We start from the raw sequence: 144,179 nt of genomic DNA, 5'->3' as shown, positions 1-144,179 counted from the left end.
CAAATCACGAGGTGACTTCACTTTCCTCAGGGTCAGTATGTTGTATGATAATTCATGTATATCATATGTATGTATGCATAATTGTTCTTCATTCCCCAATCAAGGAAGGTCACCTAGAAGAAGGGAACACATGTGTCTTTTGAGTCAACATGAGAGAGACCAAAAGAGATCTCAATGCTTTGCATCATCCTCAAGTAGACAACACTAAGGACAACAAATAGAAGAATGAGAATAACACATAGAAGAAGTAACAAAAGAGAGGAGGAGAGAGTCTGCTATGCTAATGAAACTAGTCTAGCACGTCATCTACCCCCCGATCTTGTTGATCAATGTTTCGGGAAGGCAGGGAACACGCTAGAGGAAGAACATTCAACACAGCAAATGGAGCTATCACAAGATCCAAACAAGGGCTATGTTCATGTTCCAAGCCACGTTGTTCTTGTCTAGGAGCTAGGATAAGTGCTTTAGAAAATTCGTTAGATAGATGGTTATCAACATCAACATATTCATATTCACTATCAGAAGCAAGAGAAGTAACATTTTCATCATGAATAACATTTTCATCTATATCATCATCAAGATTTATAAAAATAGGGTCTTTAACTCGCACAGGATCAAGACCATCATGCATCTTATGTTTAGGAGATTTTGGAGAAAATGGAATAATGCTTGTTGAAGGCGTTTTTGGGGATTGCAAAGTTTGAGAAGTAGCTGCCTGAGCTCTAAGACGACGCTTTCGTCAGCGTTCACGTGCAGAATGATTTCGTCTAGTCTTAGTAGGAAGTTGAGAAGATTGAGGAGGAGGAATGTTCTCATCCTTATTACTTGGGTGTTTAGGTTGTGGTCTCTTAGGCTGGATAATAGGAGAAGAGGAAGGTCTCTTCTCTCTATAAAAAGGAGGAGGAACTGCTCCATATAAAGGAATAATATTTGGTTTAGGAAGGAGACCAAGTCCATCATGACGAGGAGGTATAGGTCTACCTTTAGAAGGTTTATTAGGGATAGACATAGTCACATCCATAGGGATGGGTTGGGAATCTTCTTGAGGAAAGACATTAGTTTTATCTTTCAAAGGAAGAACTTCCTTCTCAAGAACGATAGGAATATCAAGTTTGGGTGTTCTAGGTTCACTTAGAGATAGGATCATATCTGTTTTCCACTTTTGATAAGATTTGAAAAGATGATCACTTCGCGGTGGAAGAGATTGGAATTGTTTAGGCCAGAAATAATCAATAGGAACGCTAGAAGTTCTTTCAGCTGGTTTAAAGAGACTATGATTGACAGTAACAACTTCACCATTATGGGGAAATTTCAAACACTTATGAATAGGAGAAGCAATAGCTTTCATGGAAGATAGCCAAGGATAGCCTAGCTTCACACGAAATTGTTCGGATGAAGGAATAATAGCAAAGTTCACATCAAGGGATTTGTTATGGACCGCAATAGGTAATGTAATAGAACCAATTGCAGGAGAAGAAAATGCATCAAATAATTTCACAATCACATCTGTTTTGTCATAGATCACTTGATTCAATTGCAAAGTAAAAAGAAATTCTTCAGTAATAACATTAACCATGCATGAAGGATCAATAAGCACTCCACGGCAAGGTGTATTCTTGACTTTTGCAACTATGTATAAAGGACCATCAGGTGCCCTGATCGTTTCATTAGAATCAAATGTGATTGAAGGTTCTTTAGGGTTTTCTTGCTGCTCTACAAAGTTAATCACATTCGGAGTCATAGACACAAGACCATCAGATGAGAAAGAGGAATCATTAGCCTCAATCGCATTAGAGGTATGAGAAGGTAATGGATCAGTAAAAATCTTAAGATTTTGGTTAGGAGGAGCTACAGATGTATTGCCTTTATCATTCACTCCTGAAACAGAGATAGTATTATTATCAATCAAATCTTGAATTTTACCCTTTAAAGCAAAACATTTTTCAGTATCATGCCCAGGTTGACGATGAAATTGACAAAAAGATTTGTTATCAAAATAGGGTGAATTAATCTTTGTAGGATCTATTTGCTTTATAGGAGGGAGAGTAGGCACATTTTGTTCCAATAACTTATTCATAATACTATGCAATGATTCATTCAAAGGAGTAAACTTTCTTTCTTTCTTGAAAAAATTAGAAATAGGAGGCACACCTGATGTTGCATTCACATTGTTGTTGATGATGTTTTCATTGAATTTAATGGACTCTCTGTTCGGTTTAAACTTCCCAAATGGTTGTTGACTACTATCACCCTTATCACTCGGAGCCATAGGATTTGCTTGTTCCATTTGACTCACAGTCAGTTGATAATTGTGAAGAGTTGCACACAACTGTTGGAAAGAAGTAAACTCAGAAAACAGAAGTTTGTCTCGAATATCTTTTTGTAAATTAGAAATAAAGATTCTTTGGATATCATTGCCAGGCACTGGAAAAGAAATTTGAGCACACAAATGCTTATATCTACCAATGAAATCAGTCACTTTTTCTTTAACACCTTGTTTACAATTCATTAAATCAATCAAAGTAACTTTAGGACTTATATTGTTTTGAAATTGTTGAATAAAAGCATTTGCAAGTTGTTCAAAAGAAGTAATAGAATAAGAAGGCAATGAGCAATACCATTGTAGGGCTTTATCTCTTAATGTTCTAGTAAACAGTTTTGCAAGCAATCTTTGGTCATGAGCAAAATCAGTACATATTGTTTGAAAGGTCTTAACATGTGTTAGAGGATCACCTTTACCATTATAAAGCTCCAAATGCGGGATTTCAACATGTTTAGGAGGGATAGCTCGAACAATGTCAAGAGAAAGTGGGCTTGCAACATCAAATGTGGGCACACTAAACTTAGATTGATTCATAGAGGCAATTTGTTGCTGTAAAGAAGAGACAGTTTGTGCAAGATTATTAATGGTCGCTTCAGTCGAAGAGTTCATATTAGATGTGTTAGATTGAGATGGAGGTATTATGTTATTGAAAGAAGGTATTGATTGAGAGTAAGGTGGCGGGACACTATGATAGTTAGTCATAGGAGATGATCGGAAAGGAGGAACACTACAACGAGGAATGGAATGATTGAATGAATTGCCCCCTTGCGTCAGGTTCATTTGTGGAGATGTAATAGGAACACTCATTGAAGGAATGAATGAAGAAGTCGGATTAAATGAAGGAAGAGGGTTAATTGAAGAGGAAGGATTGCCCCCATGACTAGTGATCATAGGGGGAATGCCTTGTATAGAAGTAGTCATTATGTTTGATGTAAAAGTAGGTATGCTAGCAATAGAAGTTGTCAAAGGAATAGAATGAGTAACTTGAGTGGGAGGTTGTGTATAACCTAAAGTTTCGGCACAACTCTTCATAGGCATCACATTCGAATCCACGATGTGTGCAATACCATGCAAAATATCAATTCCATTCTTATCACTTTGAACCATACGTTTTAGACCCTCAATTAATGAAAGAGCTTGACTATCGGGATACTCTTGAGACATCCATTGCTGAAAATCATCAAATTGGTTATCCAATTTCGAAAGTTGTTCTACAGAAACCTCATGGAGAGCTTCTTCATCATTAGGAGGATTAGAGGAATTACCCGTGTCCTCATTAAAAAGGCTTTTCAAATTAGGTTCCATCTCCTCGGTAATTAAACCTTGGAAAGACTTAATTCTAAGGCTTCATCTAACGGGAATAGTGTAAGTAGGGCTTATTGTTGTAATACTCATGCACTAGAGAGAGAGAGAAGATTTTGAATTTTAGAGGTAGCAAATTTCAGTAAAATCAGCCAATCTCCTAGATTTAAGCTGTTAAATACAATCAGGACAATCTCCCGAAATTTCAGAAAAAAATGTCCGGGACCGTGGCGAACGGAGTGCACACGGTCCTTGCAAATTTTTTCGAAATTTTCAGGGATGAAAGTTATGATGATTTTACAGCTAACCTGAAAAAATTGAGTGATTTTACGATCTGTAGATAGGCCAAATTAAAGTTGCAATCTCAAAATTGAACCCTACCCAAATTGTTGGAAAATGCAAAATTTGAATTTTGAAAAAGAGAGGGAAACTAAAATTTTGAATTTTATGACCTTAGAGGGAATACCAAAAGCAATGAAAGTTTTGAATTGTTAAAATTGACTCAATTTCACGCAAAATTCAATTTTGAAAGCGGAAATCAAAGTTGGTGTAATTAAACACTTAATTTCAAAAGTCACAAATTGCAAGAATTTGAATAAAGCACTGAAATTTTGAATGAATGCCAACACATTTTTCAGATTTAGGACAGTAAGAATACAATTTTGACACAAAATTTCAATTTCAATAATTTTTGAATGATTAGAAGCCTTAATCCAAGCAATCACTAGACCAACTTTGACTTTAATTTTGAAAGTGTTGTAATTGATAAAATCAGCCAAAATTCTGGATTTTAGCAGAAAAATACAGTAAGATCTAGCTCCCGAAATTTCGGAAAAAATGTCGGGGACGATGGCACTCGGGGTGCACATGGTCCTCGCAACTTTTTTCCAAATTTTCAGGGATGAAAGATATTATGATTTTGTTGCGGAATCCAAAGTTACAACCGATTTGGAGATGTTATGATCAGTGAAATTGTCGGTCAAAAGTTGAATCAAGAAGGTTTTAAAAATTAGGGTTTTGACACTTAACCACTTAATTTTCAGAATTAAAGCACAAATATGAATTGATAATTTGCAATAGAAGGGTAGATCTGAAACAAGCATTAACAATTAGACATTTCATAAGCTTAATTACTAAAAAGAAAATTTAGGGTTTTTATGCAATTAACCTCTAAAATTTGTAAAAGATCAAACATGGAAATGTAATCAAGGCATCCAATTTTTAGATCTAACCATGAATAATCAGAAAGGATGTTCACGTTGGGTTCACCAAAATGTAAAGCGGAAAATCATGAGCGAACCCTAAGTGTTCCCCCCCCACCACTCCAAGGAGAGGGGAAGGAGATCACTAGGGTTGACGGTTTTCACTTAGGGGAGACTTTACATTCAAAAGAGGGGTTGAAACCCACAAGATCCAATCCCACACAATGCAAGATTGGATTCTAAATGAGTTTCAAGGGTTGAGACAGCAAGGCTACCCTCTTTTGTAAAGAATGTAGATAGAAGGATTAAGCTAGGAATGCATGAAAAGTGAGAAAGATTCACTTATAAACAGAGATAGGGATATAGGATGAAGCTGCGGACCTGGAATTAGTAGTAAAATGTCAAGATAGCACTGTCCTGCAAATTTGAGCAAAAGTTGATGGGACGATGGCGCCCGGCGTGCACACGGTCCTCCGAAAAATCCGTGAAACGAAGGGGGATCTGTTCGTCTCTGCACAAGGATTCCAGATCTTGAATTACAGTTGCGTACCTGCAACCTACACACAGAAAAGTGAAGATGATTGGGGGGTTAGGGATTAGGGGTTTGCCCTTAGGTCAAACCCCGGTTTTGGAATTAACCAAGAAATGAGAAATGCTATAAATGTAAATGATTGTAATGTAAAACAAGTACTAGTACCTTGTTGTAAGAATGTTTTTATTCTTACATGCGAAGGTGTAGATGTTGTTGTATGTTGTATGTTGTATGTGATCTCCTCTTCAATGGTTGAATCCTTGTCTTGAATGCAACACTTAGCCTTGAATGGAGACTTAGAATGATCAGTTGCTTGAAGGAATGCTTGAATGCTTGAATGCTTGAATGCTTGAATGTTTGAATATCGCTTCCGCCTTTTTTTTTTCATCTTCCAAAATGGGAGAGGAAATGTAGTTTATATACTTGTCAATTAGGGTTGATAGACTGATTTTTCCGACCTTAGGCCGACCAGGAAACATTATTTCCCAATTTGCAAACATAAAGACCCGAGGCCCCAAAAGAGACCAGGCCCAAAATAGGGCCAGGGACCAGGGCGCCGGGCGCCATGGTCCTGGGGGACCAGGGCACCGGGCGCCATGGTCCTGGGGGACCAGGGCTCTGAGCACCCTAGTCCTGAAGGACCAGGGCACTGGGCGCCATGGTCCCACCTCCAGGGACAGCAAGGTGCAAGGAGGATCAGGCCAGGGTGCTGAAAAATGCAGTTTTTGGTGTCATGGACAAGTTTCGGGGTCTCCATTTAGGTTCAGTGTTGCGTTGCCATCGTGAAGACCCAAATGCGGTCGAAATTGCAAGTGTCACAATTTTAGGACGCTACAAGGACAAACAAGAATATGTGGTGTTGATGAGATTCTTGAAAATGAAATGCCACATGTACCTAATGCTCAGCAACAACAGATTGTCCCACAAACTCCTGCAAGTGTTAGACATTCTACGAGGTCAAGTAGAACCCCTGAAATATTTTCTCCTTCTTTGTATTCTATATTATTAACTGATTCTGGTGAACTAGAAGAATATGAAGAAGCAATGCAGGTGGATGCCAAACAACAGTGGGAGCTAGGCATGAAAGAGGAGATGGACTCCTTGATGAAAAATAAGACTTGGGACTTAGTCCCTTTACCTGCAGAAAAAAGAGCCTTACCTAACAAATGGGTTTATTGGCTGAAGGAGGAGGAAGGAGGTCAGAAAATATATAAGGCCAGACTTGTGGTAAAAGGTTTTGCACTGAAAAAGGGTATACATTATGATGAAATATTTTCTCCAGTTGTAAAAATGACTTCAATTAGAACTGTACTTAGTCTTGTGGCTATAGATGATTTACATCTTGAATAATTAGATGTCAAAACATCTTTTCTCCATGGAGATTTGGAGGAGGAAATTTACATGTTGCAACCACAGGGATATGAGGTCAAAGGTAAGGAGAACTTGGTGTGCAGGTTGAAGAAAAGTCTGTATGGCCTAAAGCAAGCACCCCAACAATGGTATTTAAAATTTTATAGTTTCATGGCTGAACATGGTTATCATAGATGTCATTCTAATCATTGTGTATATTTTAAGAGATTTGATAATGGTAGTTATATTATCTTGTTGCTTTATGTTGATGACATGCTTGTTGCTGGGTCTAACATGCAACATATAAATGATCTTAAAAAGAAATTAGCCAGGTCATTTGCTATGAAGGATTTGGGTGTAGCTAAGCAAATTTTCGGTATGAGGATTACACGGGACAGGAAAAATAAAACCTTGAATTTGTCCCAAAGTGAGTATATAAAGAAGGTGTTGAAAAGATTTAACATGCAGGATGCAAAAGCAGTTAGTACACCTTTGGCTAGTCATTTCAAATTGACTAAGGAGATGTGTCCAAAGGCACAGGAAGAGGTAAATAAAATGTCTAACATCCCATATTCATTAGCTGTTGGCAGTCTGATGTATGCAATGGTATGCACAAGGCCAAATATTGCACATGCAGTGGGAGTTTTGAGAAGGTTTATGAGTAATCCGGGTATGGAACATTGGAATGCTGTGAAATGGATTCTTCAGTATTTGAAAGGAACAACTATGAAGGTATTATGTTTCAAAGGATCTAATGCTGCTCTGAGTGGATTTGTTGACTCTGATCTAGCAGGTGATATTGATTCATGGAGGAGTACTACAAGGTATGTTTTTACTATAGGGGGAACTGCAGACAGTTGGATTTCTAGGCTGCAAAAGGTTGTTGCACTTTCAACCACTGAAGTTGAGTATGTTGCTGCTACAGAAGCCAGCAAGGAGATGATTTGGTTGCAATGTTTTATGGAGGAATTGGGTCAGACACAAAAGGATAGCCTATTGTATACTAATATCCAAAGTGCCATTCATCTTGCAAAGAACTCTAATTTTCATTCAAGGACAAAGCACATTCATCTCAGGTACCACTTCATCCAGACTGTTTTGGAGGAGGGTCAATTATGGCTTGAGAAGATTCACACTAGTGAGAATCCTGCCAATATGTTCACGAAGGCAGTTCCACAGGAGAAGCTGATTTCTTAATTAGTTTTTGTTGGTCTTTTTTATTGATAATTGTGGAATTTATACCAGTCGATTCCTAGTGTTTTATCTAGCAGATGTTGCAAGTACAGTGGTGTTGTCTAGTATCAGTCTCCAAGTGGGAGATTGTTTGGTGTGGAGCCTGATCAATCTCCAAGTGGGAGATTGTTGATATGTGGTGATTGATCACAAAGTACTGTACACTCAGCACATATCCTCGTCAGGGTTTGGGGCCGGGCCGGGCCTTGGGAAAGCGGGCAAAGCCCGCTACGGAGGTTCGAGGGTGGCAACCCCCGAGAAAAAAAAAATTTGCCATTTTTTTGTTGATGAAAATTGACATTGTAATAAAACCCTAAAAAGGTTAATTTTGTTTGTTGCCCTAAAAATGCATGTTATAAGTGGTTGGGATGCTTAAGGCATTGTAAGGTTGATGTACTATTTTTCCTGGATAATAAGAAAGATTGGACGGCTGTGTATGGTGGACGTAACCTATTGTGGGTGAACCACGTTAAATCTTTGTGTTATCTGTGTCCTGTTTTATTCCTTTATCTTTTGTATTTAAATCTGCATATAATTGTTAGTTCATATTTGCTTCGGATCTGCTTGAAACCCTAACAGGTGTGTCATCTTCAGTTCTAGAGTCTGATGGAATAGGCTCAATGAATATTTCAAGCTCTTTCCTCTTCCTTCATTTTGCAAGAACAACATCCATTAAGTCCTTGATGTCCTGAGATACTTGTTCAAAAAATTTGTTGGCCTTGCCTTGTTATTTCTCCCTCTTCTTCCAATTGAATTCAGTTTGAACCTCTTGCTTCTTTTATTTTGCAGTACCAAAGGAATTTTCAATCTCATCAATAGGAGAATCAATCAACATTTTAGCATAAGCATCCAGAATTTCAGCATCAATCTCATATCCCATCTCCTCTATCCATATCTTCTGGGGTTTAACTGCTTCCATTAAGGTTTCATCCTTTTTGACCATAAAGCAAATCCCGGTTGAGTATTTATCAATAATTTGTTTAGGAACCCTCTCTCTAGATCTCATTGCTTTCTGAAATGCCTTAAAATAATCCCAAACTTTATCATCTCACTGAGTACCAAAACTAGCAATAGATTGTTTCAGTTGTTTGCCTATCGGGATATCAAATGTCCACTGTCTCTACCCAAAACTAGGAATTTTATTAAGGAAAAATAGAATCAAGCAGAAAAAAAGATTCCCATACCGGAGTGTCCCCCTTTTTTCTCCTTTAATCTTCCCAAGGTTAACTAATAACTCATTAATCATCCATCCACAGAGATCTATCTTCTCATTTTCCCTCATAATCTTATGTGCAACATATATGTAGGAGCTAGAAATAGAATTGAGATGATTGGATTGAGTTACCTTATACCCAATGATCATGCTGCCAAATCTAATGTCTCTATTAGTGATGGTGTTGACCCTCATCTATCACTATTCTGAAGTTGCATCGGTGAGTTTGTTAACCTGATCATTTGAAATCTTTTTCTCCAGACACTGACCAATCTATGGCAAACTAGTGATGGATCTAATGGCCTCCTTTGTGATCTTATAAGGCCTATCCAACCAAATGAACTCTCCATGAATTTTTCTTAGTACATATCGGATGATCTCATCTTCAAATTTAGGGATATCAAGAATGACAGTAAACCCTAGATCCTCAATATGCTTATACTCAGGCTTGATCTTTCCAGAGTCTCCCATCAAATCGCTCATATGTTTTCTCTTGATGTCACTGGTACCCAAATTATCAATGTGACAGTGAATGTATGCTCTAATGTCTTCCACATAAACAACTCCTTCCGAAACATGGGAAAATGCACCAACCAAATCATCCAAGGTGGAAATATGCGGGCATTTCTTGAAAATTGGCCTGGGATGGTCCTTAACCTCGACAACAGTAGGATTTGCAATGAAAGTAAGTGTGGAGGATGATCCTGCTTCCATGATGAAAGATGATTTTGATTAGTACCTAAGAAACGGTTGCCGGTGAAACCCTAGAGAACTCTTCTGATCGCTAGTGGAATCACTAAAGAAGAGATCTGATCATACTAAATCGCCTTAGATTCTCTCTTAATCTCTCTTAATCACTTTGAATGCAAGGTGATAAAAAATGAAGTGGATTCAACCTTTTAACCTTCAAGAACCCTAATATGTCATTGATATGAATGACTTCCGATGGAACATACCGGATAAACCTTTTCCAATGTCTATAATATCTACTAGATCTTCTTCCCGGGGCTTATGCAATATTCTCATGAAATTTTCCTACCCCTAAGGCATCTGCCTTAGTTACCGGATGAGCTTCTTGCTGGTGCAAGAGCAACCTCCTCTGTCGGTTTAGTAACCAGAGTATTCCCATCTACTAATTGATCATCTGACTTCCTAACCCATTTCTTGATATGATCTTATCGAATTTCATAGATTTTTTCTTTCCCTTTATCATTTGATCCATCATTGCTAACCGGTGTATTTTTTATTCTACAGGACTTGTCTATGTGTCTAATATTGTTGCATGCATAACATGTAACATTGTTCCTTTGAATTGCTTTGCTATAACCGGTACAATTGCTTGACCTGCATTGATCAGCCATATGTCCAAATTTTCCACATGCATGACATTTAACATTCATTCTGCAATCTTTTGTCTTATGACCATACTTATTGCATTTAAAACATTGATCGGGAGTAGAATTATAGTTCTGATTTGCTCTATTTCTACATTGCCTAGCCATGTGACCAAATTTATTACAAACAAATCATCTACCATTAAATTTGTAAGCATTAATTTTCCTTACTGGTGTCTTCCGGTTTTGATCTTCATTTGTAGTACTAGAGATTTGACCTTGTTCAAATCCAAGTCCACTGGAATCTCCATTATGTCTTTGTATTTTCAATAATTCATCAAGCTATGTTGAACTTACCTTGAATTTGTCCTTCTACTCATTTGCAATAGCCAGATCATCTCTTAAAATTATCATCTGTCTTTCAAGTTCTTGTTCATTGCTTTGGGATTGCACTAATTCTGTTCTCAACCTATCATTTTCATGAGCCAACCGGGTGCATTCTTCATATCTACGTTTCAGAGATTTCTCAAGATTTTCTTCATTCATCTTCCGATTTTCAATCTCCTTTGACATCCTCATAGTTAGGACTTACATTTCATTCCTTGTGACCATATTCTCCTGACTCAGCTTCTGACATTTTTCATTAAGGGCATCTTTCTCTTCATTATCCTGATTTTACAGAAGTTCCTTCCTCCTAGCTTGAATAGAAGACAGCCTCTCCTATAGGATAAGAATGAATTCCTTGGTAGAATTCAATTCATCTTGTAACTTCAGGTTATTCATCCTTTCAACATCATAATCTTTAAGTGCTACCTCAAGTTGCTTCTCCATACTCATATCCATCAATTCCAGATTCATGATCTCCCTCAAGTTGTTAGACTTCCTCCGAGGCACAAGGACCTGATACCAATTATTGGAATCCAAGAACACTAGGAGGGGGGGTTAATCAGTGTTCTACCAGTAAATTTAATTTTAACCTTATTATAACATGCATTCACCAACTGGTAAACCGGTACATATATAATTGAAATAAGTAAAGCAATCAATGAACCAATCACACAAATTAACACCCTAACATAGAGAAATTATGCGTGGAAAACCTCAAATTGGAAAAACCACAGTGGGATTTGTGACCCACAATATCAATCCACTAGCCATATGAAAAGATATTACATAATATGGGGGCCTACACATGCAGGAAGGCTTACAGCCTAGAGCAAATTGCTAAACACAAAGGAGTCTCACTGACTACAGTCACTTTGAATAATAAAAAATAAGACTAAACTCATTTAATGCATCTACTATGCCTGATTGAGTTTCGGTTCAAGCTCTGACTGTTCCGGTTCTAAAACCCTAAACCCTTATTGGAATAACCTTTGCATTACTGATCTAATCACACAACCTCCTCAATTAGAATCATTACCATCATATAACAAAATGATTATACATGTTGTCTCATTACATATATACATAAATATCAAAATGAATTGTCGATTGCTGGATCTCCCAATGACGGCGGCCTCCAATGCCGGTACCAATAGAGTCCTTCCTACTGATGAAGATACCTGTTGGTGCCGGTGAAGTGTCTTTTGGTGAAGTACCAAACCAAAGAATGAAGCTGGAACATGTTGTCATCAATGACAACATATGAAACCAATCAAATGAGTGTCAATTTCCAACATAATGACCTCTGGTCCAAGAACATGACAACAAATACTTCAATACATACTTCAACACTATATCAAATATAGTACATGTCTAGACCAAAACATATATGGACCACACTGTTTGATATCAATGACAAAAAAGCACACATTTCTCACAATCTCCCCTTTTGTCATTGATGGGAAACAACCAAAAATGTTTTGTGTGGTTAATAACCTTAGCCAATAATAACTCATCCTAACAACACCATCATTAAAATAGATATAAGATATTTTTTCAGTTCCCTTCTCCTCCTTTGACATCAAGGACAAAGGTCAAAACACAAAACATCATAAATACCATAACCATTCAATATTATCCAACCAAATATATTTGATTTTTTTCTTCGAGGCATTCTAAGCATAAGTAGTAACATCCAGATTCCTAATTTGACATTCATAGTCAATACATTTGTTTGTTGCATCATCAAAATAATTTATATCCTTAGAAATTTTATCAACACGCTCTACTTCAATTGGTAATCTTGAATAAGAAGAAATTTTTAACTTAATGTCAACTCTTATCTCCCCAAACATCCTCATAAACTCATATATTTGACTCTTCCTCAATACTAACTGAGCATGCAAATCTCAAACCTTATCCCTTTCTTTTCCATACAAATCTATAGATACTTTATAATTTTTAGTCATTTCAACTGAGACTCAATCCAATCAACTTCTTCTTTGAAATGTTGCGTGGCAATACACCACCTCAAATAGAATCTATACAATCTCTCAGCCACTTCTATATATTTTCTAAAATTCATTAAATTAAGAATCAACACCCGATGCACTCTCTTGCATTTCTCTATCATCTTTTCTTGCAAATTTTATTTTGTAAACTCTTCCTTAGAATCACTGCCTTCTCCTTTAGTCATTCTCTCTATAATCATCTTTGTAAGCTCCTCTGCAAGAAAAATAGCAACATTAATAGCAAACAAATTATTTTGCACCAAGAATTTCACAAAAGCTTTCTCATTGACATCTTTCTCATATGAAACATGATTGTGATATGAATTACCAACGGACTGCACTTCGTCGGGCTTCCTAATTATTTCAAGCACCTTTTCCTCTATAAGCTCATCATCATCAGATGCTTCTTCAAAAACTTTCTACTCTAATTTTTCTTCCTTTTTACAATTTTTTGTTCTGCCTTCATCTCTTCATCCTTGTCATCACTGTCTATAATTATTGGCTCAATATCCTTCTTCTTCGGTACTATTTTTCCACTTTTTTGAAGTTTATAACTAGAGGCAGAGGCCTCTCTAGATAGTCTTCTAGATTTCTTTACTTTCTTCTCTGGTCTCATCATTTTGGACCTTTCAAGAATCTCTTTCTTAGTTCCAAATCTCTCTGCATTCTGATCCTTTGGCATCTTCAAAATTTTTTCTTCTAACCTCCTTCATTTATCTTTGGAAACTTCATAGGGTAAAGGAGTTACCCAAGCAACTCTCAGAACCACAACTTCCAAAAAGAAATTATCTTTATCTACTAAGAATACAATGTCATTCTTATACCAATCTAAAAATTTAAGAGGAATCCAATTCCTCAAAATCAAAACACTTCTAAGCTTCTCAAAGAAATTTCTACACATTATATAGCTATCATCCAAACAATCTAAGTAATCCTTAATTTAATATCCAACAGGCATATCGACCCTCCATGCAATATTTTCAACACCAGAAAAAGCATTCAGAAAATAAAAATCTAAACAGACAATTAGAGAACCATACTAGAATGGATACTGTAGCGTAGAAATTAGGAATCATCAAAAAAGTAGATCACAACACTAGACATGATAACTTAATCATGAGAGCACTCATTGCAAATGAACCTAATCCTAAGCACACTCAATAGAGATATGAAAACAAAGCATTCAAAATGAAAGATTATGCAAACCAAATGCAGAATTGAATGCTCCTTCCATGCGGCTCCATTGTTGTTCTTTCCTCTTCAATGGATTTGTGGATCTCACCTACAAGTGCACATACAATTGAAAGCAAGATTGATGAAAAGCTCAAGAGTACTAGAAGCGTAAGTTCGATAGTTTGATTAAGAATTCGGATTCGGGATTCCAGATTCGGGATTAGCTTTGATTGAAAATCATCCAATTTATAGAAGAATTGGATAAATGACAAGATTAGCATGATGCAATTCAAATGGAAATTGCAAATCAATATGACAAATTATGACAAATTATGCACTTTCCATGCACAATTTGATTGATTGATAATTGATGACAAATTATGACACATTCTATGTCAAAATTGATTGATTATCAATTATGACAATTTATGACAAATTGAAATGTCATTCCCATGGAATTAGGAGAGAAATAGGAGGAAATTGAATTTAAGAATTAAGAAATTAGAAAAATAGGGAAAAGAGGAATTAAGAAATTAGAAATTAGGTAAATTAATTAATAATCTTTCATTTATTAATTAATTCACAAAGAGGAATAATTAGCCAATTAAATGAACATTTAATTGTAATGAGAAGACTTAGGATAAATAAGTAATTTATTAATCCTAAAGGAAGAAAATGACAAGCAAGGTTAAATGACTAAATCATGAAACCCTAAAGAGATGGATTAGCAATGCAAAGATGACAATTAGGTCTTGACAAAGGATAGTTGATATCGATTCGATCATGATTTTGAATTGATAAATGACCAGTGTGATAAATGATTTGATTAAGATTGATTGACAAAAATCAATGACAAATTGACCAAATTGACATGATTGAAAAGGACAAGGATCGATGACGAATCGATCGCAATATGACAAGATTGACAAGGACAAAGATCGACCAAAATCATGATTGAAGATTGTTGTCGACAAGACCAGATTCGAAGGCGAGATGAATGAAGAATACAGAAGAATAACTCGATGCTCGCAAATGATAAAGATCACAAGTGCGTGACATAGGAGAAATGTTAATGTGACGCAAAAAACCTAAAATGAGGCAATGCACGAATGTTAAAGTATGACCTCGCAAGCGTTGACCATTTTTGGGTGTCTACAGATACATTTCACCCTTTGTCATCTTAAGATTATCAAACAATTGCCACTGCATAATCTCACACAGATCATATTCAACTTTTTCCCTAACTATCTTGTAAGCCACATATACTCTGCACAAGAACCTTCTCTATTCCTGTAATAGACTTTGTAAGATATTCCCATTGTTGCATACCTGACATCTACATCTCTGATAGAATCAATCCTTAATGCGCTTCCATCTGATATAACTCTAGTCAATCTATTCACATTGATATTCTTTACAGATTTCAATATCAACACTTCTCTGGTCACACAAAATCTTGTCACAACTTGTAGTACTTCCTTAAAAATCAAGTATGGTTTAACAAGCTAGATATATTTATCATGAATTCTACTAAGAACAGTTTTGATAATTTTGTAATATGTATATATACATGTAAGGCGAGAATTAAAAGTTAACATATTTTTTTGAACAAATATCCAAGTGGCATGGATAAACAAAAAAATACTTTAGAGAAACACACATAACTCATTCGGCTATCAACATTGTAGAAACATAGATATGTGTAATCAAATGGTCTTTTTTTAAAGATTGAAAATTTCAATAGAAACAAGCAAGTGAAAATATAAAATAGTAGTTTTTTTCATTGAAGAATTTTCAAGCAATGGACATGAAGACTACAACAATTGAAAGCGATGCATATATTCTATCAATGAAGAAACATAGTAGAAACATAGTGGACATGCAGACAACAATGCTTGCAGAGGAAAAGGAAAAAAAAATTAATTCCATGCCCATGGTTATTTGTACAACCACTTTTTATTTAAAAGAAATATTGAAGGACAACACATAACAACATATGAGAAATAAACATATATCAAAATAATTGTAGGGAAAAAGACATAGTAACTCCAACCATAGTCCCAAAAGGAAACAAACACAAAACTAAGCTTACAACAATGTTTGTTTATACAGATGTAAAGCTAAAACTGGGCCTTTCATAATAATTTTTCTCACAAATCAATGTGTATCACCAAATGACAAATAAAAAGCACAAGACACACGCACAATTATTTTCCAAACAACAAAATGATATATGTTTAATATATGTATAAAATTTGAATTTATATTTATTATTCTATTGTAAATAAGTCGGAGTCACATGAAACATGTGTTATAAACCTTCTATTTGATCCCCAATGCCCATTATAGTGACACCCTGCCCAAATAATATTAGATTTTCTATAATACTTGAAACAAAATAGTCACTTGAAATAACTTCCTCTCAAAACTCTTTCGATCAAGATGAATGTCAAAAAAGATTTTGGTGTATGGGTAAAAGCACAGACTGTAAGATTATACAAGAAGCAAGAACCGAGCAATTCCCCAAGCAACAGATGATCGAAGATCAAAATAGCTGAATGAAGATAATTTTGATATGAGAGAAAAAATGGAGACAAAGGAGAATTTTGGAGAAGACTCTCACCGAGAAATCACCAAACTTTAGAAGGTGAGATTATAGTGCTTATTATATAGGAAAATGATAGCATATACATCCAAGGGGTGCATTAACACCTATTCCCCATAAAAGGTGGGATGTTTTACCTTCTTGGTAAATGACAAAACATGTGGCATAACCTCCTTACATGAAGATAGGAAAGGAGTTGAGAAAGTTGGCACATAAGGCCAAAAGAGGGTGAGAAACCCAACTACCCCATAACCCACTTAGGAAATGACAAAACAATGGTTATGAGAGGTGGCACAACAAACCAAAATAAGGTGCGTAACTCAACTACCCATGTGAGATGGAGAGTTACATATGTAGCTGAAGTATTTTGCCACATGTCCTCGTATTAACCACTCCTAATAACATAAGAAAGCTTAAATAATATATGCATAGGAAAAATAAATACCCCCTAACATAAGGAACATAAAAACTTATGCTAACACCCCCCTTATGCATAGCTTAGGTGGGTGAAAAGATGGGTCCCGACAAATGAGACTATGTTAGGTACCCATGTACATAGAGGTTCTCCCAAAAGAAGAAGCCCCCCCCCCCCCCCCCCGCATAAGAGGAATACCCCCCCTAAATAAAGAGGGAAAGAACGAAGGACTAAGAAGTCCCTCTTGAAGTAGACACCTGTCGACTATAGATGCTCGAAGTTGGATGTAGAAGATGGTCCACAATCGTCGAACAATGTTCCTCCCTTTAGGAAGAAACAAAACCAAATGTGTATGCATGATATCTTCCCATTCTTGCAAGGAATATGTAGGAAGAATATGCAAAACATATGATGTCTTTGAACTCTTCTTAGTGGTCTCCATGTTGATGTTGAAAGCTGTCATCATCAAACCAGGTGTTCTAGGCCACACTGTTGAGAATGATAATCTAGAATCTTCTAGAGACTGATGTAGAACATAATCCAAAGACAAATATACCTCCTCTAAAGGTAGATATGTGTCCTCCAAAAGTTGTACAAAAGTATCCACACTAATGTCAAACTGTGATGAATGACCTTGTGAAGAGTGAACAAGAGGATCCAAAGGTTCCTCCACAACAATTGAAGAAGAATCATCCTCATCAAAGATAAGATGTATGTAATCAATAGTATCTCCCAGATATCCATTATGAGACTCTATAAACAAGTCTGAAATCCCTATCAAGAAGTCATTCCACAAAGTACTATCTAAAAGACTATTAATGTCCTACTGCAGAGAATCACTGGAAGATTTTGAAGAAGCAACAAGTGTAGATAGGCTATCAACAAACTAATCATCATAAGAGAATATGTCCATACAAGATGGGGAAATACAAGTCTCTACATCATCCACAAGAGAATGGTTATCCAAGGAAACATCACTTTTATATAAAAATCCAATGTCTTCATGCAACTGTTGAATAATGGTCCAAGCAGTGAAAGGGCACTCAGTGTTCTCTATGTGATGCAGAGTATCCTCAGAAATAGTAAGACATATTAGTCCATAGACCATGTCATTATTGTTAAACCAACCATTCTTTTGTTCATAGTCTCTTGGCTCAGGAATGAGTCCAAGAAGATAGGGTAGTAGATCTTGCTCAAGGCAGTCATTCTTTATCCCTTGTTTCTAGGACAAACAGTTCTCTGAAGTTAGCTTGACAACATAGGGATAAAAATAGTTATCAAGAGACATGACTAACCCACCCATGAATGGAACTTATCTTAGTTTATGATTACACAAAAGACATAAAGAGACACCCCCCCCTTTCCACTAGTCTCAGAAATCACCCCCCCCCCAATAGTACAAAGTTGACACTTTATAATTAGTGTGTTTACAAAGCTTTTTATCAGATTACAATGCTTTTAAGGCTCCAATATCGAAAAATAGAAATTTTCAATTCAAATAATTTTGATACAAAATACAATTTAAAAATAGCCTTATAGCTACTCAATGCATCTTAATACCTTTCCAACAACTATTTGTTTTTGAAAAATAAAGTTGTGAGGTAAAAGATATGACCTGTTCCAAGAAAAAAAATCTAGCCGATTCAACCTATAATATTTAATGAATAAAGACTAAATATTTCAATGAGACCTATAATAATAGAAAGTTCTCATTTCCAGTTTTCCGTTAACTATTTGTCTACAAAAATCTGACACCTGAGGCAAACGTTATGCAACTTTTAAGAAAAGTTGTTAAATTTGCCTACTAGAAAAACGTCTTAGGCTCTGTTCAAACTCGATTTTTGAAAAAAGAATTAATTTTCTAGGAACACCATTAAAAAACTATAATTTTTGGATTCTGGGAACAAAACCCATAATTTTTTTTCCCTGAAAATGAACAGAAGTTGGAACACTAAAGCCAAAATGAAAACAACTCCAGTAAAAATATTTTAGTCTGATTTTTTACTGTGTCCTCCAAACTCTGATTTTGGTGAAATAAAAGTCACTTTTGACTTTCTCAAGCCTTCTGGACACTCTGGAAATGCTAAAGAAGCCTCCAATATTACCAAAATGTTGCATTCACCCAGATCTCAAAGGAACACATATATATAATAAATTAGATTTAACTAGAAGTTATTTTCCTTTAAACTGCTATGATTCTCCAAGTTGCAAGAAAATGTAGGAGAAGAGCATACTTGGTTTTTAAGAAAAATATTAGCTATCTAATAGTCTCAAATCTCTCAAATAAATCAGAAAAAACAATGAGCTATACTAGACAACACATCTCCGATACCATGTTAGATTCTATGAGAAGCAAGAACCAAGCTAGGATCTGATGTCAGTCATAGATCACATGCAACTCCCCAAGCAACAGATGATTGAAAATCAAAATAGCTGAATGAAGGTAATTCTGATATGAGAGAAAAAAATAGAGACAAAAGAGAATTTTGGAGAAGACTCTCACCGACCAATCACTCAACTTTAGAAGGTGAGAGTATAGTGTTTATTATATAGGAAAATGATAGCATATACATCAAAGGGGTGCATTAACACCTATTCCCCATAAAAAGTGAGAGGTTTTACCTTCTTGGTAAATGCCAAAACATGTGGCATAACCTCCTTACATGAAGATAGGAAAGGAGTTGAGAAAGTTGGCACATAAGGTCAAAAGAGGGTGAGAAACCCAACTACCCCATAACCTACTTAGGAAATGACAAATTAGTGGTTATGATAGGTGGCACAACAAGCCAAAAGAGGGTGTGTAACTCAATTACCCATGTGAGGTGGAGAGTTATACATGTAGCTGAAGTATTTCATCATGTCCTCATATTAACCACTCCTAATAACCTAAGTAAGCTTAAATAATATATGTGTAGGAAAAATAAATACCCCTAACATAAGGAACATAAAAACCTACACTAACATAGACTTGTGTCATACTTTTATAAAGGAACCAACCTGCACAACTAAAACTATTTAACTTCAACCACATAAAATTGATATTTCTAAATTGAATTTTGAAATGATGTAAACTGGTCATGTGTAGAAATATTAATGAAATTTAGGTATGTTGTTTCATTAAAAAAATTAATTTTTTTTATAATTTCAAAGAGATTTTTCATTGTTGAAAATGTTGAAAATCAGGGGTTCTAGTCGGTGTCACCAAAAAAAATGAAAACAGACTTTATTGATTCTGATTTTTTTTTTCCAAATAGAGAACACATATATTCAATGTTGAGAAAAAAATTAATTTTGATGTATATTTTTCTCATTATAATATTTTGAAGTCCAACATAGCTAAATTTGATAGTTTTCATTCGGTGTCACCTTTTGACTACTAAATTTGTCATTAACCCAAAAAAAAAAATATTTTCGAGAAGATTCTCTCCTCTAGTGAAAAATATTTTTAAATTCTTTTTTAAATATCATTTAATATTTATTTTTTTAATTTCTAATCAGCCTCTTTTTTAACTTTAAAAAGATACTCGCAATGTTTAATTAATAAAAAATATTAAAATTAATCAAAATACTTTTAAAAATTATATGTCTAGATTTGTGACTTCGAGCTCTACAAAAGGGTATTTTTCAATTTTTGTTAAAAAATATTCTACTTGAAGAAAAATTGAGCAGAAGTGAAAATTTTCAGAAATACACATTTTTTCACCTTTTTTATACCACATCACATGACACATAGGCTATTCCGACTGGACTGAGTTTGACCGGATTGAGTCTAGCCAAACTCAGTCCGGCCAAACTAACCTTAGTTCTAACAATTAAAAAAAAATTGAATTTTTTTTTAATGGAAGCATTTGAACTAAGGGAGTCCGACTGAACTGAGTCCGGCCGAACTCGTCCCATTCGGACTTCCAGCGCCATTTCGATGCCATGTAGGTGCCATATGGTGCCACGTGGCTCGGGGGTAGTCTGGTTGGACTAAGTCCGGTCAAACTTAGTCTGGTCGGACTACCCTCAGTTGGCCCAAAGTGTGACACAACTCCATGCTTTTCTCGTATCTCTATGTATACATGCACACACATATGTATGTATATATGTAAACATACATGCATACACGCACACATATAGGAATAAGCATACATTGGGGTGAATATCAACAAGATCAACGTAACAACACAGAACTTGACAATTGCAAGGATAGTGATATCACATATGTTTAAACAATTTGTTGTATATTAGTTACCAATAGATAAACACAACAAAGCGGACCCATATCAAGCAATATTAAACAAATAGTGCAAGCTATATTAAAACAAAGTATGTGTGCATGTATGTATGTATGTATGTATGTATGTATGTATGTATATAAACATGCATGCATACATACACACATAGGGGAAAATATATATTGGGATGAATTCCAACAAAATTACCGTAATAACACAAAAACTTGACAATTGCAAGGAAAGGTATAGTATATAATTTTAAAATAATCATTATATATTAGTTAAAAATAAATAAACACAATAAAACAAACCCATATCATTGGTTTTCAAGCAAGATTAAACAAACATTGCAATCTATATCAAAACAAAATTATATACTAAAGTCAAAGAAGTATGAAGACAATTGTGTTTATGGGTTAAATGTAGTTGTCATGTGGAAATCGGTGATGAGGAGAAACTTTGTATAGGCATGGAATTATTCGGAGATATGTGTGTGTGTGTGACTCTATATTTGTTTGTCTGCATATACATCTATATATGCATACATACATACATATATCTACAACACACACCCACACACACATACACACACACACTCATATGTGTGTATAGATAGATATATATACAGACACAAAAGCAAGCATAGAGAAACATATATTGCAATGCATGTTAACAAGATCAAAGTAACAACAATGAAGTTCAACATTTGGAAAGAAACGGATAGGTAAAAATTTGAACAACAAATATTAAGAAAGTAACATATAGGGCTACGATGTGGATGCAATCACATTTTCATTTTTGCAGTGGATTTAATTTGAAGAATAATAAATGGAAAAGACATAAAAGTAAGGAAAATTGCCGGGAAGAAAACATGGAAAGTCTTGATATTGTTTTCACAACTAAGAGGGAAAAATAAAATATCACTCAACATCATCTGTCCATACATGTGTATATATTTTTAACCAAATGATTTTCTAGTAGAAAACAATAATTGAACATGGCAAGGCACATACATATCATTGTTTTTCAACTAACAACATACAAACATACCGACTTATAGTGATAGAAAAGTATATACTAAAGTCCAACATGGATAACAACAAATGTCTTTATGCAGTAATTTTAATTCTCATGTGGAAGTTGATGTTGAATAGAAACTCTCTGCAGACGTGGACAATTTGGATATTTCCAACATCATATCCTAACACTTAGTTTGGAAGTCAATAGCTTTAGCTTTAATAATTGTTGATTTTAATCCTCTTTCTGAGTTGTCAATTTCAATTCCAAGTGACAAAGTAAAGCAAAAATGCTTGAAGATAATTGCATCAATGACTTCACGGGTAGAAGTTTTGGGTTCATTGTCATATTGCAACATGTAGAGTTCTTTTGCAAGCATTTGCAATAAATCATTACCAAATTCATCAAAAGCAATTGCCCACATGGCATCTGTGTGGTCTTGGATTTTAAAATGCAATAGATATTTGAATTTACATTTGTCTTTATATGCTTGACATCTAGAGAAAATCACAAGTTGTCATCATTCTACAAACTTTTTTTTTGCATTCTTTGCCATTGATATGCAATGGGCACACAGGATAGAAAAAATCATCCAATCTAACATACTTCAAAGTTACTTTAACAATTGCTTCAAAGGGTTGTGTCATAGAAGTATCTAACAGTCTAAAATAGATACAACAATCATTGTAATGGGATGAAAAAAAAATTGTTTGATGTTTGGTGGTGTTAAAGGCACACAATACTATATTTTTCTTCTTTAGACTGAAGAGAATCAACTTTAGGTATTGTAGGGTCTATGCTGAAATTTGTGTTTGCATTGGTATTGATGACTTTTCCATTAAAATCACTGACATGGATATTCTTTATAGCGGGGACAACAACCTTTTGAGAAGACAACATGCTATGTATTTCTTCAACCTGGTTATTGAAAGTTTCTCCCCATATATTTATGGTTATACTGGAAGATAACAAGTAAAAGATAGCTATGGTCCTGCATGCAACTTTAGAGCTATCTCTTCATCGAATGGTTGACATTTCACCAATAGTGTATACAAGCCCAACAATGTTAACCAAAGTATCAGTGGAAAGGTTTGAAATTTCACTAATTGTCATGAAGGACAATAGCTTAACTGCCACAAAATGGTCATCATCACAATGTTTAATTATCAAGTCTTGGTCCAAGGTGATTTCCATATGGTTTTTTAACTTTTTGTACTTTGTATTGGCTTCTTTAATTGATACTTTTTAAATGGTATACAAGCCACCAACTTCAATTCTATCATAATGTAACTTTGCAATGTCGTTGAAAAAAGTTGTAGACACTAAAAATTGGTCATCACTCCTATGTCGCTAACCTAATTTTTAACATGTCTTCTATGTCACGTTAGATCTTCATCATATGTTGAAATTGTGTCATTCATCTGGTTTGAGTTCATTTCAAATCCAACCCTAATCAATCTTGTTCATTCACATTTGATCCTAAATCACTATGATTGGCATTTTTTTCATTTTTAAATCATTCGAATTGTTCTCATCTTGACAATTAGACTTAATTCCTTCTTTGTAGATAATTAATCAGTTATTAATAATCAACCTCATTATCAATCAATTTCAATCAATCCTCTATGACACTCTATTAGCCTTTCATGACACTTTGTCAATTGATCTTATCAATGCTTTATCAAGTCGTTGTCAATTGATCTTATCAATCTTATCAGTCTCTTATCAAAATCATTATCAATCTTGGGTCTTTTTCTATCTTTTGCCCTATTTTGTTGTCAACCTCAGTCAATTGTCATTAATTTTCATCACTATTAGGACCTATCAATCATCATTATTGGGAACCAGTTCGTCATTAGGGTTGGTATCTTAAATTATTCAAATCATTTCCCTAGGTTGATTAATTAAATAATTAATCAACACCTTTGTTAACATGTCCCTTTTTGAATTAATAAATTTATATTTATTTATTCACCCTCTTTGTCCATGTCACAATTAATATTTTTATATATTAATTGGCTAATTTGAGTTATGAGTGGAATTAATAAATTTTAATTATTAATTCCACCTCATTTCTCCCTTTCCCACTTCTCCTCCTCTTTTTTAGCTTATCTCCTCTTTTTTAGCTTCCCTCCTCTTTTCTATCTTCCCCACCTCTTTTCTAGCCTTCCACTTTCCTCATTTTCGAATGACAAATTTCCCTCCACAATTCACTCATTTTGTCATAAAATGACATAGCAATTCATCATAAATCCTTACATCGCGACTTGTCATAGTTATTTGCATAGAAATATGTCATATTTTTTACATAGAAATATGTCATATTTTGTCATAATCATTCCCTTTTCGAATGAATTTGCCTCTTTCACATTTTTCATTACAATTTCATATTCTCGTGAACTTGCCTATAAATTGAGCATATTTCTTCATCATTGACATCCTCATTTTGAGTAACTATATGCTATAAAATTAACTTAAAATCTTCAAATCTTCTCGCCCTTTCTTTCAACACATTTGCAATTTGGAGTTTGAGAGCCACATACAATTTGATTAGAGAAGCAAGAAGGACAATGGAGGGGATCATTTAAGCATATGAAGGATGGTTTGCATTGTCTTACCCTATTTCCTTGTTTATGCTTTATTTGTGTACCTTCATTGAAGTGGGATTTATGGATTTTATTAAATGCCTAACTTTTCCTCTCACATCTTTTGGTGAACCCGGCGTGAACATTCTTGGATCTAATTTTTTTTGAAAGTTTTGCGAAGTTGCAGATTTTTTCATGGAGAAATTATAAATCCTTCTTCTAAAACCATCCTATGCATTTGATCACATAAAAATTTACATGCAGAATTAAACTAAATGATTTCTAGGTTTGTTAGATCTCATTCACACCTTTCTAGATAATTTTCGGTTTCTGATTTGGATAACAATTGAATAAGTTATTGTATTTTTAATTTTGTTGTTGTAAAAAGACAAATTTTTCAAAGCATGCATGCAACTTTCACTTAGATTAATTTAAAGGATGGTAAATTAATTATGCATTCATACAACTTTCATCTAGAAATTAATTTATGTTGGTAAATTAATCTTGCATTCATGTAACTTTCATCTAGATTAATTTAGGTTGGTAAATTAATCTTGCATTCATGCAACTTTCATTTAGATTAATTTAGGTTGGTAAATTAATCTTGAATTCATACAAATTTCATCTAGATTAATTTAGGTTGGTAAATTAATCTTGCATTCATGCAACTTTCATTTAGATTAATTTAGGTTGGTAACTTAATCATGCATTCATGCAAATTTCATCTAGATTAATCTATGGTGGTAAATTGGACAAGTTTCACATAGATTAATCTAAGATGTCAAAGAATCACAATTTTCATGGTGATTTATAGTTGATGAGTCTCTAACATTGTTGGCATCTTTGTGCCAAACACAAGTCAAATTTGAAAGTGAAAATTACTAACCCATTTGGTGTAGGACATAGTCAAAGGATTACATTTGAAACACCTGTTTGCATTTTGTAGCTTTGAGCACACTTCAATTTCTTAAGGTTAATGAAAATTTTCTTTCTATGTCTTCATTTAGATTGTTTTGCATGTGTTAACATTTAGAGGGCTTTCCTCCTGAGTAGCCTATAAGGTTGGGTGAGAGGGAACGACCCAAGTGGTGACAGGATGAAGTCGAGCCCTTCCAAACCACTATAAAAAAATGTGTTTGTGATGAAAGTTGCAAGAGACAAGTGTTACATTTTTTCATACCGGCATTATGTCTCCCTCAGTGTCTGTGTGGCACATGAAAACATGTAGAGTGTATAACCTCTAGAGGCTGGGAGGCCTCCTTTAACAGAGTGGAAAACGCTATTGATTATGACTACTCGAATAGATGCCTTGACTAAAACCTTTTGTTCTTAGAGACCAAAAAACATCTATTTGTTGGCATAATAGGTTGGACCTCCAAAGTCATCCCACAATTTCACAGCTCATTGTACAGATAATTGTTCCTTGAAAAGTGATGACATAAGGAATTGAAACTTGGTATGTGTTGGTAAACACATTTGTCTTTCACAATTTATTTAAATTTTTTTTATACTCTTTAGCTCAAAAAATGAAAGACAAATTTCACCAACCAGTTGGAAAATCATCATATTGATTAACTTCTGAATTAAGGTACAGCTCCCTTTAATTGATATTCAATCAGCTCCAAATTACAACCAACCAATATTATACTTTCCACTAGAAAGCACAGAAAGGTAATTGCATTCACCAGTCAACACCAAATGAACGCAAGCATTGATTCATATATAATTCTTTGTACAAAGCCGACAGACTTCACATGTACACTAAAACAAAATGAAAAGCTTAAAGATGAATTCCACTAATATTTTTTGCATACATAGAAAGCTATGACAGATCCTTTCTTAAAATAGATTCTCACATAAATCAAATTTCAAATGCCAAACACATAGATTTGAAGTCAAAGATAACTGTCATTTGATTTTCATTTATAAATGGTCGTCAACTTCCCACATACACAAAGTTTTATCAGCTAAAATTAAAGAGATAGTTTTTCAAAAACTTAGTGAACCCAATCAAAGTCATTACAAAGCTTATAAATAGGTCACCAAACCAATAGTTTTAACCAAAGGTAAAATTAACTCAAAAGAGTTAATCAGAAACTACCCTAACTGCATAACTAAAAATAAAAGACAAATAGACTCACTGGCAAACAACTGCCAGTAGTGCTAGTCATGTCGTCGATTCGATTTCGGTTGGATTTCCCAGGTTGTTATTCTAGACAGACACCATAACCGCTTTCGTCACGCTCCACTCTCAATGAACCTTCGAGAACTCTTGAATTACTATTACATGAGGCAAGCTGATGTGAATTACCCTTTGCTTCCAGAGTTCTTTCTTCCTTTTCACCATCTGTACTTTATCCCTATGTGAATCCAAGTGATCTAGGCAAATTGTGAGCATTGACTCCACTTTGGAAATCTTCGTAAAATATTCCACAGCCAAGGATTTCTCCACTTTAATTTGTTTAATGTGGCTGCTGAATTGATTGATCATTTTTGTTGTATCTTCCAAAGTCTGGCTATCCTCCTTGAGAAATTGGACATCTACGCAGCGCAAATCCTTTTGCATGGTTGTTCTCAGGGTTGTTAGTTATCCTCATAGACTAGCAAATTTGCTATTACCTTGCTCAATGATTTGGTTACGCCACTCTATGCTTTCTTTGCATATGAACATTATATCTTCATTTAACCCTAGCACTTCTCTTTCAGCAAGAAAATTCATCAGGCCATAGCATTGAATATCGTGCATTTGCTTTGAAATCACCACCCATTTAGTCTTTTCTTTTTGCTAGGAGATTAAGTTGGCATCCAATTCCTTGGTAACTTCATTAGCATCTTTGAAATTTGAACTAAATTGGATATATAATTAGTTCCTTGATGCACAATCGATGTGAGCCACTCAGAGAAAATCTCTGCAATCATCTTGTTTCGTTGAACCTCATCAAAGAACTTTTGATTACCAGGGGATTTTGAACTAAAGGGAACAAAACTTTGGGACAATGGCAGTGGACTATTCTGTAGAGCATGGATGTATTGAGCCATCTGCATTAAACTCTACTTTAATTCTGCTTTATCTTTTCCATCCTTCCAAGCGTGGGAGATAATCCTTTTGGTTGAAGTCTCTAAATGTTTCACATCAACTGCTCTGGTTCCTACCCCCAAATCAACTCGCTCAATAGTATAATCAACCTCTGAGGTAGTGGCAGCATCCTTATCAGATGTAGGTTTAGCGATGTCTGCAGTCCAATGTTTTGTGCCCTCATCAAAACCAATCATGGTCTCTATTTTTAGCCGCTTAGGCTTCGTGGCTCTTCCCAAACATTTACTCATGGCATCTTCCATTGACATTGAAATAGGCACCACATTTCTTTTCTTGGTAATTGAATCACTTAACCATTTAGGAGCCACAGTCAAATCCTTGGATTGCGTGGGGAAAGGCCCTTCTGAAGGCGGCAGTGTAGTGTTATCTTCATTAGACAGAACATTGAGCACCTGTGAATCCTAGATAGTAACATCAGAATCACTTAAGACCTTGTTTGCATTTGAAACAGGGGTTGTCATATTGCCCTGTACTTCCTCAGCATCTAAATCAAGAATGAGATGAGCGACAAGTGGCTGAAAATTCTTCTTGTATCTTGACCTGGTAACTTGGCCACCAACGGAAAGTGCAGCTTCAGAGTCAAGCTTTTCTTCTTTGATTTTAGCTTGCTTCTTTCCTGCAACAGAAATAGGGATATTAGTTAAAACAGGGGTTTTTCTTACAACTTTTCTTTTTCCATTCTTGTTTCTTGAACTGTTTGCTCTTGCCGGATGAAACCTGCAACTCCTAAGCCAATTCTATGTTCTACGAATTACACTGAAAGTGTGTGCCTGCACGCTATCTTCCATCTTTCTACTCCAGTCAACTTCTGGAAGGGGTTCATTATGTACCCGTTTCATGAATCTGGATCTAATACATCTCCATCATCTATGGTCACACCAGAGATATCCATTTTCAATTTCATATCAAGAATTTGCTTTAGAGTTAATTTGGACCAACTCCTTTTTCTCACTTCAAACTCATCTAGGCAGTCTTCCCAATAATCCTCCAATTGGGGCACATGTTGATCAGGCATTACCTTTTTCACATACTGGGCAATAAAACCTTTGCTATCAAAATTGTCTCTCTTCACAAAAGTTTTCAAATGAAACCTCTTAAATTCCAATTCGAGATTCAATGCATCAAAAACTGACCTGCAACTGTAATGGCCTAAATCAATAGGAAAAATTCCACTCGTGTCAGAATCTTCACCATAATCTTTTACAATATAGGCTAATTGCTTGGAGACTTCAATCAGAACACAGTAGTCTAAAACATATCTAGGTAGCCTAAAAGGTTCACCTTTAAAACCTCCAACCCTTATGTAAGTGAAGTGATTGAATTGGGTAAAGTAGCTACCATAGATGTTGATTAGTTCAACTGCTTCTACAGACATTCTCCTGTGCAAATTATCTTGTAACTCAAAAGTCATCCTCCCAGCGAAAATATCACTCCAGCGAAGGTAATTATCGACATGTCCTTTTTGGGTCAAATGGGGGTGATATTCATAAATTTTAATACCCTGAACCCATTTTGCATGGAGCAGTCTAGGCCACTCCCTCACACAAGCTATCATATATAACAGATATGAAGACATATAGAAATTTGACATCTTAGGGTAATTGCTCAAACCCTCATGCAACCTCTCTGCAATAACGGTGCCCCAGTCAATGAACCAATTTTTGTCGAGGGTGACCTGAATAAAGAAATACATCCATTCTTCCCAATAGGAGTGTGAATTTCCCCTAATTTTGTTTAACATTATTACCAAATATCTAATTCCAGGAATCAAATGTTCTCGGGTTAACAGCCTAGGCAACCTTGAGCCGCCCTTTTGAAATTTCAAAAGCCAATTCCTTGCAATAATGGTTCTGTAGTACTGCTTCTTCTCAGAATAAACCCCATAAGACTTACCAATAGTCTAATCCTCATAGGGTTCTTGATGTGGGATACCCATGGAAGCCATTACTATCTCTCTGTCAATAGACAACAGGACTTCACCATTATTTTTCCTAATGCATCTGTTAAATTTATAATAGTGATTCATACACTCTAAAGCTAACTCTGGACAAGGAGAAACTGTGGGAAATGCATCCGCTTCCAACAAACCACTTTGTGCAATGTCCTTCATCATGGAATCAACATCTAGGTTCCTTACTCTTTCTAAGAAAACATCTAAATCTAATTGAACTAGAGTTGTATCAGCCAACTCTGGTAAGGAACTTACAAGGGAAGAAAAGTTCATTAATTTAGGCAAGGTAGGCCTCATGCTTGACTCGCGATCTTTCCTCAATCAACTCAGATAAAGCAAAAAATAGGTAAAACGGAAACAAGCAGCTAAACAATATACCCAGATCTTTTTTAAAAATCGTAGCAATTAGGAAAGTCATTTAACATACCTTCCTCTGTCATCTGCAAGAAACCCCTGTCGCAGTCTATTTTCCTCTCGCTCCAAAAACTCTTCTTAAAACTTATTCACAAATGATAATCTTGACAAGACAACTGCTCAATTTAAAATAGCCATGAAAATCTTACTCATGATTACCACGAATTGTCATCATTACTCTTCACTTGTGCGACATTACTCTGAAATGATCGCGATCGAGCATGCATTTAATAACAAGTCACTTCATATCTGAAAACACAGATTCCCACGCCATACTTGCTATAAATGACAACTTTCAAATTATTAAGAAAGAATATTCCCTTTTTCTACCGCCATCAACCATATCTCAAAATCCGCGATGCCACCTCATGAAAAATCACATGATTTCCAAGAAATCAAATATCAAACTTTGAACCCTGAGGAACAATCAGCAACACAAAAACACAAACATGACAAATATTGAACTTTGAACCTTGAACCAAAAGGTTCAAGTTCAAGGTTCAAGCAATGCTAGACATCGACAAAGACCAAAGAAGACTTATAAAGCCACGCGGGAAAATAAACTTTAACACAACACCCATTGAACTTTGAACCTTGAACCAAAAAGGATCAAGTTCAAGGTTCAAGTTCAACATAGTGAAACTTAAAGAAAAGAGTGAAGACTGAATTACATAGAGAATTCAAAGCACACAACGCAACCAAAGGATCAATTAGGGACATGACTCAATAAGGCGACATATAGAATGGAAATTTTTATATACCGCCAATAGTATGCCCATAGAAGTGAGTGTCATGGAGGGGAGCCAATGCTACCAAGTTCCTAGGCTATCTACTATGAGTAAGCATGGTTGAGAGAAATCTCAAGTGGGAATCCAACAAGTATTGTCCTTGCTAGCCATAGGATTTGTTTTCGAAGGTACATCATTGTCGAAGGTCAAAGTCAAACAAACATTTTGTCTTCAGTGTTTATCAAAGGTGAATCACAAACAAAGGGACATAATCAACATCCCAATCAACCTTAGTTTTTCAAAAGCAAACAAAGTCCAAACAAGGGTCAAAATTTTGTCCAAGTATTCATCCAACATTTATGAACATGACTTTTCAAAATATTGGATACCCTTGTTTCAAAATTCATGTCACTTAGGGTTAGGTTTCACATAGTTCAAACCTAGGCCCTAGGACAAATAGTCATTATCCTCAATTTTAGTCTATTTCATTTTAAGTATCATCATTTTGTGCAGGCTTAAATTCATTCCCCTAGGTCTTGCCTTAGGTTGGAATTGTCATATATTTGCATTTATATCCTTATTTCACCGTCATTAGGTCATATCATATCATTGGTTCAAATCATATCATATCATCAAACCTTAGGTCATATCGTAGCATCATAGTCAACTTTGGTCCATATCATAACATAAGGTTGCATTTATATCCTTAGGTCATTTCATAACTTTGGTCCATTTCATGTCCTTATGTCATTTCATATCTCTAGGTCAAAGCACATCTTGAGCTCATTTTCATATCATATCTCGGGTTCATACCCTAGGTCCTTGTCAATAATCATTGTCCTTTTGCATAATACTCTCCATATTAGGTTTGTCAAACTTGAAAAAATCAAAACTTTAGATTAAACCCTAAGTTGTTGTTAGGGAGTCTTGACCTTGTCCAACATTTGTCCTTTTGTCATTATCATTTTGTCAAACTTAGCTTAGTATCCAAGTGTATAGGTGAGACATTGTCAATTTGTCCTATTTTTATTTTGTCCTTTGTCCTCTTAAGGTCTTGACTTCTTTTCAATTTCCTAAGGGTCACATCTTTAGGTTTGCATTCCAAGAGTTTGTCCAAACCTCAAAAACATCAAAAAACATAGGTTGCACTTTTTCCCTAGGTTGAATTCTCATTTGCTAAGGTTGCACGTAGTCCGCATATCATTGTAATTTTAAAATTCAAAAAGTCCAAAAAAAACAAAAAAAAAACAAGTTGCATTTCCATCCTTTTAGGTTGCATTTGCAATTCCATTAATTTCATCTCATTGCATCCTTAAAATCCCAAATTCAAAAATATTGCATAGCATAGTGACATGCCTATTGAAACAAAGTTCCAAGCTCCTATGATGCAACGAATTTTGACATATCAACTAATAATTGGTCCAATGAATAACACAATGCAATAAAATTTTAATCCAAGGCAATCACAATTATACACAGCTCAACAACAAGGCAATATTAATTAAACATTTTATGATGAAACAAGTGTCCAAATACGAAAACTAGAGGAAAAATTTGCTCGAGAAAGAGAGATTGTAGAACAAAAGGTGAAAAAGAGTTACAAGATTAGATCCTAAATGATGAAAATGCTTCCAAAATTTCAATGTCCAAATCAAAACATAGAGCTAGTTGGCATACAAGATCTCATCGAATGATCAGACATATTGGCTCTCATCTCTCAAATAGAGATGATGAAACAATTTCAAGCAACAAGCACAAATTTTACACAAATCCCAAGACAAACCTCAAGTCAAATCTTCAATCAATAACCAATGATCCAACAAAAACCAGTGGTCCAACATATCCAACATATAGAGTCAATGGTCCAACAAATCCAACCAACACAACTAATGTTGCAATTTCAATAATATGCTCAACCAAACACACAATGTCAACAATTGGTTCAACCAAATGGGGAGTACCAATAACAAAGTCAGCCAACAAATCAATATCAAAAACTAAAACCAAAGTTGCAACTCACATCAAGCCAAATTTTGAACATGTCAAACCAATTTTACCAACATTCAATTCAAAACCAAAATGTAACATCGAACCAAAACCAAATCACCTTCAAACAAGTTCAAAATAAAAATCCAACTATGTCAAAACCTTGCAAGAATTCAAATATGTCTCCAAATAAAGGTGGATCTATCACACAACTCTTAAAGAGAGTCCTAAGTGATTATTCTGAGAAATATAAAAATCATGCATGTATGTCTAGCAATGGCTCATTCCCTCATAAGAAAATTGACTCCCCAGTGGCATCTATTCCTACACCTTTTGAAAATTTGCAAGAACCTTCCATATCATCCTCATAAAACGATACACCCAAGGATGAAATCCCCCAAGGGTTATCCACAATTGATTTTCAAGCTAGTCCAATTCATGATGCAAGTCCTTGCCATGCTTTAGAAATGATAGACCCAATGCCACCATGTGCTTCATTTCCCATCAAACCTATTTAGAGGATCTCATTCAAAGTCCATCTCCCTCATGTCAAAGCATTGATTCCTTGCCAAAATCTCCCGTGCATATTCAAAGTCCAACCCCATGTCATCAGGATAATTTAGAGCATGAAGAAATGAGTCCTAAAATGGATCAAGATCAAGATATCCCAATCCATCCTATCCCAAATGATCCTCTTCCATTGCATGACCACAATGTCCTTTTAAATCCCATTGACATTCCACTTCTTAAGAAAGATCAATATATCCTTTCCATTATTCCCAATGATCTAATTGTAAGCCAAGAGAAAAACACTTTTAAAGACGAATCCAATGATCTTCCTCCCTGTCAAGATCAAAGTAAACTTTCAACTTCATGTCCATCACAAGATCCTATTGTGTGTGTGAAAAGTGAATAAAGTATCTGCAAGTTGTAAGACACAACACTTCAATTAAGTCATTGTATGCATGGTTAGTAAATCAATCAACAATGAACAATAAACCATCACAAAGCGACCTATTTTCTTCTAGTAGATGTGAGTTTAGTCTTGCTCTCAGATTTTTATATGCAATACCAGTGACTAGACAACACCTAAACAAAGGATTTAATCTATATGAGTAAGAAATTAAGCTAAATGGATGCAAGATTAAGCTAGATGAATGCAAGATATGCAAGATTAATGATTATTAGGCTAACATGATTAAGCTATGAATGAATATTTAAGCAATAACTAACATGCAAATATTCTCAATATGAAATCTTAATGAACCTACAGAAAAAAAGCATGATAACAATATATTCTCCAGGATCCTTGATTAGGAGATGAGAGCCTGAATTTATTGAAAATTCAGAAGGAAACCGACAGTCGAGATCAAATGATGATGAGCGTTCAAGATTTTCCAAGAAGAAGCACAATCCAGGTGAATTGATGTGATTGGCTGCTTTTCTTAGTTTTAAAGGAAATTCAACTAAAATTAAGATAAAATCAAAAAAAAAAATTGATTTATTCTATATTTCATTCAATTTTGAGATTTAATTGTTTTAATTGCTTTTCTTGATATTTTTCAATTTTTAATTTGATTTTCAACATTATCTCCATTCGATTTCTTTTCTCAATTTTTAATTCTTTTTTTTCAATTAATTCCGTTTTTTATGATATAATGGTAAATTGATTTATTTAATTAAATATACTAGGATATTCAATAAAATAAAAAAGATAATTGTTTAAAAAAATGATTTACTTGAAATGATGAGTGATTAATTTGTCATGTGACATTTGATGATTTAAGAAATTAATTGTGTGCTCAAGATTAATTTTAATTGCCTTTGGTTAGGACCATGGTGATATTGTTGAGATTAGGGGGCCTATGGTTTTAGATGACCATTTTTAGGGTATTACATTTGCCCCTCTTTGAATTAATGTGCGAGCAGCGCATTGGTTCAAAGAATAGTTGATGTCTAGGAGATACCAGTTCTGAACTTGATTGATCACAAACTAGATGAAGAGTGAGGTATTCAGTTTGTTTTGAAGCGATGAAACTAAACAGATTGATTGAAAGCGATATCGATCTTGAACTTGATTGAACTAGGACCGATGAAGAGCAAAGATACCGAACTTGAAATTGATGGATCAAGAAGCGGATCTTACTTATCTAGAACTTGGTTGAACTAGACACAGTGAGCAAAGATAAAACCAATCTTGAACTTGATGGATCAAGACACGATGAGCAAAGATAAACTGTCCACCTTGATTTGATGCGATGAAACTGAACACCTGCTTAGATGGAGTGTGTGATCAAAGGTACTCTTTAAACCCTTGATTGAGTTTAAATGAATGATCAGCTTGATGAAAAGTGATGAAACTGATTGACATTAAGAGACTGATTTAGATGAAGACAATATCAGCTTGATTTGATGCGACGAAACTGATATGCCCCTAGGGATTGATTTGATTTAGATGATCAAGAAATCTCTACTTGAAATGAAGCGATGAAGCTGAGATGCCCCTAGTGATAAGGTCTTGTTTGATGTTCTGTAAAGATTAGTTGCTTGACTTGTAATGAAGATTTTGAAATAAATTCTTGACTTTGAGGATGCGATCACTGATGATGATGTCATGATTATGCCCTCTCAGGAGCGAAATCGAAAGAGTGATAGGTTACGCAGTGATTTTAAGCAATTTGATAAAAAGATGAAGCGATTAATTATTTGAGCGCAAAGAATGATTCAGAGGGTCGTTTAAAGATTTAGCATTGACTGATGAGAAATTGAGCACAAATTGAAGAAAAGAATGAGCATGTGATGAAAGCGCTAAGTGGTCACAGTTGTACAAAATTGACTAGGAGGATGGTCTTAGATTTTGATTTTGATCCCGAAAATGGAATCAGGACAGGCAAATTAGCTTAGGGTACAATTTTCACGTCCATCGGATCAAGTTTGAAAATTAGGGTTTAGGCTATATAAGGGGTTCATGTGTCATTTTCAATTCATTTTCACCTCCCAAAGTTTGAAATTTGAAAAGCCCTCTGCAAAGAAAAATGGCTATTTCGATCCAGGAGCAGCACTGATTCGAGCACCAGAGATGTCATAATCAACCATGGAACTACGACCCAGCGGTAAGTGATCAATCTTAGACCTTTGCTTTTCTTAAATTTTGAATTTTTGTTGAATTTTTTGCATTTTATTTTTGTTTGAAGTCGTGTTACCTCGGTTTGTCGTGCAGGTTAATATTGTTTCTCGTATGACAAACTATCCTTCTTCTATTCTGTCGTATGGTCATATAGGGTTTGTCGTCTGATGTGGTCCCATGACTCGTACAAGATTGTGCTTGAGTGCCCATTATATCGTGCGATATATTATGTTTTATCATATGGGGATAATTTATCGTGCGGAGTGTAATCCTTATTCGTATGAGTTTATGCTTGTTTGTAAAAACTCGTATGAAAAATAGCAAGCATTTTTTAGGGTCTAAACATCAATTTTTATTTTTTATTTTGTATATTTGGATTCGCGAGCATGTTTAGCATATTTTGAGCATAATTTGGATCACGTGTTGACAGTTTTTATGTTTTATTTTGCAAATTCGGTTGTCAGATATCCTGTTTCGGTGTGTATATCCGCCGACGATGGGGCTAGTCTGTGGATTATCAAATGCAAATAGAGCACATATTGATTTGTGTGGGTTTGGATACCTTCTACAGATGTCATATATTTGTGTGAATAATGGGATGTTGACAACGTTAGTAGAGCATTTTCATTTAGAGCATAACACCTTCCATCTACCAGTTGGAGAGATGAGGATTACACCGGAGGATGTATACAGGATTCTCAGGACTCCGTTTGTTGGGGACAAGGTTCATTATGATTCTACTCAGCAGCTAGGCATTTTAGCATTGAGATACATATTTCATGATGAGACCATTCTGGAGCATGCTATCACATGGGATGTTTTGATGAACAGATATAGTGAGCAGTATCCGTTGGTATGCATTTTAGCAGGTATTATCGGATGTTTTGTTATGCTTGATAGAGGACAGTAGGGTTTTCTTTGTGGTTGGGCTAGGATTATTGAGAGGTTGTTGACTCATCCGGAGAGAATGGGGTGGGGATCGTGTTTGCTTGCCCATATGTATCATGAGATGCACCAGATTGTGTATTGGGAGGGCAAGAGAATGGTAGCAGGTGTATTAGTGTTACAGATATGGGCATGGGAGCACATCCCAGTTTGTAGGCCTATAGTAGATGATTCGAGAGAGCCGCACCAGCCGATTGTGTATTGTTATTCAAGGTACGTTACTCAGCCCCATCTAGGCAAGATAGACTATTGGAAGAGGCAGTTTGATGATTTGATCGGGGTATTATGGAGACCATATAGGGGTCTGGAGTTGTGGGACGATTGGAGAGCATAGAGGAAAAACATGTTCATGACTCGACCTCTCATTGGCAGATTAGTGATGATCATTGAGTGGTTTGTAGTATCCAGGGTGATGAGGTGGTATGGGAGACCATAGGGTATATCCCAGGAGTTCACAGCCTATGCCCGGTATGGAGAGGAGGAGAGACAAGGATGGGCCCCGAGACTATCATATGCGTTGAGCATGCAGGAGTTAGTCGGTTTACACTGACAAAGATGGGATTACATAGAGGATGTTGCAGACACGGGGGTATTGCCCTAGTACAAAGATCGGTTCCAGAGACATCCTTTTCCTTAGTTTACAAATCCCAGAGAGCATGCACCTCTTATAGAGGAGGTCAAGGATGAGGCACCAGCTCAGGCACAGGTACCACGTCAGGTACAAGGATGAGAGAAAGTACAGGGATAGAGAGTGGAGGTTCTGAGGTGAGAAGGGGGGATCTCAGGGCGAGTATCATCAAGGTATCAGTTGGAGCTAGACAACGGCAGAGAGGGAAGGGTGGATATCTAGAAGCTGTTGGGGTTGAGGCTGGCGGTGCTAGGGCAGCAAAGGGTGGAGGTGAGGAGGAGAGAGAAGCTCCTAGGTAGGTGAGGAAGTAGAGGGATGAGCAGGGAGGTGGAGAGGGAGGCGGAGGGGCTTGGAGAGAGCAAGGGGTACCAGATGTAGTATGGTCTCTGAGGACTAGATTGGCAGGTTTGCAGCCACAGTTGATAGTGGTGCAAATGTAGCTTGTAGAGTGAGATCAAAAGCTTGCAGAGGTCAAAGTAGAGCATGATCGACAACTTGCTGAGGTGGGAGTAGAGCAGGATGCTCTTCAACCAGAGGTGTTACATCATATGAGTCGAGCAGCTTATTATGTTACAACTTATAGTGTAGCAGTCCCAGTGGCGCAACAGGTTGTCCTGTATTCACAGTATATGGCTTGATCTAAGGGAGCTAGGGCACCCAGACAGGATGGCAGTCAATAGGCACCACCTCCTCCACCTGACGATGAGGGAGAGGCAGAGAGCTAGCTTGTTATATCTCTTAGATTTTGTTATATACCCCATTTTTGTAGCCTATATGATTCTTGTTCCAATGGGACATTGTATTTGACAGTTGATATCATTTGTACTCTAAGACACTGAGATTATGATGATATATATGAGCTCTTGATTTTATTTCATCGTACTTGTGTTGATTGATTATGAGATATTTTTTCTTATGCTTTATTCTATATGTATGCATATCTTTTCAATATGGATGTATGGAATGCCAATGAAAATGGATGTTTATTTTTTTTGTTTCTTTTTCATATGCAAATGGATGATGAAAATGATTAACTATTAATGCAAATGTTTATTATTTTTTTAATGCAATAATATGAATGCAAACAAGTATGTAATGAAATGTATGGATTTATATAAGATGATCATGTATGTAGCTAACATCTCAATACTCAAGTACTCGATCAGAGAAATGATGATGAAAAAGATACCACTTAGCTAAGAAATGATGATTGCTTCAAACTTTCATTCAAAAGATAAAGAGATCATTGTTATTATGCCGAAATCACTTAAATGCATAAAATTTAGAATGAATGCAACCTATACGTAGTCACTGGATTTGGTATGCTTAATTTTCATCACTGAGCATTTTACAAACACAACAGGCAAAATAGAGTTCTTTCCTTTTCATATGCAATATTAATTATCTTGTCCGCAATGACCCTTTTTTCGTTCATATCCTTGGATATATTACGCATTTATCTGGATTGCACATTAAATAAATTCACTCAAAATAGACAAAGAAATGACTTCAGCCTCCCTATAGCATACAAATAAGTGGAGTCGAGGTATGTGTGGTGATTTCACCTTGATGTGAAGGCACTTATCACAGACACCCAGATGATGATGCAAGATATATTTGGCCAATGAGATCAAACACCCATTGTTGAAAAGGCCAAGGTGTAATGAAGGATATGAGATCCCTTGTTGGAGCGTGTATGAGATTCCCATGTAGTTGACACTTCTCACAAGTTTTAGCAAATTTTATAGGATATTTCTCCATATATGGCCAGTAGTAGCCAGCCCTTAGTAGTTTCTGAGCTAAAGTTAGACCGTTTGAATGAGATCCACAAATACCTTCATGGACTTAATTGAAGTGTTGTGTGTTATATATTCAAAGGTTGGTCATGAAGAGTACAGGCAATCAGTTCAAGATGTACCAAGGATAAAGAATTTAATAGGTTCAAGGGAGTTCACGGTATTATCATCATAACTTCGGACCGACAACTCGAGTTCCAGAAAACTACCTTGCGTAGGTATCTCGAGACTGGGAAGAGTTACAACATGATTATCAAAGTGCATATTAATATTTAGTGGACCTAACCCAACAGACCTACTCCTAGCATTGTCCCCTACTTCAGACTGGACTACATATCATGGTGTGACACTAACAGGGTCAGCAGGCAGAATCTCGACATTCATGACGGAGTAGTCATAATTTGATGTCGAATAGGTATTGTCATAAATAGAGCTTATGTCAGATTTATCAGACTCATAAGATGAATTTTTTGGCTCTTGTTCAAGTGATTGATTAAAAGTATGTATAGTATCAATATTTACATCTTTGATGCTACAAGTTCCTTCATGATTTGGTTCATTGATCACTTGTATTTGACATACCTGTTGACATAACCTTGATGGCTCTATTAGTCTTTGTCATCTTTTCCATTCAACTTCCTCTAGACTACTGACTGGTCCTTCTTCTGTAGCTTCTAATTATTCTTTTGTAGTTCCATGCCTGATTTGTTCTATCTCATTAGAGGGAGATATAGTAAGTGAAGAATTTGCTTGTGCTCTTCCTTCTTTCAGCTGTTGTTCATAGTCTTCTTGTCTTTTTAGTCTGATTTCCTCTATTTCCTTTTGTAACTTTAAGTGGATTTCCTCTTGTGCTTCATCTATGATATCACTAGATTCTTCAAGAGTTTATGTAGTAGATATATCTTAGAGATGATCTGGACCCCATTCATACTCATTCGAGTCATTTTCTGAATCATCTATTTGTTGTCTACCTGTATATATGACCAGAATGTTCAGTGGTGCAAACAACTCTTTAATTCCTTCGATTTCTTCTCTCATGTCTTCTGTGATTTCTACTTCTTGTAGTGTTATTGCTGTCACAATTGGAACTTGATTACCAATTGCTTCTTCTCTCTTGATTGCCAATTCTTCCTGTTCATTTGCATACTCTTCCTGAGTTTGCTGAGTATTGATTTTTTGTGATGTTGAAGGTAGTATTTTTTTCCTCCACTTAGGTTGACGGTGAGATGTTTCTGATCTGATGACTTTCTTGGATTGTATCTGAGTCCAGCATTATCATTTGTAGACTTAAATTATAGCTGAATAGGTTCAACTATACATTCTTGATGCTTACCTAGAGGACCGGTACCTGAATATCCCATGTGTTGAATCATCTTATAGCCTGGACCATATTGTGTTGGGCAAATTTCACAATGTTGTATTTCTTTGTTTGTAGTATCTTGGCGATGGAGGAAGAGACATTAGTGAAAGCACAGGTTCTATTATGTATCCATCCATGCTAGTATCTATGATTTTCAATTTCTTTTCTAAATCTTTCATCAAAGTTTATGAACTTTCAGCTATAGAGGTTGCTCTGTTATGAGGAACAAAAGCATCAGTACTCTGCGTTAACGCATTACAGGTATAACTTGTATCAGTAGGAATACTGATTTCAACTCTATTATAAGGAAATTTCAAGCACTGATGATATGTAGATGGTACTGCTTTCATTTTGTGAATCCATGGCCTGCCCAGTAAGATGTTGTATGAAAGAGGAAGGTCGAGCACCTGAATGATAACATCTCTTTCCACAAGTCCTACCCTGATTGGTAATAGTACCAAACCTTTAGGGGTTCTTTCTTTTTTATCATAAGTTTTGATTGTTATTTTCTTTGTTGGATCAATGACATTTTCAGAAAAGCCCACCTGTGTCAGTAAATTGTAGGTACAAATAGTCAACCCAGTGCCTCCATCTATAAAAACACATTTGACTTGTTGTTTATGGATCATAGATTTGATTTGTAATGGCTGGTTATGCGGGTGATTCGGTGAGTTATCATCTTCTTCAGAGAAAGTGAGGTAATGAGGCGAAGTCAAGTGACCCACCATAGATTGAAATTGATCTACATCTAAATATTTCAGGACATTAGTAGTGAGTAAATCTTTGTCCGGGATCTCTCTATGAGCAGAAGAGATCTTAAGCAGTTCAAAAATGGAGATTTGAGCATTAGTTATTTTCAATTGTTTGACAATGCTATAACCAACAGAGGATGATGAATCCAGTTTCTTAGATTTAGCCATGATTGTATCTGGTTGTCTGTTTGAAGAATTCAGTAGGTTTGATGTTGTTTGAGCAGAAGTTGAGGAACTAGCTCCTTGGAGAGTAACCTTCTTTTGAGTGCGGGTCACAAAATTTGTAGTTTGTGCTTGATTTTGTTTATCTTTGATTATGATCACATTGCAATATTCAGGTTGGTAAGATTCAATCATGTTGATCACATTGTCATTGTTAGTGTATGTGTAATTGACTTTGGCACCTCCCTTGGATTTTGAGGGATCACCTTGTTCATAAGTAGGTAAGGGGTCTTTAAAATCTTTGTGATCAGCATTAGTCGTGTGATTTCCAACAATGATTTTGCCAGCGTCGATGAGATCTTGAATTTCATGTTTGAGCTTGATGCAGTTATTTGTTGTATGACCCTTGTTTTGATGGTATTCACAGTATTCGTTTTCCCACCACCATTTGGGTTTAACTTCTGGATCATATGGTCTAGAGTTGTCTAGCAATGTTATCAGATCATTTGCTAATAAATTTTTAAAAGTTGATTCATTTGATTCATCCAGAGGAGTGAAATTGTGTTTAGGCTTTGAAAACCAAGGTTTCTCTTTAAACCATTCTTTTGATTGTTTTGGAGGATTTTCTGCTGCAGTTTCAGCTGCTTTGAGTTCTTGTGTGCGGCTAGCCAGATTAAAGATTGTGGATTTTGATTTTTCTTTAACAGTGTCTACCACTCCATCATTAATAATATTTTTGTTGTTATCTTTGTCATATTTCCAGTATTTGTTCTTTTCTTTAGAACTAGAACCTTGTTGTGTTTCTTTCCAAAGTGATATATCTCCTTTCCTTATAAGCACATCTTCCATTCTGAGGGCACTATCTACCATTTTGTTGAATGAAGGGTACACTTGCATTTGGATACTACATTTCAATTTAGGGATTAGGTTATTGATGAAGATATCCATCTTCTTAGAATCTAGAATAGGTCATGAATATCTAGAGAACATCTTTCTCCAACATTCAAGAAAAGTGAGAAAAGGCCCTCCTATTTTCTGTTTGGTATTGCAAAGCTCAATCATAGTGACTGGATGATGAATGTTATAGGAGTATTGTTGGAGAAATGATTCAACTAATTCCTCAAAACTTTTAATTCCTGTAGGTAGGCTTGAAAACCATTCCATAGCTTGTCCTCCTAAACTCCTCAGGAAAAGGCGCATGAGATATGTTTGTTCATGCATGAACTCCATAAATAAAGCATAAAATTCTCTGACATGGTCTTGAGGATTTGCATTTCCATCATATTTTTCAAACTTAGGAATCTCCACTCTTGAAGGAAATGGAGGCATCTAGAGGTTTTTGTCAAATGGAAATGGGCATATCATGTCCAGAGAATATTGCTTTGATGATTTATCCTTATTTTTTAGTTCTGTGATTTAAGTCTGTAACGCTTGCAATTGTTTGTTTACTAGCACTAAAGGTGTCTCTTCTTCTTTAGTGATGAGGGTTTCAATGTTATAATCAATAGGAAGTTTGGTGCCTTGCTTTGCTAGCTCTAGAAAATTTTCTTCCTTTTCTCTAGACATGATGATCTTCATCATCTTTCGGAAATGTTTATCGTTTAGACATTTATTTATAACCACTTCTATAGGTTCAGAGGCTTCAGCATCGCTTGATGAGGAATCACTGTCAATAGCATGGGTGTTGAGGTTGTCATAAGTATTGTGTTTAGCAGCTTGTCTTTCTTGCCTTTCTCCAGACATGGTGGGAGATAATGGTTGATCAAAAATTGGTAATTTTGATGATGAAGGTTTATTGGAGAAGGGCTCTTTTACAAAGAATGGATTGTCTTGTGATGAAAAAGATGGCCCTTTACCTGTGTCAGTTTTCTTACGAGAACTTATGGTTTGGACAGGCATTTACAACTGACAGGACCGAGAGCTAGGAGTAATGCAGATGTCAAGGTCAAATTGGAGCTAGTTATTCATTTAACGTAGTGATTGAGAGAAGTAACTAAGATTTAGTTTGGTTTCAGGAAAGATCTATCCTGTGTAAGACGTGGTCTAAGTGACTTAAGTCTGATAAGTAGTTGATTGAACTAGCTAAAAGATGATCAACAAAATTGTGCAACACAACGGTAGGGATACATTATCAAGATTGTTTATGCTCAGGATTATGATGACCAGTTTTATGCTCACTGTAGACTAATTTAGGCAAGTTTGACTATTCTAGACTGACAAAATCAGGAATTCTTATGACAAATTTTACAGACCCAGATGATAGCTTAGCAGGCCCCGGATGATAAAGACAGTTCCTCGTACGAGTTGTTGCCTAAATTCGTACGACAGTTTGGTGGCCTCCAGATGACAATCTATTGAGTATGATTTGTATTTGTACGACAAGATGTTCAGGCCAGATGATAATTTTTTAGACCTCGTACGACAGTTTATAAAGAGCCAAATGACAAACTGAGAGGATTAATGAAGTCTCGTACGACAATACTTATGTAGCAAGACGACAATTCAGCAGACTTGTACGACAAAGTTTTGGACGGAGATGAGATTCTAGTAGACAGAGTTTCAACAACTGACAAAGACCAAGTTTTGATAAGGACTGAGTTTTTTTTATGAACGACAGAGACCAGTTTTGGACACGGATGGAGTTTTGATCACTGATTTTTTTATGTTTTTGATTTGTTTTCTCCAGTTTTAGTATTTCAGTTTCAGCTTCAGGGATGAAAACATAGTAAACACGCAAGATGTAGCACGCTAACCCTATGGAAGTTGGCTTAGAGAAGAAAATCTTTGCTTACTGACTTAGGTACACACCCAATAGCTAATCAGAATACGGCCACTAAGTTTCACGCAATGGATTCTCAATGCCATATTAGCCGGCTCCAAATGCTAATGGAGGCACGATATGGCAAGTGTCTTGGGAGAGTTACTGTCTCTCTTGCACAAATATTATCCCCCTTTTGGAGGTGAATTGGGTCATCTCTATCTTATAGTTCTTACTCAGGAATTCCATTCAAATTTACCCCTTGAATTCATGCAAGCATGATTGAGGCCTATAGCCCGACAAGATATTGAAACAAGTTGTAGTCACTTAAACGTGATTGAGACCGTGAGGCCCTACAAAATACTCGATATGAGAGATCTCAAAGAGAAAACTCAAATAATCCCATCCTCTGAGACTTTAATCACCAGAGGCCTATTTATTATAGTGAGTTGGAATGCTCAGGTCCAGCTATACTCACTTGGGTCATTCTCATAGGATGATTACTTTTTCCCACTGTGACAGGCCCGCTAAAGGTACACAAATCTCAAAACTTAGAAAAAGCTTCGAGGGTCTAGATTTTTTTATTGTCTGTAAAAGACAAGAGCATACTCTCCTACTTCTTAGATTTTTCTTTAAGCACAAAAGATAGTTTTGTTCATTAACAAGATAGCAATTTAAGTGCCTAAAAAAATGAACTTTAAAGAATACACGATGTTTGGTCGATTCTTTTTAGGCAACCTATGAGAACAATGCATTAGTAGTCATTTTGCTTTTGATTCTTTGACAGGCGTATGTTCGACTGATGTATTCTTTAACAAGTGTTCTGCAGAAAACCAGTTAGGATGTGAAAAATCTCAGGCAGATAAAAGACAAACCAAGGTTAGCGTCAAGATCAGTAAAATCCAAATTTCATTCACGAAAAACCCTGAAAAGTATACTATTTTTGAAATGATAAAACAAAAATTCGTACGACAGTCTATACCTTCCCATACGTGTATTCCCACAAACCCGAACGACAAAACACATAATCAAATATGCAAAGCAGAAACTCGTACGAGTATTATTGTTGATCTGAATGATAAAACACTGAAATAGACATAATCTCGTACGATGTTTGGTAAATAGTCATACGACCTTTTGCAGAGGCTTGTATGGACGAAACCTGAGAAATAAAAAGAAGAATTTAAGGCCGAAAGATTAAATTCTGAGCCCCATGGTGGGCACCAAAAATGTGTGTGTGAAAAGTGGATAAAGTATATGCAAGTTGTAAGACACAACACTTCAATTAAGTCATTGCATGCATGGTTAATAAATCAATCAGCAATGAACAATAAACCATCACAAAGTGACCTATTGCCTTCTAGTAGATGCGAGTTTAGTCTTGCTCTCGGATTTTTATATGCAATACCGGTGACTAGACAACACCTAAATGAAGGATTTAATCTATATGAGTACGAAATTGAGCTAAATGGATGCAAGATATGCAAGATTAATGAGTATTAGGCTAACATGATTAAGATATGAATGAATACTTAAGCTAAATGATTTAACAAATATGCAATAACTAACATGCAAATATTCTCAATATGAAATCTTAATGAACCTAGAACAAAAATAGCATGATAACAATATATTCTCCAAGATCCTTGATTAGGAGATGAGAGCCTGAATTTATAGAAAATTCAGAAAGAAACCGACGGTCGAGATCAAATGATGATGAGCGGTCAAGATTTTCCAAGAAGAAGCACAATCCAGGTGAATTGATGTGATTGGTTGCTTTTCTTGGTTTTAAAGGAAATTGAACTCATTTAAAAATAAATTAAAAATTTAAAAAAAATTAAAAATTTTTTAAAAAATTTTAAAAAATGATTTATTCTCTATTTCATTCAATTTTGAGTTTTAATTGTTTTAATTGCTTTTCTTGATATTTTTCAATTTTTAATTTGATTTTCAAGATTATCTCCATTTAATTTATTTTCTCAAATTTTTATTATTTTTTTCAATCAATTCCTTTTTTTATGATTTAATGGCAAATTGATTTATTTAATTAAATATACTAGGATATTCAATAAAATAAATAAGATAATTGTTTAAAAAAATGATTTACTTGAAATGATCAATTAATTAAATATATATTTAATTAATTCAGAGTGATTAATTTGCCATGTGACATTTGATGATTTAAGAAATTAATTGTGTACTCAAGATTAATTTTAATTGCCTTTGGTTAGGACCTTGGTGATGTTGTCGAGATTAGGGGGCCTATGGTTTTAGATGACCATTTTTAGGCTATTACATCTATGATCCCTTTAGATCCTCCACAAGATTGCTTTATTCCTCCATCTTCATGTCCTAATCCTCCATATACATCCCAAGATCTCATTTCTTTTGATGATCCCATTATTCCTCCCACTCCATCTCATGAAGAGAATGTCATTAATCTTGATTCCCACACGATCCTAGTCCCCCTGTCATTGATCCTAATTTCCCCCTCATGATCTTTATCCCACTAATGATTCTAATATGTTGGCACAAAATGTTCATGAACCCCTTACATGCACAATGGGTTCCTCAACTTTGGTCCAATCTAATTCAGTTAATGATCCTGACATTTCTTCCATATCGTATCCACCTCATAATGGACATGTGTCTTCCTCCGAGAGCACAGAGTATCTTACTGGTCAAAATATGTATAAAGGAAAAGGAGTATACCTTCTCAAGCAAAAACCCCTTCATGTTAAAGAAAATATTAATGTTCATGGTCTCAATGACAATCCTCAAGACATTGGTATCCCTACCAAACCCAAATCCAAACATACACCTTCCCCTTCATCCCTTCCATCCATTTTAGGTCCTTATATCCCTTCGTCCCCTATGCAGGATCAGTAAAGGTACACATCCTCGAGAACCTTCCATCCATCCAAAAGACCTCCATTTCATTCATATCCACACACACATTTCTTTCCCCCTCTAGGAAATTTGGATGCCAAGCATAAAATTCATAAATCCAGCAATCCACATATAGTCAAGGATCAAAATGTCCCGTCTAATCGACATGTCAAAGAAAAGAAAAATATGATCCAAAAAGAAAAGAAAAATTCAAAAGGCCACAAAGGCCCATTGTTCCAAAATAAAATTCAAAATCTATATGGGTTCCTAAATCCCTTGTGCAAACAATGCATTCCAAGGAACCACAAAAGCATGAAAAATCAAAAACCATGTGGATTCCTAAGCAGCTCCTTGAAGCACAACAGTCTAAAGAAGCATCAAAATTGGCATCCAAAATTGTTATTCCTCCATCCAAACCTTGAAAACATATTCCTCCAAAATATCCTTCATCCATTTTGGGTCCTTATGCCCCAAAATCCCTATCCTTTCCTCCATCAAAATCTCAATATCCAAAATCCATTTTTCTGCCATTAGTCCATCACCCCTCAAGGTGTGTGCCAATGTTGATCTTGCCATCATTTCCATATGCTCAAGTCTAATTATTTCAATACCCTATCTATTATCCGACACCTCTTTTCTATCCTTATGTCACTCTAATCTCATCTTTTTCATAAATCCTGGCCTTAGTCCCGTATCATTTCCATTTCATGATCCTACCAACATCTTTGAGCATACTTTTAATAGTCATGATCCATTTTCAAGGCTACTATCCAAACAAAAATATGCTTGAGTTCTTCTATCCCCTGTCATGTGTCCATTTTTGGCAAAAGGAGAAAATACAAAAATACAAAAAAAAAAAAAAAAAGGTAATTCGTTCACTGGTAAAAACCTGGCAAATAGGCGCCTTGGGAAAGTACCATGATGTAAACATGACAAACAGGCATCATGTGTAATCTATGAACTTCTTGTATACCATACTTGGGGGAAAGTTTCATTTTTGCTATCCTACCATGCCCTATTACCCTTCATTATCCTATCATATCCTATTACCCTCCATCATCCTATTGTACCCTTGCCATACCCTCCATTATCCTATTTTCCCTCATGTCCATACTCCCTTTTCCACCTTTGATCTTGAAAAGGCTGAATATCCTTATGAATGCCATGCATCCTATTCACAACTTTCAATCTATCATAGCTTTTGGTCTTTATCCATTGGCTTATTACAACCTTTTGTCCATATTCCTTGGCCTATTGCAACCGTTTTTTTTTACTATCCCTTAGCCTATCACAACCTTCAATCCATATCGCTTATCCATTTTTTATCTTGCTTATCCTATCCATATCCTATCCCAGTCCATACTTTCCTTTTTGTGCCTTGATCTTGATCTGACATAAGGATGTAAAATGCAAAACATGGTTTCAAAAAATCTTGATATGTCCTTCGTGCCATGCCATTGCTTTACATTTTCATATCTAGTTCCTTATCCCATCATGTGATAGCCCTTGGGAAGTGAATTCGCTCTACCTTTTGCATAATAAATGTCCTTTGTCTTCCCTCTATCCACCAACATTACAGCAAGCCTATTTATCCATTCATCATATTTCTTTTCTTGCTAGACACTGGGGGCAAAATCATAAAAATCAAATAAAGTCCTAAAAATAAAAAATAAAAATAAAATAAAAGTCCTGAAAAAAATCAATAAAAATCAAATAAAGTCCTAAAAAATTCCAAAAAAAAATCAAATGTCCTAAAAAAATTCCAAAAAAAATCAAATAATGTCTTGAAAAAATTCCAAATAAAAATTCAAACAAACACATTCATAAAGCGTACTGAAATAATTCCAAAAACACTCATAAACATCTTGAAATAATTCAAAAAAATTGTAAAATGTCTTGAAATTTTTATTTTAAAAAAAAAAAAAAAACTAGTTCAAAAACCCTAAAAATTGGAAAACATAAAAAATCCAAAAATAATTTCTTTTGTTTCATTTCACTAATAAACTATCCCTTTTGTACATAGACAAACATTTGAGAAGATGTCAAACATAAACATAGTTAAACATTGTGATTAAACAAATCACGCATCAACAAATGAACTGTTCAATCAACCAAGCTTTAAAATTGATATAGTTGTCGTACCAATCAATCAACATCAACATTATCATTGGTCCTTCTCATCATTATCATGGATCTTATACAGGGTGTGGTATACTCGACACCAAACTGTGTCCTATCTTAGACGAGGTACTGCATTCCCTAAAACCAGACTGAATGATCATCCTATCACCACAACTTTATCAATTTTGACAAGGAAGAGCAGAATGTTTTTTTCATTTGTTTGGATTTGTGAGTCTTATATTTTATTTATTTATCTTGGATCATGTTCCTATGTTGCTCAATTATGTCACTGAGTGATTTAGAGTGGCCCAGATGGTTCATGATTGATTTTTGTTCTTGTTTTCTATTTGCGGAATGTTTCGTAGCATTTTGGGGCAAGTATGTCTTGGGTGTCTATGATAAGTACGTTAGCTTTGTGAATGTCACACATACCTCGACCTTTGACACATGTAATGTCTTAGGTTGTTTTTTACTCATTCCTTGTCTACAATGTGTTTCTTTTATGCAAAGGGATTGCATTATCACTCTGGCCTTCAATGCCATGATGTGCCACATCCGTTATCTCATATTAAATAACGACTCTCGTTTAGTAATATGCACTTGTGAAAGAAAGGTTTCTTCACCCTTTTTCTTTGTCCAATTTCCACTTACTAACATTTCTTCTATCAATCATTCACCTCTTTATCTCTAATCAACTAACTATTCTTTTGTTCCCTCATATTTTCTCTTTCTAACATTTCTTCTCTTCTTTTCAAGAGATCATTCATTCCTTCCTTACATAAACAATCTCTCGAGGGGGCATCCCACCTCCATCCCTCGATCTAATGGGGTATGATCTTTTTAATTATTCTTTGACACAATGCTCATAATCACATTGTCTCAAAGAGGGGCAAAATGTAGAAACTAAAAATTGGTCATCACTCCTACGTCACTAACCTAATTTTTAAAATGTCTTCTATGTTGTGTTTGATCTTCATCATATGTTGACATTAAATCATTCCTCTGGTTTCAGTTCATTTCAAATCCAACCCTAATCAGTCTTGTTCGTTTGCATTTGGTCCTAAATCATTATGATTGGCATTTTATCATTTTCAAATCATTCGAATTGGTCTCATCTTGACAATTAAACTTAATTCCTTCTTTGTTGATAATTAATCAGTCATTAATTATCAACCTCATTATCAATCAATTTCAATCAGTCCTCTATGACACTCTATTAGCCTTTCATGACACTTTATCAATTGATCTTATCAATCCTTTATGATCAAGTCATTGTCAATTGATCTTATCAACCTTATCAGTCTCTTATCAAAATCATTATCAATCTTGTGTCTTTTTCGATCCTTTGTCCTATTTAGTTGTCAACCTCAATCAATTGTCATTAATTTTCATCACTATTAGGACCTATCAATCATCATTATTGGGACCTAGTTCGTCATTAGGGTTGGTATCTTAAATTATTCAAATCATTTCCCTAGGTTGATTAATTAAATAGTTAATCAACTCCTTTGTTAACATGTCCCTTTTTAAATAAATAAATTTTTATTTGTTTATTCACCCTCTTTGTCCATGTCACAATTAATATTTTTATATATTAATTGGCTAATTTGAGTTATGTGTGGAATTAATAATTTTTAATTATTAATTCCACCTCATTTCTCCTTCTCCCACTTCTCCTCTTTTTTAGCTTTTCTCCTCTTTTTTAGCTTCCCTCCTCTTTTCTAGCTTCCCCTCCTCTTTTCTAGCCTTCCACTTTCCTCATTTTCGAATGACAAATTTCCCTCCGTAATTCACTCATTTTGTCATAAAATGACATAGCAATTCGTCATAAATCCTTACATAGCAACTTGTCATAGTTCTTTGCATAGAAATGTCATATTTTTTACATAGAAATTTGTCATATTTTGTCATAATCATTCCCTTTTCGAATGAATTTGCCTCTTTCACATTTTTCATTCCAATTTCATATTCTCATGAACTTGCCTATAAATTGAGCATATGTCTTCATCATTGACATCCCCGTTTTGAGTAACTATATGTTGTCATATTAACTTCAAATCCTTGAAACTTCTCGCCCTTGCTCTCAACACATTTGCAATTTGGTGTTTGAGAGCCACATATCATTTGACTAGAGAAGCAAGAAGGACAATGGAGGGGATCATTTCAAGCATATGAAGGATGGTTTGTATTTTCTTACCTTATTTCCTTGTTTATGCTTTATTTTTGTACCTTCATTGATGTGGGATTTGTGGATTTTATTAAATTCCTAACTTTTCATCTCACATTTTCTGGTGAACTCGACGTGAACATGCTTAGATCTTTTTTTTTTTTTTAAGTTTTGTGAAGTTGCACATTTTTCGTGGGGAAATTGCAAATCCTTCTTCTAAAACCGTCCTAATCATTTGATCACATAATAATTTACCTAAATAATTAAACTAAACTATTTTTGGGTTTGTTAGATCTCATTCTCACCTTTCCATATCATTTTATGGTTTGTAATTTAGATAAAATTGAAGAAGTTATGGTATTTTTTATTCTTCTATTGTAAAAAGACAAAATTTTCAAAGCATGCATGCAACTTTCACTTAGATTAATTTAAGATGGTAAAATAATTATGCATTCATGCAACTTTCATTTAGATTAATTTAGGTTGGTAAATTAAATCTTGCATTCATGCAACTTTCATCTAGATTAATTTAGGTTGGTAAATTAATCTTGCATTCATGCAAATTTCCATGCACGTGGTGTGGGGAGGCCTCTACCCACCTACATGACGAGGTTCTTCACCCACGTAGGGGGGATTCCACCCACGCCACACACCCCTTTCTGCCAACCTACAACACCTTGTTTTTTTTTAGCAGGTTGCGTGGTACTTCGGCACAACCAATCATTTGGCTCTATCAGTCTTGCATAATGTTATGTTTTATGGTTTTGCATTGGCATATATTTTAGGGATTATGTGTGCCTACATTCTTCATTTTTTATGTTTGTAAATTGATTTTTAATTTTTAGGGTTTGATGTTATATATAGATTGATATCGTAGTAATTTTTTTGGCTTTTCGGTGCTCGTTATTTGTAATGTTTTGAATCAATGGTTTATTTTTTTGATTTCCCATTATATGGTTTTATTTATGTTTATATACATATGTACACACACACACACACACACACACACACACACACACATAATTATTTATGAGTTAAAGTTTTGGTTTGCAGGAAATTGGTTTTTGTAGATATTTGTTCCTTTTTAGTTCATTATGGTATAATGTATGCTTGCAGTATTAGGTTTTGAGGTTTGACCTATGCATTTATTGTAAGCATTTTTTTAATATACCTTGGGTAAAATAGTTTCTGGGTAATTTTAATTGTGTGCTAAATGTAGGCTAAAGTTCAAGTTATATTATGAATGGGGAATTAAAATAAAATGGTATATATTTTATTTATGCATGTTTATATACTTATGTTGAGTGAAATCATAATGAATGGTAACTTTATCTGTGAGACATTTTATGTATAAGTTTTGAGTAACTTGTTCAGGGTGGGTGTTAATTAAATCATGCCAGGTTGGCATTATTAAGTAATCATAGTTAGTTAAATATAATTAGGTTAATCTTATATAATAAGAATTAATATTAATTAAATATTTTTTTGAGAACTTTATATATTTGTATTATTTAAAAAGTATTAATAATATTTGTTTTGTCTATAATGAAATTAATGTAATGAAAATGCAATTATTATTTATCAAATGTTTTGTCATGTTAATTAACCCGATTGGGAACCTAATTTGATGTTAGTGGTAGTAGATCTAAGATCTATTTACCTATTTATTCCTTAAGTCTATGATGTAACATACTGAAATTGGAATTGTTTCTTTATTATCGTAAACTAAAAACCAAACCCTTGACCGATAATGTTGAATTAGGTTGAGCCAACAGGTGCTAGGGTTTTGCATCTTTCAATTGTTTTGTTTTGGGGTCTTCTAAGGGGCTCGAGAGGTTCGGCCATGATCTTAAGTCCTGATTGTTAGTGATATCATGTTCAGATTTTTGTTTGGGTTATATTTATGGATGTCCATGGTGGCTTATCAGTCTCTTGGTGTTATGTCATTATTTTTTAATGGGAATTGAGCCCTATTGTGCTCTTTGATGGAAGATATTGTATTTGATGCTTTATGGAAGCGATAATGATTCAAATCTTTGTTATGAGACTCATTGAAATCATAATTATGAAGTTCATTTGATGATGATCCATGTTTCATCTTTTACTTGGATTGGGTTTGGGTAGACATAGTGTCATAAGGGAGAGTGGCTCTCCATGGGGGTTGGGATCCTAAGTGATTGCCATGGTAACCCATTGGGAAAGTTGATTTCATAAGTGACAACCCGAATTAATGAACATAGGGGATTGGGTAGTATTACATGCTAATCAAGATAATTAAGTTTTTTCTCGCACATGTCCTGAGTGCTCGTATAGGCCCTGGAAGGGTTTGAGAAGATGCTTGTCCGTCTACATGTGACATTTGGAGCTAGCATTGATTGTTCATCCATGGTACATTTGGAGCTGGCATAGTTAACCACTTTGTCCTCATGAAATTTTGGCAATGTCGCATGTGTACCCAAGGAGTGGCCATGTGATGACACTCTTCCCTTGTGAGCACTAGTGTGTTACCCTTGTGTTGTTGCTCATAAATCCCGTGGAGTTGTCCTTGTGATGTTGATTGTTCGTCTTTGTATTTTGTGTTTGTGGTTATTAGCTTGTGGTTGTAGTAGTGACCTTGTTTAGTTTTATCCCTTGCTTGTGTGAATTTGGTCCATATGTCTATCTCCTAGCACAGGGGGGTGGTCCTTCGGGGTCCACATGGTTGAGTGGTAGTTGGCTTCATCCATCGCGTATTTTGACCTGGTCATTGTGTGGTTTGGTGTTGCTTCATCCTTTAGTTACTTCTCATGGATATGGTTAGCTTAATAGATTAAGTGAAGATTCATTCATTTCTTTATATTGGTGTTCTATTTATATCAAATGTAATTGGATTATGGACACGCACCTTCTAGGTGGATGACGTAATTAGGATGTAATTATGATGTGATAATGATGAAATTGTGATGTAATTTATGTGATATAATTTTGTAGGGTTCATGTTAGCAATTGTGATGTTTAATTTAAGTATATGGTTATCATTTATCATTTTATGGATTGTAGGAACATTTGAAATTGGGTATAAAAAATGAACCTCATCTTAGAAGTTTATTGTTCGCAACTAGTTTCTCAATTTAGTAATGTTAAAAGCATATGAATCCTTAATTGTGTTTGTTCTCTTATTAATGTTCAAGATTAAAAAGTTATCTATGATTAGATTTAGTCTCGTTTATGTTTTATGGGTTGTTAAAGTAACATCATTGAGGAACCTTAGAAGATAGACTAGAGTTATTTCTTTCGCTTGTGTAGGTTGAGTTTTAAAGTTGTTTCTTGTTAGAACATTGCTTTAGGTTACACATTAAAGTTTTAAAAAAAATATTTAACCTCTTCTCGAGTTAGTTTAGTTTGATCCTCTGGGGTTCCTTGGTGGGGTGTTACATATACACACACATTAAAACGTATAAGACTTGTGTTTCTGCAAGGTGCAAATGTGGACATCAAAATGTATGTATGTGCAATAAAGGAAACAAAAGTTCATATTTAAAATTGCAATAAATCTATATTTTAAATGTTGCATTGCATACAAATTTTCCACATATATATCTTCTACTGTGCAATACAACAAGAATTTAAACTTTATATATATGTATGTATGAGCGCGCACACACACACACATATCTATATGTATATGTATATGTATGTATGTATACACACACACACACACACATGAAAACATATAAGATTTGTATTTGTGTGTGTGTGTGTGTGTATGTCACTACATACAAACACATTATCAAACTTGGTTGCTACTTTCATCTATATTTTAGTTGCTTGCAAATGAAAACACTAGAGAAAAACACAACCCTAGTAACATTTTTTTCTCAAGCCGCCAACAGCCTGTGCTCCCACAAGGTTTGGACATTTTCTACAACTGGAAGAGGCCAAGCAGCCATGATAGAAATGAAAATAACAAACAGATTAAACAACGTATTTCCAATCAAGCCACAATACTCTCGTGTTTCCAACAAAGGCTTAATTAACACACAAAGTGCAATGATTGTTTGAGTGAAATAGCCAAGAAGCCAGAACGCAGATAAAAATAGTAACCACCAAGATAAACAAAACCCCTAAAACATTTCCTAGTCAACCACAAGTTGGCGTAGTTTAATGGTTTGTTGAAAAAAAATCAAAGGAAGCACACAATAAATTGCGAGAAACCCTAATTCAAAAACCTGAAATTACCTATCCTTCATAGCGGTTTCACAAAATCATTCGTTTCAACCACACAAAAGAACTACCAATAACCTGTTCATCCACAAGCAGATGATAAAAACCTTAGAAGCATCACACTTGATCAAACAGAGATGAAAATAGCAACCAAATTGAAGATCGTATTTTCTATTCAACCACAAATTGATGCAATTTAATGGTTATTCGACAAAAAAATTCAAAGTAAGCACACAATAAATTGTGTGAAACCCTAAATCAAAAACCTGAAATTACCTATCCTTTGCAATGGTTAAATGAAAATAACAAACAGATTCAACAATGTATTTCCAGTCAAACCACAATACTCTCTTGTTTCCCACAAAGGTTTAATTAACACAGAGAGTGCAATGATTGTTTGAGTGAAATAACCAAGCAGACAAAACGTAAATAAAAATAGTAACCACCAAGATAGACAAAAACCCTAAAACATTTCCCAGTCAACCACAAATTGATGTAGTTTAATGGTTTGTTGACAAAAAAAAAACAAAGAAAGCACACAATAAGTTGTGAGAAACCCTAAATCAAAAACCTAAAATTACCTATCCTTGGCAGTGGATTCATAAAATACTCTATTTCAACCACACAAAAGACCTAGCAATAACCCGTTCTTCTACAAGCAGATGATAAAAACCTTAGAAACGTCCACCTCGAGCAAACAAAGGGATTCAGGTGGAGATGAAAATAGCAACCAGATTCAAGATAGTATTTCCTAGTCAACAACAAATTGACGTAGTTTAATGGTTGTTTGACAAAAAATTCAATGCAAGCACACAATAAATTGTGAGAAACCCGAAATTACCCGTCCTTCATAGTGGTTTCACAAAATTCATGACAACTACATCAATGCCCACATGCAGTTTCAACAATGTAATTTTCCCCGAATGAACCACAACTATATCAATGCGGACATGCAGTCTAAGGGTTATTTCACAGAACCTTTAAAGAAACACAACCCGTTGAAAATGAAAACAAAACAGTACCTATCAAGTGCTTGGGATCAATTATTGAATGTAGATGGAAAAACACTCACAAACTCCAACACAACTTTGGAAAACACCACACAACCGATCCCATGAAGTGTAGGTTTAGGTGGCTATAGGCAATGCTTGCATGGTACAATAACATGTCACCAATAAATCCTGCGGCACGGATGTGGCTTGCAAGCAACATTGGAGCTTAAGATTGAATTTAAAAAAAAACTCGCCAATAAATGTAGACATGATAGTGACAACTTTCCAGCCATCGGCAGAAAGGAGGCTCCCGATGGACAAAATTTTCACGTCTTACTGACAATTTTCTGGACTTAAAAGCCCACACTAAAGCTTATTGGCTAATTATTTTTATATTAGAAAAGATTTATTTTTTAATGCCCTTTTAAATTTACTTTTCCTTGAAAGAAATCAAAAGCTTTTCTTCATAAAATTTAGCTTTTAAAAAGGTAAGAGTTTTTTCTTTTTATTTATTAACGAAATAGGTGAATTTACTTAAATTCATAAATACTCTTTTTTTAAATATATGAATCAGTTAAAATTTTAGTTTGTAGATAATATTTAAATAAAAAAAATTAAAATAGTATTAATAAATATAATTATTAATATAAGATCTTATTTTATTAATTTAAAATTTAAAGGAAAAATCAATAAATATATATTAATTTAAAATACTAAAAATTATATATAATCAGTTTAATAATAATTTTAAAATAGTAATGGTCGTGATAGATATTATCATGTGTTGATGTGTGATCATGTTTATCATATGTTTAGCTGCTTTAATGTTAAAGTAAGATCTGATAATGATCGTAATGGTAAATAAGGTTTGAAGTTTATTTGGATATACTAATTTACCTCTCTCACAATATATCTGCATGTTTAACAATTTGTACCAGAGCCAAGTTCTTTGGAAGAAGTTTAATAGCATGATGTTGATTTGAGATGTCACACATGGTTGCTCAAAAAGATCTTTGTTCAAACTGTTGAACATATGTTGTCATTGATGTCAAAGGAATTCAAGTGATGTCAAAAGAACTCATTTTGGAGATTAATCAACATATAATTGTATAGCCACAACTATCATAATGTCTATGTCTGAGCTTTTGAGTTTTAGAAGTACAGTGTCGTGTTGTGAGAATTGTGAGAATAGTTGTAGTACTAAAGTGTATTTAACGAACAGGGAGAATTCTGCCACCGCAACATCCATATATACAACATATCAAATGATAATAGAAGGGAAGGATATCGATCTATGCAAAGTTCTGCAACAAGAATTGATGGAGAATCTGGAGTGCACAAAACAATCCCACTATCAATTTCGATATGGTGCACTTATTATATGCTTGGCATTTTACTTAATCAATTAGTTACCAAAATTTGTGGGGAAGATGTGAGATACCACTAGATTGGTGGCAGGTCAGATTCAGGAGCAGGTTCAACACTTCAAGGAGGCCACCTCTTACATCGGAACATATTGGGGATTCTTGATTCTTTCCAATAGAAGATGCAAGAAAGAGAGTGGATCTCATAGGTCATGGTCTAAAAATACATGGACAAAATTATATTTTTAGTTGACAAGGACTTCACCCTAATGGAGGCAATTGAATTGTGAACTTCCTAGATCCCACAATTTCCCTGTGAAGTCGCCAATGCAAAGATAGAATCATATGCAGCTACACTCCTCAGGCTCTCCAAGGATCCCAAGGCGAAATGTTCCCAACATATAGGAGGTTCATGGATATTGTTGCTATACCAAGTCCGCAGAACACTTTGAGGAGACAGACTATGCGAGCAATGGGGCCTATCTAAAGTAGATCTTGAAGAACAAAGTACCTCAACTTCACAGAAGTCCGAAAGACTCCAAGTAGGCACTCTTTTCACAAAATCAACACAAACAAAGAGTGATCGATCAAGGAAGAGGAGATTACCAACAACACCTCCATGAAAAGAATAATCAGAGGAGGAAGCATCTTAAGCTCTGCTTCAGATGAGTGCAGAGTGAAAGAAAAAGAGAAGGAAAGAGAAAGCACAGAGGGAGTTCAGAGGAGGAAGAGGATCACGAAACATCAGAGGACACTTGCCTCCTAGATAAGTCTCACCACTAGTTTATGAGGACCAACTCTACAGTGGCCTGTTTCACAAATAGGTCTTGGACATGACATTGCATAAACACACCAACATGGTAGCACCAAATAAATTGATCATTGAAAGGCACTAATTTGATACATGGTACCATCCAACACAATGTTCAAAGACCTCATGGACCGCCTCCCAAACTCCTTGGCTACCACATTAAAAGCAAGAATGAAGAAAAAATCAAGAGAAGAAGAAAAGATAAGGAATCTTGCAATTGGGAAGATAGCCCATGTTGTTACACCTCTGCAGAAGCAAATGATTATGAAGATCCGGACAAAAAGAATTATGATTGAAACATAGATTAGACAAATTGATGATGGAGAAGTTGAACATCACTAAAAATATATAGGCAAAAATAAGGGAAGCTACTATGAAAGCCTAGCAACAACTCCACGAGGTAGAAACAAAATATAAGGCCACTTCTTTACAGTCCACCCATCCACAACAAGGGACATCTCATCCTCTGCAATCACAGACACCATAGTCCTCTGCCACCTCTCGTATTCAATCCATAAAAGGATTTATTGGCCAATTAAAAGTAGATAACCAGTTGCCTCATGACAACTTTCACAAATTTCAATCGGGGGACATATTACATCAGAGGACAAGGAAGGAGATTTTGAAAAATGTGGAGAGTTCAAATCAATTAGAAGATATTGTAAGACATTCAAAACAATATTTTTCAGCTTCAAGGAGATTCTTCCCAACCACTAATGGTGTAATTGGAGATATTGACAAATACACAAAACAAACACAACTGCAGAAGAAGACTATGCGGCAACAAATCCAAGCCAAATTGCAGAAAATGAAGATGGATGAGGAGAGGAAAAAATGTGCCACCACATACTCTATTGTAGAAACTCACAGTAGTACATTGAAGAATACTGAGGGAGATATCAATGCCCTCTATCAATTTTGCTTACAATGGCCTACCATTACAGCTCCTATTATGGCAACGATGGATCAATTGGAGCTGCAAATAATTCAAAGGGCTAAAACATACAATGTGTTACTGGATACAAATGGCCAACTTAGTGTAGAAATTGAAACATTGCATGCACAGTTCTAGCAGCTTTAGGATCAATGAGATTAGACATTGCATAAATTTCATTGCTTAAGGGAGGTCGTCAATCTACAGTTAACCCATATCTCTAGAATCTTTCATGAAGTCCAGCAATTGGCCCAAAAGATTAAATTGCTAACACACTTCTAAAGGTAGAGCGATTACTCATATAGATCCATGTACAGAGTCAACAATTACAACTGGCCAAAACACAATGGGACAACAATTTTGCCAATCTGAAAGAAATCTACAAGGATATTATTCCTGCACTGTAGAGTTGACTTGAGGACAAGCCAATGGTTTGAAAGGGGATGATGTTGGCAGGAAAGTAGACCAGTGCATACATAGTTGAGGAGAACCTACCGCATTCTACCACCAATAGTTTGCGGAGCCTAAGACTCAAAAGATAGCATCTAGGATTAGTATAGAAGAGATGGGTCAGATCCCATTGACTAGATATATGTAACAATCTGAGGATATAAATGGGAATGTATAAGGTGAATATATAGATATGTATGGGAATGTATAAGGTGAATATATAGATATGTATGAATTATTATAGAAAGGATAAATGTATATGGTGTAAAAGGAGATATAAGAATAAAATAAATGTACTTGATAGATCTTGTTAATGTAAATATGATAGAATTCTGTATATGATGTGTTATGTTATATTCTTTTATGTTAATTAGTACTATGTTTGTACTAACTCCTTGTTCTTTTAGTAAAACTGAGTTCCATATAAATACAACACAAGAAAGTATTTGGGGCTCAAAAATTTGATCTATGTTCCCCATTTTTCTTTCTAACAATAATACTACCTTCATTTAAAATTATAAAGCTTTGATTTTATGTACACGAAAAGAATTTAAAATATAAAATTGCAAAATAACTTAAAACATGTTTGCTTAAAAAAACTATAGCAGTCCTCCTACAAGCTTAATTAACTATTTTCTTTTGCTCACATTTCATTTGAAAGTTAACAAAATTATACTTATGAATGACTAATTATTATTTTTATTTGTTTTAGCACTCAATTAACTCCACATTTATGTGGTAAGTAAATTGAAACTATCCATGAATGAGTACATCATCATCATCATCATCATCATCATCATTATTATGGAGGGTACTCAGTTAAATCTTCACATTTATGTGGTGAGTAAAAAAGTAACTACCAACGAATGGGTAGTTTTTTATTGTTTTTGGGAGAAGAACTTAATTAATTTTTTACATTTCTTGGTAACTAAAAATATTATAATGATGGTAGATCTTATCATTCATACATAACTACAAATTATTTTTCCAACATAACTAGAGCATGGCTTTGCTAATCTTTTCAATGCGGCTTTAATAACGTTTAGCATTATGATTTTATTGATAGCATTGAACATTGCCCTTTAAAATTATACTAATTCAAGTAAATAAAAATTTAGGACAACTCCTCCATTGATCGTGCCTCCTCTTCCTAGTAAAGCTTTTTAGTAGTGAGTTTTTTCTTAGAGATGGAAACACAATCCTTTTAGATCTGGTAGCAGCTTTAGCAATAAAAATAGAGATGTGTGGATGATTGAGGTAATTCCTAATCATGCAACTTGGGGTCTTGTTGACGTGTATTTTGTACACAATCATACACAGAATAAAATACCCATAGGCATCTTATCCTCTCTTGAATAAAGTCGCTAACTGTTGAAGATTCGCAAAAAGGATCAGTTAGGATGACTCCAATGTTCTTGTAAGTAGGGTCTCTACGTGTGGATAAGCTCCAGTGGTATGATGTGATTTGCTGGAATCACAAGGGGACTTATGATTGAACTTCTGATCTGCTTTGCTGGAACACAGGCTCTTACTAGCTTAGATTTGAAAAAAATGGAAAAAAGACGAGGGCGAGGAGAGGATCTAATACTAATACTAAGAATGTAGGAGCAATGATTGATCTTTGATGAAACTCTAACTAGGTCTTGTTTTGACATCGCAGGACCATCTCTACAAGGCTAGTGCGATCTTCGAAGGGAAGCTTTATGATGTTCAAATCATCACTGCAGGCATAGACACCATCAAGTTGATGCATATCAATGAAGAAGCGACAATTGAAGTTAAGCTTAAGCTGAACGATTCCAGTTGACTACACAAGGCAAGTCTGCAATCAACAAACTGCTAGTAGTATGGATGTACAAATTTCACCATCAATCAAGCACATTTCTTCCATTCATCTAATAACATGAAATCAAATACGAGAAGTATAAAGACCACGCAAATTGTCGAATCGACCCATAAATTTCACCATTTCTTCAATGAAGTTACAAGTCTTTTACAACAACATCTTGGCAACAATCTTTGCCTTCTCTCTCTACTCTACTCTAATTGCTATTCTATCAACTTCTAACTACTCTCTATCTACTAACTCCTTTCTATTATTTACAACTCTCTAACTCTCTTTACAAAATGAAATGCCAGGGCTTATATAGTGCCTTCAATACAATTCGATGGCTTAGATCAATTCGAGATCAATGGCCAAGATTCAACAATGAAAACCCTAATTAGGGTTTGTTACAACCATTACATAACATTTAATGTTTGACCAATGATAAAATTGTATTGTTTGGACACATTTCGTCTCTAGAAAAATCGACCAATGGATAGCCGGGGTAGGTACATCGGAGTTTGTGCCACCTTCCATGAGTTAGGTACATTGAATCTGGACATTGCTGAGGTGGACCAATCCGACTAGGATGTGATGACTGGGATGCCACCTCATTTGACACTTGGTTGATACTCAATTTGGTAACGTTGAGAAGCTAGCTTTAATTAATTCTTCTGGAACTATCTGCTTCTTCAACGAACCCTTGCTCTGACTTCTTGTGTCCTTGATGTGCAAGATGATGATGTACCTCGCCTTGGAATGCTAGATTGGAAGAGGTCATCCTTGATGACGCTAGTCCAAAGAAGGTCGTCCTTGTCGATGCTTGGCTGGAGGAGGTCGCCCTTGTCCTTGCTTGATCGTCCTTGATCTGGCTTGATTTTCCTTGATGAGAGCCTTTCGACTTGTAAATCCTTTGAGCTTGGGAGTCGCCATCTTGATACCTACACAACATTTCATAATAAGTAATAGATTTTGCAAGGCATAACAATAGATTAGAAATTAAATTTAGGAAACTTCATGATAAGTCCTTGAGTTATCATTTCCTAAAAAACAATTGAGCTATTGGGATTCAAAATTTCAAAATTCACAATTTTAAGGCTTTGACGATCAAAATTCAAAACAAAGAGAAAGGAAGATTTCGCCATACCTTGCTTGAGAGCAAACTCTAAAATGCAAAATGAAGAAAATCGTCTAGGCAAGAATTAATATTTGATACTTTCAACGTGATATTCCTCAAATGAACGCCCACTTTTAGCAATTCGCCACCTTTGGGGGAGGGGTCTTCAATGTCTTGATGATAGCAAATTCACCTCACTTCCAATCAAAGTTCGCACTCCTTTTGCCTTCTTCAAAATCGCACTTAAATGAAGGTGAAATGATGATTTGAAAATGAAATTATCACCTTCCTTTATAGACGCTTGCTTCATGCATTACCTTAGGCCGACTTGGTGAAAATAAGGCAACTTAAAACAATTTTTAAATAAAAACCAAGGCCGACTTTATAAAAAAAAAATCCAAGCGCTCCAATTTTTCATTTAAAATAATAATTAATTAATTAATGCCTTCATTTTTTAATTAATTCGATTTTTTAAATAGGCAAAATTAATTAATTAAATGCTCATGCGTAAATTTTTAAATGCCATTTAATTGAATTTTTAAATTTATCGATTTTTAGCATTCAAAAAAAATGTTTTAGTGCCAAAAATTTTGAAAAGGTGGAAAGATACAAACCTATCGCTCTGGTCCCTGGGAGAGGGACAGGAGCGAATTGTCATTTTAGCCTGGATTCTTTTGCTTTTTACGTTCAAAACCTCCATCTCCACGTTGAAACTGGTATGTTTGTCAAAAACCTCGAGCTTAATCGTCTTGATTGTGTGAATGAGTGCCCTCTAAGGTGGATATCGCCCTGGTCCCTTGGTGAGGGACAGGAGCGAACTTTATGTTTTCTCCTTGATCTTAGCTTCTTCGATCATCAATCTTCATCATGTAGCAAGCAATGACGTTACCCTTTCACTTTAGGCATATTCTACTTGTCGTTAACAAGGCATTTTGATGCTTGGAGGATTATCGCCCTGGTCCCTTGGTGAGGGACAGGAGCGAACTTTGGTATCCTGGGCTTATCCTTGTTCTCATCAACTTACGATCGCCTTCACAGTGTAGAATGAGGTCCTTTGATCCATCTTGGACGCTTGAAATGTGATTATCATTCAAAACTTAAGCCTCCATAGAAATTTCACTCTGGTCCCTTACTGAGGGACAGGAGCGATCTTGAACATTTAGTGCAAATCCTTCAACTTTGGCGGTCCTTGTAACTTTGTTCTTCGTCAAGACGCTTCAAAACGTCCTTGCCTCCTTGTACTTCGTCTTGGAGTGACTTGAACATGGGTAGAAAGCAGGATAACTAACATTTCGCCCTGGTCCCTGACTAAGGGACAGGAGCGAACTTGATGTTCTAGGCTTAATCACACTTTGCCAACTTCCAAATTTATCTTCAACGGTCTTGTTGTGCCCCATTTCATTCATCCTTGGCCTGGAGTTGGTTCTAACTTGGTGAGAAATTCGTCTAAGGCAAAAATCGCTCTGGTCCCTGACTGAGGGACAGGAGCGCCTAGGCCAATTTGAGTCTCCTGTTGATGTCTTGTAATCTTCAATTTGTCTTCAACGGGTTCGTTACACCACCTTTACTTGCCTCAAACTTGAAACTTGCTCAATCTTCACCCAAATTTTGCCCTATGAGGAATTTCGCTCTGGTCCCTGGGAGAGGGGCGGAAGCTACCACTGAGTTCGCCCTGGTCCCTGGCTGAGGGACAGGAGCGATTTAGCTTCTAGGTCCAATTTTCTTCACGAAAGCACTTCCAAATTATATTCAACTGATGAAACATATCTCCTTTGATCTCCTCAAATCGTCAAATTGTTCAAATCCTGCAAGGACAAGGCAATGTTTGTTTTTGAGCTCCGGTCCTTCACTGAGGGACAGGAGCGAATTTTACTCCTGGGACATTTCCGTGCTTGTGGAATTCTTCAAATTATATTCAACGGTAAGAACATGCCTCCCTTTCTCACTTTCAATCAAAAATTTGTCTTGATCCTGCAGAGACGGTAAAATTTTGAGAAGCAAGCTCCGGTCCTTCACTGAGGGACAGGAGCGATTTTGCTCCTACAGGCCAAAATATCAAGATTTTGGGATTTTAATCACTTCACAAGGCAAAAACAAGTCATTTCCAATTCCCCGGATCAATTATCAAAATTTTCAAAATTTGGTCAAAATCACTCAATCGGACAAAAATCAAAAATCTCATCATTAACACTTAGACAAATTTGGACTTTGCATTCAAAATTCCAATTGAAACTAGACCAACTCACTTAGCCTCTGGCGAATTCACTTTATTCAAAATTGCATCCTGCGGGAGGAAGCTCAAAAAAACTCTCAAGACTGACTGGATTCTGGCCTGAAAAGATCAAATGGAAACCCCAAGGCTTGACCCTAATCCAGACAATTGGCACACTAAACCAAAACCCTACAAACGGAGAAAAAAGGCGAGCAAAACGAGCAAAAAGAGGGGGTCCCCATTTGCAATGGGGCGATGTGTGAAAACGTCACAACAGGTCTGATGGCTCAAATTGGATCTTTGGGCTTGGTTCATTGTTCCCCAATCTTATGTAACCATAGGTAGCATAGGGGTTTTTGCCCACCCTTCTCTATGCGAAAAAATTAAGCCTCTTCCTTGTTCATAAGCCCCCTTATTATGTTTTATAGATAGGATGTGCTTGAAAATGAATTTCTTCACTAAGGTTTGGTCAACAAATTTAATAATTTGTGGGTTTTGGATTCTTGGAAGCCTCTTGTTATCAGTAAGATTCAACTTTATCAATATGCTAGGAACTTCTTCATAGTGAATTTTTCCTCTTTGAAGAATCCGGATTTGGTTCTTGACATTAGATTATGCATATGGTGAGAGCACTCCTTTTTTATCAATTCTTGGTCCATCAACCCGCTCTCAAACCTCTCAATATTAGACCAAATTAGATTAAGCTATCAAGTCTTCCTCTGTAGTTCTAAAAAAACTCCTATTATGAGGAGACTGGAAATTAATTGGGACCTTCATGATTGCCTTTACTCCTCCATACATGGATTACTCTACATATGTTCATATTTTGATGGATTACTCTACATATGTTCATATTTTGATGTACATAGATATGTCAAAGGCTCTTCATAGGAATATGAATAGAAACTTTATGTAGATCAATAGTGCATAGAATGAGTGTTTGAGGTTTGAGACTACAACCATGCAATCAATGATTTTATGGCCATATAAGATCACAAGGAAGGTGGGAGTCGTAGCTTATGAGCTAGAACTAACAAATAATGGTGGAACTCAAACATTTGCCATGTGTCGTGCCTCAAAAGGGCATTTTGGCAAAACATTGCACCTTCCAAAGACACATTGCTGGATGATGGAGGAAAACTCATTTTGGTACCATAAACTATAGGAGTATTTAATGTAGTGAAGATCAGCCAATAAAAAATGCTACATGGGAAGGAGTCAACATTTTGAAGCATCCGAAATTGAATCACTCGGGAACAATCAACTTGAAAAAGGATGGACTATCCTGTCTCCTTTATCAATATATTCTCATGATGTCACCTATGCTCATTTTCCATTTCCCATGGACAAAAGAAAATAATACTAGGAAAATGATTTTTGTATCTTCATAAAGTGACCACTTACGTGTTTTTATAAAAGTGGTTTTTGTAAGAAAGTACTTTTCTAATGTGGGCGCCTAGAGCGGAGAGTTTGTAATAAAAACAAAATCTTACTTAATCCTTTTTAATCCTCTTAAGTGACATTCAAAGAGGCAGTTTCAGAATTTGAAGAGACTTCTTTTTGGAAAGAAAAGTTGGGCACTCAAAGGTCTACATAAGCAAGGCTTTTAGCCAAGGGATGCATGTTTGCCTGTTATTTCATTCCTTCAGATTGGCGGTCATGTTCATCTATCATTAAAGATTGGTTGACGAAAACCCCCTAGTTTCCATCATTAGATTAGTGAATGGAAACTCTTGGTTCAAAATTGTGCAACCCATTTAAAGATTCTGTTTGAGCTTCTTTTTTTTCACTAAAGGGGGGTAAAAATTTAATCAAGAACGAGAAAGATACAAAGAAGAACAGGCTGGCCCACAAAGGACTTGAAGAGCCTTGTCACTGTCCACTAAACAACCTAACATAGCAGCCATCTCAGGAGGCAATTGTCCCTTATCATCAATATTCCAGGCATACATTTGATCAGACGCCCATTTGGCCAAACAATCAGCAACCCCATTCCACTCCCTAGGAATATGCCTAAAAACAACAAAATTGAAAGAGCCACAGAACCAGAGAATCTGCCTAATAATAGAATTCATTTATGGCAAAATTGTTGTTTGTGGCAGCTAACATAGTGCTGATTTCTATAGTAACTGGGCAGCTTTTATATCACCATATTTATGAGCTTGAGGCAGCTTCCATCAACTCCAACTTGCAGGATTTTGGCAACTATTGCAGTGCCATATATGCTAGTTTTCAACAGTTAACACCATTGTTGCAGACTTTGGGCAGTTATTTGAACGCCATTGTTGCAGACTTTGGGCAGCCAGGACAGTGCCATTTATTGTTGCATATTCTGAAAATTCTGATGGAGATTCACAATTCCAAATTCATTTATTTTGTGATAATTCATTAAATAAAATAACTAATTGGGTGGGCTACTACGTTTGCTTTATAAGGGTTTGTATTTAATTGCTGTAAATGCATCTGATTTATAGAAATCTAGTATTCATTTCAGTAATCCTAATTTGTGAAAAAAGGATCCAGTGAGCATTTTTAATCAAATAATATCACCAATATTATGTTTATGTTAAAAATTTATTAATATTTTGATGTTTAAATGATCATCAAATTTAAGATAACAGAAAAAAATTTAGACACTCGCAACATGGGGTTCTTTTATGCCACTACAAAACATCTCCCAGTGTAATAAAATTAATATTTTGATGTTTAAATGATCATCAAATTTAAGATACAAAAGAACTTTTAGACACAACATGAGGCTTTTTAATGCCACTTAAATATCTCCCAGTGTAATAAAAACACAATTTGAAATATATAACAAAGTGATTTATGATAGTAATAAGGGGGGTGCACTGATTGACCTTGTAATTATTGGTTGGTTGTCATAATTGTGATCATCTCTTTATTTTTATGCATTCATCCATTTCATTTCTAATTTGAATAAAGAACGACCTTGTAAACCTTTATCAATTTTCTAAAGATCGTCTCCCATCTTTTGTTGCCTCTCTCTCAATATCGATTTCTCTAAATCAGAGTGGCGGCATAGTTTGACAAATCTCCAATAAAGAAATTATTTTGACTTGGGTAACATATCTCAAATAAGTAATAACTGTGATGATGAACACTTTCAGATTACACTAAAAAATGTATGTCATATCCAAGCAAAACTATAAATATCAATGATCTCCATTCAATGGAGAATAATGTGATAAATACAATAGTTTGAATCAGAAAATGATTCATATGAAAACATTTCAACCCGAATTGAATCATTCAGGCTGATAAAATATTAAAATCTAAAATAACATGGTGGCTTATATTCAGTTTGAATCCACTCCATACAGCTACTGAAAACAATCAAGATCCCAAAAGAATCTATTAATATCAATGTTAGCATTTTTATTTGAATACAGCACATCAAATGCCTCTATTAGTGATCTCTGTATTAGTATCAACTCTATTACTTGAATAGGCATCATTCACTTTGTACTAGAGATCGAAAATTCTACTTTCAGCAGTCTAAATGAAGGCTGCGAAAAAATGAGACTTCTGCTACTCCGAGTAGTTGTTCCTTGCAAGCATCATAGAAATTGTTCAGAGATGCCTCCAGGCCATGCTGTACATGATCAAAGATTATTATTTCGCTGGCGATCACTGCAACCAATAATAGAGGGACTGACAACGGGAAGCGAATTCCTATAAACCCAATGGATCAAAACATTGAGCATGCAGATAACAGAATAGAATTTTGCCTTGACTAAAATACTACAATAATAGATCACTTTATATCAATGTAATTATTTTGAAAGGAAAATATAAGCATTGTTACCTGCATGTTGCTTCTTTGATGGCTATGCATATTATTTATGCCTAGTTTAGTCCTCATCAGAAGAGTTATCACTATCACCACCTTGCATTTCTTCTGCAATATCTGCAGCTGCATCCTGCACAAGACATTTGTGAAAAAACCCAGGTTGGGTTTTAGTATCAATATTATTTCATTTAACATCTGTACTTGTTTCTTGGTTTCCAATCAATAAACCCACAGAACAAAACAATTGAATTTGTTGTTTGGAACTGAAACAGCAAATGCATTTCAATCAAGGATGGCCAAAAACAGGAAAAGTGGCAGGAAAAGCAACAAATGAGCTCATATGGTATAATAAGATTTCATACCGGCATTTTATCCCAGTCCTTGAGTTTTGAGCTTGTGAGCATAAAATCATCGCGCAAGGGAGCCCATCTGGGTTCTTTTGTGGCATTGTTTTGTTCATTTTTTGCTTCCTGATAAAAAAATTGAAATAATAAAATTAAGGCATAACAGCCTCTAGGAATTTGTCAACATATACAAATTAACAGATAATAGTCAAAAGATAGATCAAAACAAACAGTTAGAACTAGAAAAAGCATATAAGTTAATATGAAGAAAAGATTCTATCTACATGGCAACTGTCTAGCAAAATTACAAAATGCAAACATTTACCACAACAGAATATGAGAACTTAAATATTATAAAATTGACTCGATATCAAAAAAACAGGATTTACCAATCATAGCATTGTATACACAAAATTGTTAAATTTTGTAAAGTCGGTCGTACTATTTCATGCTTCCGATATATATATATATATTAGATTTTTACACCATTCGTGGTATCGGGTGGTAAAGCGATTCTCAAACAAGTCGCACTCCTTCCGATCGGGTAAGTAAATGGTGACTAGTTTATATACTGTGGTGAGAGGTACGTAGGGAAGAGATGTGTCTTCCCACGTGGGAAGACATATCTCTTCACTACGTAACCCCTCATCCACTTATGTAGCATGCTTACATTGAGGAGGATGGACACACCGAAATTAATAAGTGTTGTGCATCTTCAAAACACGCTATAGCAGATAAAATACAACTTTCAGATCATATCTCCATCTCTTCTATTTTGATCACAGAATTTTGAAAGAACTTAACATGGTATCAGAGCCAAGTTAAGGAAGATCATATTAAAATTCTGTAACGATCTCAAAAACTTTCACCAGGCTCTTACTAAGATGACATTCACATAATCCTAATGGCAACCGGAGTTGGGTTTGAAGATAGATTAGATGGAGCATCAAATTTTGTATCTCGGAAATTCAGGATCATGCTTGTTTTGAAAGAAAATTAAATTGACTCCCATGTCAAAAGTGAAAATCTTGAACCCTCTGATGATACAGAGAAAATTCAGTGGAACAAGGACAGTGAGAAGGCCCTTAAAATAATTGTGGATTCCGTAAGAGACCACATTGTACCAGTTATTTCTAAATATGAGACGGCCTTTCAGATGTTCAAAGCACTAGCTGGCATTTATGAAATCAACAACACTAGCAAGGCTCTCACCCTAAACAATCAACTACACCATATAAAGATGAATAAAGGAGAAACAATTACATCCTATTTCTTGAGGATAACTGAGCTTAGGGATCAACTATCCACTATTGGACATCTAGTAGACAATAAAGAACTTGCTATGATGGCCCTAAATGGACTTCCTACCTCATGGGAATCGTTCATTCAAGGAATCAGTGCTCGTTCTAAATTTCCCAAGTTTGATAGATTGAAAACCAATTGCATTCAAGAGGAATCTCAACTTGTCACAAGACGAATAAAACAAAACAATGGTAATGAAGACATTCAAGTTCTAAACTCTAATTCCCACAAGAAAGGAAAGAAGAAGAACTTTAAGAGAAAGAGGGACAACAACTCAAATGGGAAGAGGTCTTCAAAGAAGAAGAGAGACATTTCTGAAGTACAATGTTTCAGATGTGACCAATATGGGCACTATGCAATGAAGTGTCCAGACAGGATCAAACAACAAGCTTCAATGGCAGAAATTAAGAAAGGGAGTAATTCCGAGAAGCCAGTCTTCTACTCAGCCCTCTCTAGTCAAGTCACCTCCAGTTTCAACGCATGGGTGATTGACAACGGAGCATCTCGACACATCACTGGATTTCGTGAGCACCTAGATACACTTGTGGAAAGTTCAAATGAAGAAGTGACAATTGGTGATGACTCAAATTATCCAGTTATGGGAATAGGAACCTGCAATATCAACCTAAAGTCAGGCATATCCCTACAGCTGACTGGAGTTCTATTTGTACCTGGTATAAAGAGAAACCTTGTCTCAGTTTCTGCACTTGAAGATAAGGGTTACAGATTAACCTTTACGGAAGGAAAGGTACTTGCTTGGCCAAAGAACTCCACCATCAAGAAAGCCCACACCATTGGAGTAAGACAAGGGAGCCTCTACAGACTTTGCACCACTCCACCTCTAGCCTTGATTCATGAGACTCCAGATTCAAATGAACTTTGGCACAAAAGATTAGGGCACCTTCATTTCCATGCCCTACCTAAGATAGAGAAGATGGTGATCGGCTTACCCAAGCTAAGTCAAAAATCTGAAGGAGCTTGCAAAGGGTGTGCCTTGGGAAAGAATACTAAAGGGTCTTTTAATTCTAGCAACAGCAAATCCAAAAATGTATTAGAATTAGTTCATTCTGATTTATGTGGACCCATGTTTGTACCCTCATTAGAGGGATTTTTATATTATGTAATATTTGTAGATGATTATTCTAGGAAGACTTGGATATATTTTCTGAGGTACAAAGAGTCTGAAGAAATCCTTTCTAAATTTAAGGAATTCAAAGCTCTTGCAGAAAATATGACAAGTAAGAAAATCGTAACCTTAAGAACAGACAATGGGGGGGAATACACTTCTGATATGTTTAAAGATTATTGTATAAATGTTGGGATTAAGAGGGAGTTAACTGTACCTTATAACCCACAACAAAATTAGGTAGCTGAAAGAAAGAATAGGACTATAGTAGAAGCTACTAGGGCTATGTTGTTTGACCAAAATATAGAAACCTCATTTTGGGATGAAGCATCTAGGACAGCTGTGTACATTCAAAATAGATGTCCTCATTCTCTTCTTGACAATAAAACCCCTCAAGAAGCCTTTACTGGCAACAAACCTGACATAAGTCATTTCCGGATCTTTGGGTGTCCAGTCTATATTCATGTCCCCAAAGAAAAGAGGTCAAAGTTAGAACCTTCTGGAAAGAAAGGAGTATTTGTTGGGTATAGTGAAACCTCTAAAGCCTACAGAATATACATACCTGGTCAAAGACAAATTGAACTAAACAAAGATGTCATCTTTGAGGAAGACATAGCATTCAAGAGGTCCAAAAGCTCTAATGAATTAGAACACCAAGATCCTCCTACAAGCTTGGATGAGGATTGCACCCCTGAGATTCAGAGGGAGACCCCTGAAGATGTTGAGCATGAAGTTCAAGGCTTACCTTTAGAAGAAAATTATCCCGAAACTAGGAAGAGACCACTTTGGGCTAAAAAGATGCTTCAAGAAGCTGAAAATTATGCTGCTCCAAAGGGGACCTTTAGAGAAAGTAAGAGACCTAACCTATTTTCTAGTTATACTGCCTTGATGAGTGAGATCATTGATGCAGAACCTTCCTGTGTTGGAGATGCGCTCAAGCGTCAAGTTTGGAAAGATGCTATGTCAGAAGAGTATTAGTCAATTCTGAAAAATGATGTCTGGGATATTGTGCCTACTAAAGGCAAATCTGTGGTATCTTCTAAATGGCTCTTCAAAATCAAACATGCAGCAGATGGCAGCATTGAGAAGCACAAAGCAAGGTTTGTTGCTAGAGGTTTCTCACAAAAAGAAGGTATTGACTATGAAGAGACATTTGCTCCTGTTGCCGGATACACTTCTGTCCGAGCAGTTTTGTCTATTGCAGCATCTAAAGGATGGAAAGTCCATCAAATGGATGTTAAGACTGCTTTTCTGAATGGTAAGATTGAAGAAGAAGTTTATTTGGAGCAACCTGAAGGTTTTGTGATTCATAAGGCTGAATCACATGTCTGCAAATTAAAGAAAGCTCTATATGGACTGAAACAGGCCCCCAAAGCATGGTATGAAATAATTGATCACTATCTCTTGGAATTAGGGTTTTCCAAGAATGAAGCAGATCCAAATCTCTACTACAAGGTAATCAATGGTGAATTATTAATTCTTATTCTTTATGTTGATGATCTACTAATCACAGGAGAGGATAATTGTATTTCTCAATGTAAGAAAGAATTAGCCTCTGAGTTTGATATGAAAGATTTAGGAATTCTTCACTACTTCCTTGGATTGGAAGTTTGGCAGCAGGCAGATGGTATAATCCTTAATCAAGGAAAATACACCATTGATATACTCAAGAGATTTCGAATGATGGATTGTAGATCCATGACCACACCTATGGAAACAAATCTGCACAAACTAAAGGAAGCAGCTACAGAATCAGAGTTTGCAGATCCTACCCTCTACAGACAAATTATTGGATCTCTGATGTATTTGGTAAACACAAGACCTGATATATGTTATGTTGTTAATGCACTAAGTCAGTTCATGTGTGAACCTAGGGAAATACATCGTGTTGCTGCAAAACATATTCTGAGATATCTTCGAGGAACTATTGGTTTTGGTCTGAAGTATAAAAATGTAGACCTTGACCTACATGGATTCACTGATTCTGATTGAGCTGGAAGCGTAGTTGACAGGAAAAGCACATCAGGATGTTGCTTCAGTTTAGGATCAGGAATGATCTCATGGATATGTAGAAAACAGTCTTCAGTTGCTCAGAGTTCTACAGAAGCTGAATACATTGCAGCCTCCATGGGAGCAAGAGAAGCAGTATGGCTTCGGAAACTGCTTGTAGGACTGTTTGGTCAGCCCTCAAATCCTACTGTCAGCTACTGTGACAATCAGAGTTGCATCAAGCTTTCAATGAATCCAATATTTCATGACAGGTCTAAACATATTGAGATTCCTTATCACTATGTTTGAGATATGGTGGAAAGGAATATGATCCGACTATGTTATGGCCAGGGAAGGGTTCAAATTGTACAGGTGATCAGATTGCAGACATTCTTACCAAGCCTCTCTCCAAGATCAAGATTGAACACTTTAGAGATAAACTTGGTATGGTTGAAAATGTTATTTAATTTTGAGATAGAGTCTCATTTATTATGATATACTAATATATTTAAAGATGTTTAGTGTAAACTCTTTTATTTATCATGTGTGTGACTCCATGACTGCATGGGCCTTCTGTGAACATTATTGAAGGGTGACGACTTTTCAATAATGAACACTTGTTTCAAATTGATATTGTAAGGTGACGATTTTACAATTGTCAATTTAACTATCTTGATGGATATCATGTGACTTGATATCTGTGGACATGTCATGATAGTATATATATATCTCTAAGACATTATGGTAGATATCCGTTGGTTGATATCATTAAATTAAACCATAATTATGGTAGAGATCTTCATGGTGAATATTATGAACATAATATTCGTGGACATGCCATGAAATCATTATCAGTATGGTAGGCATCATGTGACTTGATGCCAGTGCACATACCTTACTTGATAACTATGAGTTATGGTGAGTATCATGAGACTTGATATTCATTGTTGAACCATATCTCTGAATATCACTATGGTGTGATATCTCCTCTCTTCACAATCAATGGATGAATTGTGATGTTTTCTCTAACATGAAATGTGTCCTCCCTAGTTAAGAGGGAGTGTTAAATTTTGTAACGTCGGTCGTACTATTTCATGCTTCCGATATATATATATTAGATTTTTACACCGTTCATGGTATCGGGTGGTAAAGCGATTCTCAAACAAGTCGCACTCCTTCCGATCGGGTAAGTAAATGGTGACTAGTTTATATACTATGGTGAGAGTTACGTAGGGAAGAGATGTGTCTTCCCACGTGGGAAGACATCTCTTCACTATGTAACCCCTCATCCACTTATATGTAATGTCCCCTACTAGATTTGGGCCTATCCTAACCATAATCAATCCATCTCAACCTACTTATGACATAAACTAAGTTGATTAGGAGACAAAACTATGAATCAAGTCAATAATATTCCATAGTTCCAATTAATCAATTATTAATGAGTAAATAGTTCATCTATTATACTAGATAATCAATCTATCATCCATAATTCTAGGTCTCATTCCCCAACCTCTTAAATACTGGCAGTCTTAACAGAAAAACATACTTTTCTTTCTATTATTAACTTATGAATTCTTCCTGATTTATATTCCAATATTAGTTTGTCGGATCAAACAATATTCTTTTATATTTATATATGTACTTGTATATATTGTATATTATATTTTTACATTATATATCTATATATATACATATATACTCAGATATTAACATCATACGTATTACTGTAGAGCAGTTCTCACAAGTACTATAATCATAATTATTATTTTGTTATTAATATTTGTATTATTATTAAATTCTTATTATTAGTGTTATTACTAAATCCTGTATGTGAGCCAGGGGCTTCAAACACAACCACATATTAAGTACGTCCCATGCATATCAGCAAGAACAAAGATGTTACTGCCTGTAACATAATAACAGTTATGATCTGATCTGATCCATCGTCTGACCTCCTTTTATGAGTACAGACTATACGATAATGCCCCATCTATAAGATGGTTGCCGATAACACCCCCCTAAAGTGGTCGATGTCTCCTTCCTTTTATATATCATGAGGAGATGCGAGAGTAAACGGGTGCACCCCTTTATTATAGTTAACACTGAAGTACTTCTAAACAAGTCATACTTATTTCTTTTGGCAACAATTTTGACTTACAATACTTAAATCTCTAATTAATCAGTAGTTTATATTAACCCTTTGGCAGAACGATATTGTTTTTGGATGTATATCGTATATTAATCATTTAAGAAATCGGTGTTCTGAGTATCATCATTCCCTCTATTTATGGCTGACGATATATCTTAATCGCTGACTTGAATTGATTACTGGCCAAACCGCTGCTATTATCCTCACTAATTTATTATCAGGCAATTTGATATCGATGTGGCTACCTCTTGAAGAAACTTGATCATACTTTTTTGCTAGGCAACTAATGCGTCATCAATCATTGTTAATTTAGATCGCTGCTTAGTTTTCATTAATCACTGTGTAAACCTTCAATAGCTGCTTAGGATATGCTTGTTTCAATATTCTTCATTTGATTTTGGATATATATATATATATTTATATTTTAATTTATTATTAAATTATGTTTCGAAGTGGGGCATCACAGTCTCCCCCTCTTGGAAAATGCTTGCCCTCAAGCATTCATAAAAATCACTGATTCAAATAATTATTTCATCATCGTGTCTTTAAATATAAATCCATTTATTATCAAGCATGACATTATATGGCATGCTTACATTGAGGAGGATGGACACACCGAAATTAATAAGTGTTGTGCATCTTCAAAACACGCTATAGCAGATAAAATACAACTTTCAGATCATATCTCCATCTCTTCTATTTTGATTACAGAATTTTGAAAGAACTTAAAAAAAATTTGGCACAACATACAAGAAAGTGATAAACAAAGGAATTTGCACCTACAAGCAATGACCATTACTACCTAAAATTTGAAAACAAAAAGGTGAACTTAAAATTGCTGCAGTCAAAAAACATTCCATTTCCCTTCATCCCTTATTTCCTAACATTTTTAGCTTATATTTGGATTCTATTTTTTTAAAATGAGTGCTTATCACTGTTCTTGTTGCTGAATTTTTGCAAAACCCTACTGATTTTATTTCATATTAAAACAGCAATATCAAGTTCAAAGTCAACACAAACAAGTGGTAGAAAAGATCCTACATGGAAGTACGAGATACCGGGAGTTGTTATGGGCAACGTCACTTTTATTGAATGCAAGCAATGGATGACAAGTAGAATTAATAGATTAAAATACCACCTTGCTAAAATACTTGGACAAAATATGAAGATATGCCCTGCATCGACCAAAGAGATTGTTTGAGAGATGAATGCCCCACATGCTGAGTATGAGATGAACACCTAGTTTCTTTGTTTCACACAATGTTCACTGTCACTTGAAGATACTACTTGGAATAAAGAAAAACACCATGATAATTTTTTGGTACTAGAATAATTTACCCTTCAATGTGGTGAACAACCCATATTGTGAAGGTTTGGTGAATGAATTGGTAGTTGTGGTAAGGGGCTTAAGACTCCAACTAGAGAATTGAGTGGGCCATTGCTATGGAAAGTTGCAAAAAATACACGGCTAGTGGTTGATGATTAAAAGAAAGTATGGTGGAGAAAAGGTTGCAGCATTTATCAGATGGATGGAATAGGACTATCCTTAATTTTTTTATGGTTTCTAATGGTGCATTGGTGTTCTTGAAGTCTATAGATGCCTCACATGAAGTCAAAAATGTTGAGACTTTGTGGAATCTATTAGACAAAGTGATCCAGGAGATTGGGGTTGAGAATGTTGTCGAAATAATCATGGACATCGCCACTGCATATCAAGCTGCAGGCAGGCTACTTATGGAGAGGCATCCTACTATTTCATGAACTCCTTGTGTTGCACATTGTTTGGATTTGTTGTTAAAGGACATTGGGAAGATTGGATGGGTCAAAAGTATGGTTGAAGATACTAGACCGATTACCAAATTTATCTAGAACGATACTTGGATCCTTTCTTTGATGAGAAAACACACAAATGGCAAGGGCCTTGTGCAACCAGGAGTGACAATTTGCTAGCCACTTTCCCACTTTGAAAGCATTCTTACTGCAATTCCTTATCTCAAGAAGATGTTTGTGTCTGATGCTTGGTTGGAGTCTCCATTTTCCAAAAGAGTTGAAAGGGAGAATACTGCAAGAAGAATTTTTGATGACACATTCATCAAAAATGGAGAGGAGTTAATCAAGGTAAGTAACAAATACAAAAATAAAATTTATACAAAATAATCTATTTGTTGTTTTTCTTTTAAGGCATTAATTTTGTAATAATTTAAAATTTGTTTTCAATGTTTTAGGTGACAAAACCTTTGGTCAAGGTTTTTCATATGGTGCATGGAGAGGGCATGATAATAGGTTTCCATTATGATGCCATGGATAGAGTCAAAGAGGCCATATTGCATTACTATGGCGGAAACAAAAAAAAAAAACATGAAATCATTAGGCGCATCATTAAACATAGATAGGCAAACCAACTCCAATAGTAGATACATGCCTTGGCCTACAACTTTAATCCAAAATTCTACTCTGATACATTTAAGGTTGATGAAGAGGTCATGGCAAGTGTTATTCCATGCATGGATAAGATGGTGCTAGATCATGATTTGAGAGACAAAGTTCTTGATGAATTGGAGGTGAGATTTGCTATATCTTATTTATGAATTTTGCAATGTTGACAATCTAGAAACATCCATTTTTCATACATCATAATTCATTCTCTATATTTGATCTATTCAATGTCTACAAGGGTGTGGAGGGGAGACTCTTTTCTTCAGCTCAAGCAATTGAGAGAAATACAACAAACAGGTAAAAAAATTAGTTCAATACTATGAGAAAAAAATAGAAACTTGGTCCTTATATTTTCTTAATTCTTATATTTTTAAATGTTTTTTTGTGGATTTATGGTAGGAGAATTATGGTGCCAGCACACCAAATCTTCAAAAGCTAGCGATTTGTATTTTATCCCAGCCATGTAGAGCTTCTGGTGTCAACGCAATTGGAGCTTATTTGAGAACATTCACACAAAGAAGAGAAACAAGAAGACCAGTAGCACATCAATTATCGTGTCTTTGTTTGATACAACCTTCGCCTTCGAACTAGAAAGGTGGAGGGCATTTCGCTTGAATCCATCAACTTGGATAATATTGATCCTTATGGTGAATGGAGTATCGATGAACAAAATGATGATGATGTCCTTACAAAGAAGATCGTGCAGAAATGGATAGAGGAGCAGCAGAATTGGATACAATGGAGGAGAACGAAGACACTTTTGAAGAAACAATCCATCATCATTTTGATATTGTATAGCCTTCTAGTTCGAGGCCTGAAAATTTTACATTACTGGAGAAAGGGGAAGATGCAGATTGTATTTGGTCATTTTCCTCATTTTAACATATCATCATATGTAAACATTTATAAACTTATGATGCTCTTATAGATTTGAAAATTTGAAATTATAAATTATGAAATTTCAAATATTGAGAGCTTGAAGATCATATGACGTGTAATATTTAAATTATGACAAATTGATAGTCAAACTAGGCTTTTACATTCTCTAAATGCATTAATTTCTTTTTTTTCTGAGTAATTATATAGTTTTTTTTCTTGAGGAGGCCTTGCCGAATTTTTTGCGGAGCAAGTCTGAGTCAAAATTTTGGGCTGCCAAGTCAATTCTGAGTCCAAGTCCTCAAACATTGATTTACACCAGTCAAAACTGAAGTTGCTCCCAGCTGCTTACTACTACTGCTAGAATAATGGTACTAAGTGATTCCTTATGCCAAACTTGTTATGCAATGAGAACAGTACAGAGTGAAATCTATTTATGAAAAGGTATCCACTGCATAAAGCTGAAGTGGACAAGTACGGAGTCCCACTTTTCACTCAGTGCTTCAAGCAAAATAACAAAACAATGGGAGATTGCCTGCAGTCCCACCACTATATGCTGTGATCCAAAATAATCTTCAATATATGGTTCAGACCAAAGATCAGCAAAAAATCGGCAAAAAATCAACAAATTTATCGAACATTTGAAATATATAATTCTAAAATATTCTTGAGAAACACACATATATATTATACACTGAATTTGTAGAACATATTACTAATTTCCATCATATATAAATCAAAGTTTGAGTTAAATACATATCATATACCAAAAAATAAGTCCAACCTCTAAAAGAATACCCGACAAATCATTACTGCAGAGTTATTTGAGTTTTTCTCCCGATTTTTTGTAAATTTTTCCAATAAATCTCCCCAAACTTCTTCAAAAAACTTGCCCAAGATATTTTTGCAGATTAAATCGTGGCCATCTATGCCTTGTGAAAAATCGGGAGTTCAAAGATTTTTTGCAGATTTTTTCATCTATGGTTCAGACAACCTCAACTCCAGCATTTGGCTGCTTAGTAAATCTTATTACCATCTCCAACAGGTGGCAGCTATTGTTAGAGCTAGTCCCCCTCCCAAACAATATGTCCAAACTAATATACTGGATCCCACCTCAAAATACATCCAAAATTCAAAAGGCAGCGCTCGACTTTATGATTCCAAGTTTATACAGAAGATAGCTGTGGTTAAATAAAGGCAGGTCGAAGATTCCCTTTTAATAATATGTGGCAGTCCTCAAGAGATTGCATTTGAAATTTGAATATGCTCAGTGCCATGTAATTTGAATGTCAGAATTTTATTCCCTCTAGTTGCTGCGGCAAATCTAAAATATAATTCGCAATAGATATGATTTGGAAATAATAAAAATCACTATAACAACAACATGATCCAGTTATGAATATTAAATTTGCTATGTTACACAGAGTTTCCAGGATGGCAAGGGGCAGGGGATGCATTTCGAAGACGACAATGGGAGGAGGTCACTTTTAAGGGATGGCTATTAAAAAGTAGAAAAAAATTAAAAAATATAGAAGCTTTCAGATATTCATATGATAGCATTGATAATGGAAATGAATATGGATCCTTTTATAGTCCATGATACCGGGTGATCTGTTTTTGGGTCAACAAAATGCTTATAGTAATATGGGACTACCACATACACCATGCAAGAGGCACCTAACTATGCTACAAACCAGGCGTATATAACCTACCCCCCTGAGGATTTGAACGTGTGACCTCTCTTTCAAGAGTACAAGTTCTCCACCAATAGGCCAACTCAAGTGTATTAAGGCAACCATCATATACATCATAGAACCATAACAAATAAATTAGAGTTCATTGAGATTTTCATTTCATAGAAAGCGACAAACAAATTGAGTTTTAACAAAGTTTAATTGCATTCATTGACAATGTGCATTTATATATTGTATAAAAATTACAACAAAATGCCCAAAGATTGTAAGTTTCAACTACAAAATGACCAAAATAAAGAAATATGCAGCAAGTTTCAAATGATGGAGACTCACTCTTCTTTTGCTCTTTACTCACTTCTCTTCTCTTCTTTCACTTGGTTTCTCACAATTGAGCTCCTCTTTTTTCTTCTCTTCACAGTTTGCAAAATAACACAAATGAGCTTTGTTTTTGGTTTTGAATGATATTTTTTATTTCTTTCATGTTTTTGTTTTCAAAATGAAAGCCAAATAAAAATTGGTTCGGCTGTAGGGGACATCTAGCTGTCCTTGGGGACTAACGGGGTCATATCCCCAAGACATTTCCAAAATTTGGCAAAATTTGGGGATGATAGGGGGACATTTCCAGCTTGTCCTCATGTCCTTGGGACATTTCCTACCAAGGATGCGTCCTCAAGTTACACAGTAAATTTGTTATTTAACATCAAATAGAATCTTTTGTTCTGAAATGACAATAAGCTTTGAAACTCATTTTGGAAACTTAACAAATCTGAAAACTGCATTCCACACAATATCTTAAGGTTTTAATTTGCTTGCAAATCTGAATCAAACAACTGCAATAGTGAGTCCAAGTGTAATTTCTAAATAGAACTGCCTCCAATGACCAAGAGAGTTTGTCTTCAAGTTCACTGTGGAAACCAATGAGTTTTCATCCAACAATCTCCTGCCCCAAGGGATTTCGTCCATTGATAGCTGAAAATTCCAAATTGGATGAAATAATAAAAAATGACAAATTGGGAATAAAAAATAATGACAAGGCTAGGCGACGGTTTAGCAGGCTGCAGGGGCTAGGGTTTTGGCCCTAGCTGCACCATTTTTATTGCAGATTTGTTGGTGTGTGGGGTGTTTGGGGGCCGAGTGTTTGCTGGTTGTTGGGGCAGGTGCCTGAGCTGGTCTGGGGAGCTTGGGACTGACTCAGATCAACTTGTAGATATGGGTGTTGCATGGGGTTTCCTAGCTGTTGTACTTGGGAGGCTTCTCGTTGTTGTGTGCGGACTCCAATCTATAAGTGAGGAGTTGTGTGGTTTGCTTTAGCATTGTGGTGGAGCTCTTGTCCCAGGTGGTTTGGAGAAGAGTGGGTTTTCAGTGTTTTAGATTTTTCTTGTGCTAGAGTTCATGTTCTTGATGGGTGGGCCTAGAGCCGCACCAAGTTTGGCGATTTGTGAGGCCATGGTGAGGGTAGGTCCTCCTGATTTGTGTTGCATGCAAAGGCAATGGACCATTTGAGTGAGGTTTAAAATGGCGTTCTTTTACAAATGATATACCCAGAGTCAAGAAGGTGAATGGTCATTTGGAGAGAAGCCAAGAGCACCTCGTTTTGGTGGTTCAATCAGATTCCATCGTGGACGATGTTGATTACCTGAGCAATCATGTGCTAATATGCAACTTCATGGGGTGTAGGGCCTCATTGTCATTCCTGAAATTGTTGGCCCGATGGACTTGGAACCCAAAGGGGGAGATGGAGATTATGCTAGCAACCAACAATTACCTCATGTTAGTTTTTACATGCATGGACAATAGGAATACGGTCTTTGAGGGAGGACCTTATTTTTACAACTAGGTTGGCCTATTCATCAAACCTTAGCATGTGGGTTTTAACTCTATGAAGGAGCTTCCTTCGAAGGTCCCAATTTGGGTTCAACTCCCAAGGCTTCCATTAGAGTTTTGGAGGAATGATATCTTGCATATGATTGCTCTTTTGTTGGGAAAGCTGATAGGAACGTCACAATAGACGATGGATAAAAAGGTAATCTCCTATGACTGGATCTAAGTAGAACTTGATTTGAATAATCCTTTACTAGACTCGGTGGGAATTTGTTTGGGTGCCTCTTCTTGGACTTAGTGGCTTGATTATGAAACCCTCCCTTTCCGATATCATATTTGCCATGACTATGCTCACCTGCTAAGGAATTGCCCTAGAGTCAACCAAGTCACTATTACAACCAAAGTTCCTTCCCATCCTGCTCCTATGGTGGATAAGGGGAAGCTCCTATGTCTGAAGAGGGTGCTAATAAAGATGGATTTATTCCTGTTAAACCCCATAATAAGGGTAGGGGTCAAAAGAGATCCCTCAAGGACAAATAGAGTAATGGGATTTTTAATCGGTTTGATGCCTTATAAGACTTGGTTCAACACGAGGGGATTCTAGTAGGTCTACATTCTGGGGTTGGCCCAATAGAAGGTGCTCACTCAAAGTCTAAGGGAATGGATAGTCACATTTTGTAGCAGCTTGGACCTAAAGAGGCATAGTAAGCTGCAGGATAGGGTATCTGTGTCTCAAATGGATATAGATCATATTGAGACTTGGACCTTTCAAGGAAAATTATTTTGCCAAAGTCTTTGGCTTTGTCTATTTTGGCTCTTGCTCTAGACAAGGGTGATCTTGATTCAAGGAAAAGCAATAAAGTCTTGTCCTCTTTAGGATTGCAATAAAAGAATATCAAAAAAAGACTTGGATAAAATTAAATTAATGGTTGAGAATTTCGGGGAATCGAGATCTATTAAGACCATTGATTCTCATTTCTCTGAGTTGATCAACATCCCCAAACAAAAACCTGTTTAAAATTTGATTAGAGTGCATTCTCCTAATGTTATGTTTATTGAGAATCCAAGTTATCAGTTGAGGGTATGTTCAATATTGCTTCCAAGCTCTAGTGGAGTAGTCAATGTCTATGTGTAGGTGTTGTTGGAGGTATTGTGTTCTTATGGGACCTGCATAAGCATTCTCCCCTCTGTTGGATTTCTAGTAGGTACCCTATTTCTATGGTTACTTCTTGCTTTGATTCTGGTGAACTTCTATTGTTTACCAATGTTTATGCTCCATCTAACATTCCTGGAAAATTATGCCTATGGAATCACATTATGTCTCGTAAGAGCTTTAGCTCCTTTATTCCCATGCATTTTAGTTGGTGACTTTAATATTATAACTAGCTTGGAGGATAAAAGGGGGGCAGTAGAAAGGCTTCAACCCTCTGCAATGTGGTTGAAAGATAATATTTCCATTTTAAACTTGGTGGACATAAAGCCAGGCAATGGGTTGTATACATGGAGTAATAGGAGATGTGGCAAGGATTCTACCTCGGAGAGATTGGACAAATTTCTAGTTTCTAGCTTTTGGCTCGACAACATTTAGATTATCAATTCTGAAACTTTGGAGTGGAGAGGCTCTAGTCACTGGGCTATCAAGTTCTTCGCGACAAAGTTCAGTTCTACAAAGAATCCCACTTTCAAGTTTCAGCTTATGCGGATGCACGAGTACTCATTACAAGAGCTTATGGGTGTTAGATGGAGAAAGGATAAGTTGGATCATGCTACAACTATGTATTCCTTTGTCAAGAGGTTACAGTTTGTCAATTATCAACTTAAGTGGAATAAGCAATGTTAAGAGCAATGAATTCAATCGAGAAACCATCCGATCTTGGGGCTTTTCTTTTATTCAATCGAGAAACCATTAATAAGCAAAAGCTGAGAGCAATGAATTCTACTCTTTTGGTGCTTATTCCTAAAAGAGAAGAGGCTAACTCATTAGACTTGTTCAAGCCACACCAAGCTAAATGCCCTTTGCAATGTGATCTATAAGATTATCTCTAAGTTATTGCTGAAAGACTCAAGTGGCTTAACAAAATTATCTCAAATGAGCAAGGGGCTTTTGTGTCAAGTAGGCAAATTGTGGATGGGGTGGTCATTGTTGTTGAGACCATTCACTCCATGGAGTCTTCTAAAGAAAAGTCGATGTATATCAAACTTGATATGGCTAAATATTATGAATCGGTCAAATGGTCATTTCTTCATAAACTCCTAAGTGCCTTTGGATTTGGAAATGATTGGATTAGTTGGGTGATGAATTGTGTTACCTCTACTTCGTATTTTGTGCTAATTAATAGTGAGCCCACTGCTCTGTTTGGTGGTTCAAGGAGTTTTTAATAGAGAGACCTGCTTTCACCTTATTTATTTGTGTGAATCGAGGGCTGATTTTTCAATGGAGTTGGGGTAATAGCTGCCCCTCTCTCTCCCACTTACAGTTTGTGGTTTTTGCCAAAATTAGAGAAGTGACTAATTTCAGATGGGCTTTGGATATTTATGTTGCAGCTTTAGGTCAGCGGATTAATGAAGGAAATTCTTCCATCTTTTTCTTCAACACCCCTCTTATCCAATCCTAGATAGCTCAGATTCTCATATTCCTCCTTTTGTGCAATTGGGTATTCCTCTCTCTGCAGACCCCTTCCATAGGGGGACTTGCAAACTGTGTTAGATAAGTTTCAGGGGAAAGTTAACCACTAGACCTTCAAGTGGCTCTCCTTTGCTGGAAACGTTTTGTTGTTGCAAATTGTGATTCAAGCTCTTCCCATTTACAAGTGCTTTGTCCAAGTTGCTCCCATAAGTTTAATTAAGGAGATGGATGCTCGCTCTTGGCAATTCTTATGGGCTGGTAACTTGGCCTCTTTAAAGTAGAGTTTGATTAAGTGGGAGACTATTTGTAGACCGAGGTAGGAGGGAGGTCTTGATTTGCGATAGGTTTCCCTTACTGGCCAAGCCTTGGTAGCCAAGTTGTATTGGTAATGGTGCACTAATTAAGATCAAGTTTGGGCCAACATCCTTACTTATAAGTACTTGAGAGGAGTGGCATGTGATGATGTGCCTAGGATTTGCCTGTCTAGAAAGGGGTCTATGATCTAGGACACTCTTAAAAGGGGAGCTAACTTGATAAAGTAGGGCTCGTTTTAGATTTGCAACAAATAAAGCTCTCTTTTGGTTTGACTCTTGGGATGGATTTCCTCCTATTATGTCTATGTATCTGCATTTACAGACTTTTTGTAATAGTTTCTTAGATGCTAGTTGGGAGAGGGTTGAAGATTTCAAAGTTGCTCAAAGATTTCCATGTTGTGGAGGATCGTGGAGAGATTTCTGGATTCTAGTAGAGCAAGCCTGAAATTGCTTGAGGAGCAAAAATCTCTTGGCCTGGAGTCCTGATTCTAGGGGGGTTTATTTAGTGGCTTATGGATATTGGGTATTGGAAAGACAAAAGCATGGGATGGATGAAGTCCCTTGGTAGAAGCAAGTGTGGAACAAATTTGCTTGGCCTAAAAGCAATTTTTTCCTTTGGCTTGTCACTCACAATAAATCTCTCACTTGGGAGAATTTGAGGAAGAAGGGATTTCAAGGACTTTCTATCTATGTCCTCTATGGTAATGACGAGGAATGCTCTTCCCATTTGTTTTTTCAGTGCTCTTTCTCTAGAATCATTTGGCATTTATGGAGTGTTTGGAAGTAGGCTTTTGTTCATGCCTCCTCTCTTTGTGAGTTTTGGATGAGTTTGGGGAGGCCACTTGCTAAGACATTTTTTCTTCAAGTGGCCTAGAGTATTGGACCCTCCTGCATCCTTTGGTAGATTTGGCTTGAAAGGAACCTCAAGATCTTTTAGAAAAAGAAGCTGGTGGTTCAACAAGTGTGGCAGAGAATTGTTTGTATGATTCAAAAAAATATTTAGGCTAAGTGTGAGATAGAGCCCCCCTTGGAGCTTGGGGAGATGGAGGTGATGTAGGCTTTGGGTTTATTTATAAATGGTTCGGAGCCTGCTTCTCCCAAGGGGAGACATTCTCAAATTAGGAAAGAGTTGGCCATTGGTCTCTACCTTCGACTGGGGTCTTCAAGATTAATACAGATGGGACCTCTAGGGGAAATCCTGGTCATGCCGAAGTTGGAAGTGTTGGAAGGGATAATTCAAGTCCTATCCACTTCCTCTTTTCCATCTATGGGGGATATCAAACCAATAATCTTCTAGAAGCTTTGGCTATTCTTATTGCCTTGGAAAGAAGTTGTGTACTTGGGTGGCACAAAGTTAGACTCGCAAATTTTGGTCAATTTGTTGAATAAACAAAATAGTGTTGATGGGAGCTGGCAGTTGGCAACGGTGGTTAAGCAGATTCTTTGGTTGAGCAGCCCTTTGGATGTCATTTCCTTTGTCCACATTTGGAGGGAGTGGAATGGAGTTGCTAATTGTTTGGCCAAATGGGCTTCTGAGCATATGGGTGATTCTAATGTTGATGGATGGAAGCAGCTTTCTGTGTAATGTTCACAAAGATTGGAGACGTTGATTTTGGAGGATATGCATGGTTAGAGTGGGGTGTGGTTGATTTTTGGTGATGGGTCCTTGCTTTGTCCGGATTTTGCTGGTTGGTTGTGTTTTGCCCCGGTTGGCTGGGGGTGTTCCTTTCTTGTATTGGTGGATTCATTTGATTAAATAAATTTTCATCCCTTTTTCCAAAAAAATAAAATGACAAATTAGATAGTCTGATGCATCCCTTGATGCCTCTGCATTTCTTTTCCAGTTACCTTTTTTAGGTCCTTCATTTATTTATTTTTATTTTTATTTTACTTTCACCCTCAACTATTTGAAAATAGTTTTTAAAATTACATCCATAGGTCCCCTTTAAGAATTACATTTACATAAGTATTAAAACACTTTTTTTAAACATTACATAGGACCAATAAAATTAAAAACTAAAAAGCAACTGGACCCAGTATTATAATATTTTCTCTAAAGCAAAGGGACATGACACTTTATGTTTCTTTGCTCTACCCTAAGTTATGCACCTTGTGAAATATCCCCCGTCCAATAATGACTGAGAACAAGGAATATTTGCTCCCAAGACTGCGTGTTATGCTGTTCTGAAACTGTGTGTTAAGCAACTTTGGTTTTGCGTGTTATGCTGATGTATGTCTCAGTAGCTTCTAACTTCTAACAAATGCTAGAATTGATTGAATAAAAACCAAGAATGCATAAACAATTTCCTAGAGATGCATCTTATCAAAATAGACTCTCAATCATGAACAATCAGCTTATTGACATTATGTCAAACAGTTGTCCAACGTCCTCAGAAAAGAACATATATATAATGCAATCAATTCTCCCTCTTTCTTTATTCATATAATGACCAAAGAGACATTACAATGACTGGGCTATAATCAGACTCCTAGACTGATATTAATTGTTTATTTTCAGATTTCTGAGAACAAATGACAGTCCTAGTCTTATGCACACCCAAACTGAAAATTTACAATGAAATCTACTTGCAATGAACCTCGTATGAGATGCCTTGTAGAAGTAAACAATATGACCAATCTTGAACCTCCAATAATCAAAATCGACCCTCTTTGCAAGCCGCCCCTGCTGCTGTCATGAAGGTCTGAGAATTATTTAATTCCAAGGCCAAACTCTTTCCCTTAACTACTAAAACGATCGCTGTCTTTCCCCAAGCAAATTGCCAATGTCAAAAGGCAAATCCGATGCAAAGGTGAGAGTCTATGAACCAAATCGTGGAAAATAACAGTCTGATACAATTTGTTCTCAGATTTGTTTGGGATACTGAACTCTTCTTATAACTCTTTCACAATGCTCCAAAGGGATCGCCCTTCACCCCCTTTGCTAGCGCTGTCCTCCAATATCTGATGTGGAGCTCCAAAGGTAAAATAAGAGCAAAATCGACAATATAACCTGCCTGCCACGATTTTGACTCAGACTGAAATATCACACTGCTTCTCACACAAACACCTCCAGTTTGTCTTGGAATGAATCACCTAATTCCTACAAAGATATCGCTGGCCTTAGGATGAAGATTGGTTGACTTCTAGATGAGATCTGATCCAAATCGTGGAATATGAGGTGAAGTTCGGACCTGTCTCAGACCTGCAATTTTATAACAGCAACTCACAAATCCTCCTCAAATTATCCTCCAATAGAATAGCCTCACTAATCCCAACCAAATTGATGTCTTATGGACTTCCAATCGAAGATTCTGATGATGGCATTAATCCATCCACCATGAAAAATATATCAAACTCGATTAAGCTCAAGTGAAAGGACTGATTTGTCCTTCCCAACCACCATAAACTCGTTATGCACAATGTGGAAAACTGAGTATCTTCCACTCCCAAGAAGAAGAAACTAGGGTTTCGTCCAGCCCTTATATCAATCTGCTTAAGGTTTGCGTCCTCAGAGATTCAACTAATGCAACACATCAGTCAGTTCATCAAATCCAAATCCATTCTCTAATGATCATACAATGAGACCCAACCTCTATTTATCTTTTTTTCTCCATACGTCTCATAAACTTCTAGAGGATTCAAGAAATAATATTATTTCATTTTAGTGACTTTATAATTAATTTAATTAAATATAAAGTCACCCCTTTTAATTTTTAATTTATTTCATGACTTTATAAGATATTAATTAATTAATTTCTCTTTAATTCTCCACTTAGCCAAAAGGCTAAAACTTCATAAGAGGCTAGAAAAATGGGGACATTGTACCTTAGGTCTCTTTTATAGAATAAGAGAAGCTTCTAGGCATTACAAAGACCCATTTCAGTGGAGCTCCAAGTTTAAGAAAAGAAGCTGTCCTAAAAAACGAAAAAAGCAGAAGACATAAAGAACCTTGTTCTAGAAATAAGAACAACAGCTAATCTTTAGAATCCCTCTAAATAAAAGAAAAACAGTTTCATGCTAACTAAAAGACCTGTTCTCACATAAGGATAGGAAAAAGGCAAAATAAAAACAAAGTTGTCGATTACTAAGCCATGCTTAAGGAGAACAAAAAACAAGCAACACACTCTAGATTATTTAAATTTCAATCACTCCTCCGTGGTGTTGTGACGTTTTCACACATCACCCCATTGCAAATAGAGACCCCCTACTTTTTAGGCCCTTCTGGTCTTTTGGCTTTGTTTTTTGGGTCTTTTTCGCAGCAGTCTCGTCAATCTCTTTAGTTTGCGAGTGTTCGGGGGTCATTTTGGATTTAATCTGCTTTCCGTTTCAGCGAGTTTGGTGAGGTCTAGGGCCGGTTTTGTCCTTTTAAGGGTTTCTGCCTTTTGTCCTAGATTTTGGGGGTTTCTATTAGAGTTTTGAAGAAACTAAACATACGACTGGAATCAAGACCCTTCAAGGAACCTCCCAGTAAAATTTGAGCCAAAACTGAGCAACTTCCTATTTTTAGGAAGTTCCTATTTTTTAGGGATTTTACTGAATCCCGAAATGTCATCATTTTGCCAAAATCAAACTTACTATTTTTAGTAATTTTTAATTTTAGTAAGTTTCTATTTATAGTCAGTCATTCACGTATCCTGTCTAGAGGTCTAACACTGACATTTTAAAGGTTTCTATTTTTGGAAAGTTTGTTCTGACAGTACCATTGAGGCAACGTGTAAGCAGGAAAATTAGTAAAGTAGACCCGTTTGGGAATATATTGAAATAAAACAATAGTGTTAAGTGTGGTTATGGGTTAGTTGGTTGTATGACGGTTGATGGCTTAACCAACCGCAAGCTCTATATAAGTAAATCTTGTAGCACATTGGAAAGGCAGTTTTTGATGGAATATAATATAAGATCTTTCTGTGTTGCACATAATACACTATTACCTACTGCTCTCATTCTGTGTTAATTCATGTTCGATAATTGTGTCGTGCTATGCCATGATAGTGTAATTCATATCTTCGTACAAGTCTTGTGGTAATAGTTTCTTCTACTTAGGCTATAAACATTTTGGCGCCATTGCCTAAGTCGACCCGGAGGTCTCAAGAGGGAAGGTTGGCGGGATGGAAGCATAATGGGTCGTCCGTTCGACCAAAGCATATTAGTAACAAGCAGTGACGTAGAGGACAATACCGAACTAACCAGGGAGGATCAGTTGACACAAGACCTGATTCACGCGTGGGACGTTTCCGTGGACCGGTACGTACAGCGAGAAACAAAACTGAGCGTTGTCTCGGCTGGTACGGTATGGGCGGAACTCAATGTGAATCAGGCGGTACATGATCTCTTGGGTAGTCTTCCACGGTTGTTGGCACGTGTACTCCTGGAACTTGACGAGGAACGAGAAAACGTACGAAGGGAGCAACGTAGGCAGCAAGTGCTCCAACAATACAAAGAAAGGAATCGAAGGAAAGAAGAGCAGAGGGACTCAACACGGCGGCACAACCCCCGTAGTCCCAATAATTAATGCCAGACACACTCAACAAAGATCGAAGACAAAAACCCGAGGAGGAGCAAGAAGGGAACCAAGAAGACATAGTGAGGAGGTCCCTGCGCATCCAAGAGCAACTGGAGAGGCGCCTGAAACTCTATCAGATAGTTGAAGAAGGAGGAAGCTCGGCAAAAGTATCTGAGCAACATACGCAAGGGTGGGACAGGAGTCACAACAACCCGCAGGCAATAGCGAGTAGTGATAATTGGGAGCAAACAACCGCACCAACCGACTCATTCAACAATCCCCACAGTAACCCGGGGAGTACCAGAAAGGTGGCACATAACCCTGAAAAGCAGAAACTCCCCAGATTCAATGGAGTAGGATCAGAGGATCCCACCCGTCACTGTAAAACGTGCACCACCATATGGCAGGCCAATGGCGTGGATGATGAGGACTACTGGCTGAAAGCATTCCCAGCCACCCTCTGTGGGATTGCCATTGACTGGTACACGGACCTGCCCATTGCTTCAAAGGATACTTGGAAAAATCTCACTAAGGCGTTCCAGGAGGAGTTTCGGTTACTTCGGGACGATGACGAGATCGTAGCAGAGATATACAACACCAAACCGGGCAAGAGTGAGACATTATGGTCCTACTGCCGCAGGCTAAAAGAATTGATTGGGAAAATGGATAATACCCCAGCCAATGGTCTGAAGAAGAGATGGTTCATCGAGGGACTGAACCCATCCCTGCGAAGAAAGATGAAGGTAGTACCCCCATCTACTTTCATGGACGCGTACAATAGAGGCATGGACATTGAAAGCGAGAACAAGACGTCGAAGGGTAAGAAGCGCACAAGTGACGAAGACAGCAGTGATGGAGAAAGTGAGGAAGAGTCGAGGACGATACAAGCACTCCGGAAGGACATGAGGTGAATGATGCGGGAAATGCGCCCCTCAAAAGGAAGAAAGTAGGGAGGGCATGGAACTCTAGTGCACAGAGTGCAAACTGGAAGGGCACACAAAAACCAATTGCCCGAAGAAAGCCTTCTGCGATATCTGTCACGTGTTGGGAAATTCCATTAAAGAGTGCCCCTATAACCTGAAGGCAAGGAGCACCCAGGTACTCTACACGCAGGAGCAGGCAACACCACCAACTACACCTTCAAAGAACACAAACTCAGACGCCTCACCAGGCGGCTATAGGAATAGTCGGAGGGGGAGTAACAACAATAGCAATAATAATACCCCACGTGGTCGCATCCAATATGATGCAAAAGGCAGACCAATGTTACAATGTCGAAGGTGCAACGAATGGGGACATTTTGCACGCGACTGCCAGAGTGGTGTTCGACAAGGAGGAGGGCTACTCTGCAAATGGTGTGGGCCAGGCAACCACGAGGATGCGGAGTGCCCAAGACAGAAGGGCGTGAATATGCTAGAGGTGGCTCGGCCAAAACCAAAAGTACTGGCCATTACCCGATCTCATACAAGGAAACTAACGTACCCTGACCCGGGTACAGAAAAGGAAAGACTGAAGGAGGCACAGAAGGAAGTAGAATGGGAAATGAGTAAGGAACCACCGAAGACAGTATCCAACAAACCCACCAAAACCATACGAGCCACCTCTGAAGCAACCATGATAAAGCAGCTGCTGCAAACCACCATGCCGATCCAAGTAGCGGACTTGTTGCAAACACTGCCACAGCTGCGGATAGCCATAACCCAGGTGGAGGGGACCAGAAAGGAGGAAAAGGCACCAGACGACAAGGAGGAAGTAGAAAGAAACCAGTCAAAGGAGGCCGTTGATCCCATGTTGATGACAGTAGGTGTGGGCAGAACACCGGCCGTAGTAGAAATGGAAATCATGGGCTACAAACTCACCAATACGATTGTGGATGGAGGATCAGCAGTAAATGTGTTACCGGAAGAGACAAAAGTCATGTTGGCCTAGTGGTGGAGAACTTGTGTTTTTGAAAGAGAGGTCACAAGTTCAAATCCCACAAGGGGGTAGGTTATGTACATCTTATATTTTACTAGCTTTCCAGATCACCCCTTGGAGCTGAAAAAATGTAGAACGGAAGGTCTGCTCCATGGTAGTGAGGGGCCTAATTATCTCCTCCTCTCCTGAAAGTCCTCCAAGAACCTGTGGAGTCCCCCAGTCTAATATCATCTCAGGTGTTTCTTTCTCGGGCTAAACCTGGTTCCTCATTTTCTCGGAGAACTCCCTCTCACAACCCCCTGTCATAAATGCCATAAGTGCTTCCACTGCCTTCACTATAGCACCCACATCAGGTCCTCGAGAATGATCTATCATCCTCTGTGTAGCTGCCCTTTGCTTCTAATTCTGAAAAGAATTGTTGCGCAGCCGCTTCAAACCCTTTAGCACCCTCTTCTGGTGAAGACGTGTTGTGTTCTCTCCCAGTTTCTCCACTCCTCGGGCTCTCCTCCTGCTGATCCAATCTCAACGATGGCGACGGTGATGGAACCTCGATGTCCATCTGGAACCTCGCCAATAGGCTGTCCGCTTCTGCCTCCATATCGTTTCCCCTCCTGGATGATAGTCTCTTGGATGTGTTTCTGCTTCGTCCACCATATCCCTTTCCTGATGTTCTTTCCCTGTGTCCTCTCCGCCCCTGGTTAAATTTGCTATCTGGGCCAGTTATTGGTGCAACCACCAATGATATGGCTCTCGCTGCTTCTACTCCCCTAGGTGTGTTTATATGGAGAGTGTGGGCCCCTGCATTATGTTGCATCAAATCCACTAGTCTGGATTGGGGCGGGGCTCCCTGGAATTCTGACACCAAGTGTGTCGTGGACGAAATCTATGGTGGCCTAAAAAGTATCCTTTTCTTTGCTCCCCATCCAGGTGCCGCTGATGTGCCTACTGCCTCTTGCAGCCTCACTCCTTCCTCTGTCTAGGCCATGCCCGTGACCTCTGCACTCTTTTCTCTCTCCAAGGTGGTTTGGTTCTGCTCGAAACGGAATTCTCCCTCGTCCTCGTCTGATGAAGAGAAAGACACTAGGAGTGCCTCCTCTTCTCCTATTTCTTCCTCTTCCTCCGAGCTATCTTCCTTTTCCATTCCACCCTCCATGCTGCCTGAAGGTTCTTGCCTTGCCCTCTTCCCGAGTGCTTCTGTGTGTGCTACTGCAAAAGTGTCCAGATGTAGCCAGTAGTGCATGGCTGGTTTGTAAGGCTCCACCCTACTTGCCACCACAAAGTGCCCTCTGTGCTCTAGTGCCACCTGAGTCCTTAATGCTTCCAAGAAGAGTGCGATAACATGGTGGGGCATATGCAAGGTTTTGTGTTTGAGAAGCATGAACTCCTTCACCCTGTTGGACAGCACACGACCCCAGTTGTATAGCTTCCCGTTGTTAAGTCCATACATGAGTCGTAGCATCCAAATTGCAATATCCAAGGCCCTGCTTGCTGCTATCAATTTACTCTTCAGAACATCCACAATGCATCTCCACTCTGGTAAGGTGATGTAGGACTTCTTCAAGCCCCTTCTATTACTATTCTACCACAAACTGCCCTCATTGCTTCTGCCTTTGCAATGCGTACGGCATAAGTGCTTGATGCCTCCCCTCCACCCTTTGCCTTCGCCTTTCCCTTCATATGCCTTGCTTGCCCTTCCTCTGTTTGATGCGTACGAAATAAAACTTTCGGCGAATATGATTTTTCCTTAAGATGCACTTCTTCCGTGAATATAATTTTCCCTTTATTCTTTTCCCTTATTTTGACCTGCAAGCCTTTCTCCCTTATTATTCTTTGTAATTTTTCCATCATTTGCTCCTCCTTTTTGAATTTTCCTTATATTTTTCTTTTCATTCTTAGCTTTTTAATTTTCATTTTCTTGCTACTCGTTTTCACTTCTCGATTTTTCTTTTGTCCCTCAATTCGTTTTATTGTCTCGTCACATTCCAACAGGTTGATAGCCATAGGATTTCTTTCTCTATACATTTTAATCTTTGATCCGTTTACTGGGTCCTTGATAGGATTGTCATCTAGGTATGATAGTTTGATAGCTCCATTCGTCCCTACCTCCCTTATTTTATAGGGTCCTTGCCATCGGACTCGAAACTTCCCCGGTCGACATTCATTGCGGCCATTGTACTTGAGCACCAACTGCCCCGGCGAGAATTCCATCCATCGCAGATGCTTGTCATGCCAAAATTTCCTTCTCTGGGCTACTTCCGTGGCCCATTGTGCCATTGTCCTACGTTCCTCTATCTGAATTAATGTAGCCAGTCGTTCTCTTAGGCTCTCTTCGTCTCCTAACTGGTTCTGGACCGCTATTCTCAAGCTTGGTACAGTATACTCCGTTGGCATCACAGCTTCTTGCCCATAGATGAGTTGAAATGGAGTATTACCCGTAGTGACTTTGTAAGTGGTACGATAGGCCGACAACACAGCACCCAACCTTTCCTCCCAGTCCCCTGGTTCTACTCCGCAAGTCTTATATAGAATGGATACCAATACTTTGTTTGTTGACTCTGCTTGCCCATTCGCCCTTGGGTAGTACGGACTTGACAGCGTGTGAAAGATTATGAATTCTATTGTCATGGTGCGTATCACCTGATTCACAAAATGTACGCCCCTACCACTGGTGATTTGTATCGGTATTCCGAACCGAGTTACAATCTGTTCATATAGAAACTTGGCAGTATTGAGTGTTGTGTTGTCCGGGAGAGCTTTGGCCTCGGCCCATTTTGTAAGGTATTTTGTAGCCACGACTATGTATCGGCATCTGTGCACATTGCTTGTCCTAAGTGGCCTTACAAAATCTAGCCCCCATCTCTCGAACAACTCCTACGGTTGGGATGGAAAAAGAGGCATAAAATCTCGTTTGAGTGGCTTACCTGCCTTTTGGCAAGTGTCACAACTTGACACCCATTCCCGCACATCTGCATAGAGTGTAGGCCACCACAACCCTGCTGGCAATATTTTTCTTGCGGTAGCATCTGGGCCCATATGCCCTCCCACTAGTCCTTCATGTGATTCCCTAAGAACCCCAGGAATTTCTTCCTCCAAGACACACCTTCGTAGTATCCCATCAGGGCCCATTTTGTACAAAAGCCCATGGATCAATTGGAACGTCGTGCTTTTCAGTGCCAGCTTCCTTCTTTCACTTGGGGGCATCTCCTTCGGGAATGTTGCTCTGCAGAGATATTGTCCAAGCTTCTCGTACCAAGATGGTAAGACTACTATTTGGAACAAGTGGCCATCTGGAAAATCCTCATTCACTCCCCCTTCTGCCTGTTCCCCTGATTTTATTCTTGACAGGTGATCAACCATTACATGGCTTTTTCCTGGTTGTACCACAATGTTGAAGGTAAACTCCTGAAGTAAGATCAGCCATCGACTTACTCTCCCTTGGATGACCGGTTTAATAACCACGTACATGAGTGTCTGGTGATCAACAAAGAATGTGAAAGGTGTGGCCAGGTGGTAGTGACGGAATTTCTGCACCGCATACACCATCCCCAAGGCCTCTCGCTCTGTGGTACTATAATTTTTCTCTGCTTTTGACAATAGGCGACTGGCAAAGTGTATAGGGTGATCCAAGCCCATGGCTCCTGCCTGTGCCAAAATGGCGCCAATGGCAAAGTTGGAGCCATCTACATGCACATGAAATTTCTTGTCCCAATTTGGGTATATTAGGATAGGTGCACTTACAAGTCTAGATTTGAGTTCCCTGAAGGCTTCTTCTTGCTCTTCGTGCCATACAAATGGCTCCCCCTTCCTCGTGAGTTTTTCCAGCAGAAGCGAGACCTCAGCAAATCCCTTGATGAACCGTCGATAGTACCCCGCATGGCCAAGGAAGGATTTTACTCCAGTAACATCCATTGGGTTTTCCATTTCAATGATGACTCTTACTTTATCTGGGTCAATCTTCAACCCTGCTTTGCAGACTATGTGGCCAAGTAACCTTCCTTGTGGAATGAGAAACCTACATTTCTTTGGATTGAGGGCAAGTCGTGCTCGACGGCACCTTTCCATGCACTCCCCCAATATTTTCAAATGATCCTTCTTCTCGCTGTATACTGACCAATCATCAAGTAATGCTTTAAAATTTCCAATTGCCATCTTGTCGAAGATATGCAATATGATCCTCTGGAATGTGGCTGGGGCGTTGCATAGTCCGAATGGCATCCGGTTGTACACGTAAACTCCGTCCTCCACAATAAATGTGGTTTTCATCTTGTCTTCTTCTGCTATGCTGATCTGGTTGTAGCCCGAAAAGCCATCCATGAAGGAATAAATTTTGTGCCCCGCCACTTCCTCTAGTATACTATCAGTGAAAGGTATTGGAAACGGATCCTTGATAGTTACAGCATTTAAACATCTGAAGTCTACACAGATACGGATCTGATTCCCTTCTTTCTTGAGCGAAATCACAATTGGTGAGACCCATTCACTGGTTTGTACGCAGAATATGATTCCGGCCTCTAACATCTTTTCTATCTCCTCTTTCACCTTCACGGCATAATTCTTGTTCGTGCGGTAGGGGTGTTTCCGTATCGGCCTAAACCCTGGTATTAATGGTATGCGATGTACGCATAATTCTGGGGGTACCCCTTTCAAATCCTTATATGTCCACACAAACACATCTTTATATTTGAGGAATATTTTAAATGTCACTACCTTTAGTACGGGGTCCCAATCATCCCCCACTAGTATTACTTTTGGGTCCTTTTCTTCCCCAAGGTTGGCTTGTCGTACCTTTGGTTCCACATATTGTACGACCTCATTTTCTCCAAATTGATGAGTCGGGGCCCCATCTACCCGTGCCTCCCCTTCCTGGTACTCGGCAAATTGTGGCGGGTAGGTATTGTCTTCCTCGATCTCAAGCATCTCCAACACATTGCAATCTGGGTGGAAGATAACATAATACTCCATATGCCAGTGGAATAGCCCATTGATAGAACTTGTCTCGTCCTCTGAGCAATTCCCTAAGCGAAGTACTCCCTCTTCGTCAGATTCCATCTCACCATCCTCCCTCGGTGCATCTTTCTCGGACCCAGAGTTTGAAGCCACTTCATGACTCACTACTTGGTTCCGTAGATCAATGATATATTTTTTCCCTTCACTTTCGATTGAGAGAGTGTTTTTCTTCCAATTGTGATCTACTTTGGCCATGATGAGCCATCCTCTTCCCAAGAGTGCATCATATCCCTTCCTTTCTAAAGATATAACCATAAAATCCAAAAAGGACTGTTGGGTTCCAGTGGTTACCTTTTGTCCCATGAGTGTGCCAATTGGTTTTATTCCATGTTGGTCTGCTCCTACCAGGTGGAATGCGGGTGGCCACAGTGTTGGTTTCCCCAAGGCTTTACATGTCTCTTCCGGTAACACATTTACTGCTAATCCTCCATCCACAATCGTATTGGTGAGTTTGTAGCCCATGAATTCCATTTCTACTAAGGCCGGTGTTCTGCCCACACCTACTGTCATCAACATGGGATCAGCGACCTCTAGCATATTCACGCCCTTCTGTCTTGGGCACTCTGCATCCTCGTGGTTGCCTGGCCCACACCATTTGCAGAGTAGCCCTCCTCCTTGTCCAACACCACTTTGGCAGTTGCGTGCAACATGTCCCCATTAGTTGCACCTTCAGCATTGTATCATTGGTCTGCCTTTTGCATCATATTGGATGCGACCGCGTGGGGTATTATTATTGCTATTGTTGTACCTCCCCTCCGACTATTCCTATAGCCGCCTCGTGAGGCGTCTGAGTTTGTGTTCTTTGAAGGTGTAGTTGGTGGTGTTGCCTGCTCCTGTGTGTAGAGTACCTGGGCGCTCCTTGCCTTTAGGTTATAGGGGAACTCTTTAATGGAATGTCCCAACACGTGACAGATGTCGCGAAAGGCTTTGTTCAGGCAATTGGTTTTTGTGTGCCCTTCCAGTTTGCACTTTGTGCACCAAAGTTCCATGCCCTCCCTACTTTCTTCCTTCTGAGTCCGCATTTCCCGCATCATTCGCCTCATGTCCTTCTGGAGTGCTTGTATCATCCTCGACTCTTCCTCACTTTCTCCATCACTGCTGTCTTCGTCACTTCTGCGCTTCTTACCCTTCGACATCTTGTTCTCGCTTTCAATGTCCATGGCTCTATTGTACGCGTCCGTGAAAGTAGATGGGGGTGCTACCTTCATCTTTCTTCGCAGGGATGGGTTCAGTCCCTCGATGAACCATCGCTTCTTCAGACCATCAGTTGGGGTATTATCCATTTTCCCAATCAATTCTTTCAGCCTGCGGTAGTAGGACCTTACTGTCTCACTCTTGCCCTATTTGGTGTTGTATATCTCTGCTACGATCTCGTCATCATCCCAAAGTAACTGAAACTCCTCCTCGAACGCCTTAGTAAGATTTTTCCAAGTAACCTTTGAAGCAGTGGGCAGGTCTGTGTACCAATCAATGGCAATCCCACGGAGGGTGGTTGGGAATGCTTTCAGCCAGGAGTCCTCATTATCCTCGCCATTGGCCTGTCATATGGTGGTGCAAGTTTTACAGTGACTGGTGGGATGCTTTGATCCTACTCCATTGAATCTGGGGACTTTCTGCTTTTCAGGGTTATGTGCCATCTTTCTCGTACTCCCCGGGTTACTATGGGGATTGTTGAATGACTCAGTTGGTGTGGTTGTTTGCTCCCAATTATCACTACTCGCTATTGCCTGCGGGCTATTGTGACTCTTGTCCCACCCTTGTGTATGTTGCTCAGAACCTTTTGTCTGGCTTCCTCCTTCTTCAACTATCCGATAGAGTTTCAGGCGCCTCTCCAGTTGCTCCTGGATGCGCAAGGACCTCCTCACTATGTCTTCTTGGCTCCCTTCTTGCTCCTCCCCCGGTTGTCGTCTTCAATCTTTGTTGAGTGTGTTTGGCATTAATTATTGGGACTACAGGAGTTGCGCCGCCGTGTTGAGTCCCTCTGCTCTTCTTCCCTTTGATTCCTTCCTTTGTATTGTTGGAGCACTTGCTGCCTACGTTGCTCTCTTCGTACGTTTTCTCGTTCCTCGTCAAGTTCCAGGAGTACATGTGCCAACAACTGTGGAAGACTACCCGGGAGATCATGCACCGCCTGGTTCACGTTGAGTTTTGCCCGTACCGTACCAGCCGAGACAGCGCTCAGTTCCGCTTCTTGTTGTATGTACCGGTCCACAGAAACGTCCCACGCGTGAATCAGGTCTTGTGTCAACTGATCCTCCCTGGTTAGTTCGGTATTGTCCTCTGCGTCACTATTTGTTACCAAGATGCTTTGGTCGAACGGACAACCCATTATGCTTCCATCCCGCCAGCCTTCCCTCCTAAGACCTTCGGGTTCGACTTAGGCAACGGCGCCAAAATGTTTATAGCCTAAGTAGAAGAAACTATAACCACAGGACTTATACGAATATATGAATTACACTTTCATGGCATATTACGACACAGTTATCGAACATGAATTAACACAGAATCAGAGTAGTGGGCAACAGTGTATTATGTGCAACACAAAAAGATCTTATATTATATTCCATCAAAAACTGCCTTTCCAATGTGCTACAAGATTTACTTATATAGAGCTTGCGGTTGGTTAAGCCATCAACCGTCATACAACCAACTAACCCATAACCACACTTAACACTATTGTTTTATTTTAATATATTCCCAAACGAGTCTACTTTACTAATTTTCCCGCTTACAAACGTATATGATGATGAGGCTCTTACAGATGATGTATGTAGTGGCAGTGGCATTTTATATGCTTGTAGTTCAAATGATGTTGAACCAAGCAACGAATTTGATCTAAATGCTTTTGGTGAAGAATGAAGATCAAGTCATGATTTTTTTATTGTATTATTTTCAAAATTTAAAATTGTAATGATTTTCATTCGAATTGTCTTGGACATATATTATATATTACATAATATTTAAAATATTATCTAATATATCAAATGTATTTGCAATTTTGTATATATATATATATATACAACCATATCGAGCCATACTGCACACGATAAGTTTCTCGTGATATTGTCGTACGAAAACCCCATACCTATACTTGACCTTTTACCATGGTAGGCAACTTAGTTTACAAACTCTTTATTCGTAGGTTCTTGGTGGGAAGATTGAGGCAAAAAATCCCAATTCAGCAAAAACATTCCTTTGAATTTTGTTTAAACCTCGTAGGGCTTCAGGCTAGGCCAGGGATGATTGAGGCAACAAACCCTAATTCTTCAAAAAACATTGCTTTGAAGTTGGTTCAACCTCGTAGCGCTTTAGGCTGGGCGTGCAACTAGAGTTTGTTTGACACCAATCACATGAAGAAGCATGTTAAGTTGACTCAACAATGCCTCAATGACCTAATATTTGTGCAATACAACTTTCGAATTTGCACAAGAATGGTGGAGGAAAAATTAGAGTGGCTTGTTGATTTGGATGAGGTCAATCCCTATAATGATTGCCCATGTAAGATGTTTTGATGTTTTTATTTACAAAGGATGAGATTTTTTTATTTTAAGAGGCAAGCTAAAGAGATTGTGGCTGTAGTAGAAGCAAGGGACATTGGATTGTGATTGGATGATATTCATGTGGTAGAGGAGTCATTGCCATCTTGCATGAAGATGGAACTAAAATCATAGTCTTCTAGGCCAAGCATGGAGCCGCAATTGAGGAAGAGGACTATAACCGGAAATACCAAATTTTTACTACAGTATAGGAAATTGTAAAAAATAATAACTTTTTACTTGCCTAGATATGCAATTCATGATGATATTCAAAGAAAATCATCATAAATTCATATTAGTCTATGTTATCAGGATGACCTATTGTAGGCGTCATGCCCACTCCGAAATGGGTTGGGAGCGGAAGTGGGAGCAGCGACAAGAGCGTCTTGTTACATACCCATACGGAACTTGGGGTGGCAAAAGCGCTCCTAGTTGGTCCCACAAGTGCCAACGCATTGCGGGCAGAAAAGTTGATAATAAAGAAACACTTATCAATTGGCATTTATCTTTATTAACTGTAAATTATTTGTCAATTTATGTTTTCTTAATTGAATTTTCAATTTTCCAGGCAGAGCAGCTTAACTGCATGCAACAAAGAAGATATTTGGACATTTGTTTTTCTTTGTTTGTATTCTACATGAAGGCATTGCTGATCAACGTGTCTTAGATAGCATACCACTTTTCTTAAGTTTTAGGGGTTAGAATGTTTCCTGTTTTCTGGCTTTGTTCAGTCTTGTTTTTCACTGCTTTTTTAATTCTAATCTTTTTTTGCTTCTATGTAAAGCTGTTTTGAAGATGAAAAGATTTTTGTAAAGCTTGTAACTGCTGCAGCTTTTTGTACTGCAGGATATTAGATGCTTTTTGTAAAGAAAGTCATTAATTAATGAACACACAGAGTTGAGTAGTACTATTAATTATTTATTTATTTTATTTCTCCACTCTCTTGTTAAACATTTCTGAATTTCCAGCAGATTGTAAGAGCTGCTCTGATAAATATTTCAAATTTTCTAGTATAATGTAAGAGCTCCCCTGACCTAGTTACTTGTGATTGTAAATCTTATTGTCTGGTTGTTTTGTAAAGTTTAAGTAACAATCGATATAGATTTATAAAATCTGCTATTGTGGATCTATAGTTTTTTGAAGGAAAAATGAGATGTGTTACTGTAAATTGATTTTGAAATTTGATTCAGAAAAAACTCTAATCAATTGACATTATTTATTGTCTGGTTGTTTTGTAAACTTTAAGTAACAATCGATATAGATTTATAAAATCTGCTATTGTGGATCTATAGTTTTTTGAAGGAAAAATGAGATGTGTTACTGTAAATTGATTTTGAAATTTGAATCAGAAAAAACACTAATCAATTGACATTATCTTTATCACTATCATTGATCAATGATGAAGCATCATACTATCAGATTTATTTACAAGTCTGCATATTTTTTTATTTTTTCCATAGCCAAATGTACTGCATCCAAGATAAAGAATTCTCCATATTGGCATACCAGAATCCCATAGCCGTACCAGAACCGGCAACTTAGATTTTAGTTATCAATTAGCAGCTAGCTAATATATTTGGCTTTGCGTGATGATGTAATTTTGTAATCCATACATAATCAAGAATCAAATCTAATAGAAAACACTAACTCATGGTTTATTAGACTCATTTGATACATCTTGTTAAAAGTGTTTTTTTTTTTAAATTAAGTAAATTTAAATTGCCAAGATTTTGTTGACATTTTGTCAAGTCAGAAATTTTGGTCTTGCCTAGTCACTTATGCAAACTATGGAAAAATTCACTCACAAAGGCAAGTATGAAGATCAAACTTGTAGTGGATGAACTTTAGACCTGTACAATTGCTGCAATAAGTGGCTGTTGGTTGATGTAGGGTGGTATGACCACTATAATGCTGAAAAAATGTGGGAAATGGCATGAATAGTGACCTAAATGATTCTCTCTCCCCTTCCAAGCTGGTATTCCAGAATATGATTCAGTGGAAATGATTAATGATGCTGGATAATGGCAAATTAGTGGCTGTAAATAGATGGGAACATGCAATAAGTGGCAGTTGGTTGATTTACTTTTTTATGACCACTATAAGGCAAACAACACTGAGAACCACACCCAAAACTCCCAAAAATCAAAAGCCAAAATCATCCAAAAAACTTCACTATCAGCTTATCTCAAAAATCTTCATTTTCTCTGTAAGCCTATGCCTATATCCAAGTTTCATTAAAGATCTCTGCGTTTCTTGATTGAAAACATTAGACCAGCTAGGGTGGGTCTCTCACCACCAAAACCAAAGTATTGAAGAAGCTTTTCATCCTCTACAACACCCATAAGAAACTCCTTTGTTCATTCCGAAAACATTCTGTTATATGTGCAAACTCCGTATAAAGAAATGAGAGCCCAAACTCGAATTTATATAGTTTGGGGGGGAAGTTAGGACATTCAAATTTTTAAATATTTTATTTCCCTCAAAAAATGCCTCCATAGCACCTTTTCAAATCAACTCATGTCTCCTATAGCCTAGGCATTCAACTTGAGGGCATAATTTTACGAAATATTTCATCACTTAAATATTGAAACATTACTTTAGCACTTACAAGAAAATATTAAATAATTCCAATCACTTGACTAAAAAATGGCCAAGGCACTGCAAATAGAAATCTGATCATGCCTGAACATAACTGAAGTTGAAAGATGATAAAAAATGCTGACATGAGCACATACTGTGAATAGCAGTTTTCTCTAAGAGCCAAAGAATAAATCCAAAAAAAACCGAGAAAGATTGGTGCCATGCAGGAATGTACGAAAAATAGCAACTGCTGTTGAAAGTTGAGACCCACTGAAACTGATAACTGAGCTCACCAAGAACATCGGAACTCTCCTAGTGCATTTGGAAACCTATGAAAAACCTTGAAAAATGAAAAATCAACAATGTCCAATTCCTCTTATTTGTTCAACCATGGGCCATGTTGGCCTAGTGGTGGAGAACTTGCAACACATTTGTGACAAAGATCAGGCATTTGCAACTATTTCTAATTCCGGAAAGTCAGAAAGCAGACAGAGAAAGCCAGAAGATGGTTGAGTGCTAGAAGCTCATTTCTGAAATGGAAAGCTCGGGAAATTTCTCTAAGTCTGGAAAAATCATCCCAAATTCTTACAAGCACCAAAATCAAGGAGGCATGGAGGATTCACAAATTTCATTGAATCCTCCACCAGTGCAAAAATTCCACCCAAGATGAAGGATCAAGGAGGCATGGAGGATTCACAAACTTCATTGAATCCTCCGCCAGTGCAAAATTCTACCCAAGATGAAGGACAGGGGCCAAAATCAAGGAGGCATGGAGGATTCACAAATTTCATTGAATCCTCCGCCAATGCAAAATTCTGCCCAAGATGAAGGACGGGCGCCAAAATCAAGGAGGCATGGAAGATTCACAAATTTCATTGAATCCTCCGCCAGTGCAAAATTCCGCCCAAGATGAAGGACAGGCGCCAAAATGGAGGTCTCATGGAGGATTCACAAATTCCACTGAATCCTCCACCAAGTCAAAATTCCGCCCAGGTATACACTTGGGCGCTAAATCCAAGTGTCCAAGGATCGCATGGAAAATGTGAGAATCCATGACCAAGGCATTTTAGCGCCGAGGAGAGGTGAAAGGCGCCAAATTTGAGGGATCAAGGAAGGATGGACAAGGAATGAATTCCTTCCACAGAGAAAAATAGCGCCTAGACCTCAGGGAGGGCGCTAAAGTCATGTGCTCATGGACAACAAACAAAACAATGAATTCTTTCCTCAAGTGAAATTTCCACCCAAGGCCAAGCAAGGGCACCAGAATGGAGAGTGCATGGAGAAATGGACAAATTGCAAGACTCCTTGACCAAATGTAAAATTTGCCCCAACCTTGTGGAGGGCGCCAAAGTGGGGGATGCAAGGAATTTATGAAAATGTTGAAATTCCTTGCCTAGGGGGTTTTAGCGCCCAAGGAGAAGAAAGGCGCCAAAATGGTATGCTCATGGATAACATGTAAAATGATGAATTCCTCCTTGAGGAAGCAATAGCGCCCAAGTGCTAGGTGAGGGTGCCAAACAAGGATGTGCCTGGAGAGTATGAAATGAATGAATATCCACCGCCAAGTCAAAATTCCGCCCTACTCTCCCGCTGGGCGCCAAAATCAAAGCATTCATGGAGGATTCAAACAATTGATGAAATTCCCCTTCGATGAAAAATCTATGCTCAAGTTGGAAAATTTAAAATTTGTCTAAGGCATGGAAAGTCAAGGTATCAAGGAAGAGCATGGAAAGGATGAATTTCTTCTATCAAAGTCAAAATTCCAGGCCAGTCAAGAAGTTGAGAATTTTCTAAGGCATGGAAATAATAAAATTCCTTACACCAAGCTGAATTCCATGTTCCACGCCTAAGTTTGAAAGTCCGGGATGGAAATTTCCAAGGTAAAGGAAAATTTCGAGGTCAAGGAAGAATGGAAATGCAGAAATCTCCTCAGTGGAAATTTTAAAAAATCTATTTTTTTAGACACCAGATCTCGTCGAAATCCGGAATTTTTGGCAAATTTGAACTTGTGAGGGAATTCTCTCTCTCCTGGACCCAAGTCCTAAATTTTAGGAAAGTTCCTAAAAAATAGGAGATGGTGGAAAATGATTAAAAATCTCCTCCAGAGCAAGGAAAGTTCGAGAAACTTCAAGAAAAATTTTCATGGATCAAATTCTTCTCTCCTGAAGTTTTCCCTCTCCAAAGTTTTCTCGCCAAGTGGCAGCCGAGTCAATGCACGCTGAATTAATGGAGCATCTCTTTGCATGCAGCCGTCACATTTATGGCATTATGGCAGATTCCTTCTGCATGCAGTCGTTATGTTCAGGAGATGATGGGGCATTTATGACATAATCAGGTGATTTTTGCATGGATGAATATTGAACGCATGTTGGGCGAATTTGAAGGACGTTGTGCATTTAATGCGCAATGGATGCTATTTTCGGTACTTTTGAATCAATTGTATATGGGCATGATGGGTTATTTATTGTTGATTCCCACCTTGTTGCATCTTGAGTGGGGAATCTTCTAGGGTGAAACCCTAATTAGGGTTTTGCATGTAATCATGGCTTGAGGCCTATATAAAGGGGTGACCCCCCTCATTTGAAAACGAGGGAGCTTTGTATGAAATTGTTGTGATAAGTTTTTGAAAAAATAACAGTGAAACATTGTTCTCTAATGGTGTCCACTTAAGTTATTTTTTTTTAAACTTGCATGGTTTCACCTTCCTCACTTAGAGTAGAAGTAGTATAGTGCTTTGATTTCAATGGAGAATGTAATGGTGCTTGATGAATTTACATGGTTCATACTTTTTGCATCTTGTTGATTGTAAGTTGCAGTGTAAAGTTAGCCTGAACCCCCTGAATTTGTGCTAAGTTCGATTGTAGATGCTCGTTCGGATTGTGTCGTTTTTGGGTATTCAAATGTACTTTCTCGATTTGAAAATCCTCTAGCATCCCCAAAAGATTGCACCGGTTCTTGCGGAGTTGTAGTTGATCTTGGCGAAGCAGAGCTTTGTTTATTTGGAATTTGTCCACCAGAGCACTATTCATTGTTATCACTGCCCTTAGGAGTAGATTTAGATCCTTCTAAACCATTTCCCTTTTATTTTCAGTTCATTTTAGTCCATTCGAAGCAGTAGCATCGCAGAATTGCCATATCCGATGATGGAGTTCCAGCCACAACAAAGAAGTGAAAGAATGATGCAAACGTCAAGCCCCTTGGATTACCAGCAATCACATCAGCCAACTGAGTCGCGTTCGTAGCATAAAGGAACCTTGGAGTCGATTGTTTGAACTTCTTGCAATCTTAGCATGCAATCGCACTTTGATCACGAGAGAGTGAAGTGACCGTTAGGCAACTTTGTTTTGTGTTCGACGTAGTCATAAAAAACACGTCAGCGGGTGGTAAGGACATGTTGATGGTGTTTTTACGCACTATGCAACACAAAATAAAATACTAAGTATTCTATCATCTCTTGAACAAAGCCTCCCAAATGCTAAGTTGCGTGATCAAGTGGGACAACTCCAAGGTTCTCGAATGCCAAGTCTTGACGTGCTCTTGGATAGACTCGGTTGCATATGATGTGATATTGCTGGTTTCACAAGGTAAATTTACGATGAATGCCTAAATACTGGAATAATGTTGGAACGTGGGATTTCACTTGATTTGAAAAAAAGGAAAAAGGATAAGGATTGAGGAGGCTGGTCTAACTCTAGGAATGTAAGAGCAATGGATAATCTTTGATGGAATTCAAACTAAGTCTTGCTTTGACATGCAACGAACATCTCCACAAGGCTAGTGCACTCTCCTAAGGATAGCTTTATGATTTTCAAATCACCACCACAAGCATAGACACCATCAAGTTGATGCATATCAATGAAGGAATGATAATTGAATTTAAGCTTGGCTAAATAGATCCAAAGACTACGCAAGGCACTTTACCATCAGCAAGGTGTTAGTAGTATGGACATACGAATTTCACCATTGATAATACACAAAGTCTTCCATTCATCTAAACAACATGAAAATTAAATTGAGAAGTAGCGACCATACAAATTGTTGAACCAACATATCAATTTCACCATATCTTCAAAGAAGTTTACATGCTTCTTGCAACAATGTTTTAACAACAATCTTTGCCTTCTCTTCCTACTCTACTATAATTGCTATCTATCTGACTTGATCAACTATTCGCTGTCTATTAACTTTACAAATGAAGAAGTGAGACCTTTTATAGTGCTCTCATTTACAATTCAATAGCTCAGATCAATTCACAATCAATGGCCAAGATCGAAAGATAGAAACTCATTGTGAAGCATTTAATGCTTGACCAATGATACAATTATAATTAATGGGACACATGTCCTTCCTAGAAAATTCAACCAATAGATGATGTCGGTAGGTGCATCAAACTTTGTGCCCATCTGATAGTTATCTTCTTTAACAGATGAGTTAGGTACATTGAATCTAGATACCTTATCTTGAAATGATGTGACTGGATAAGTGATGATTGGGCACCACTTCAGCTTGCTTGATCTTTGTAACTCATCACAAGTTGTAATTGAATCAATGAGGCATATCTCTTGATACTTATCAAGCTCCTAATGTCATGATGACTTTGCTCAAGTTGATCTTCTAACTTTGATTAACTCTTCTGAAACTATCTCGTCTTGATCACTTGCATTCCTGAGCTTTTGATCTAGCTGTACTGACAATGATTCTTGGATTTCCAAAGGAAATTCAAGATTGTGAAAATTCCACCTTAGTGCTTGATGTTGAGAGTTGCTCTCCTTACACCGATTGCTTTTCCATTATTCCTAATGCTGATTGCTTACATTAGACCTTGTCATTGCCTTGTATTCATTGAATGACTTGCATTGTTTAGAGTTCAAGGCATCGCTCTCCTTTCTTTCACAATCGAACTTGACAATAGCATAAGGCATTGAAAGCAATGACAGGGTGATTGCAAGCAATGGCAAAGTGATTGCTAGCAATCACAAAGTCGTTGGGAGCAATGATAGAATCATTGAAAGCAATGACAATATCGAGGTCATGCCTTGGCCAAATTTCCTTATGTCGCCCTTCTGCCAAAAGACAAGAGTATTTCTTTTATGTTGCTGATCTGGCTGGTTGTTTGAAGTAGCATTGTAAATGCCTCAGAATTCTCATTGCTGTCTACTCCAAAGATAGGTGGGGCCAGCAATGCCACACACCGCCTTAAAAAACACTTTCAATTTCCAAGTTTAAAACTCGGTGGGGTCCAGCATGTAAAGTGGCATTGTTAATGTCCTTTAAAAACTTTTAAAAACCTTCAGCTTAGACTTTAAGGGCCTCAAACATGCTACGTAGGTAAAGGAAGGGGTCAAAGGCAATTGAAATGCCTTTAAAACATTTTAAATCTCTACGCTAAAAGTTTGGTGGGTCCCAGCAAAGAGAGTTCTTAAAAAACTTTTAACTCTCCATATTAGAGTTTAGGTGGGGCCCAAGTAATACATGGCATGGTTGAGGAAGGGCTGAAGGTAAAGTTAATGAGTTTATAGAAGGGGGGAAGGTGAAAAGGAGAAGATACAAGGGGTAAAGTAGGTGGTAAGAAGGGTAGGTTAGGTGCTACAGGGTAGGAATTAGGAAAAGGGAAATGCAGGGGTTAGGATAAGAGGTGTGGTGGCAATTATAAGGAGTTATGAAAGGGGTTGGGTGTAGGGTGTAGGGGGGTAGGATAGGGGTAGGTCAAGGGGTTGCTGATAAGTTAGGATAGTTAGGCTAGGATAGGGGTTAGTGAAGGGTATACTAAGGAAATAGCAGGAGGTTTAGGATATAAGGTATGAGTTAGGGTATAGGAAATAGAAGTTGGGAGGTGTAAGATTAGTAAAGGATAGGATGGGATGGAGGTTAGGTAGGTGAAGTAAGGGTAAAGGAAGTGAAAAGATAGAAGTTAAAAGGTGGTGAGAGGAAAGAAGAAAAGATGGAAGGGATGTGGGATGTGAGGGAGGTTAGAGGATGTAGGGAATGTGATGGGGTTGGGCATTGTTGGTGTACGTTTTATCATATACCGAACATTAGAATAAAATATCCAAGGATACTCTATCCCCTCCTCAACAAAATCACTACTTGTGCCAAGATTGCGAGAAAGACCACAAAGTGACTCCAAGGTCTATATGTGCAAACGGGCGACTTTATGTGGATAGCTACATTGGTTATGTATACTGAAATACAAGGGGGACTTATGCTTAGCCTGTTCAATTCACAATGGAGATTTATTGTTTGGGTTTTGGGTCATAGACTTCAAGAAAACTGAAAAGGAGATAAGGTTTAGAAATTCTAATCTACTCCTAAGAATTCAAGAGACTGTATTGACTAGGTGACTTCAATAACAACACTTTGCTTCGCCACGCTTAGGACAACTACACAAAATGAGTGCGATCTTCAAGAGATATGCTTATGATTTTCATACTCCTGAATAATACCAACAATTGAACAATATTACTCAAAGTAGAAGTTAATTCCTCTACAAAATAAGCTCAAACTAACTTTACACAATGAACAAATATCATTTGTTCATCAAAAGTATGAGCGGAAATTCACCATAAATCAATACTTATCAAATCCTGCATTCTTCTAACATACATGAAATAAAATCTAAACTATGATGAGGGATAAGAACCATGCCAACTCCAAAATAAGAGAGGTAATTGTTGTCATTTTATGATGCCCTTGGTCCATCAGTGACAACCGATCAAAGATATGTTCCATGGACCAACGCTGCCCCAGTTGATCAAGGAGAAAAGTAGTGGATTTATGAAGTGTGAAGTGCTGTCTTGTCTGGAGGAAGTTCCTTCCTTAGCTTTTTCTCTCTTCTTTTGGACACCGGAACCCCGAGGTTCCGAAGTTCCTTCCTTTGCTTCCTTTTCTCTCTACTTCCCCGGAACACCAGAACCCCGAGGTTCTGAAGTTCCTTCCTTGGTCTTTTCCTTTCCTTGTCTCCTCTTATGTTCCCCGAAACTCCGGACCTGCGAGGTTCCGAAGTTCTTTCCCTTTGCCTTATCCTTTTTCTTCCAGGAGCTCTGAACCCCGAGTTTTTGAAGTTCCTCCCTTTCCTTAGACCCTTTTTCCCTTTTCCCCGGAACCCTGAGGTTTCAAAGTTCCTTCCTTGCTCCTTTTCCAGTTCCCCGGAACTCCAAAACCCGGAGGTTCCGAAGTTCCTTGCTTGCCCTTTTCTTTTCCCGAAACTCCGGAACCCCGAGGTTTTGAAGTTCCTTTGCTAGGTCTCCCCTTTTCCTTTCCTTCTCTTCTTCCCTTTCCCGGAACCCCAAGGTTCCGAAGTTCCTTTCCTTGTTTCCTTCCTCTTCTCCAGAACCCTGAGGTTCTGAAGTTCCTTCCTTAGTCTTCCCCACTTCGGAAAACCGACTTTCTGAAGTCCTCAGACTTCTTTCTGACTCGCAACACTTCCGGATGGCGTGATCAACACTCAAAGCTTTAAATGCTTCGACGACTTTTGTGACTTGTGCACCTTCTTTTGTGGAGCTACAGGGGTGCATTTAATGATTTTGGCAGGATTTCCATCAAGAGAGGTACAGGGCCATGCTTGTTGTGGTAACTTATATCATGTCTGCATGCTCTAACTTTCGAAGGTCAGTCAATCCACCCTTCTCAGGGTTGCCTTTTCAAGGTATGGCCAGGTTGCTTGCATGTACACAATGTCAAGTGCATGCACTTCGCTACACTCCCAGACTGACACACAAGGGTCATGATCACTCTTGTAACCAATTTTCTATATAAAAGTTGTTAAGCCTCATTGTAAAGGGTTCTCTCCTTGCTAACTTGAGCTATTCTATGCTCTCTCACTTCTCTTGTATTATTTTGTATTTTGCAACTGTAAGTTGGCCATTGGCCCTATAATTAATTGAAATCACCATTCTTGCCTTCTTTCAACGTATGTATGTTGTGTATGCTTCCTTACCTTCATCATAGGTGTATGTTTTGTGATTCTTCTCTCATATATGTTGTATTAAATTTATTTATGAATGTGACTTGTGGGAAACCTTCTCCCCTCTTGACATTCAGCGAATTCTAACCCCCATACATGCATTGGGGTCACTCATACAACTGAAGTTTGTGCATCTCCTGGGTGTTTCATTTGATTCTTTGTGTCATTTCAGGTAGGGAGAGAAACAATCTCTTCTTGGTGCATCACCTCCTTTTGTTTTTAAGCATTACTCTCTTCCCTTTACCTCTGCAAGTTGTTAGGATAGGCTTAGAAGTAAGTTTTTAAGTGTTGAGTTGGTTCAACACCTGCACCTAGATTGAGAAGGAAGTCGACCTTCTCCAGAGATTCAACCCCCTTGCGCAAGGTCCCACACTTCGGGGTTGTTTCCATGATACACAAAGTTGTTGAATTGATAGCTCAGCAAGGGTGCGAGCTTTTGTGATAACAGTAATCACCATCAATTCAAACAATGCATTACTTATTACTTTGGCAGTTGAAACCAACAATTTACTTATCTCAACATGTCTTGCAACATGCTCTCATTGTTGGCATTTGTATGAAGATTGCATTGATAAAACTGTTATGTTGTCACTGATGTCAATTATAACCGGTAATGATGATGTAATAATGTTGTTTTGCTACCGGTAAGTGAGCTTGTGATGGAAATCGGTATTACTAGAGAAGTGAGATCTACCGGTAAACCCTACCTATTGACATGATAAACCCTAACCGATGAAGTTTGGTGAATTGGTTGTATTGGTTTATGATCAAATGATGAGAGGTAATGATTATGACACGTATGCATGTTGTATGAGATGAAGTTTCAAATGGTTTTGAGCACGTAGAGATAACGGTTTTTGTCTTGGGAATGACCAAGTTCATTGCATGTAATGTAAACCGCATAATGAGTTACAGTATTCGATGGAGCGGTCGAGGTTGTCTTGAATGATGTGCAGTGATTGTTATGTAATCCAACGGTCATACTTCAACCGATTTGTTTGTAATCTCTATGAGATAATTAGGTTTGTGATGTGTTACTGACCTGTTGATTTGTTTATAAGGTCGATGAGTTGTTTTGTTGTAGTGTTGGCAATTTGTAGTTGAGAGTGAGAATGTGGTTGCCAAACCAGATGAAGTATCTGCAGTATGTGTAAAGGCAGATAGGAGCATGAAAAGGATTTGAACAAGCAAGTGTAGTGCTATTCAAACAAATCAGCAAACCCCTGTTATTGTCTAACAATTACAACAGTCAAATCCCCTAACCGGGTAAGCTCTAACAAGCTTAGTGTTATTCAAATCCTCTAACCAGGTGACCCATTAGCTTGGATTTCAAATCCTCTACTGAGGTTACTCCTAACAGAGTATTGCTTCTAATAGGACATTATAGTCAATCCCTTAACCGGGTGGTCCCTAACAGGATCTGTTCTTAACTTAATAGGACTTATTATAACGCTTTAACAGGCTAGGCTCCTAACAGGGCGAACTTCAGAAGAGTTCAGAATACTTGTGGGTATTCATCCCCACCGTGGTTTTTCCCATTTGGGTTTCCACGTCAAAAATATTGTGTCAAGTGGTGATGTTTTTGTGGTTATGTTTACTATGGTTGAATTGCTTAACTGCTAAATCCACTTTGATATGTCATGTTAACCGACAGCAATCTGAAATATGCTTTTACTATTGTCAGTAAAGTATTTGAATGATTCAGTTAAAAGGTTTTAAGAGTTTCAAAAATGTTTTACTGTTAGTCTGTTATAACAGTCAACCAGTTTAACTTGTCAGTAATATTGCATTTGAAGTTCAGTGTTTAAACCAGTCAATTTAGAGTTTGCTTTGAGAGGTTGATTTTGAGATTGGTGAAAGTCAATACAGTTTTCTATCTACTGATTCACCCCTCCCCACCTCTCAGTAGTTGATCGGATCCTTATTCTTTCATCATACCATCACTCATGATTTACAAATGAGGGGGTGAGCTCAATTTATAGGCCAGGATTGATTTCAAATCAACGGTCGAAATTACAAAATAAAACCTTAATTAGGGTTTGTTACAACTAACTACCTCTCGACCAATGAGAAAATTACATCTGAGGACACTTGTCCTTCTTGCTAAATATAAACCAATAATAAAATAGCAGGTTGTTGCATTGTGATGTGTGCCTTCTAAAAGTTTCTGGATAAGTCAGGTTCGTTGAACCTAGACACATTGACTTGGAACAATCTAATTATTGAATGTCCTCCTTGAATTCTCCAATTTGTGCCAAAAAATTGCCTAAGTATGAAAATTTGTTTGGAATACTCTTTTTGCCACCATCTGATCTTGATTGGGAGCTTGTCTTCAGGAGATGAAATCCTTCAAGAAATCCGGAATTTCTTTTCATATTTAAGTCTGTGCCTTGATTTTGGAGAAGAACTTCCCTGTGCCTTCGCCACAAGGAAATTGAAATTTTTTTGTAAAGTGTTTCCCATACTCAGCCAAATTTTGGCTAGTCAATTTCATTGTGTGGCACCTTCATGTGGATCCTTCAACACCTAGGCAAGATTTTGGCCATCTCTACCTTTGGACAAGAATTTTATTCATCTCCTCTTTACTTTCCTCGTTCTTCCTATTTCCTCTCCATGGCGGATTTGGAGTCCTTTATGCCAAGTCGGACTTGCCCAATGTTTTGCCAACTTCAACTTGCCTAAGTTGGACTTTGCTCAAGTGTAGACATCTCCTTGGGAGGGCAGATTTTGAAGTGGTTTAGATTTCTTTACGTTTTTCTAGCCTACCATGTCTTGCTTTCTTCATGGCGGACTTGGAGGAAGTCATACCTGTTGGTTCCTAAAACCACAAATTGGAAATCAAAGAGTTTTGCCACTTCTCTTGATGAATTTTGAATCAGTCTTGGCCAACAAACGGGAATGATCGATAGATCAAATTCCCCTACACTTCAGGCTTCGCTAAACCAAGGCGGTTGAACCTATACCTAAAACCTAAAACTATAGGTTAAAGACTTTTCTATAGCAAATTTAAGAAATTAGGTGACTTCAAGATGGCAATTGTTCCTGAACCCAATCTTATCATCTAAAAACTGTAACTGCTTGTTTGTAAATGAATATTTATAAGGTAATGGTTAAATGAATTAGAAATATATGATCCCTTGATGAAATTTGCTCTGAAAAATACTTGATTCAAATATATAAAACCAATAAAAGACCAGTGTCTTGATTCCTTACTGGTTTCATATCATTTCAAATGAAAAATCCTGCGTGTAACCTAGGAGACGGTTTTAATAACTTGTTAATGAAACAAGCCCATCATCTCAGAGGCTTCTATATAAACTGTAATTAAAATATAACATCCAGTTAGTCTTACTAAATTTAGCTTTACTTTGAAAGACCAATAAGACAATTCGAAGTTTGTCAACCAATCCTTCAAACTGATGTTCAAATTGAAAATCAATCTTAATTACAACAACATAAGACTGCACAATGAAACAATCTATGCAAATAGAGTTATCTAAGGAACTGATCAATCAATTGACAAGATAGAGACCATCATGAATAAAAAACACTTGAATCTTTATATTAAAAATATGATACTTAGACCAGTTGATTTCAGTGTATATCATCCATCAACTTGATACTTCCAGACAGCGAGTTCATAAGAAATGCATAAAAGATTGTCTTGATATAAAACTATATATTTCTGATATCTGTCTTTCCTAAAAGATCCTCCATATATAGATGAGGATTCGGTTTGAAAATGAAAGGGCATACCCTTTCATTAAAACTAAAATTAACAAGAAACTAACTAGAAGCTAACTACCTAAAAACTGCCCTAACAATATGAACAAACTGACAGACTATAAGACAATCACATCCTTGAACACCCTTTTGATATTTATGGTTGATCTCCAAGCATTTGACCGCACTTCGGAATATGCTTCAAGTATCCCTCTAATTTGTAGGTATCTGCATCATAGATGATATCTCTGACCATAATCTCCATAGTGAAGAAGTTTTCCATATACTCAATTGTATCTGTCATATCAAGTCCATCAGACCAAGCAATGTTAAGGGAAGCACTGAGAAGACTTTGGCATTCCACAATCCATTTATCCTTATCCTTAATCTGTCCATTCTGATCTTCAATCTCTGGAAAACCATGCTGCACTATTTCCTTACATTCCTCAAAATCATTTTGCAATTTTGTGTCCAACTCTTCATGCGTTTTTAACAGCTTTTGTATTCCTTCAATAACTTTAGCATCTGCATTGGCCATTGTCTTATCATGCAATAGAGTTCCCGGTTTGTTATAAATCCGTTTGTGGGATACTGCATTATCCATATTCTTTTGATAAACAACCCAAAAATCTTCAAGGAAACCCTACGACTTTTCAAATCTTTTGGTCAGTAAAATAGAGGCTGCATCAGCCCTCACACTCTGCATTTGCCTTTTTAACTTTTTGTTTTCCAATTGCACTTCTTCACATCTCTTTTTCCACTGAGACCCATAATGGATTTGTGGCACAGGCTGTCCTCCTCTTTTTAGCAATTCTTCATATAGCCCCTTGTACTGATCTCTTTCTCTGATCACTTTGACTAATTGTGCTTTATTATATTTTGAAATATCGATGCCCATGTCAGCAGTAACAATAGGATCCACTTCACCAACTTTTAATTTCATCATGTGACCAAAAGCTTTGTCCAAATCAATGATTTTTGGCCTCTTATTTCGAGGGTAAAGAGCACACAAAAAAAAAGCCTCTTCATTCTGGTCAAATCTAGAGCCGACATACACATCATTCACCCCTGAATATCCAATTTAAAATCCTTACTCAAAATGTAACATGCTATCAAAACTAAATGATGCACTCATATCCCATCCTGGAAAGATGATGATGCTTGCTTCACTAAGAAGTTGTCTTCCCCTTTGAGGGTTATAGGGTCAATTCTAAACTGATTTCTTCCTTTAGTTTCCCCAAAAACTCTGATTCTTTTTCAAGGGTTACATTTGGGATAGTGTCTCTCAATTTTTTACCTTTGAAATTATATAAAAAGGATTTAAATTCTTTTGACTTGATAAAAACATCATCAGACACAAGCTGAATACTCATCGTATCTTGCATCACCATGGATGTTTAGTCTGGCAACAATTTGCTCTTGTAAGTCTGGCTCTTTTGATGTGTCTGGTGCTTGATGCCTAGATATCATCTCAACTTCTTCTGACTCGCCTTCACTCTCCTCTTCTTCAGTTTCCATTTCTTGCAATCTCTTTTTCTTTTCTTCCATTTTTTTGTTTAATTCATCAATGGCCAACTGGGCCTCTTCCTCCTCCATGTTTCTAAACATATCCTCTGCTTCCAAGTAAACATGAAAATAATCTCCCAGATTTTGACTTTTCTTGCAATTGTGAATATATCCTTCAAGGTCATTCATAATTGACCCTAACAATATATTTGAACAAATCGTATTCTTCAATCAGTTTCCTATCAATGGCTTCATAAGCCTTTGTGGATACAATGGTAAAATCCCCAAAACTAAGAGTCCCAGGCAGGAAAGTTTGCTTACGCATATCTCCAAAATGTTTGGCATTTGAAACACTTAACTGTCTTACAATCTACAGATAAGCAATCCTATCCGGTACAAATTTTGGCAACACATATGGGGTTCCTTCAAAACCATAAATCCTGAAGCAAGTAAAATCCTTATGAACAAACCAATCACCCTAGTTGTGATTGACAATACCTCTCTCATCAAAAACAGCAGGTCTCAAAAATCTTTTAACTTCAGTGGAAATAGATCCTTCACACGAGACACCATACATCTGGTACAGTGGCTTTACTATTAACTCTTCAAACTTAATGTAGTTTGACTTCACATATTGTGAGTCCCAAACCGATGTCCACATTTGCACTGGTTGTTCTTTACCTGATCTGTCCACTGTGTTCAATTTTAAACTCATTGGCCACATGCCCCGAAATCTTCCATAAAATAAAATCAAATGCATCAACAACGAGTAGAATTTAAAAGTTGGCTCCTTCTTATCTCTGACGTTCAAGAAACCCTCATGTAATTTCTCTACAAGATAAGTAGCATAATCAAAGGGTCTCGACTCTTACATTTGTACATTTGCTGCCAACACCAGCGGCCCAATATTAGCTGCATCAAGGACCTCTATACCTCCAACCTGTCTGCATGACATATAGGTGTACTGTAAGTAGTGTCTGAACATATCCATATTAAATGGGGGACCATCCTCTTCAGTCAGAATGCCCTTCTCAACCCTATGAAAGGCTAAGTTCCACCCTTTGTAAGTAGTATCCATTTTAACAAATTCCTCCTCTAGTTCTTCAAATAACAAGGGTATATCCAGGTTATGGTCTAAGCTAAAAACTTCATTTATGGTGCCACGGCTAAATCTAATAAACACTTTGCCATTTGGAAACTGAATGCATCTCTTCATAGAATTATAATTTTGACCAAGACTTCCATCAGTCTGATATTTACAAAAACATTTGGAACAACCAGTTTACCTAAGTTGGTTATCCACGGGTTACAAATTGGTACTTGTTTGTCTTTTCTCAGAAAATGAAACAAGAAGAGTTCATAACCCCTCACCTTTGTCTATACGTTTCCAACCCCTTTAAACCTATCTTCAAGCTGGTATTTTCCGAGCAATTGTTGATTCGACTTGTAATTTTGTGCCCTAGATTAGTAATCAGATTTATGTCCTTTAATTATGCCCTAGTTTGTTAATCAGATTTGTAACATTTTAGTAAATCATAATTCAGTAAACTCAGAAATGAAGGAAGTAAACAAGAGACAAACACAAATACCCTGGGAAAACCTCCAAGGAGAAAAAACCCAGCATTAAAGACCCACAGGTCAGATTATATATTCTCCCTTAATATCACAAGTACAATACTTATCTTCCTTGTCAGATCTGATCCCTTCTTGTATGACAGATCTGCACTTCTAAGCTCTTCAAGTCTGCACCAAAGATTGCCTTTGTCCTCCTGGACAAGTTCGCACCAGTCTAGACAAGTTCGCACCCTCCTAGTGTAAATTCACACTTTTCATGCAGAGCTGATTTGTTGAATGCTTGAGAATGAATGATTGTATTTGACTTGTGAAATGTCTTTTATTTATATGCACCTTTAACCCTTATTTGCAAGTCGGCCTCCTTTAAGTTTTGGCGCCAATATTATTATGGCGTGTGTATTTAGGATAGCATGAGGAATAGGGTAGGGCCTAGACTTGGGGCACGTTACCCTTTAGGGCCCAGACCTAAAAGGGTTCGGATGTTGCCTTAAGGCAATCCGAACCCTATATAGCCCTAGTTACAAACAACACGACCTTCTTGATTTTGGACCTGGAGACTGCAATTGATCAATAATGTCTTGATTCAGTTTCCGTGCGGGAGGGACTTCCGCTGTTTTTTATTTTTTAGATGTGGATTTCGAGCCCTTAGCACTCCTCTTTCTTCCTGACGAACTTGAAGCCTCCATGATGTGTGAAGAACTATGAGCAATAATTCTCACCTTGCATGTTTTTTATTAAGACGCAGTCTACATTTGGTTCTTAATTCGCCTTGTGTGAGCCATCAATCTATTCAATTGTAAGCATTAAATATAGGCTGCTTTGGTTTTAGTTTTGAATTGCATCTGTAACGGCTCATCGGTATATGCTTTCCCAATTAATTACTCCCTTGGCGCCATCAGCTATGTTTCATTCCTTAATTTACTTTGTTGTTTATCAGTGTGCGTCTTCCCGATGCATCCATCGGGTATTGGCATAACCTCGAACAGCTTCTATCGATAGTTATTTTTTCTCCGATGAACCTCCTACTTTATTATTTCCATCAGTTATCGGGTTAGCTTGAAATGATACATCCCGATCTCTTTAAGTTATGTCGATGACTAATGTCTCTCTTCCTATCGGTGTAAGTTTTATCGATAGCCTTATCGGCTATCGGTAATACAGTAATCCACATGTTCCGATAGTGAAAGCTACACCGATGATACTTTACTACGTCGGTGTATATCCTCCCGATGTGTCTATCAGGTATCGGGATAACTCCTATCCCCTTGCGATAATTAATCACTTCCCAATGACCTTTGGCTTTGCTAAGGTGCTTTCTTTGGGGTAAGCTACATCGATGGTTTGATATACTTATAAAATGTGCTCCCCTTAATGAAATACACATGTTTATGATTTCTTATATAAACTGAACAAAACCTCACAAAAGCTCAATCTTTGAGATATTACACAGATCTTGCTTCTTTGGCTAAATTTGTCAAAGTGAAAGCCTTATCTTACTCAATGCCACCCCCTAATTGCCCAGCTGATGGTTGACTCTCCAGAGACAGATCATAGATGGATGGGAATTGATGTTGTAGGGTCATTCCTGCACATAAAACTTCAGCAGTAACTATTCTCATGATAAAAAATACTTATTGGAAAGCATAAGCAAATAGCATCTCAATAGCATAAATAATTTTGAAAAATTATGTGTTAACAATACCAACTTTGCCTTGGCTTTGCTTTATTCCATAATAGGCGGAGTCTAGTTTTACTTAGACATTGTCTTCTTATGCTTGGCGAATTTAGAAGATCCTTAGACATCCATCTTATGCTTCTTTCCAAGCTTTTGTTTTGCTTTATCTTAGCAAACTTTGTCTAGGCGGACTTGAAGTATAGCTTTGGACATCCATCTTAAAGCTAGGCAGAGTTCAAGGTTCCTTTGCCATGCTTTCTAAGTGCCTTGGCGGACTTGGACAGCCTTGTACCAACCTTGTTTAGCTTTATTCCATCATGGGCGGACTTTGAAACCTCTTGGACAAGGCGGAGTTGGAAGGTTGCCATCTTTGTTTGTGCTTGATAAGTGCTTGGTAGGGCAAAGTTTAGAGGTTGTTGGACATTGCTTGCTTTAGTCCATGCTTTTCCAAATGTGTTTTGCCATCCTTTCTCAAGGCTAGGCAGAGTTGGAACCTTGTTTTAGCTTTCATCATTCAAACCTTGCTGCCTTAACCTTAGGTAGGAGTTTAACTAACTCTTTCCATGGGTTTCTTAACTGAAGGTAGAGTTTGTAAGTGATTGGACAAATTCCAATAGCTGACAAGTTCATATGGACATGAGGTGGACTTGAAAGATCATAGGACATTCTTTGATTTCCTCTTCAACTGCACATAGTAGTTAGCTTGACCTCTGCCATGAGTTAGCTCACTGAAGGTAAGAGTTTGATGATTGCTTGCCAAGTTTGTTTGTCCATGCGCGGACTTCAAGCATTCTTTGCCACCTTGCAAAATGCCTAGGCGGACTTGATGAGAGCCTGGACATCCAAGTTGATGTGCCATTTTCTAGACAAGGTGGACTTCAACCTTTGTATGCCATTCTTCCCTTGGGCGAAGTTTGAAGTGTCTTGGACATGCTTCCAAGTTGATCAAGCCATATTCCAAACTAGGCAGACTTGGATAGTGTTAAGACATTTCCTTGACATGCTTGGCTTGGGCAGACTTGGAAGATGTCCTGCCATTAGCCATGTTCAACTTCATGCCTTCCAACTTGGGCGAATTTCATCTGGACAGCCATGTGCCTACCTCCATTATCACCTTTATACTTGATCAGCCATGTTCATGCCAAGTTTTATCTGGAACAAAACCCTAATTAGGCTTACCACCTTGCTTTTTATACTTGGAGACCTAATTTTTCAATTTTGAAGACATGGGTAGTGATCAAATGACCTTAGGATCAAAACCCTAATTCCACAAAAATGTAGAAAAAACAAAACCCCGCTTTTTACACTTGGAAGCAAGAATTTTCAAATCTGAAGACATGGGCACTGACCAAATGACCTAAGGAACAAAACCCAAGGTCTACTTTCAAAAAAGCAAAAAAAAACAAAAAGCAAGCCAAAAAAGTTGCTTCCTAGATTGGGCCCAAAGTGCCAAAAATCAAACTTTCTATTTTTAGAAAAATAGCAAAAAAGCAGAAATTCCTAAAAAATAGAAAGTTGTCAAAAATGACCCAAAGCAAATTGCGATCATCGTCCTTTAGAACTTCTAAACACTTTGACACCGTTCACACATAATTCTAAGCATGAATTCTCTACTTGGCTCGGGATGACTTCTCAAAAATTCTAACTCCTCATTGTAAAAAGACTGGTGATTAGCAGTTGAGACGCCAAAGCAAAACCCTTAAAAGCAAAAATAGTGGGTCCCCATTTGCAATGGGGCAATGTTTGAAAAAGGTCACAACAGGCACCCACTGGCAATGCGGAGAGAGGCTTCATCCTAAAGAGAGATTTGTCTTGATTACATCTTAGCCACCTGGGATACTACACTTATTCAAATGCAAGGCTAAATAGCTAAAAGACTCAAAAACTAACCTAGAAAGCAAAAAGAAACTGGGGGTCCCCGTTTACAATGGGCCGATATGTGAAAACGTCACAATAGGACACTGTTGCTTAACTACATGAAGATTGATCGACATTCTTTCCCATAAATGGATATGGTCGCATACCTTCCTGTCAATTATTTATTTTCAAATGCAATCAAACAACCATCTTGCAATAAAACAGCTCTAGTTATTTCATTAGTTGGAGCATCATGTTTTGCCATGAAAGGTTTATTGAAGTCGGATGTAGTAAGAACAAACCTTCTTTGGGGCTTCAAATACCTGAGTTTCTTTAGCAGTACACACAAAGTCACCTTTATTGAGGTGCAATGCAATCGGAGATGTGGCATGACCATAAAAGGTACCCACAATGTAGATCCAATTTAGCGAACAATATAGATTCATGCATTTCATCCAATAGATCATTAGTAATATAGGAACTTAATCTTTGACAATAGACTTGGTTAAGTACTAATGGCAGAGAGTTCCAAATGAATCTTTTTTGCACAACATAACCACATTGAGGAGTAAGCACTATAAGTTCGTCAAAAGTTTCGGGCATGAAGCACTTTGATTTTGACTTTGGCAAATGATTCTAGCATAAAGCATTTCATCAGGGCTAGCAACAGGATCCAATATTGGGTGGCTAGAATTCCTGAATTAACTCAATGAAAAAAATTGTTAGTATCTTTTCAGGAATTGTTTGTAGATCAGGAGGATGAAATTTTAATTGAGGTTGAGATTTCATGGAAAACAAGGTTACCAAGAGTCGAGGGTAATTAGAGACTCTGGAGACTAGACTAGTACTGGTACGACTAATTTTCAAATATAGAAGACAAGGGTACTTTGAGATGCCAAGTTTTTTAATATTATGTAATAATTTCCAAAAAATATCATGACAGAAAACTTTGAAAATAAGAACAATGGTATAGTTTAACATTACCTTTAAAATTCAACAAATATTGAAATTAAAATTGCTTATACTACTAGTACCATAGCCTATCTAAATGGTTTAGTGAAAGTAAGGTAATATAGGTGTTGAGCAGACTCAATATTGTCAACTAAATAGTAAAGGAAACTACTCTTTAGACCATTACAACGACAATAAATCAGTCATACAACTGTTTATGTCCCTCTCAAAAAGTCCACTGTCAATAGATCCAATCACTATAACTTTGCATGGATTTTTGTCTTCTTGCAAAGTAGTTTCCTCATTAGTTATCTCCCTATGACTTTGCTTTGCTGCAAGCTTATTTTATTTATTTGCCTTCCTTTTTTGCCTTTTACTGCATTTTGCCCTAATTTTTTGGCAGAAGACATCAATATCTGGTCAGGAGACGGCAACCAAAAGCACCCTACATGTTGGAAGTTTCCATAAATGTCTCCAGTACGAGAGACATGTCTTCGTCTCCGAGACATGTCTCTTGGGGTAGGAGACGGGTCTCCTAGTAACCATGATGGAGAAAGATTGGCAACAACTCCTGCTACTCCTTTTCAAACATTTCCATTCTCTGAGAGCTTAAGACCTAAAATGGTGACCCTTGAAAATCCCTTAAGCTCATATCTCTCTCTCCGAGATCAGATAAAAAGCTACTTGAAGGTTACTCCCATAGTTGTTCTCAATAAAGTGATATCGACTTCAATTGAATGCATGCATGAAACAGCAAGTATATTAGTAGTCAACAAAAAAAAATTTGCAAAATATTAAAATATGTCATTGTCGAACACACTAGAATGGTACCTCCATTGCCAATCATGACCTAAAACTTCAATGCTGGATAAATGAAGCAATTGAGAAGCTTTCCCAACTAGTGGTTGATAAAATCTCCTGGTAGCTATCAGTACGACTGTCAATTTCATTTTGATATGTCTATTGGTGTTTGATCCAAAGATTTGATTTCTTGCCATTAATTATCTAACATAATAAATTAATGTCTTAGGTGTGTTATGAACATAGGTTATAAATATAACCAATTGTTAGTAAGTCAATTATGTTATAAATGTTAGTGGTTAGGTTCATACGGGAAGATTCTTGTAAGGTGGTTCAGTAGTTTAGGGAGTAAAACGGTATGCCTTTAAAAAAGGCCCTTGTAAACATTGTGAAGTGGATTCTATGAATATTATATTTAGTGTTATTCTGAAATTCATGGAGTAATTATTTAATCTCCTTGATCCCATGAATACTATATTTAGTTTTATTCTGAAATTCATGGCATAATTATTTAATCTCCTCGATCCCTTGGATACTATATTTAGCCTACACCATGTCATTCCCAAAAAAAGAGGTTAATGCAGCATTGCAGACAGAACCACAAAAACAAGTTCTCCAAAAATGGCTTTAACATCTACTGCATTTTCAGCTAGAGATAATATCAATAGACATGTTCAAATACTTTGGAATCAAATTTGAAGTCATGCAAACTTAAGGACCTATTTCAACGAGCTTAAAAACACAGATCTTTAAAATAGAATAACAGGAAGAAAACAAAATCTAGCTTTCTGGAACTTATTGGCATAATCTCTAGTCAAAATGAACCATAAAATATCATAAAAATATTTTCCAACTTGTTTATTAGCGAATTTACTATCTCCATACATATTCTTACCCCAATTAGCTTTGAAGGTGTCTTCACGGAACTGAGTTGTCCAGGCCTTACAGAACTTGAAGCACCACGTAACTCAGAAAGGAATGCTGCTTTGCTTTCCTTTGTAGCAGCTATTAAAACAGTAGCTCATATTATAAGAGTTCTAATCGAAATACTTAACCACAGCAGTACAGAAGACATGCTCAGAAATACATCAATAAGTAAAGTCTAAGATAATATTCCTATCTAAGAGAAAACTTAAGCAACAAACATTCAATTGGCATTAGGAGTTAACAAGATATCATACAAAAAGGACAAACAAAAACAGTGAATCAACCAATCATAATTATATAGATGTATACAGTTTATGCATAATCTAAGTCACTGTATTCAAGTGCAGAATATCATTAAAAATGCTCAGTTTTCCCGTCCATGCCATGGCAGAAATTCATTTGAGAATCGCCTACCTAATATGTTGCATATAAATACATAAAACCTATCACAAATTTATAATTTACATTACCATGCAAACAATTGATTAAAATAGTAAGTCACTGCTTAGGTTTCACTAACTCAATTAATGCTAACTTGAGACTACTTTTGGCTAAGCAATTACACACAAAAGTCATCCGCTAAGCTTTATTTTGAAACTACTGCTTAGTTTAGAATTTTGCTTCATTTGGGAACTTCAAAGATTGAACTTAAACAAAATATTCCTAATTTAATCTCACTGCCGTTATACATTTTCCTATTCGGCATGGTATTAACATGATGAAAGGACACATTTTCTGTAGTATATTCTGACTACCACATGAACCAAAACAAACTCATGACTTCTGTTCATCATCTAAAAGAGCAAAACAAAGCTGAGTCTACAAAGGATAAAACTTGTGTTTCCAACCCTATATGTTAAAAATATTGTAATCTTGAAATCCCAAAATTACTGCCTTTAGGTGCATCAATAATCCTCTAGAATACAAGTTTAACTAAATGCAATTTTACAACATATCAATAAAGATTCATAGCAACATACTAATTGACAAAAGTTTCCTTTGTCTCTTTCTCGTTATATAAAACAACAGTTTGATGTTTATGAAACATAGCATTAATTAATTTAACATCAATGAGAATTTAAAAGCAAGAAACAATCAACAGCACCATGTAATGAAGTAATGACGAGGAAAGTGCTGCAAGATAAGAGATCAATCAGTGGTAATTTGACAATTTTATGTAAAAATGACAAAATCATACCTTTTGCCTCCTTGGATTTTGACACATCAAATGCATTCTGGACACTCTGTGCCTTGCTAACCTGATATCAAAACCAAAAAAGATTCTCAATCTTTGATTACAGAATCATCAAAAATGACCATGATGATTTGAAGAAACACATTAAGTTCTGGAAAGCAAACCTACAAAATACTAAATATATTAATAAAAATAAAAAAGTGAAGGAGCCTGTTGAAATTACTTGTGTGGTACATATATATGCCTAAATAACGATCCAATCACTCACCGCATTAAATAACTTTACCACTGAGATTTCAAAAGCAGCAACAGTTGCATTGGAAAAAACAAAAAAAGATTTATCAGTATGACGGAAAATCCAGATCAGGAAGACCGTGCTCTATTAAGCTCTCTAGAAATGCAAAAGTACCTCCTTTTGTTGCCAATCTAATAAGGGATTTTTCCTTTCCATCCAAAAAGTTTTCTGGTTTCACATGCCCCTTCTCTCTGATCTGAAACAATCCAACAAAACTAGATTTGTCCTTAAAAACTTCTAAGGTAGTCATAGAAACACATCTTCTGCAAGTAAATGAGGAATTGCATGGCCTTACAAATTAAAATAAAAAGCACATTATAGGACAAAGTGATGGAAAAGAAGATTCTGCCATTAATCTTGTTAAAAATAAACATTAGAAAAAGAGAAACATGCTAGAGCTTTCTCAAAATCAATAACACACTCATAAGTACCTTTATTGTAAAGAATAATGTGTTCAGCTATTACTAATTTTCATGACAAAAAAGACAAAACTAGCAATAATAATCAATAATAACCATTTATTGTTGATAAGTAACAATTTCAACCATCTCCACTCAGATATCTCCTTTTGGTTATAGGAGACAAACAACCTGAGTTGACATTTGTCTTCACACTTATAAAGACAAGACATTAGATTTAATCAATCTTCCACAGGGACACGTTACCCCCTGTTGGTGTACATTTTATCATTCACCGAACATTAGAATAAAATGTCAAGGACACTCTACCCTCTCTTGATCAAAATCACTACGTATGCCAAGATTGCACGAGAAAGACCATACGGTGACTCCAAGGTTTATATATATGCGAACAAGCGACTTTACGTTGGGTAGCTTCCTTGGTCATGTATTGCTGAAATACAAGGGGTTCTTACGCTCAAAAACATCATTCACAAGCTAGGACTTAAATAAATTTGACAATAATTGCTCTCTTTTTCTTCTTTTTTTTTTCAGATTTAGACTTCCTCAAAAAGGATAAGGGTTTAGAGGTTCTATTCTACTCATAGGAAACTTGAGAGACGATGTTGACTAAGGCAAAGGGAAACCTCACTTTGGTTCGCCAAATCAACTAGACAAAGCAGAGTGCAATCTTCAAAGGGAATGTGTTTGTAGTTTTCACGCCTGAAGTAAATACCATTGATATAGACTCAGACAGAAGTTAAGCATCCACATAAAATAGCTCAGGCTAACTTTGCACAATGAATGAAAATCATCCACCCATCAAAAGTATGAGCAAATAGCCTCACCTTGAATCAACACTTACCAAATCTTGCATTCCATTTAACAACTTAAAGCAAATTCTAATCTATTGTGTTGAAGAAATTATAAACCATGCCAATCATTCAAATAAAAGAGATTACAAGACCTAGAAGCACACAAGCAGTGTATTATCCAAAATGACCTCGTGCAACAATTTATCAAAAACCTCACTCTTCAAATGAGAGGAGTAAACCTTATATAGGCACACAAAAGTTTTAAATGACCGAGATCAAACAGTGATCAAGGGCCCAGATTGAAAGATCAAAACCCTAATTAGGGTTTGTTACAGCTAACTACCCTTCGACCAATGAGAAAATTACATTTGAGGACACTTGCCCTTCTTGCTAAATATAAACCAAAAATAAAAATAGAAGGTTGTTGCATTGTGAAGTGTGCCTTCTAGAAGCTTTCGTGGATAAGTCAGGTTCATTGAACTTGGACATGCTGACTTGGAACAATCTAATTGGTTGGAAGATGACGAGGCACCACCTCAGCGTGTTGGATCTCCTCCCTAAATTCTCCAATTTGTATCCGTTATCAATGAAGCCTACACCCCTGCTAAAGCTATGAACTTCAGCTGCCTATTGAAACATGGGAACACTTCAAAGTTGTGGGTAACCTAAAACTAAAGTGGACCTCCAGAGTAAGCTGGTTCTTTTCAAAATCTTCACCTAAACTAACAATTTTTTCAGAGAAAAGAGTGAGGAGGACACATGAAACTAAAATCTAACCCTAAGGTGATGCACCAAAATGATATGTTGAAAATACTTAAAAGCAAGAAAGAGTGACACACAATGTGACAGTAATAAAACTCTCTTTCACAACCCAGAAAAAGATAACCTTTGCATCAGTAATTTATAAGGAGGCTAGATAACCACAGTCCTAAGAGGAAAGAAAAACTTTCACAATCCAAAAACTGATAACTATTAACAAACAGCTTATAACTTGCAAATGATTATTCTCCTGCATAAAGGCACCAATATGAAAAGATACAGATCCAAGGACAAGAAAACTCACAAGAATTTGCACTAAACAATAAGGACCCACAATAACAGAAGAAACTAGGAAGGAGTGAACAAACTATTACTGCAAAAAGTATCACCAATCTATGCTATTCCTGAAAATGTGTTACAAAAACATCCCCTTTTGCAGAAAGAACTCTGAAATTACAGTCTGCCAAAAGATGAATAATCAAGAAGACCTACAAAAAAGAAGAAAGAAGTATATATGCTTTCCAAAAAGCAGATAATGAATACAATAATCCACCTCCTCTTGGGCGAGCAAAACCAAAAAACCCACTTTTCAGGCCCTAAAACAGGGCCGAAAGGAAACACACTTGAGCAAAAGTCAAGCTAGCCCATGCCTTGCCATAAAAGCTCCTAAATGCACCATAAATGGCCCCAAAATATCTCCCGACAGGCCTGCAAGCCTTCATAAATGCAAAAAATATCTTTTTGACCCCCAAATAAATGAAAATAAATATCTCATAAAGTGATTTAAAAATTCATTACTTAATCAGACATTTGTTTAATTTCATTTTTACATTTAAAGTCAAAATTTAATAACATAAAAATAATAAAGTTATTTATTGAAGTGATAACTAACTTAATTCACTTTAACAAGTAATTTTATCATTTTATCGTTATTAAAATTTTATAAATGTAAAAAGAAAATATTTTTAATAAAGTGACTTATCAAATCACTTTAATAAACATTTTCCTACTCCATTTATAAAATCTTTTTGACTTTAATTGTAAATATGACATAAAACGAATGTATTAAGTAATAAATTTTTAATTCTTTTAATAAATATTTATTTCATTCAAATATATAAAACCTATGCTTAATCTCCATAAAAAAAATATTTATTAAGTGATTTATTAATATCACTTAATAATTATTTACATTGAATATCAAATATTAAGTGATATTAATAAATCACTTAATAAAGATAGACAAGGGGATGAAAATCATTTCATCGACCCCCTTAGGCATTTTTGCGTGGCATGGAGTTTGAGGAGAAAAGAAAATAAAACAAGGCAAAATAAAATGCCTTAGTGATTCGACACATATTTAGGGAAAAAAGGAAACCCTAAAAGCCTATTTTCATCTTTGTCTTTGGCATTCGATAAATTTTTCTTCTTCTGCTGGAAATCGAAGTGTCCGCCATGAGGGTTTGGAGGAGCCGCCATGATTTGCAGGGCTTTCTGAAGAGATGACGGGCATTTGGAACACTTATGTTGCACATTCGACAAGGCTGATTGCAGGAGATTCTTTTGACCAGGGATAGCCAATGAATCCCACACGGACAAAGTAATGTTAGCCTTTTTCATATGATCAATGATATTAAAGGCAGGTACACTTACTTTGTTCTAAATTTTTTGAACAGCAACACCTTTTTCTTTTACAGGCGCCAGCTGCGCTGAATCTTTTAGCTGTTTTGTACTTTCAGCAAATTGATTTGCTGCTAAAAATGGGATTTTTTGTCCATTAGATGAGCTAGCAACCCCTTGGTGGGCATTTGGAATGTGCTTCTGGTGAGAAACACCACTATCTGTTTGCTGTCCATCATCTACAGCTCTCCTTTTTGACCTCGTGTACATTGCAACAGCATTATGTAATTGATTTGGTGCTTGTGGGTTGTTAATTCCACAAAATTCTTCCCTCTGAAAGTTAAGAAGGGACACTTCTCCTTGCATATCCAAGTGTAGGGATGTATTTTGTTCTGTTGTATCATCCACTGAATTTCGTTGAACAGCAGATGCACTTTGTACCATAAGAGCTTGGTTAATAAGACCATTAGAACAGGTGGCCTGGTCATGAGGTAGATTGCATGGAAAACACCATTCAAGTTCATGCAACAAATTGTTCTGCATAGGAACCAACTCTTTCGAGGTACTCGCAGCATTCAAATTATAAGGTTGAAATGGCCTTTGATTCATGAATGGTCTTTGGCCTTGAGGATTTTGCTGGTATTGAGGTCTGTTTGGCTGGAAAGGGGCCTGATAAGTGGCTGTATTTGGCCTATAATTTTGGTTTTGCTGCATTTTCAGATTCACGATCTCACTACCAAATGTCATGGTGGACACTTTCGTTTCCAGCAGAAGAAGAAAAATTTATCGAATGCCAAAGACAAAGATGAAAATAGGCTTTTAGGGTTTCCTTTTTCCCTAAATATGTGTTGAATCACTAAGGCATTTTATTTTGCCTTATTGTATTTTCTTTTCTCCTCAAACTCCATGGCACGCAAAAATGCCTAAGGGGGTCGATGAAATGATTTTCATCCCCTTGTCTATCTTTATTAAGTGATTTATTACTATCACTTAATATTTGATATTCAATGTAAATATTTATTAAGTGATATTAATAAATCACTTAATAAATATTTTTTTTATGGAGAATAATCATTTGTAGGTTATAAGTTGTTTGTTAATAGTTATCAGTTTTTGGATTGTGAAAGTTTTTCTTTCCTCTTAGGACTGTGGTTATCTAGACTCCTTATAAATTACTGATGCAAAGGTTATCTTTTTCGGTTGTGAAAGAGAGTTTTATTACTGTCATATTGTGTGTCACTCTTTCTTACTTTTAAGTATTTTCAACATATCATTTTGGTGCATCACCTTAGGGTTAGATTTTAGTTTCATGTGTCCTCCTCCTCACTCTTTTCTCTGAAAAAATTGTTAGTTTAGGTGAAGATTTTGAAAAGACCCAGCTTACTCTGGAGATCCACTTCAGTTTTAGGTTACCCATAACTTTGAAGTGTTCCCATGTTTCAATAGGCAGCTGAAGTTCACAGCTTTAGCAGGGGTGCAGGCTTCGTTGATAACAGTATCAAGAAATTGTCTCAATATGGATATCTGTTTGGAATACTCTTCTTGTCACCATTTGATTCTGATTGGGAGCTTGTCTTTAACTCTTCAGGAGATGAAATCCTTCAAGAAGTTGCCTTGATTGCTTCAATAGGTTTGGGATTGTAGATGAAATTCCCCAAGAAATTTGAAACTCTTTTCATCAAGTCTGAGGACATTTCTTTCTTGATGCCTTGAGATTCTTTCAAGTGGCTTGAATTTGGAGAAGAATTCCTCTATGCCTTTCGCCATAATGGAGGAGTTTGGAATTTTTCTATGAAATAGTTTTTCCCATACTTAGCCAAATTTTGGCCATCTCTATGCTCGGATGAACCTTGCTTGTGGACCTGTCTTCAATTTTGAATTTGGCTTGAAACTTCATTGGTGTTTTCTGCGATGATCCCGCCTTTAGCTGTCATTTATGATCTGCAAAACCAAAAGAAAATTAAGTTAAGATTCTAACTTTGAGTGCAAATTTTGATGGCAGAGTGTGCTCTGATTTTGGTGTTTTAACTCCAATTTCCCAACACTTTTAGCTTTTGGACAGATTTTCAACACTTAGATTTTTGGAAAAATTAGTGAAACTCTAAGAAACTCAATCCGATTTAAAGATTTTGGGACTGAATTTGTTCTGAGAATGAATAACTTAATCCCAAAATTCGTGAAATGAATGTCAAAATCAGATTTGGATATTGGAAAATGACTGAAAAATAAAACAAATCCGCTTTCCATGAGAGCTTCATCAAGACTTGAAAATCAGATTGAAAATTTGGATAAGGAATAGATAGAGAGAATGCTGCTTGGTCTGGAAATCTTCACTCTGTCTCAGAAAATTTCGAATCTGCTCTTGAAATGTCTTTGAAATGCTCTTGAAAACCTTCGAAATCCTCTTAAAATCTGTACAAAAACTCTCAAAACTTGTTGAAAACTCTTGAAACCTGCCAAGAAAAACTCTTAAAATTCTCCTCAAATTCGAACTTTCATCATGAATGAAATGAATGAATGAATGACCATTTGTATAAACCTTCAAGTAATTCAAATTTTTCCAATTGGAAACACAGCTGGTCATTCCAATCTTGAACTAGTTTTGTTTCCAAATTTATTTCAGTCCTTGAATGCAATAAGAAAGTTGCCATTTATATTTTCAGTTGAGTTTAATCTCCTTGAGAAAGTTTTGATTTCGAATTTTAGTTCAATAAGAAAGTTTCTATTTTGATTTCAAGTTCATGGATCGAACTTAATCTTCAATCTTTCAATTTTAAAAACTTTCTAAAATCAATCCTTAGTTCGAACTTGAATAAAATATCTTGTTGACAGCCATGAGAATATTCTTTCACTCCCAATTTAGCAAGTTTTTTAAGTTCATGAAGGCGGACTTGAGGAGGTTCTTGCCTTTGTATCTAGGTGGACTTCATGAGTGTTGTTTCCATTTGCAAGTTGTAGGGCGGACTTGGTTGATTCTCCTCCCAATGAGAGCGGACTTCATAGGCTTCATGCCCCTTAGGTAAGTCAGACTTCATGTGACTTGCTTCCGTAACTTGTTGTTTCCTCAACCCTTGGGTGGACTTCCTTGACCACGTGAGCATCAAGACCATCCTTTCTGGGCGGACTCGGAGAGGGTTGTTCTCCATGAAAACCAGATTTGAAACCTTCATATCTCATTCAATTTTACTCGGATCATCTTGAAATTTTGAAACCATACATCATTTTACCCTTGAATTCCTCTGGTCTCCACAAATTTAGGAAGTTGGCTTTTTTGGACAAAATTTGAAATTTGGGTGAAATTCTTGATCATTTTCAATATAACTCAGTCACAAGTGCAAACCCTAGATCCCCTTTCCAAAAATAGAAAAAGCAAGATTCCCTAACAAATAGGAAAAACTTTCTAAAAATAGCCATTTCGGGGATCGTGCTTAAAGTGCCAAAAACAAAACTTCCTAAAAAATAGGAAAAAAGCGAAAAAGCAACACTTTCCAAAAATAGAAAGTTTGTCCAAATTGACCCAAATTAATTGCAATCTTCGTCCTTCGGACCTTCTAAGCACATTGACAATGTCTAGACTCTAATCTGACCATGGTTTGCACAAACTGACTTATGACTCTCCAAAACTCGAACCTTTCAAAATTGACAAAATTGGTGCCAGGAAGGTTGCGAGGCTCTAACAAAAACCCTAAAAAGGGGTCCCCATTTGCAATGGGGTGATGTGTGAAAAAGGTCACAACACCCCCCTACCCAAAACCCTGTGTTTCCGGAACGGGGACGTCTTTGGGACATAGTGGAGACATCCCCTGCCATCCCACCACCGCATCCTTGTGCTGTTTTGTTTTATCTATGCAGTTTTGGTGTCTAGCACCCACTATCCATGTTGGCACACAATTGTTGCCCTTGCATAGACCCTGTTGGTTGCCGTATGCTTGTTCAAGTGCATTGCATCCTGCACACAAGTTTTCCTTGTGTCAAACTTGGTGCCAACCTTGCTCTGAACTCTTGTGCATTCACACACAACTCCACAACTCTTCTGCCTTGGAAAAATCAGTTAATGCCAAAATGTTAGAGCAGTTGGTCATTTGTCAAAAACAAATTCCGTCAAACAGCATAAATTAGATTTTTTTATGGCCTGTACACTCTAGAAGGGCAAAAGAATGCCAAATTCAAATTTCTTAAGGAATGACTCAGTCTATTTTCTGCTGGCACCCATGCTAATCAGATTTCCTCAGTGCACATTTCTGCCAATGACTTGCATTATTTCTCCATGTCAGCATAAATCAGATTTGATGTTGGCCCTATTTATTGAGAATCAAGATGTCTACTCATTTAAAGGGGTTTGAGTTTCCAGGTTCAATTTTGGCTGGAACTCAGAAAGCATTAAATTCAGAGCCAGTTGGGAGGAGTTCAAGATGGTGGATCAATAAACTAATCTAAGGGTTTTGGTTAGAGCTTATATTGAAGTGATTGTAATGCAGATAGCCTTTGTGCATATTTCTCAAGGATTGGGTACTTCATAACTTCACTGTAATTCTTTCATTTCTACACTTACATTGTTTTTTCTTGTTTGATCTCCATTTTCCTCCTTTTGGCTTCCATTGTGTGCTCTGTGCATCCATTCACCAGTTGTTCATTTGACCTGAATTAAGCTGCTGCAGCACTCCACTCACACAAAAAGGGAGCACAATGAAACATTGATCTATATCTTCAAAATCGTTAATACATTTCCATTTTCAGATAGGTGCAAAATCAACTCCTGACTAACTCACTTATTCTCTTTATTTATATAAATAAAAGGCAAAAGCAAATCATTTGTTCCTCTGCAGTGGTATGAAGTGCTTGTGCTGCTAGTTTCTTCTGAAGCTCAGGTTATGCAAAAGTACTTTTCACGTCATTTCTTCTAGAGCTTAGACCATACAAAAAAATTTAATATCAGGAAACACAGCCTACTTTATAAAGCTTTGGTCTTGAGTCCTGTTATATTGGATGCATACCCAAGTATAGCAACAAAAACATTACAACTTATGGTCTAAATTGATCCTTGGTTGTAACAAGCGGATGTTATATTGGCTGATGCTTCAAACTTCCCCTTGGTTAATTCTATTGGAAATGGTGTTTGTTTTCAATCTGCCTGGTAAGGTTACTCACACTGATATTTGTTTGCAAAATAAATTTAAATAAGTGATGTGGATTACGAATCATTAGCCAGGAGCTTGCCATTCACAGCTCACCCTCTGGCAGTACAAAATTCCTCTTCTACATACTAAATATTTGTTATGAAATGAGAGATTCATTTAGAATAAAATAAAAAAAGGCACAAAATTCAGCAATTTTCAGAGATGAGCCAGCACTCTTTTGCTACTGTAGCTGGAAATGGCCTGTATAAAATCTTCAAAATAGCTCTTCAAAAAGAATCATAGAATGTGAACACATGGATTGTCATTAACGTCATCTTCCAAACATAAAAGGAAAGTGGTTTAAACACCAGTGCTAGGTTCATTAAATTTACCTTAGCAAAATACAACAACTGCTCTATCATATGGAAATTGTTTCTCCAAAATTTGCAAACATGAAAACTAGAAAACTTACCAGGCGCTTCTCTTTCTTGGCATCACTCTTGGCCTTCAATTCATTAGCTTCTTCATCAAGCTTCTTTGCAATAAGTTCCTTATGTGCAGACAAAACAGGCCCCTGCAAAACATCGAATGAAAACTTGTAAAGAAGCCTCATAATAAACCCCTACATGGATTTGAAATGAGCAAGTTCTCTTTCAATAGACAATTAATATGCATTCAACAATCCACAAGTCATCAAAGAATGTGCTAAAGATTAATTTAAATGATATTTTGAGTCTTGACACAATAATGACCTAAGTGGCTTAAATTATGCCAATAAATGCTGTTATATGCCTCACGATTGCTTAAAAAGTGGATTATTACAAAAGTTGTAAGAAAGCTATAGAGTAGTTGTGCAACTACTATCTTATTTTTCATTTAAAGGGAAACAAAATGTGGTAAATTGCTAACATATAAAAATGATAAAATCTCAGCTATATCTGTCAGCTTGGAAGATAGGCAAATAAAATAGGTTGGTAGAGATCTGTCTGTCAAGCCTGCCAGTCCTTTTCTGCAAATTGTAGAGGCTGAAATCCTTTAACAAGATAATCAGGAATAAATGGTCATGGATGAAAGCACAGTTATGTGGCTCACAATTCAGAAAAATGGGTTTAACGAGTTTTAAAAAAAATTAAATACCCATCAAAGAAGCATGAAGTGCTTGAGCATAAACCATAGTTTTGTGCTGTCATTTGCTATAAGCCTTGAAGGTCGGGCCCCTTGATAGCCAGTTGTTAGCATACCCCAGGATGCTCAGGGTTAGAGTGTATTATCTCCATGTGACACAAGGTTTTGGGACTCCTTAGGATCATTGATACCAATTGAGATTAGAGGTTTGCCAGTAGGGCAGTTTTTTCTCCAGGTCCACTATGCTTGGACCCATGATTTGCAAAAGAAATAAAGAGTTGAAAACACAGCTGATGGTGATAAAGATAAAAATCATTAAAATACCCATAATTTGCAAAAAGAAATACAGAGTTTTAAAACACAGCTGATAGTGATATAAAGATAATTGATTAGTATGGTTGAATTAGTTAAGCTTTATTTTCCAAACAAAACCCTAAACCAGGTTTGAATTATTCAGGTTTTAATTTCAATTTTGAGGGCTTTTCACTTATTAACATTCGATTTTTGTATTTAAATAATATTTAAGTGAAAATGTCATTTTGGGAGTGTATACCCTGTGAGTACACCCAGGTATACCCTGTGAGTACACCCAGGTACGACCACAGCATGCCCTGGGTACCCCCAGGTACATCTCAGACATACCTGGAATGCCCAAGGTCCATCAGGGCCCAGACGTGGGCAGAGATTTATTCAGGCCAGGTACAGGTGCCAGTCCTTAAACATCTGCTATCACCAGATTATTGTTTACTTGACCTGTGGCGTACCCATCGTTGGCCAAGATATGTCTATCAACCCAAAGAGAGTCATATGCATGCACATTTCAAATTCACTGCATCAGGTCCCTTAATAACCAATTGTGGTGAAACCTTGGTATGCTCAAGGTTAGGATGTTTGGGATAATTGTTTACTGGACCCATGGCCAACATTAGGTGAGGTAATAACCCCTCTCCCTCCGTCTTGCTACATCTTTTCACATTGCTCATAGAGATAATAGCTAAAGGAATAAACTGAGATGGCATTCCATATATACCAGAACCAGGTCTTTTCAAGGCACAACTTTGAACATTTCTAGTATCAGGCACAACATACATATGATTGCCATGGCTATTATCATGGCAAATATCCTCCAAGTAAGATGATGACTTGTTTTCTTCTAGCAGAGTAATTGCAATGTCCATCAACATTCTGTGTAACATAGGATACATGACCCTTAAAATGATTGAGTTACATTAAATAATTTTCATTCTACAAACAATTATGTTTTGAATGTCATGATTTGTTTTCTGCTAGCAGAATAATTGTGATTCTCATCAACATTCTGTGTAACATAGGATACATAACCCTTAAAATGATAAAGTTACCTTATATTATTTTTATTCAACAAATAATTATCTTTTGACAGTCATAATTGTCTTACAGAACTTTGATCCACTACTCTTATGGTACTAAATTCACTGAAAATTATACAGTTATAAATCAAAACCTTACGTTAAATCAGAACATCAGTTATATATAACCACTGGGGATTAAACCCATGTGTTTTAGTTTGATAAAAGATGGACACAATATTAAGTTCAAATACGACTCTTGTGCTTGCTTCTTTACTAGTATGTGACAGTTCTATTAATATGTGGTAGTTCCTGAAGCACGCAAGAACAAGGAGTTAACATTTCTAAAGCTAATACTTCAACTTATACTATTTATCTTCATCTTTCAAATATCCAAAAAGCACGGGGCAGAGCATAGTTTAAACTTTAGCCATTACTAGTAGGACCTCCTATTTGCATGCACTCTGGATTTTTTAATCAGATTATCAGGCAAACATTAGAATAATTCAGAATTCCAGTAGCTATTATTTCAGAATTTGTAAAAATGTTTGGTTCCCTAAAATTTTCCCTAATCTATGTTTGTTCACATGTTCCAAGAGCTTCTTAAAAAAAAAAAAAAAAATCAGCTCAGGCGAAATATAAATGTTAAGAGATTCAAAAAATTAATAAATAAACCTAAAATTCTCTGAGAACTTTGATATCGTATAAAGAGTTCCTGGAAAAACTAAGGAAAAAATTGGGACCACATTTCATGAAGCATTATAATGAGGACTGGTCACAAAGTGTCCCAAAACGTTTGTAAACTGCATAGAAGAGTGAAGTGTTTGTGCAGAAGGCTTCAATTTTATACGTAGTGTATCCATAAATCTCAATTCTCAAATCTAATTAGTTATTTCCAGATGTTTATTTCCAAAAATGTAAACTGTAGAGACTGTCAATACGCAACCATGATAGTTCCTGTAAATAATTTAATAAGAGAAGAATAAAATATTCACTAATCTTTTTATTAAAAAGAAGATGGGACAAATTTAACAAAATTCGAGTTACCAGTGTATCGTCTGCGACTTTCTTCTCCATAATTTTGGCAAACGCCGCACGAAAAGCATTCGAACCCTCAGCAAAGCGAATTCCCTTCTTCTCCCCGTATCTATCGCTCCCGTCCTCATCTTCGTCCTCTTCACTGCTTCCTGCATAATCTTCCTCTTCCTCTTCATTTTCTTCTGAAATAGCTATAGAGACTCCATTTGAGCTTCTAAAACCCAGGTCTTTCTCCTCTCCTCTTTCATCCTCTTCTCCAAACAAATTATTATTCGTCCCAGAGATTTCGTTGATATTTTCTTGTTCAGACAATTCTTCCGGGTCTTGTTTAGGGTTTAATGTTTTGCTTAGTTCTGCAGTTGTTTTCTTCGTTTTCTTCGTTTTCTTTGTTTTCTTTTTGTGTTTATGCTCTGCATTGCGCTTGCGTGAATTCGATATCGCCATCGCTTGTTCAGTCATGACTGCTTTGACGACAAAAACCCTTACTAAACCCTTAACGGAGAAACTGATATAACCCTTTTAACTTCGGCTGTTTTCTTTTTGTGTTTATGCTCTCGTATGACCGGGCGAGTTCGACCCTGTGATCTAGGGCCTATATTTTTCATTACACCTATTAACTTAGGTTGTGATTACATGGAGTGGACTAGCACGTGTACCTAAAAGACGTTCGAGGGATAGCCGAGAGGAGATTAAAGATAAAGATTATTTTAAGACACTAAAGAACTTCTAAATATAATATTAATATTTAAATTTATTATTAGATATTTTAAAGTCATGTGTTTATAGTAATAAAACATTATTATCTTAAATTAACTTAATATTTAAATTAAGTAATAGAATAAATTTATAATAATTAAATATAACAATTGAATATTATATTTAAATATTATTATCTTAGCATATTATAATATTATTATATTATCGTTTTATTAAATTTTAATGATATTATCATATTATGATAATAATATTAAATAATAATTGATATTATATATATATATATATATATATATATAATTTTTGATATATTAATACATTTATTTTTTTACTAATAATATAATATTAATTCTATAAAATATGTACATTAATATTCAAATAGCTTCTCAATATTCAAATATTTACAAACTCTTCACCCATTTAGAAAAGATAAGAAAATAAAATTAAAAAAAATAATAATAATTTACTTGCACTAATTTTAACCAAGGGTAACAATTCAAATTTATTATTTCTATATTATAATATTAAATATTTACATTAATATTCAAATATTCACAAACTCCTTACTCATTTGGAGAAGACAAAAAAAAAAATTAAATAAAAACTAATTTAATTTTTCCCGAATTAGAAAGTTTTTTTTTACAAGAAAAATGTGAACGACGAAGTAAATATCTTCCGGCAAAATTTTCAAGGCACTTTTTGGCCTTTTCAAATGTGAGACAATTTTTGGGGCGTGAGACAACTTTTCATGGAAAAGTATTATGATAGTTCACTTGTAACAAAAGCCTATCGGCTAACTAGCTAAATATTTTTAGTCCCCATTGTTGGTAAAATTAGGACCCTTTTTTAAGTAAGAGGTTTATTTTTATTTTTTAAATATTTTTAAGAAATTTTAAGTCCCTTTGAAATTTTTGTTTTTTGTTTTTTTAACGAAAAATTAGTTTTGTTTTTTGTTTTTAATATGTGTTTCATATCTATTAATTAAAAATTATAGTGGATTTCAATTATGGAGGAAAAACAAATTAAATATAAATTTGAAATATGTAATTATATATTGGAGTAAATTTTAACATTATGAAAAGATTAAAGAAAGCAACAAGTGTATAATACACTCAAAAAGATGGAGTGACCCCCCCCACCCCCAACAAAAAGTGAATGCTCATTGAATTGTAAATTGGCTAGTTAATAGAGTGTTGGTAAACAGATTTGTTGCTTTAAGAAACTTTCTTGAAAAACTCTGTTTTGCCCTGTAATTAGCAACAAAGCGTTCACGACAATTGAAGAATCACAAAAAACAAAAGAATGGTAATTCTTCTCTGCGTTTGAGAGGGGCAGCTCCCTCGTATAATGGGGGTATTTGGATTTTTCAAAAATTTAAAGAACGAACAATAAAGAAAGATTGAACGCCATACAAGGTATGAATCTAGTTTAAAATAAATTCCATATAATCAAGTTTGAGATACCACAACTTGAAATAATCTTCTTCACATTCAATGTTAAAGGGAAAGCATTAGGTAATCATCAATTAAACATAAGAACATTGATAATAACCCATGAGAATAAGTTGAACACACATCCAAATTGATCTCTATTGCTTAATTTCTCGAATAATACTATTCAAGTCTCTCATACAAAGCTTGTGAAAAAGTGGAATCCCCTTACATTGAATGATAATGAGGTATATATAGGTGAAGTGGTAACCACCCGAGGTAACTACCCTAACCACCTTTATAACTACTTTATAACTTCCTCAACTACTTGAAATAACTTCCTCAACTTTGGGAGAAATAACTACTTAGAATAACTACCCAAAATGAGAACTTAGGATAACTACCTCATATGAAAAGAGCCAAGATTATCCTTTATTACAATACAGAAATAGAGATGAGAGAAAGGAAACTCGATCATGAGAGTTATTTACAAAGAAAGACAAAAACATGATGCGAGTAACACAACAAAAATGAAGACTATACAAAATGCAACTTTGCACTTATTCTAAGCTAACTCCTTGCATTGCTGATGAGGCTGTTGCTTCTGTAGGCACATTAGGTTGTCCAGGTCCTTTGTCTCTGAAGATTCTGAAAAGTTGAATGGCCGAAGTGACAGATTTTCCTTTGGGAATTAGGATGTTAGCTATCCTCATTTTCCATGTCTTCAAGTTTCTATGAATCCCACTTAGTTCTGTCACTCTGCTGAGTGTCTGAGGCATAGAAGTTCTCAAGGAATAGTAAATATCAATCAACCTTTCGATGGTATTTTCACTGAAGTTTGTCTTGTTAAAAAGTTGTTGATCTACCATGTTCTGGAAGCTATTCTGTAACACCTGCAAATATTCCATCAATGTCACATCTGGGAGAAGAGTAGTGAGTTGTCCTTGGAGTTTGGTACACACTTGATCACATGAAAGCATAAGCTTTTCTAACTCTGATGAAACTTGATCTATGATCACTAGTTTCCAGTTAATGCTTTCTATCCATATCTCTGGATAATCTTTTTCATTACTAGGCAAGATTTTCTCGGTTGCAAGGGTGTCCATTCCAATTTCTATCATTTGTTTAAAATCATTCACAATTTCTTTCCAGGCTACCTCCTCTTTCTTGACATTCCTCGAGTCTTTCTCAATAGTATTTTTCTAAGGCCTCATCATGGATAGATTTTGCTTGGACTAGGAATTCACATGCGAGAGTTTTGACCTTTTCTACCCATCCTTCAATTACCTTTCCATAGGCTTGGTACTTTTGAAGATTATCCATAACATTCTTTTCAATTACTCCTTCTGGTGTAAACATAATTGGCTGGCGATCTACACTTAGTGGCATAGTGGAGGTATCAACTACGGATCTCAAGTAAGAAGACAAAGTGTGCACTTGTTGTTTCAATTGATCCTTGGATTGCTTATCCTTTTCACTTCTCTCCACCATTCTGGTTGCCATCACATTAAAGTTATGAATATCAGACTCATGAGAAGAAGGTCCCATATCAATCTTTGTCATAACAAAGTCCGCAGAGGTGGCCTCATTTGTATCCTTCTCAGATATGGGTTGAGCAATCTCTAAGCACATATTCCTTGAATTTGGATCAATCTTTATTCTTGAGGATACTTTGAGTTTCTTCGGTTTTTCAACTCTTTCAAAAAGATCAGATATGCTACTAAATTCAGGTACCACTTGCTTTTCTACCCTCCTCTTCTTCAATAGACTTTGTTCTAACCATAGGAATGAAGAATTTTCTGTGGACTCTTGGATGTTTTCCTGTCTTGCTACCAATGTTGTAGTCACCTCTCTGATTTCTTCAAATTGATCGCTTGGATTGCTTGGAAATGATGAATCCATGACTAAAGTATTTTGTTGTGCTTCTTGTTGTAGGGATTCAATAGGAACTGAGGGAGATATGGAATGCATTCCATCATCAAATCTTGTGTCATCCAGAATTTCCATTGGAACTTGATCCTTTACTTGACTTGCAATAGAATTTTCTTCTATGTCTTTTGCTCTGGATTTCTTCCTCTTTTGTCGGGGTTCATCACCACATGTGTTTTGAAGATTGTTCCTCCTTGGAGGGTCTTCATCTCCATCACTTCCTTGAGTATTCTGGTAAGAAGGAGTATCCCTAGCTGGAGTATGGGAAGAATGCAGTGATGTGGAGCTCTCAAGTTGACTTCCTTTCCTTCTTGGAGTTTCCTTTGTTGGTCTGGTAGCAGTCATTTGAGTAATCTTCTTCTTAATCCAGGCTTCGGAATTCTTGATTACAAAACTTGTTCTTTCTCTGATATCTCTCATTTCTGGATCTGCCCAATTCAAACTGGGAAGTGGCTAAGACTGGACTTACTCAAAATAGATAGGATCAATCAAATTAGATCCATCATCTTCAATGCCTTCTATGGTCCAATCCATCTTGAAATCTTTCATTTGCTTCAAAGTTAACCTGGTCCAATCTCTTCTTCTAACCTTGAACTCGTCTTCGCAATCCTTCCAAAAGTCTTCGAGATTAGGAAAATGAAAATAGCCAGGGCCTAACTTTAAGCTGCCCTTGACATAATCCTTACTATCAAAAGGAAACCTCATCTGATATGGA

General features: G+C 36.7%; 1 protein-coding gene across 3 annotated transcripts; it reads right to left on the bottom strand.

Annotated features, from left to right (window-relative positions):
• Positions 1-68,821: 68,821 nt before the first annotated feature.
• On the bottom strand, positions 68,822-140,018 carry LOC131056365 (uncharacterized). 3 transcript variants are annotated; one of them, XM_059209042.1, is made up of 9 exons: positions 139,401-140,018; positions 136,373-136,474; positions 127,306-127,387; positions 127,165-127,184; positions 126,900-126,960; positions 125,670-125,779; positions 69,866-69,973; positions 69,519-69,633; positions 68,822-69,385 (listed from the first exon to the last, which is right to left on the bottom strand). In XM_059209042.1, exons 1-8 carry the CDS (start codon positions 139,848-139,850, stop codon positions 69,565-69,567), a joined length of 1,002 nt encoding a protein of 333 aa, XP_059065025.1. In that variant the 5' UTR covers positions 139,851-140,018; the 3' UTR covers positions 68,822-69,385; positions 69,519-69,564. The 3 variants fall into 3 exon arrangements, with proteins under 3 accessions (XP_059065025.1, XP_059065026.1, XP_057846726.2); XM_059209043.1 differs by having other exon boundaries at positions 68,822-69,343; XM_057990743.2 differs by having other exon boundaries at positions 68,822-69,305.
• Positions 140,019-144,179: the final 4,161 nt, after the last annotated feature.

The sequence above is a fragment of the Cryptomeria japonica genome, chromosome 7 (assembly GCF_030272615.1).
Source record: "Cryptomeria japonica chromosome 7, Sugi_1.0, whole genome shotgun sequence".
NCBI classification, from domain to species: Eukaryota; Viridiplantae; Streptophyta; class Pinopsida; order Cupressales; family Cupressaceae; genus Cryptomeria; species Cryptomeria japonica.
The sequence above is the reverse complement of the archived record's forward strand: the minus strand, read 5'-3'. Positions and strand labels throughout refer to the sequence as shown.

Bases quoted from the DNA above. Each gene is read 5' to 3' on its own strand.
- LOC131056365 (XM_059209042.1), bottom strand. From the start codon at position 139,850: ATGACTGAACAAGCGATGGCGATATCGAATTCACGCAAGCGCAATGCA. The intron at 125,780-126,899 runs GTATGATTTTGT...CTGTTTTAATAG, and splicing joins AAAATCCAAGGAGGCAAAAG to CTGCTACAAAGGAAAGCAAA. The intron at 69,634-69,865 runs GTATGAAATCTT...TGTCTTGTGCAG, and splicing joins AGGACTGGGATAAAATGCCG to GATGCAGCTGCAGATATTGC.